At 38.6% G+C, this 119395-nt stretch overlaps 3 protein-coding genes across 6 annotated transcripts; 1 reads left to right on the forward strand and 2 right to left on the reverse strand.

Moving 5' to 3' along the window:
* Positions 1 to 11477: 11477 nt before the first annotated feature.
* On the reverse strand, positions 11478 to 14816 carry socs3b (suppressor of cytokine signaling 3b). The gene is made up of 2 exons (XM_063003725.1): positions 14633 to 14816; positions 11478 to 13652 (listed from the first exon to the last, which is right to left on the reverse strand). The coding sequence occupies exon 2, from the start codon at positions 13491 to 13493 to the stop codon at positions 12828 to 12830; it is 666 nt and encodes a 221-aa protein (XP_062859795.1). The 5' UTR covers positions 13494 to 13652; positions 14633 to 14816; the 3' UTR covers positions 11478 to 12827.
* Positions 14817 to 19614: 4798 nt separating this feature from the next.
* On the forward strand, positions 19615 to 47226 carry LOC134321318 (CDP-diacylglycerol--glycerol-3-phosphate 3-phosphatidyltransferase, mitochondrial). Of its 2 annotated transcripts, XM_063003002.1 has the most exons (11): positions 19615 to 19733; positions 26078 to 26273; positions 30592 to 30669; positions 30818 to 30914; positions 34633 to 34822; positions 35282 to 35460; positions 39680 to 40092; positions 41930 to 42005; positions 43496 to 43644; positions 44198 to 44361; positions 45675 to 47226. In XM_063003002.1, exons 1-10 carry the CDS (start codon positions 19618 to 19620, stop codon positions 44315 to 44317), a joined length of 1614 nt encoding a protein of 537 aa, XP_062859072.1. In that variant the 5' UTR covers positions 19615 to 19617; the 3' UTR covers positions 44318 to 44361; positions 45675 to 47226. The 2 variants fall into 2 exon arrangements, with proteins under 2 accessions (XP_062859072.1, XP_062859071.1); XM_063003001.1 differs by lacking the exons at positions 19615 to 19733; positions 26078 to 26273 and adding an exon at positions 30356 to 30443.
* A 935-nt stretch (positions 47227 to 48161) lies between these two features.
* On the reverse strand, positions 48162 to 105504 carry cyth1b (cytohesin 1b). Of its 3 annotated transcripts, none has more exons than XM_063003004.1 (13): positions 105359 to 105504; positions 62387 to 62469; positions 56658 to 56722; positions 56172 to 56238; positions 55221 to 55339; positions 54292 to 54372; positions 53978 to 54090; positions 53487 to 53635; positions 53182 to 53293; positions 50610 to 50686; positions 50026 to 50097; positions 49794 to 49936; positions 48162 to 49415 (listed from the first exon to the last, which is right to left on the reverse strand). In XM_063003004.1, exons 1-13 carry the CDS (start codon positions 105435 to 105437, stop codon positions 49337 to 49339), a joined length of 1239 nt encoding a protein of 412 aa, XP_062859074.1. In that variant the 5' UTR covers positions 105438 to 105504; the 3' UTR covers positions 48162 to 49336. The 3 variants fall into 3 exon arrangements, with proteins under 3 accessions (XP_062859074.1, XP_062859073.1, XP_062859075.1); XM_063003003.1 differs by having other exon boundaries at positions 49794 to 49948; positions 105359 to 105502; XM_063003005.1 differs by lacking the exon at positions 105359 to 105504 and adding an exon at positions 72302 to 72489 and having other exon boundaries at positions 49794 to 49948.
* Between the last annotated feature and the right edge of the window lie 13891 nt (positions 105505 to 119395).

Here is a 119395-nt window from a genome sequence, read left to right on the forward strand (position 1 = left end):
GGTAATAGAGTGGCCAGCCCAGTCCCCTGACTTCAATCCCATAGAGAACTGGTGGGCTGACATCTGAAATGCGTTCTTTTGAGGCAAAACCCAAAATTGCAGAAGAACTGTGGAATGTAGCCTAATCATCCTGGACTGGAATACCTGTTCAGAGGTGCCAGTCGACTCCATACCACACAGATCTTGGAAACAATTGTTATGCCACTAAATATTAGTTCAGTAATTTAAAGTAAAGTGAAACCTCAAACATTTTTTTCATGTTATAGATACATTTTTTGAGTTTTTAAAGAAAAATGCTGGCACTGCTATTTTTTTGAACAGCCTAATATTAATTTTTTTAACTTTCTGTAAAGGATGAACACAAACTGGCTAAATTTTGTTAATGTTTTGATTTAGAATTGAAAGTGGAGTATTTTCAGTGCATTTGCATTTATGGAAATAAAAGTTATTATAATGATTTTGTGCTTTATTCGCTTTTTTAAAATCACTGCTATTTTTTTTAACACTACTGTAGAGAAAAAAACTGAAACTGCAGGGACTTCTTTCTTGCATGGCAGACTCTAAACTCATGGCAATGTAAAGCTTGCTTGACTATGGACAGTGTCACCTGTTTCTTTCCAGCAGCTAATTCATGGCAGACCTGTTGTTTGTGGTTGCTGGAATATTTCTGGCCATTTAAACAGGTTCAGAAACCTCACAACAAACTTAAAAGTGTAAAAGACAAGGAATTATGTGCTCCAGTAATTCTGTCACAGAGAAAGAACTGATGGAAAACAATGATAAAAATATATATGATGTACACTGATCAGCCATAACATTAAAACCACCTCCTTGTTTCTACACTCACTGTCTATTTTATCAGCTCCACTTACCATATAGAAGCACTTTGTAGTTCTATAATTACTGACTGTAGTCCATCGGTTTCTCTACATACTTTTTTAGCCTGCTTTCACCCTGTTCTTTAATGACCAAGACCCCCACAGAGCAGGTATTATTTGGGTGGTGGAACATTCTCAGTGACAATGACATGGTGGTGGTGTGTTAGTGTGTGTTGTGCTTGTATGAGTGGATCAGACACAGCAGCGCTGCTGGAGTTTTTAAATACTGTGTTCACTCACTGTCCACTCTATTAGACACTCCTACCTAGTTGGTCCACCTTGTAGATGTAAAGTCAGAGACGATCGCTCATCTATTGCTGCTGTTTGTGTCGGTCTAGATCTTCATCAGCAGTCACAGAACGCTGCCCACGGGGCGCTATTGGCTGGATATTTTTGGTTGATGGGCTATTCTCAGTCCAGCAGTGACAGTGAGGTGTTTAAAAACTCCAGCAGCATTGCTGTGTCTGATCCACTCATACCAGCACAACACACACTAACACACCACCACCATGTCAGTGTCACTGCAGTGCTGAGAATGATCCACCACCTAAATAATACCTGCTCTGTAGTGGTTCTGGGAGAGTCCTGACCATTGAAGAACAACATGAAAGGGGGCTAACAAAGCATACAAAGAAACAGATGGACTACAGTCAGTAATTGTAGAACTACAAAGTGCTTCTATATGGTAAGTGGAGCTGATAACTTGGACAGTATGTGTAGAAACAAGGAGGTGGTTTTAATGTTATGACTGATCGGTGTATGTCTTGTCTTTTCAATGTCAAAAATGTTTAGTTCTCCCATCATGGGTTGTGTTGTGTTTTTGCCCATCATGCAGGGGTTACAGAAGTTACAGGTCACTAATAGGTACTTTCACTGATTTCACAAACACACACACACACACACACACACACCTATGCAAACAGTGGTGCAGAATGCTGTGCAATCCATATCACTGGATTAGACTGTCGGACTTGATTACGGTAATGGACACGGCTAGGTTACCCACACGTCAAATATGAATCATTATCAAGCAGTGATACTGTCTTGAAAGAGAAAACATGACCGTTGTCAGGACATCATTGAAAACAAAGAGCAAGGAAGGCATGGAGAAGGGAAGAAAAAAAGTGAGCGGTAAGGAGGGGGAAATGAGTTCTTACAGTAAAGGAACGTGAGTTCGAGCATGAGCTCCGCTCTGTACCTCCCCTTCCTGCCTGTATCCTCTCTCTCTCTCTCTCTCTCTCTCTCTCTGTCTCACTCATACATAAACACACACATACACACACTTTTACTCCCTCTTTTTTGATAACTCACACAAACATTGTAGGTCTTTATTCAGCGTATCTTTCTCTCATGCAAGCACAAACACAAAATTAAATAGCCTCTTTCCTGGAAACCCGGGTCTGATGGCACAGGAGGTACGTAGAGAATGGGAACCATGTGTTAGTTGGGCAAGGACTGGAGTGTGTGCATGTGTGTGTGTGGTTTTTACTTTTTTGTGGAGGTAAAGGATGAGGGAAGACATTGTATAGAATTAGGAGGAAAAAGCAGGTAGATTCTGTAGGTTGGCAGTTGATGAAGAATGAAGTGTGCTCAGACTGCGAGGAACCTGGATTGCTGTGCTAAGCAACTACGTTTGGCCACGTCCTTTATAACCTTTTCTCCTTACCCGTTTCCCTCATAGACACATTCACATAATGGCCACAAGCCATTAACTGTTTTGACCACAGAGTCCCTGTTGTAAATCTTTCCCACAAGCCATCTTTCATCCCAGCGTGCACACTGTGACCTCCCACAGCAGTATAACCCCTTAGAAAGTACACAGCCAACCAACAGCTCTCTCTTTCTCTGTCTCTCTATCTCATGCTCTCTTTAGCTTGGATAACATCATTCTCTCTCTTGAGAACACAGCCATAACCATTGCACCGGGATATCTGAAATATGCCAGGAATCGTGTTAAACATAACCGGATGTAAGGAATGTATGGGTATGGATGTGTAGGTGTGTGAGCATGTGTAGGTGTGTGAGCATTGTGTCTGAACCAGTGTTATAGGGTTTAGCAATGTTTTATATCAGTTCCCTAAAGCCAATGTCATCTAGTCTGCAAAAATAATGAAGCTGCAGGGCTTTGCAGAAACATCAAATCATCCACATTTGCATATGGAGGTAGAGAAGACAGGCAGTGATGATGTTTAACTTGGATGCATTTGCATTTCCGTTCACTTTGAACATCCCCTTACAGTAAATCTGTGTTTTTCTACATTCTCACATTTCAGTTATTGTTAATTCTCACTCAGTGACCAAGGCCTTGTTCATTGTAACTTTGTTACATTTAAAATTGTATTTTGTCAATACATGTACACAAAAATGGCATTTCTGACTACCAAAATCAGATCTGTTGCCATCTGTTGATTTGGGGCAAGCTGTATCCTAAATATTAAGGTACTGGACTAGTAATTAGAAGGTTGCTGGTTCAAGCCCCACCACTGCCAGGTTGCTGCTGTTGGGCCCTTGAGCAAGGCCCTTAACCCTCAATTGCTCAGACTGTATACTGTAACTGTACTGTAAGTCGCTTTGGATAAAGGCGTCTGCTAAATGCCAAAAATGTAAATGTTGATGTGGCTCCAGTAATTTAATAACATATTCAGATTTAACATCTGTACATCTGTAGATTCAGCTTCAACCCTGACCATGATGAACATACATACATTTATATTGGCTAAATTGCACTTTACATACTTTGTAAAAGCCATGTTGTATACTATGTAGTGAAGTGGAGAAGATATTTGCAATTACCTTATGCCATAAGCATTAAAGGAATCAAACGTGACTGAAAGAAGAAACCATGTATGCTTAGCTTGGACACTTGGCAGGATGGCAGCATGGGCCAGACGGAGACCTGCACTGGGTGGAAGGTTTGGTTCGGGAAGGGGGGGGGTGAGGTTTGGATGGGTTGGATTGGTAATTTCATGTAATTTCATGTATAAAGTGAGTGTTTAAATATTTAACAAATGCATCAATAACCATGCAACTATGTTATTGAACTTAAATAAATAAATAGCTACTTTTTGATAAGACAACTATCAAATGCATTTATGGTAAGATAATCTTTCAGTTGAGCGTTTAGCTCTAAACAATAATAATAACAAATAAATTAATTCATCAGTAGAGCTATTTCAACAGAATGTGGCTCTATTATGGTGTTGAAAATAACTTCTATCTTAGTACACGCATTTGGAAATGTTCACCATGTTTCAGAATTAGGAAAAGCCTTTACAACAAGGCAGTATGACATGTACAGTATGTGTAAGCTTTGCAGGTCATGCATTCTGCTTCTCAAGGACAAAAACATGGATTTTTTCTGTAATTCGTCTGTGAATTTTTTAAGAGAAGTGCGAGGAGGCGGGACCTAAAGAGAAAGTTGAAATCAGTGCAAAAACACGCAAAGAATAGCGCACGCAGACTACAAAAGCTGAATCCGGGACATTTTTTTGGTATTTAGAAATCAATTTAGGATGCATTGTTAGGTCCAAAAAAGAGGACATGTCTGGAAAAAAGAGGATGTATGGTCACTTTATATAAGCCAGGCACTGATATTTTTTTACTGCAGCTCATTCAGTGTCATAAATGTGTCTAAAGAGAGGCACTGCATAAATATGAGCTCATAGAAACCAGAGAATGGGTAGTGTTCCTTCGACAGTGGGCTTAAGATAACATCCAGGCCAGTCAACAATGTCCTGTACTCCCGGTGTGGATGGCTGTGGCATTTTTAGTGAAAGAAATCATTGTATCCTAATGGTAGGGTGAGTGGTTATCTGTTGCGCCAAATACGTGTAACTAGTACACAGGACTACATTATTAAACCACTGAACATTTACACCATAAGGGTGTCCACATACTTTTGACCGTATTGTGTATTAGCATACAGCACAAATAAAGCATTTATTTTTAAATATATTTCACATTTATACATATTTCACACTCTCTTTTGTGCGCACACAAAGACTCACACTGAAAACAGTCTTCCCTGGCCTTCTGCAGTCATATAGGATGTATAAAAAACAGCCTCACATTCCTTTCCTGTTAGGTCAACCACAATATGGAACTGACACACGAGAGCACTGGACTGTTTCCCAGCACATACCAGCCCTCTGGAGTTCTGTTACTCCTAGGCTTCCACACACATACACACACACACACACACACACCGCACTGAAATACAAACACACACACACTGACTTGCCACTTTATTAGGAACAACAAACTAATACTCGATCTTAGTTCACTACATTACGTTTTGTTGTTTTGTGGACACTTATACCAATGTCAATAAAATGTATTGTGTAACTGAGAACAGTACAAAGACAAGATATTTAATGCTCTAGTTGTGTTCTAGTTAAACAGCAACTTTACTTTTTTGTGTAAATAAACAATCATTCTACACTTAATAGCTGCAATACATTCCAAAAAACAAAAGTTGGCAGAAGCATGTTCATCACTGAGTTACATCATCTGTTTAATAACATTACGTAATTGTTTGGGAACTGAGGATACCAAGTGTAGTTGTAAAAGTGCATTTTCCTCCCATTATTGCTTCATTTAACACTTCAGCTGCTGGATTCTGTGAATCTTTAAGTAATGTTATGGACTGTAAATGGTGAAAACCCTAACAATTCCTAACAATTTTGTTACGAAACACTGTTCTTATATTTTGGGCTTTTCACTCGCACAAAGTGGCGAACCCAGACCCATTCTTACTCTAAAAACCTGAGCTGCTACTGCTTCTATACCCTATCATGATAGCATTCTCTGTTACTTTGGTACATGTTTAACTGTCAAAAGTTTCAAAAAAGGTGGGTTTTTGATCATTTTATTTACTTAGGACTTATGACTTAGTATATATTTACAAAATTTATAAAATTAACTGTTCTGTTTTTACTGAAATATCTGTAAATGTCAGTGTATAAATCACATAAATCATGTATAAAGCAAGCTGCATAGGAATTTGGCTATGTTATATATATATTTTGGGTGAGAGAGTGGGGTTACACAGATTATTTTATAATCTGATAACATGCCTGATTATCCTGGTGAATTATGTCTGAATAAAGAACTTCTTTTGAGTTACAACTTTTCAAAAAATGCTGCAATTTCAAAAACCTAAGCAAAACTCATGAGACAGCAGTGTACTGATGCAGTGAATGCTTCCCTTCAGTGTTTACTGGATGCCCCTCCAAACAGCGGAGAGCAGAAAGATGTCACTATGCTGATTTACAGGAAAGTCCTAATTACACCTTATGTTAATTGCTTTGAAATGTAAACTTTCTGTAAGCCAAAGTTTTTATTTGCTATGTGCAGTGTGTTTTCTGTGTTAGAATACACTGAGCTGAACTTGCTTCTGTAGTTCTGTGTGTGAGAATGTCATATTTTGTGTATAGAAAAACAATGGTGTATTTATGAAGGGGGGGGGGGGGGGGGTTGTCGGGAACTCTAGGGCCCTGGGGCTTTGTGCTTGGCGGGCGTTGGCTCCGACTGCTTGAGCCGCGGACTTACTGACTGCAGCTTTTGTTTTTTTGAGGAGATGGATGGAGGGGAGGAGAAGCCCTAAATGAGTCCGAGGAAAAAGTGAGTTCCCAAATGACATGAAAAGAACAAAACTAGATGAGAGTGTTCTGAGAAACTTCCATCGTTTGTATGTTCAAGTGTACTTGTGAGTCCTTCCCAACCCCAAGTCCAGATATTTCCTGTAACATAAAATGTTTAACGGAGAGAAATCTCCTTTTTTTTTTACTTCAGCTTTCCTCAGCCCCTTCACATGCTCATACATAAAAACACACCATGGCTTCTGTTTGGATGTCTGGTACTAATGAGCATGGAATTTACCCACAATGCCCTGGCACATTCAAACTTGAAGAAAGAACTGAAGAAGCTTACAATTTTTTACTCTGAACTCTAAACTGCATAAATGTGGTTCTTTATTAGCATATTTGATTCTGACTTTTCCATCTATAACTGCCTTTTATCCATTTGTTTATCTTTAATAAATGCTTTATTCTGGCAAAAGAGCCTGTCCTGGGAACAATGGGCATAGGGTGGGAATAACCCCCTGGACAGAGCAGTAGTCCATCACACTTCTTACTCTCATTCATACTTAAACATTTAGATTTAGATTAGCCAGTTCACATACTAGCATTATTTTGGGATAAGGAAAACACAGCAACCTTTACACAGACAAAGGCTGTAAGGCTTTCTGTACTACTTTTCATTTATTCATTGTTTGTTTTATCAGGGCGGCACAGTGGCTAAGTGGGTAGCACTGTCGCCTCACAGCGAGAAGGTCCTGGGTTTGATCCCTGGGTGGGGCGGTCCGGGTCCTTTCTGTGTGGAGTTTGCATGTTCTACCCGTGTCTGCGTGGGTTTCCTCCGGGTGCTCCGGTTCCCTCCCACAGTCCAAAGACATGCCACTAGGCTAATTGGAGACACTGAATTGTCCCATAGTTACCTAGCCGCTGGGATGCACAGACCAGTGCATTGTAGTGCCGGTCCCAAGCCCGGATAAATAGGGAGGGTTGTGTCAGGAAGGGCATCCGGCGTAAAAATTTTGTCAAATCCCGCCGGCAACCCCTAACGGGAAGAAGCTGGAAATGCTGACCCCGTAACCAAAAAAATGGGACAAAGGCTAAGGAACAAGAAGATTGTTTGTTTTATCACTGCTTTATCCTATTCGGAAGGTGTGTCCGAATCACAGGTCGAAATGCAGGAAATACCCTGGAGAGAACGCCAGTCCATCACAGGGCAAACACATACCTAGGGGGGGCTTTAGTATCTCCAGTTAACCTGAGTAAATGTCTTTGGACTGTGGGAGGAAACCAGAGTACCCAGAGGAAAGCCACACAGACACAGAGAGAACATGCATCAAATCAACACAGAAAGAACCCAGACTGCTCCACCTGGGAATCAAACCCAGGACCTTCATGCTGTGAGGTGACAGTCACCATGCCACCTGTGCTACTTTATTATTATTATTATTATTAGTAGTAGTAGTAGTAGTAGTAGTAGTGTGTCATTGTTTTACCACTGTTTTATCCTGCTCAGGGTCCCAGTGGGAAACACCCTGGACAGGTAAATCCATCACTGGGCACAAACCCACACATATGGCAATTTTTAGTAGCTCGAATTGGCCTAACTGCATGTTTTTGGACTTGTGAATAGAACCCAGAGTACCCGGAGGAAACCCACACAAAACAAAGGGAAAACATGCAAACCCAGGCTCTTTTTTTTTCACAAGCCACCAGATTACTCACCTCCCTATAACAGCACATACAACATACCTGCTCACACTTATGGACTTTCTAACCACATATATTTATTAAGATTTAAATACCTACACCATGCTGCTACTCTTTTATTATATTCTGTGCAATAACCTAAATGTTTAACACCATGCCATTTTTATTTAGTTATTACACCGGTACCTCATCACTACAAATTATGTGCAATATTTCCTTGTAGTGTGTATATATTTTTTACTTTACTTAACGTGTATTTTATGTCTGTTTACAATGTATGTGCAATAGTGCTTTTTTATTTATTTATTTTTTTACTGAATGTATATCCTTTTTAAAACTTAATGTATATTTTGTCTTGTATAACGCAATCTCATTCAGCTGTGCATTCCTAGCTGTATAGTCTGAATGACAATAAAGTTCACTTTGACTTTGACTTGACTTCTTGCTGGGGCCAGCAGCTTTACCCACTGCGCCACTATGCCGCCCTATAATTTTGTTGTTGCCGTTATTATTATTATTGTTGTTGTTATTATCATTGGTGGCATGCTGGCATAGCAGGTAGTGTTAGTGCCTCACTACTTAATGATGAAGCTCCGGTTATTGTAGCTGCATGTTCTTAATGTGTCAATATGAGTTGTCTTTGGGTTTTCCAGTTTTCTTTTTAATGACCGTACCATTGGGAGGTCGGTCGACAATTATCGGTGTATCTACCCTATTTCTTGGCACATTTAGTAAAATGCTCAAAAAAATCCCAAGAATCTGTGATTTTGTTAATGCTGTTCAATCTTTTTTAATGGTATAGCTTAAATATTCTATGCTTTTAACTCTAAAATTCTAACTCTTTCTTTTGCCATTTTCTGGATTGTTTTGCAGGCATCAAATTCAAAATTTGTTTATATAAATCAGATTGCATTTTACAAATGCCCCAACTTTTTGTATTATTAATACAAGAAATATTAAATACTGACATATTCTCTGCTGTGCCTAAACAAATTATTTTACTATTTTTTATGCAGAGACTAAAGCCTTAATTGTGTGTGCAAGTGGGTAAGTTGAGACTGTGCTGACAAACCTTACAATTAATTATCTATTGATTTATTCCTGCAAAAGCACCCTTTTATAAGAACAACACAGTAACAGTTATGTTCAGTGTTTTCTTATTGAAAGGAAAGTAACATTTTCATAACCAAGCACAGGGTGGCACACAACAACAAGGGTCTCTGAGACCTACCTCCAGTCACTGTGTATAAGAGGTTTTGCATGCTTTTATTGATATCTGCATGTGTTTTTTTAGTTACGTTGGTTTCCAGTGTTGACTGGCTTTTATGAAGATGTGAGTGGTTGAGTAAACGAGTGCTGTCCTGCAATGGATCAACCCCCTGTGCATTAAAGGCACCAGGCTGACTATGAGAAATTGGTCTTTTTAAAAATAATTAAATAGTGAATAATTAAGCATAGTGTTTTGCTAACATACACTACTAGTCAAAAGCGTGGACACACCTTAAATTTCACTCGAATTGAATGGCGACTTTCTTAAACGTGTTGGAAAACCATTGCAGGGGACTGAATAAAAATTGATGTCTTTGCAAAGTAGCCATCTAGGAAAAACTGTGGCTCTTCTAAAATTAGTTATTAATATACACTATTTGGTTTACTGCATAATTTTACATTTTGATATGTTTCTATATTTACATTCCTATGGTCAAAAAATACTTCACATAAAAAATCTGACTATGTGTGTCCAAACTTTTAATTGGTAGAGTGGATGTCTCGGTGGTTCAACACTGTCCGCACTGTTCCCTCACAGCAAGGTCCTGGGTTCGATTCCCAGGTGGAGCAGTCCGGGTCCTTTCTGTGTGGACTTTGCATTTTTCCCTGTGTCTGAATGAGTTTCCTCTGGGACCTCCAGTTTCCCACCACAGTCCAAATACGTGCAAGCGAGGTGAACTGAAGATACAAAATTGTCCATGACTGTGTTTGACATTAAACTTGTGAATGAATGAATCTTGTGTAACGAGTATCTACCATTTCTGTCATGAATGTAACCAAAGTGTGTAATCCTAATAAATAAATGAATAAATAATTGGAGTACTTAATAAGGTGTTACCATTAGGTGAATTCAGCTTGACTTTAAAATGTATTCAGGACTTTCATTACATTTTGTTTTTAAGTGTTTTAATAAGCTACTTTTACCACGTGTCAACTACAGTAATAAGACTAAAAAGGTTTGACACCAGCTTTTACTTACAGTGCAAAATAATCAATCAGTGAGCTAGTAATCAATGAGCCATTAGGAGCTCAGATCTGGGATTCTTATCATTAGCGTGAAGCTATAAACAATTGCTGTGGCTGTTTAAACACAGTAAATTAAGTTCTTAGTAAATTGAACAGTGTGTCATAGGTGCTAAGAATAATTCTTTACATGACTGTCATATATTTTTACATGACTGTCATATACATTTTTATGTGTAGTCATATTTCCAAAATATGACATTTGAAATGTCTGATGCCTGGTTTGTGAATATGATGTTCAAAAAGAAATGATCAGTTAGCAAAGATGTAAAGAGCTGAGCTGAACAGAGTGCACCAGGTGACATCCTGTAAGCACAGATACAAAACATGAAGGGGAAAAAAGTGAGCCACAGTCCTTTGTTTATCAGAGAGAGAGATATTTGATGTGGTATTTCCATCAGCGAGTCTCTGAGCAACAAATGGGAAATGTTTTCTACACAGAATATTCAAGCAAAGAAAAGCTTGGTGGTAATTTGGGCATGTAATCATGTAGAAATCGTTATGAATAGGGCTGTCAAATACCTTTACAGTCACATTAAAATTACATTTACATAAAAGATTGAGAACTGAATTCAATCTAAATATTAATCTAAAAAAAATAAGTAACCGTTCACATGTATATATGCTAAAAAGTTTGTCACTTATCAATTGACAGCTCAACCTAACTGTATATAAACATAATAATACAACTAATAAACTAATTACCTTGCTCACTAACTTTTTATAGGTTAAAGACTGTATAATAAAAACTACCACCATGGCTTGAAGAGATAGTTTCACTGTAATGTAATACATGCACACTGCAAAACACACTCAAACATTTTGTTAACTTGTATGTTAATGTTCCTCTTTTTGGCACAGCAAACTAAAATGGATTTTAAATGTGGGTTTTTGCCCTCTACTGCAAAACGTGTGTGTATATGTGCCTATTTTTAAATTCTAAATAGTAAAATTACTTTCAAACATTCTTACACAAAAAAGCATGAATGCTTTTGCTCAAGAATTTAAGACACAAGATACATTATGTAAAAATAGTATTCTTTAATATAAATTATTGAAATATTTTAGAAATATAAATATGTGCAAAGTTCCTTGCTGCATTTTCTATTGTAATGCCTTTGTTTTCAGAATGTCAAGCTTGCACTGTGGGTCATTAGACTAGACCTTAAATGCCAAATCTTTATAAAAGACAAGAGTACAAAAACATGTTGTCTTCTTGTTGTGACACATGTAAACATTGTCTCTATTTGACAAAATACAAAAAAAAACACACAACAAAAACTTCTGTGAAACCATAAGCCCTTCTATTGACTCACGATACATTCATTTAACTGTAGACAGCGTGTCTGCTGAAAAAAAACATTATTATTGAATGAGGGATATGAGGCATGACTGATAACTTACAGCACATACAGAAGAAATGCCTCTGGTTTTACAGGAACACAGTACTTCATGATCGGTAAATAAGGATCTTGCATACTGTGCTTGGCTTTGTTCGGAAGCTTGTGTTGTATTTTAATTCTAATACCAGCCAAACGAAACCACTTTCTGTTTAAAATAATGTAACAACAGTCCATTGAGTTTTCATTCAAAGAAGCTTTACCAAAAGCTGAAAGTACCTGTATTAACAGGCCTCTCTTGTCTATTTTAATAATTTGTATTAATGCATTTTGAGGAATTTGTTTTATGATGCCATGTAGTCAACAATGTTGACATAGCAGTGCCAGTAGTGAACTGCCACCCATTTGCCTCCTCACACCCATGTATGATTGGCAAAGTGCAGTGGAAATGTGTATGTCATTTCACATAGTCAAATGTGGGCTAACTCAAACACAGGCATCCAGAACTCTTGTGAGCAGAGTCAGTGTGCCAAGTAGGGGTGACATGGTGAGAAAGAGCTTTTTTTTTTTCATATGGCAAAAGGCTGCTATTGCTATGCTTAGCCAAGGCAGCACACTTTAACCCTTGTACCCTCTACCATCTATCATTGTGTTAATTTTCAAAAGGGTTTTTTGAGCAGACCCATGAATGAAAACACAGTGCCTGTTTGGACTAACTTTTCTTCTGTCTGACTGCTCAGCTGTCAGTTCAACAGTTCATCCCACTGCATGTAAATGTATATTTGTGCTGTCCATCACACAGCAACCTCCTGCCAGCGTTCACTCTAAAGAGGTCGAAGGCACAGTAAGCCCAAGCTGGCCTGCAATACTGATAGATGCTAAGCGCTTCTCTGAGCAGTCCGCTCATGCCTCGTTGGACTCCAGAGCTTCCTAACATTGCCAGCTTTCCATCTTTCTGTGGGCTTTTGCTGGTCACCATTGCCCATAGAGTTCAGGTTTAGCCTTTGTTCTCCAGACCTACGTGGTGGTTGTTAGATGGGTGCATCATACTGCTGGAGGAACTCTTGGAGTGACTGAGGCAGCTGATCTCGTTTAGCAGACACTTCTATGTGGCCATTGAGTGTCTTGCGGCAGAGATGCTGCAGTGTGGACATACTTGATGCCAAAGGACGCAGCAACTCCAGAGGGATCTTTTCTCCTCCAGAGTAGATAAAGTATGTACTCCCATCTGCCCCAGCACTGCCACCATCACCGTCCACTCCTGCTCCAGATGCAGTGCTTGCTCCTCTGGTGGAGGGCATGTAATGATGTATGAGTTTCAATACACAATCAAAACGTGGTACGGTTTGCGCACTACGTGGATCAGTCTGCAAGAAGAAGGAGCAGGCGTCACACTGAATGCGCAGGTTTTTAGTGCCCGTGGATGTCTTTACGCTCAGGGTGAAGAAGTGTCGGTTGTCTGAGCTGTCGCGCACTAGGAACGTGCCTGGTGGCTCCGCACTTAGCAGGGCGCTGGCCTCCTTCCCACTTACTGCACTCCAATAGAAGCCGCTCTCCTGTAACTTGTGCACGGCTGCTACAACCATCTGATACTGTGCCCGTGAGCTGAAGGTCTTGTAGCGGTGGGCGGGCAGGCGTACGCTGCCTTGGAAGGGGTTGCTGCTCATGGCGCCTTCGTGCCTGCTGTGAGTTACCATGGCGCTTTGCCCGTGCCCCGTCCCACCGTGGGGGTCCAGGGCCGCGGGCTCGTCCCAGCCAGGGTGCACGGGCACCACGCAGCACCAACACAATGCCCACAGCTCCTGCGTCTCCTCAACATCCAGAAGCACGGACGGCTCGATGGGTAAGGGATGCAGCTGAAAAGGAACATGAACATGTTAGTATTTGCATGTCTTCATAACAAATGTTTCACTATCTTGTGCAAGTTCAAACCCTTATCATCCAAGTCATTAAGGTCTAAGACACTGGTCCATAGTTTTAGAATACACCCTTCCCTCTATTATTTTTAGTTTTTCTAGCACAAAAACATTCAGGAAGGGCTAGGTGAATAGTTTACAGCTTGATCAGGTAGATTAGAGCAGGATACGCAAGACACTATGTCATAAGTACTCCAGAACAATGGTGGGAAACCACTGGTGGACAACACAGCAGTGTGTCTCATATTCTTTTTAATATTCATGAAGACCAATAGCCTAGTGTGCAATAGCCTATACTATTTTTAGTTAACTGCTGCACTGCTGACTGGGTACACCTGATACAGGCAACAGTTCGATCGCCTACAGGCTTTTGGCATAAGATGTGTGAATGAGGTGCTCTAGATTGTGAATGACCCATTTCCTCCACCGTGCCAGGTGGACACTTTCTCCTTGAATTGTAGGTACCCCACAATGAGTGCTACAAAACAGGATAAAGGATGCCTTTTCCACCCCTAAACTCTGACAAAGGAGGGTCTGTATGGCATCTTGCTGGTTTTAGGATAGTGGATTCTCCCTATGGGGGAACTCTTATAAATGCTACTGCAGCACAACAACCCCCTAAATGATTATCAATGCTGTCTAAAACAGCTAAATATGTACCTTATTAAGGTACCTTATTATACTGTTCAGTATTAATGTATATAGCTAATATTGTAGCATATATATAATGATTTTATATGCATAATGAGTATATAAGCAAAGCTAAAACCAAATGACCTACAAACGCACCAAAAACCAAATACATGCAACCCGTCCCCAAACAGTTTAATACAAACATAAAGAAACATATATTCGAATATATTTGTAATAAAGCACACTAGCATATGTAATATTCAGAACATAAACCGCTGCACAGTTACCTTGAAAGTCTTAGGCGAGCCAATCTTGCAGTGATGTCGGACAGAGGAGACCTCTCTCTTTTCGGGAGGGCTCCTTCTCTGCCAGTGTGCACTGATAGGCGGTGTAGAAAGCGGCTCTGCTGAAAGTGGCGCTGTCGGGAAATGGTTTTTATGGCGGACACTTTTGCCTTGAATGTGATAACCCGCTCACGGCTCCCCCTGAAGAGGGGTAGTGCAAGTCCTGCTCTCTTCATCGAGTGGGAACCCACTGATATTTCTGAACGGCTCCACCCCCTTCTCCTTCCAGTAAGCAAGCGCACACACACACACACACACACACATACACGCTCGCACGCTCGCGCGCACTCGCCTGGCGGGTTGCCCATAAATAATCAGCGTGACCTTTTTCTACGAGACGATTCCTGGTATTCACACTCCTCCTCCCCTCCCCTCCCCTCCCCCCGCTGCTGTTCCCCGTCAGCCTGCAAGGTGAAAAAAGTTCAAGCGTCCTTACATCATGCTGTCGTATGTAGCTAATTCTGTAACTCCAGCTCTTCCTTTTAATATTTTTGTGCTTTTTTATTGTATAAATTCTGCGCACGCTGCATTCGTGATTTATCGAGTCACGAAACACACACACACACACACACACACACACACATCTCCACTCATCTCCATACAAAAATACATTGTATTACCAACCTTAGCTTGTCTAGGCGCTCTCATGCATATACAGAACGTTTACCATGGCAGTTAGAACTTGGTAAGGCCGATCTTCACATCTATAGGATCTCTACGTCCCAAATCTCGTCCTACTGCCCTACATAGTGTGTTAGAATAGTGCGCCACCTATAATACAATACACACTACAGTGGTACCTTAAAACTCGACGTCAACTGGTTCCGGGATTGGTGTGAGTTTAAAAGCGTTGAGTTTCAAGGTATTTTTTCCCATTAGTATGTATGGAAAACCTGATAATGCGTTCCATGGTCCCATGGAACTGCATATCTTTTAGGCAAATGTAAAATAATGGGGTTGTTTTTGAGACTTATACACTGAAAATAACACAAATATAATATAAAAAACACCAAAATACAATTAAAAAACAGGTAAAATCTATATAAAATACAATAAAACCTGCACTTTACCTTTACTTCTTTATTGTTTCCTTATGCTTCTTAATCGTGGAGATGCTTGATCTTGGAGTACTGTATTCCATTCAGTAAAGGATAAGATAAAGTGCAGGTTGTATTGTACTTTTATATAGATTTTTAACTGTTTTCAATTGTATTTCAGTGTTTTTATATAGACTTATTGTACTAAAACAACAAGACAACCTTAGCTTGTCTAGGCGCTCTCATGCATATACAGAACGTTTACCATGGCAGTTAGAACTTGGTAAGGCCGATCTTCACATCTATAGGATCTCTACGTCCCAAATCTCGTCCTACTGCCCTACATAGTGTGTTAGAATAGTGCGCCACCTATAATACAATACACACTACAGTGGTACCTTAAAAGTCCTGGGACTGGTGTCGAGTTTTAAAAGCGTTGAGTTTCAAAAGGATGTTTGGGAAACCTGATAATGCATTCCATGGTCCCGTGGAATTGCATATACAATGGGGTTGTTTTTGACACTATACACTGAAAATAACACAAGTATAATTTAAAAACACTGAAATACAATTTAAAAACTAAATTATCTATATAAAAATACAATAAAACCTGCACTTTACTTTTACTTCTTTATTGTTTCCTTACGCTTCTTAATCGCTTCTTAATGCTTGATCTTGGAATACCGTATTCCGTTAAGTAAAGGCGCATTCACATGAGTAGTGACAAAATAGCTTTTGCACTTTTGTGCTTTTTTTACCGTTTGTGCACCATCTGTTAATGGGCCTTTAAGCATCAACACGATTAAGAAGCATAAGGAAACAATAAAGAAGTAAAGATAACGTGCAGGTTTTATTGTGTTTTATATTGATTTTTAACTGTTTTTCAATTGTATTTCAGTGTATAGACTTATTGTACTAAAACAATGAGCAAGGAATTTCATTAGTGGAGAGAACTTATGAGCAGTAATAATTAGGAGAGGTTTAGTGTTCCTGTGTCGAACCCCCAGCTATAATGCAGATTCGTTTCACTTGCGCACTTTGATGATGTTTCACCGCACTGCTTAAGCAGAGCACTGAAGAAGAACACCCAACACAAATTAAAAAATAAAGTACAAATCCAAATCCAAAATGTTGGGACAGTAGATACAATGCAAATAAAAATAATGATTTGGTGATTGATAAAATTTAATTAAAAACAGCACAAAGAGATATTTAATGCTTTGCCCTGTCAACTTTTAGCATTAAAATATTTGCTATATCCTAATACGATGCCGGCAACACCTACTCAAAACACTGGCACAAAGGCAATCCAAGGATTGAAAAATTGTAAAACAGGTAGACAGGTGAATATGTAATAGGGGATGCGAACATAAAAGGAGCATTGATGAAAGGTTTAGTCATTTACTGGCAAGGGTTGGTTGAGGTTAACCATGCAGTTCAACCTTACATAGGCATTTTGAAACAATGTGCTGCCACCTAGATGACATCTATTTCTGCCTGTTTTAGCAAGACAATGCCAAGCCACATACACACAACACATGTTACAACAGCATGGCTTCTCGGTATGAGATTACAGATTGCACTTTACGCACACACACACACACACACACACACACACACACACACACACACACACACACACATGGCATGTAAGACATCTAAAGTGCATATGAAGTGTCTTCAAGTGTATATAAGACAGCTGTGTCACATTTCTAAAATGATGTTGCAATTAATTGTGCAGAGGCTGCATAAAACTGCACGGAACACTTTAGAAACAATGTGATTTTCGTGCTGTCAATATCCCACTACATCAGTTTTCCGGACATTTGACCATCAAGAGTATTTGGACACCTGACCATCTTGTTGGACATCCCATTTGACCTCGAAGTGATCTTTTCAGCTATGCCTGTGGAAATTTGATTCATGTCCATTCAGTCAAAAGAGCATTTGTATGGCTGGGCACTGATGTTGCTCAAGAAAGTCTGGATTGATGTTTCGGTTAATTTCAGAGCTGGTCAGAGGGGCAGAGGTCAGGGCTCTGTGCAGGCCACTGGAGTTTTTTTAAACCAAGCTTTTCTTAATGTCTTTATGAACTTTGCTATGTGCACAGGGTAACAGAAATGTTGGTAAAGGAAATGGTCTTTCCTAAACTGTTGTTTCCCTAAAATTGGAAGCGTGAAATTCTCTTTTAGATAATTTAATACACCTGTTGTAATTGTTGTGGCTAAAACACATAAACAAAACACATGAATTTAATGTATAAATGTTTTTTTTTTTCACATCAACAAAGTTGACATCTGAAGTGGTTTAGGTCTATGCCACAAAAATGTTTTTGATTATCTGTAAACTCAACGTTGCCACCGGTCTGCTGGGTGCCATCTAGCGAGCATAATTGGCAGTACCTGCAGGGAGTGATGACCGGACTATGTGGGCGGGGTCTTCAAACGATGTGTAAGGACCCTGATTGGCGGATAGAGGCGCCTGTGCAGAATGCATGGGTGGGAAAGGGTTCTGTTAAGTGCTGTGTGTGGGTCAGAGGCGTGAGCAGCAATATAACCTCCTCAGCTGCAAAAAATCGGGGATCCCCAGCAGCGGAAGACAAATTGAATACACTAAAATTGGGAGGAAATGGGAGAAAAACGCAAAAAAATATAATAATAAAAAAGTTGAAAATGTGACCTTTTGATAAAAGCTATGTACTATTTGTTGTAGTGCTGGGCGGTATGACGGTACATCGGTATGCTGTCTTTGATTCCTCATACCGTATAGACTTTTTAAATACCGGCATACCGTAGCATAGTTAATACAACAGCTGTAAGCTTTAATAGGACGCAAATCATATAATATTGTTCGCCGTTCAGATTAGATACAGAACACCAGTTAGCCAGGTAGCGTTAGCATGACAGTGTTAACAGATGAGAGAGGCTTCCTCGAAATGGTGACAAAAAATAAACAAAAACAGATGGAGGATAAAGAGGGGAAGACCAAATATGAACAACCTGTCAAAGAAATGAGCCGTGTCTGCACTGCACTTTAGAACAGGCTAAAACAATATATACTGTACAGTTTGTCAAGCCACGGCTGTTGCAAACGACATTATGGACGCAGTAACAATCCACATATGCAAGGACATGATTCTTTTGTAGACGGTCGAGAAAGAAGCTTTCAGAGCGATAATTAAAACAGTGGATTTTAGGTATGTCTTATGGGGTGAAAATACTTCAGGTCAGTCGCTATTTTAACTGGAAGCGGAGATATTTAAAGTCATCCTCTTTTCTACAACAGACCTGTGGTCAAGTTGTACAGTGGAGTTTGCAAATTACATTTTATTTGTTAAAGGGAGAATTAAGGTTAATTGTATAATACTTAAATATTAAATACACAATAAAAATGGTATATATTGCAACAGTTTCATGTGTACTGATTCCAACATATACAGACATCCCAAAAGACATTGAAGACATACAGACATTGCAAAAACTCATTTCAGGGAGGTACCCCCGGACCCGGACCTCGACCACCCCAGACAGTATATTAGACAATTGATTTATGTTCCCTACACAGTGCGCTAGATATATTGTGTCCTATAGTACTCAAAACCTTCATTATATACATGGTGAAATTAAAACGTGATATACCGTGAAACCGTCAGAATCTTCAAAAATACCATGATACAAATTTTTGGTCATATTGCCCAGCTCTAATTTGTTGTTATTTTCTTTAACAGCCCTTGACCTATATTCTACATCATTTAAATGTATCTGAGTGGTTGGTATGTTGTGGAACACCGAGTTTTACTGAAGTTTATCTGCGTCCAGTATTTTGAAGCTTTATATCTTTTGAACAACTCGACTGTACTAATAAAGCTTCGCATTCAAAACATGGGGTAAAATGGCGGCTCCCATGACTTGGAGGAGACTGGTGTATTCTGTTTACACTCCGGTTTTCTCTGGAGTTTTCTCCAGGATTTCGGACAGGTTCTTTCGGAGACATGACAAGAGACGAAGGTAAATTCTGCATGGATTTTTGCCGGATTGAAAAATGTGATGAAGAAGCGTTAGTTTTGTGTTAGAGGTTAATATTGATTGCGTACTGGTATGACCAAATCATGGTAATAGACAGTTTTACATCCTCATTTAATTTATAATTACACTCAGTTATCCCAGTAACATGAACGTTTGCTGTACTGCAATGCTGATCATCATTTTATTAAAGTTGTAAGAACACTGATGTAGCGGGCTGTTACTTTATGACTGAACTGGGTGACCGTGTGATACCGACAGCGTGAAAATCACGTGGCTCCAACAGTGTTCCGTACTGTTATGTACAGTTATGTACAGACTAAATCATTTATTGCAACATTATTTTAGTATGGTGACACAGCTGTCTTATATTCACTCGAAGTGTCTTTCCTGCATTAAGGCATGTTTTGTTTCATTTTGTCCTATTTAAAATGAAAGCCACTACCCACTAAATGAATTGTATAGAACACGGTTACCAACACATAACCACACGTAGGCAGTTATAGCCTAGTGGTTAAGGTACTGGACTAGTAACCAGAAGGTTGCTGGTTCAAGCCCCACCACTGCCAGGTTGCTGCTGTTGGGCCTTGAGCAAGACCCTTAACCCTGTCACAGTACTGTAAGTCACTTTGGATAAAAGCATCTGCCGAAAATGTAAATGCAATCTGTATAGTTTGAGATCCATTGATAAACTCTGTGATTTCTTATTACACTTTTGTATGAACGCTTTTTGCTTCTCATTTGATACCTAAAAAGGTTAAAGAGCAAGAGTGTGTGGGTTAGTATTTTATTGTTGTTATGAAGGGAAGAAGTTATACTTCTTAGTTTTGTTCACACATCAGAAATCAAGCAGAAAGGTGTCACTATACTTTCACCATACAACCAGAGGGAGAAAGACAAAAAAGGTAAGATAAGACCTCTCAGCAGCAGGGAAGCAAGACCAGTAAGAATTTAGGGATGGATGAATGCAGCCAAAAAAAAAAAAAAAAAGTTGAAAATCAATGTTTGCTTGTATATGGATATGTGGTCTAGTGATCTGAATAGTTTCTGAAGCCACTATGTGTGTAAAGTTGGGCCATTTCGTAAAATGCAACAACAACAAAAATCTGTGGTTTGTTTATTCTTCTGTTTGTTCTAGTCTTTAAAAATGTAAAAGTGCAACTGACCAACTTAATTGGGTTTTGTAAATATAAACAAATTTAGAATTTGATCGAGAATTTGTAAACTCTCGGTCTGTGTAGAACAAGGACAGAAACCACTTCAGAATGTGTGTGACCTTGGAGCTCTCATACAGCACTACATGAGAAACCGTCATGTTACCCTGGCTTGGGAGTACTTTGAGAAACTGTTGCCACTTAACACAGTTTCCTCAAGAAATGCTACCTGAAACGCTACCACACCAAGGCAAAGCCATACATCAATTTGGGCCAGAACCACCACCAAGTTCTCTCAGCCAAAGCTCATCTCTGACCTGTCTGAAAGATAGTGGAATTGAGTGCTGTGGTGAGATGAATCCACATGTCAGCTTGCTTTCTGGAAAAAAAGTAAAATAGTTGCCTTGTTGAGTGTTAGTCATTAAATTCTAAATCTGTTTGTATTTACTAAACAAACTTAAGTTGGCCAGTTAAATCATTGGAAATATTTTCTTTGTACTTTTGTCAGTTAAATAAAGATTCAAGAGAATTCACACATCACAGTTTATTGTTTTTATTGCATTTTACATTTACAGCATTTGGCAGACACTTTATACAAAGCAACTTACAATACTGTGACAGTATATTATCTAAGCAATTGAGGGTTAAGGGCCTTGCTCAGGGGCCCAACAGTGGCAACCTGCCAGTGGTGGGGATTGAACCAGTGACCTTTTGATTACTAGTCCAGTACCTTAACCACTAGGCTACAACTGTCCTTACAAAATATACATCTATATACATGTTCAGAGGGTTCTCAGGCTCTACAGTTTCATACGTTGCATGTAAAGCTTTTACAGTTCCCATTTTCCCATACTGTGATGCTCATTTCTGCACTTTTTAACCACAGTTTTACAGTATACAACAGCAGTGTTAATTCTGTTATTCACTCATCAGCACTTATCATATAGTTCAATGTTCTGCAAACTGTTTAATGATCCTGGGTTTAGAGGCACAGAGGAACTACTGGAGAAAAATTACTATATCGTACTTTAATATAATGTATAATATTATTAAAGGCATTTAGATATTTAAAAGATGCTTATGCACTTTTTCCACATTTGATAAATATGAATTTAATTCAGGTAAACTTTTTTTAGTAAACTTTGTCACAACTTTACACAGATATGGGACCCCAAATTAGCAAGCTTGAGAATACAGTGGCATGAATAAAACACGCTCAAATGTATAAAAGAAACCTTTTAATAAAATACATGGAAAATAGGGAGCAGTAGAGTTAAGCTCTTAGGCCTAGTATAACACTATATAAAGGTGGAATTAAATATGTGGTGCATACTAAAGTACAGATCATTTATTTGTTTTCCCTCACTGCATTATCTACATCAGAACTGAGATGGGTTTGAGGTCATCCCAGAAACTTAGAATGCAAGACATTTTTGGAATGTTAGTAACAAGTGTCTTATAAGTTATCTGAGATAATGTTTAATGTACATTTATAGGAACTATTTTGTGATCAAATCTCTCTTTTGTGTTAACACAATCTAAATATGGTCTTTGCAATCTGCAGCCGTTTTTGTATCTATTACAACAAATCAATACACAAACTCGCTTCAGAATACAATTCATTGAAATGTGGAACTCGAGGTAAAGCACAGTCCTGTAACTCATACTTATCCTTTACTGTATTTGTATTTGTTTTTTTGGGTTGCTGTAGTCTGTACGGGGTCGTGGTTTCTTTGAGTCCCCTCATTTCTTTGTGTTCAGACAAAACAAAACAATATAAATTTGTGTGGTGAGAGTGGGTTCTTTTATAAAAATGTCTGGTGTTGGGTTTAGTGAACTCAACATGACCTTGATGTTGGCAGTAGATCTGAGTATGACTGGAGTCTTTCACACGGCTTGTAACTGCCTTCCCGTCAGCTGTGTACTGTCGTTTTTGGCTTTTATACTTGAAATTGCAAAACTACAATGTTAATAAGAACTGTTCTATCAAACAAATATCATTTCATTAGGTATGTATAACCAAGTATAAAGCCACCATCAGCCTTTACAGCTTGAACTAGCTTGGAACAGTGACATTCTGATCAGTAGTCCAGGATCAGTACTAGTTTACACCAGCCAGTGGTGAATTTATACAGAAAGTCTTATCACATGTGAAGCACACACACACACACACACACACACACACACACACCCCCCGTATTCTTCTGCCGCTGGTGTCAAGATTTGGCAGTGGGGTGCTAGTGTATATACACACTTCACATTTTGTAAGCATTTCTAGTCATACAACATAAGAAGATATTTATTTGCACATTTTTTTTCTATTGTATTTATGCATTTTCTCCCAATTTAGCATAGTCAATTTGTCTTCCTCTGTTGGGGGATCCCTGCACAGACGTCTCTCTATCCACAATCAGGATCCTTACACAGTGTTTGAAGACCCCACCCACATAGTCCGGTCGTCCCGCCCTAGCAGAAACATGTCTGCTGCAGGCACTGCCAATTGTGCCCGCTAGATGACGCCTCGCCAACCGGTGGCAATGCCGAGTTTCGAACGGAGGAGTTTAGAGTCTCGGCGCTGGTGTGCTAGTGAAACATCCCGCTGTGCCACCTGGCGCTTTTTTTTTTACACATTTTGAAAAACTTAATTTCTGTCTAAGTGGGTGATGGAGCCTATACCAGCTTTTCAATGGACGCAAGGCACCCAGTAACACCCTGGACGGGGCACCAGTCCATTGCAGGGCAGACACACATATACACACACACACACACCCATTCACCTATAGGGCAATTCAGTGTCTCCAATTAACCTGACTTCATGTTTTTGGGCACCCGAAGGAAACCCACGCAGACATGGGGAGAACATGTAAACTCAGCACAGAAAGGATCCGGACCGCCTGGCCTGGGGATCGAACCCAGGACCTTCTTGCTGTGAGGCAACAGTGCTCCCCACCGAGACACCATGCTGCCCCCTAGCTAGTCTCACAACCGAAATCCCATTTAAGATTTAGGGACAGTTTAGAAATTGTGAGTCACGGTTGGACCCATGTGGTCTTCGGGGAATAAAGATAATTTGACAGGAAAAAACATAATGCTGCAAAAGGCGAGTTAGTTCTTACTGTACAGGTATCAAAGCTGTATCTGTATCATATTATATAAAGTTTCTAAACTGCAGCTTTTGCTTTTTACAGCTGGCACATGATCTATAATCCAAGTCTCCAAGTGCCTCAGTGTTTTACAGTAAATACTATTTATTTAGTCCACAGAAGCACATGAGCAAATGTTTGCCTTGAAGGGATCTGGTGCAAGTTATCTGTCTTGTGTCAGATATTTTGTAATGCTGTAATTTTGGGTGAATGAGGTTTCCGCTATCTATCATCATTTTGAAAACTTTGACATTGTTTTCTAACCAGTGTCAGCATCTGCCTGTGTGGTTTTGTAACATCCCTATTAAACTCTGATTAAGAAACCTTTTAGTGTACAGTCACCTCTTACCAGGATGTTTGGTCATCATGCAAGTGTCTTTGAAGCTTGGCTCAGAATGCTTTACTGTAAGAACATTCATTTAGAAAGAAAAAGGAGCCGGACAATCTGGAAACATCCAGTTTTTAGGTACCAAATATATATATATATATATAACACACACACACACACACACACACACACACACACACACACACACACAATATATAAATTAAATTATTTTTTTTGCTTTTCTTTTTCTTTTCTTTTTTTTTTGCAATTTTCCTCCCAATCTAGTTACCCAAGTTATCCAATTACCCGACTGCCTTACGCTTCCTCTTTACTGATGCTGATCTCCACTGCTGATTGAGGAGAGTGCCCCCTCCGACACGTGTGCAGTAGCCGACTGCATCTTTTCACCTGCACAAGGCGAGTTCATATGTGAAGAGCCACACCCTGACCAACGCATTATCCTTCGACTCTGTGCAGGCACCATCAATCAGCCAGCAGAGGTCATAATTGCATCAGTTATTAGGTCCCTGCTCCGGCTCCCACCCTGTATGAACAACAGGCCAATCGCTGTTCATGTAGCCACCCAGCCCAACCGGATGGCAGAGCTGAGTTTCGAATTGACGTGTTTTACCGCTGCGCCACCTGAGCAGCTATAAAATATATTTAGCTAAAATATTAATAATTTAGCTTGAAGACAGAAAGGGTTACAAATATGAGCCCAAGAACAATATTATTACAAATAATTACTGGAGTTCTGGAATGGGAGGAGGATTTTAGTCCCTAAAATTAAAAAAAAAGATTAAACTCTTTAGATACATGACCCAGCCCTAACAACTCAAGCTGTAGCCTAGTGGTTAGGGTACTTGACTAGTAATCAGAAGGTCGCTGGTTTAAGCCCCACCACTGCCAGGTTGCTGCTGTTGGGCCCCTGAGCAAGGCCCTTAACCCTCAATTGCTCAGACTGTATACTGTAATAGTACTGTAAGTCGCTTTGGATAAAGGCGTCTGCTAAATGCTGAAAAGGTAAATGTAAATATCCCATTTAAGAATTAAAAAATTGAGTCACCGTTGGACCCCTGTGGTCTTTGAAAAGATTAGAGACAATTTGCCAGACAAACCACAATGCTGCAAAAGGTGAGTTAGTTCTTACTGTATAGGTATCTAAACTGCAGCTTTTGCTTTTTAGAGAACGATTTGGAGAACGACCTTGTCTTGTTCAACATTAGCACCCATCACTTCTACACTTGTATTTAAATTTAGAAGAAGGAAGTTACAATTTGTTTATGGTTTTAACACATTGTTCCATGTGGTATCAGACTAATAACTGTACATTCATCTTGACACCAGTAACCATTATATTTAATAGTAAAACAAATAATGTTTTTTTTATTATTATTTAACTTTGGCCTAAATATGCTGAAATAGGAACAATGGGAGTCTGAGGAAATCCATTAACCAGAAATGATCTCATACTAGCTCATGTTTTCAGACACGTTTCAAAATGCCAGCGCTTCACTTCCAGTATCATCATATTAAATAAAATTTTGACATCCATGTACAAAACTTGATAATAAAGTTATTCGCTGTATACAATATCTTTAAGAATTTTCTATAAGATTCACTAAATGTTTTCTTTTGTACTTTATTACCTTTTACTCTAATTGTTTTCATCGTCATTCCCTCTTCATTTTGTTCACCGCACAGGTCATCTCTGCTGCTTCTGGCACCTCTCCTGGCAGAGACAGACCATATCCCGCTGGTTCACTCCAGACCGCCTGGCTCTGCTGAGGGCCTCCACTCTTGCTTCCACTGGATTGCTGACCATGTGCCAGCTTTTAGGGTTCCAGGGGGCCGCGTTCACATCCTCCACTCGCCTGATGAGTTTTATCAGGTCATGAAGGTGTGTGTTTGTTTCCTAATTGTTAGAGTTGGATCTGTACCTGTATATCAAGCATTTCTCCATTAAGCGATAATTATTGCAGACAGTGTTTCACCTGAAATTTTTGAGATGTGTAGTTAAAATGTATTTGCCCTGCACTCAGTTTTTTGTATTTTTGCTAATTTACCACATTTAAAGTTTCAAATCTTCCAACTAATATTAATCTAAGATAAAAACCAATCTGAGTACACACAAAATGCAGCTTTTAACTAAGCATTTCATTTATTGAAGATAAAGACTTATTCAAAGCCCTCATAAGCCCCTCACAAATCTAACTACTGGTTGTGTCAAGCTTGGCAATAATGACCACAAACATTTGTGATAATTGCAGTGAGTAATTTACATCATAGTGGAGGAATTTTGGCCCACTTTTCTTTGCATAATTGTTTTAATTTAGCTGCTTTAGAGGATTTCTGGGCATGAACTGCCTGTTTAAGGTCTTACCACAGCATCTCAATGGGATTTAAGTCAGGACTTTGACTCAGCCACTCCAAAAACTCAATTTAGTTTCTTTTGAGACATTCAGAGGTGGACTTGCTTGTGTGGCTGAGATAATTGTCCTGCTCCATAACCCAACTGCGCTTGAGCTGTGGATATTCTCTGTCAGGATTTTTCAGGTTTCATCATTTATAATAAGTCATCCAGGTTCATGGAAACAAAGCAGCTTTTTGATCAGTGTTCGCTTTATGCCAGATGTTACAGGACCCATGTCTTCTAAAAGTCTCACGTTTAACGTATTAGTTTGCAGTATATCACCACAAAAGTCCTGGAGATCATCTAAATGTTTTTGGCTGATACAAGGAGAAATTTTTGTTCTTTTTGCTCAGCCGTGGTTTGTGCCTTGCAACTCTCCCATTAATGCCATTTTCGGACAGTGTCTTTCTTATTATGGAATTATGTACACTGACCTTGACTGATGCAAGTAAGTCCTGCAGTTCTGTACATGTTTTTTGTTTTTTTTTGTGATGACCTGGATAAGTTATTGTTGGGTTTTTGGTGAAATTTCGGTAGACCGGCTTCTCCTGGGAAGCTTCACCACTGTTCCCAGTTTTCTCCATTTGTGGATAGTGGCTCTTAATTTGATTGGCTGGAGTCACAGGGCTGTAACAATGGCTTTAGTAGCCTGCTTCACGTTGCCAGACAGGTTCTATTTAAATGATGTTTAGATTTAACAGGTCTTGCAGTAATCACGCCTGGGTGTGGCTAGTGTAATTGAACCCAACTGTCAATTCAGTTTGGTTAACTGGTTGATTAGTAGCTAAGGGGGCATTTGTTTTTTCATATAGGGCCAGATGATCTTTTTCTAATATTAACACAGTTTAATGATCTGAAACATAGGTGTGATAAATATGCAAAAATAGAAGACATTTGGTGGGAACTGTTAAGCACTGCTATTAAACAAACATGAGGTTGAGGTTACAAGGAAAAATCATTACCTTATAAGACATGACTAGGTTTTCAGTAAACTGGTTGTGAGACCTGTAGATCATGTTTTGTATGGGACTGATAAGGTAAGAAATTTAAAAGGACTGATTTCCTGGTACAGATGTAGGAATGTGACTTGCATCGTTTGTTGAAATTCAAATGATCGGACTATTGCATCTAAAAACTAGATTTTTGTCAAATGCATTAAATATACACTGATAAGACATAACATTATGACCACCTCTTTGTTTTTACACTCACTGTCCATTTTATCAGCTCCACTTACCACATAGAAGCACTTTGTAGTTCTGCAATTACTGACTGTAGTCCATATATTTCTCTACATACCTTTTTAGCCTGCTTTCACCCTTTTCTTCAATAGTCAGGACCACTACATAGTAGGTATTATTTGGGTGTTGGATCATTCTTAGCACTGCAGTGACGATGACATGTTAGTGGTGTGTTAGTGTGTGTTGTGCTGGTATGAGTGGATCAGACACAGCAGCTCCTGGAGTCCACTCTATTAGACACTCCTACCTAGTTGGTCCACCTTGTAGGTGCAAAGTCAGAGACGATCGCTCATCTATTGCTGCTGTTTGAGTTGGTCATCTTCTAGACCTTCATTAGTGGTCACACTAGGACACTGCCCACGGGGTGCTGTTGGCTGGATATTTTTGGTTGGTGGACTATTCTCAGTCCAGCAGTGACAGTGAGGTGTTTAAAAACTCCATCAGCACTGCTGTGTCAGATCCACTCATACCAGCACAACACACACTAACACACCACCACCATGTCAGTGTCACTGCAGTGCTGAGAATGATCCACCACCCAAATAATACCTACTCTGTCCTGGCTATTGAAGAACAGGGTGAAAGCAGGTTAAAACGGTATGTAGAGAAACAGATGGACTACATTCAGTAATTGTAGAACTACAAAGTGCTTCTATATGGTAAGTGGAACTGATAAAATGGACAGTGAGTGTAGAAACAAGAAGGTGGTCATAATGTTATGCCTCATCGGTGTATATTTATACATAAAATAGACTTTCCATCTATTTCTTTTAAGAGAATTTTGTAAATGTGAATAAAAGAACATTGTAGAAGTATAAAATTCTGCTAAATGGACCAACATTAATCAAATAAAATGGGTCTTTTTTACAGTTTTACACCTAAATGCTACATAATAATTGGTGTTTATTTAATCTGTCTAATAAATGTTTTACTGCTGTTATGCAAATTATTTACCAGCTGGTGTGACGCTATGATGATTAAGTGACATATAATATAGAATAATTATACTCACCTTTGCATAACTATATTTAATGGTAACAGAGTCATTTGCATTTTGTATTGTCAGTGTTTTGCCAAAATTAAATCTTTTTTATTTGAGACAGCAGGTGTCTTAGAAAATTATTCAATTAACAGTCTTCTTTTATTTATTTAACAACATTCCATCTATACCTTGTGGTTTGGTTTTGTATGTTAATTTAAACCTTCTTTGTTACCTAAGAACTACAAAATACATGTACTGGATAGCTGTTAACAACAACACAATGCTGGAAAAAAACTATTTCAATTTCTATTTCAATTGACGTCCTTAATACGAAGTGCATGCCTTTCATAAAATAGGGTTGGAAGTCAATCTAAAGAAGAGTTGACTTAATGAATCCAGTTCTTAAGAAGTGAAATAGAATATAGATTTATCACACACAGGCTGTAGATTTCTAGATTTTTAGATTTGATTGTTGCTGTCTGGAAACTTTTGTGGAGTATCCCAGCTTGGTGAAGTGCCCCTTAAAAAGGGAGGTTTAAGGGCATTGATGGGACTTGATAGTGACTGTTGGAAGGAGCCAGAAACCCTCAATGTTCATAAAAAGCCAGTCGAAACCAGTGAGCAATAACCATCCATTACTGTTATAGTTCTCATTATTATTTTCAATGATTTATTTTTGTTAGCATTGTTAAATTTAGGAGGTAGGCATCCAGACATGTTTTTAAATGTTTTTTTTTTGTCATACTGAATCACTGTTTGGTTAAAGGTAAGGATGACGCTCTGCCACAGCCCAAATAGCTTAGCCAGATACAAGTTATTAATTAGCCTATGGTCAATACAGTTTGTCCTCATATCACCTGTACCCTGGTTGGTCTTTTGAACATAAACATTGTTTAAAAGTCAGTGATTAACAGCACTTTTTCCTTCTTAAAAATAGGTAAATATGAAGTGGGTGTCTGTTTTGTTATTGTATAAAGAACATGTTTAAGCAAACCAAAACTAAAAGCAATCTACTGTTTGTGTTTCTGAAAAATGTATGGATTTTTTTTTATATTACACAAAGTTGCTTCATGAATGTCCTAGGATAAGCAAAAAAAACAAACAAAAAAAAGACTAGGTGTTCTAAATGAAATAGCTGTTTAAGAAATAAGCCTGGAGTTCCTAATCATGAGTGTTTTCTGCTGTACAGCTGTGTTTACTATCTCTTAATGTTAAACCCATGCCTCTCCCACACATAAAAATGTGGTCTGCTGCCCAGTTCCCACTGCTAAAAAGTTGGCTTCGGTGATTTTAAAGGCTTTTGTAAGGCAAGGTTTACGAGCTTTTCGTAGTGCTCTTTGGTCCCATAATTATTCTGTTGGGAAATCTGAAATGGATTAAGGCATATTTCAGCTAAAGTAGTCTACATCCTCTCTACCATCAGTGTAAATCATGGTGCGTTTGTGCCAATATTTATTGAACTTCTGTGTCCAGTAAGAATCTAAACTCTCCCAGACTGCTGATGAAAGTAGTGCACAGTATAGAATTACTAAGCTAAACAGTCACTTTGGCCTGTAGTCATGTTATCTGTGTTTTTCTTCAGGCACGTATCAGGACAGCCAAGAGTCGAGTGGTGATGGCATCCTTGTATCTTGGTACAGGACAACTAGAGCAAGATCTTGTATGTTTTCACCATGCATTTATTGTTTGAGTGTAATAATATTTGAATTAAATAACATTTAGCATTCCATTTATTTTTAATTAACAAGCATTAAGTTACTTTTAAGCTTATGCTTTGTTGGTGGTTTATCTCAAACACTTTTTGGCAGGTTGACTGTGTTGAAGAGGCACTGGAGCGTTCTCAGGAAGATACTGGTTCTGATTTTAAAGTATCAGTCCTTCTGGACTACACGAGAGGATCGAGAGGTTAGCAGTACTGTTAATAGAGTGTTAATAGAGCTGAACAGTGATTGCTCATCATGGACATTATTAGACAATGGTGAAATTTATTTTTAGGATTCAAGTTGACAAATGCGTGAACTTTTCATGTTTTTATTTCCTTCCTAATGAAACTTTGGCATCACTGATTTCCCAAAGCATTATTTTTTTATTGATGTGTGATGGGTGAATGATGAGTGAGCACTTTTTTTGTTTTACAGAAACTTAATAATCATGTCTGTATTAATTTAAAGAAGAATGCCTTTTTTTGTCATATATACATGTACACAAGTAGAGTGAAATGAAATTGTTTGGAAGCGGGGGTCAGAGCACCATTGTATGACGCCCCTGGAGCAGACAGGGTTAAGGGCCTTGCCTAAGGACCCAACAGTGGCAGCACATCAGAGCCTGAATTTGAACCTGCAATCTTCCGATTGATAGCCCAAAGCTCTACCCACTAGGCTACCACTGTGGGGTTCAACCAGTGGTGCAACCACTATATTAGCTGAATAAAGTGGCAGCATTACAAAAATAATGTGAGAAGTTTGGTTTTTTTTGGATTAATAGTTTAACACTACAATACAATACACTATTTGATACTAGTGTAACACTATTGTATCACTATTAAGCTGTAACAGTTACAGTGTATCACAAAAGTGAGTACACCCCTCACATTTCTGCAGATATTTAAGTATATCTTTTCATGGGACAACACTGACAAAATGACACTTTGACACAATGAAAAGTAGTCTGTGTGCAGCTTATATAACAGTGTAAATTTATTCTTCCCTCAAAATAACTCAATATACAGCCATTAATGTCTAAACCACCGGCAACAAAAGTGAGTACACCCCTAAGAGACTACACCCCTAAATGTCCAAATTGAGCACTGCTTGTCATTTTCCCTCCAAAATGTCATGTGATTTGTTAGTGTTACTAGGTCTCAGGTGTGCATAGGGAGCAGGTGTGTTCAATTTAGTAGTACAGCTCTCACACTCTCTCATACTGGTCACTGAAAGTTCCAACATGGCACCTCATGGCAAAGAACTCTCTGAGGATCTTAAAAGACGAATTGTTGCGCTACATGAAGATGGCCAAGGCTACAAGAAGATTGCCAACACCCTGAAACTGAGCTGCAGCACAGTGGCCAAGATCATCCAGCGTTTTAAAAGAGCAGGGTCCACTCAGAACAGACCTCGCGTTGGTCGTCCAAAGAAGCTGAGTGCACGTGCTCAGCGTCACATCCAACTGCTGTCTTTGAAAGATAGGTGCAGGAGTGCTGTCAGCATTGCTGCAGAGATTGAAAAGGTGGGGGGTCAGCCTGTCAGTGCTCAGACCATACGCCGCACACTACATCAAATTGGTCTGCATGGCTGTCACCCCAGAAGGAAGCCTCTTCTGAAGTCTCTACACAAGAAAGCCCGCAAACAATTTGCTGAAGACATGTCAACAAAGGACATGGATTACTGGAACCATGTCCTATGGTCTGATGAGACCAAGATTAATTTGTTTGGTTCAGATGGTCTCAAGCATGTGTGGCGGCAATCAGGTGAGAAGTACAAAGATAAGTGTGTCATGCCTACAGTCAAGCATGGTGGTGGGAATGCCATGGTCTGGGACTGCATGAGTGCAGCAGGTGTTGGGGAGTTACATTTCATTGAGGGACACATGAACTCCAATATGTACTGTGAAATACTGAAGCAGAGCATGATCCCCTCCCTCCGGAAACTGGGTCGCAGGGCAGTGTTCCAGCATGATAATGACCCCAAACACACCTCTAAGACGACCACTGCTTTATTGAAGAGGCTGAGGGTAAAGGTGATGGACTGGCCAAGCATGTCTCCAGACCTAAACCCAATAGAACATCTTTGGGGCATCCTCAAGCGGAAGGTGGAGGAGCGCAAAGTCTCGAATATCCGCCAGCTCCGTGATGTCGTCATGGAGGAGTGGAAAAGCATTCCAGTGGCAACCTGTGAAGCTGTGGTAAACTCCATGCCCAGGAGAGTTAAGGCAGTTCTGGGAAATAATGGTGGCCACACAAAATATTGACACTTCAGGAACTTTCACTTAGGGGTGTACTCACTTTTGTTGCCGGTGGTTTAGACATTAATGGCTGTATATTGTGTTATTTTGAGGGAAGAATAAATTTACACTGTTATATAAGCTGCACACAGACTACTTTTCATTGTGTCAAAGTGTCATTTTGTCAGTGTTGTCCCATGAAAAGATATACTTAAATATCTGCAGAAATGTGAGGGGTGTACTTACTTTTGTGATACACTGTATATTATATATAAATATAATATTTTATACAGATCAGGGAATGAGACACATTTTTTGCATATACGGTAGTGTTCACATGACCATAGCCGCACAGTGGTGACTACTCATAATGCTCAAGTGTTTAGGTCAATTAGAGTCATTTAATATAAAAAGCATATGCCAAATAAAAAATACAGATATTAAAATTATGGTAAACAGAGCAGAATGGCTTCTTGATTCCTACATAGTGCACTATGTGGCTGTAAGAAAAGGCTTTTATAATTGTCATGTTGATTGATAAATAGTCATTTTACGTAAACCACATCTTGTGGATGTGTGGACACACATCTCAAAAGCTGTTACATCCATGGTAATAATTGGTTCTTGCTGTAACCACACTCTCATTTACAAAGAAAGCATTAACACTACAAATAGCTTAATGTCTGTGAGCTCTGCTGGCAATTGCATCTCCATTCTATTTATTAAGGCAAATTTATGGATCTTCCTTTGTTGTTTTTGTTGTTTATTTCTTAAATTATTTTTTCTCTTGGTTTTGTCTGCATAAATATCACTGGGCTCAGTGCATCTAATCATCTCCTGCTCCTACTTGCTCTCTGCATTTTTAATAGTTAATAACCAATAAGACAGCATGTAAGAACATGATCTGAACTTAATTTCCATTACTGATTCCCACCTAGTGTCATCCTGATAAAGACAACTGAAGTGCATAGGGAAAACCCCATCTAATGTCATGCATGCTTTTTTAATGACTGATTAAACTGTCACTACCGTGTGTGTGTGTTTATGGGTGGCATTTCGCAATCTCTTCTGCACTGCTAATTTCATGGTGTTTCACAAAGAACAGTTTTCATGTAAAATTTTATTGCCTAGTACAGGGAAGAATGATTAGGAATTCTTGTGTAGCAGCAGAATTTTCCGCTAGCACACCAGTGCTGAGATTCTAAACTCTTCGGTTCGAAACTTGGCGTTACCACCGGTCGGCTGGGCGGCATTTAGCGGCCATAATTGGCAGTGACTGCAGCAGACATGGTTCTGCTAGGGTGTGATGATCGGAGATTGGCAGATAAAGAGGTGCCTGTGCAGAGTGCATAGGTGAAAAAGGATTTCGCTAAGGGCTGCACGCAGGTCGGAGGACGCGTGAGCAGCAATATACCCTCCTTGACTGCAATCGGCAATTTCTCATCAGCAGAAGTGAAATTGACTGCACTAAATTGGGAGAAAATGGGAGAAAATGCATAAATAAAATGGGAAAAAAAGAAATCCTTGTGTAATACTATCAGTTCAAGTCTGTTATGTGACAACATCTGAAAATTAAAGCCCAAATAAGAATTATGATGGATAAACTTTTCTTTAAAATTGGCTATCTATATATAGCACACTACCTGTTCATTAATGGTTGGATTTGCTTGTGTAATTTGTCTAGGGAAAAATAATTCTCGTACAATGCTGCTGCCATTGCTTCAGAGATTTCCAGAGCAGATGCGAGTGTCGCTGTATCACACACCAGACCTACGTGGACTGCTTCGTCTTCTGGTGCCTGAGCGCTTTAACGAGACCATTGGTGTGCAGCATATTAAAGTTTACCTGTTTGACAACAGCCTTATTATTAGTGGGTATGTATGTGTGTGTATCTGTCTGCCCGTCTGTCTGTCTGTCTTTCTGTTGTAGTTGTAGCCTAGCGGTTAAAGAACTGGCCTAGTCATCGAAGAGCCGCTGGTTCAAGCCCCACCACTGCCAGGTTGCCACTGTTGGACCCCTGAGCAAGGGCCTTAACCCTCAATTGCTTAAACAATATCCTGTCACAGTACTGTAAGTCACTGGATAAAAGCGCTGCTAAACATCAAAAATGTAAATGTTTCTCTCCCTGTCTCTGTCTTTATGTTTTTTTGTTTATGATGGCTTTTAAATAGTGATGTAGTAATGCCATAGTAATTATAATGTGGATAAAATAACAACTAAATTACTCATATGGTTAAAAAGTGCAAATTTTGAACACATTTTACACCATTATGTATTTCACAAATCGGCTAGTTAATTTCTTAAGCCAGTCTGTAATGTTCTTTTTCCTGCAGAGCTAATCTGAGCGACTCCTACTTTACAAATCGTCAGGACCGTTACGTGCTGTTAGAGGACTGCCAGGAGGTGGCTGATTTCTTTGCTGAGCTGGTGCGAGTTGTGAGTGATATTTCGTTACAGCTTGCACCTGATGACAGCGTTCACATGATGGAGGGGATGGTGCACCCCTACAAAGGTAAGTGCCATTCATTGATCTTTAATAATATTTTCATCCTGATCAGGGTCGCTGTGGGTCTGCTGTTACCAGGAAACACTGGTAAGGCACTTTGGACTGGGCCCTAATCTATCACAGCACAACACTTACTCACACCTAGACTCACTTTAAAGTAGCCAGTCCACCTTTCGTATTTTATGGGGGGGGAACATGCAAACCTCCTTACACTGATCGATGATGAGGCTTAATACCAAATTGGCAGCTCTGGAGCTGTACTGTAACTACTCTATCAACAGTGACACCAAAGGAAAGTGCCACTATTTGGAACACAACAATGGTAAGAAGTTATTTATAGTGTATATTTTCTTTGTATTGTTCTTAGGGAAGTTTAAAGATGATGTCTCAAATGATCTGCTGAGCACTTGGTATGAGCTGTTGGTAGAAGACACATCCTGGCACGCCCTTATACATTAACATACCAGGATTAGATCTCTTGATTGTAGTTAAAATTTGAAAGGGCATTTCCTTGTAGTGCCTGCATTTCCTCTCTGCCATCAGGTTTTAAACAGGCTTATTAAATAATCTGGTAGTGGCAGTGGTGTGTCTTATTGTGATTATTCTGTTGCTTTTGTAAAAGCCTTACTGGCATGTTAACATTGTTTACAACATGATTTGAGTGCCTGTGTGTTTTAATCACCAACAAAGATCTATTTAAAGCAAAGTAAACAGGTTTAGTGCTTACAAAGGTTTTCTGATACATTCAGTGATAATTTACCAGGCTTAAAAATTACTAATGAATATTTAATATACTCTCAGTCTATTCATCCACTTTAAATTTAAACACAATTTACACTTTGTATATATACAAATAAGTAAAGTATGCATTTGTAATTATAACAAATGTTAAAAAAAACCACAATTAATAGGGGAAAGTACTTAATTGCTGTATTAAGTGTGTAAATTACACAGTTTACATTTACGAGGGATCTTCAAAAAGTTTTGGCACTTTTATATTTTTGTTTGAAATGGTAACGGTGGGAGGAGTAGTAATTGGCCGTGTCTGAGAGACTGTCTGAGCTTTTAGTCTGGATTTAGTGCCATCTGATTTTCACCTTTTTGACCTCTCAAAGAAGCGTTAAGGGGAAGAAGATTTTCTTTTGATGAATGTGAAAGCAGCGGTGCATCAGTGGCTACGTGCTCAACCAAAAATTTTTTTTGCTGATGGCATTAAAACATTGGTAGGACGCTAGGAAAATGCATCGGAAGGTGACTATGTAGAAAAGTGATGTCATTTGTTTTTGAAGTTCTTAATAAATAGAGTTTTAAAAAGTGCAGAAACTTTTTGAAGAACTCTCATAGTTATACAAAGAAGCATGGCCATAAACCCTTAATAGAGCCCACCATAAGCCAAATATTGCTGTGCAAACTGCTATGATATTGCATGTGTCAGTATCTAAAAAATCATGTTATATACTTATTTATTTTTATCAACGATATTCAAATATTTAATAAACCACAATAATGTCTGTACAGTTTAAACTTCACTGAGGCACAGTGTGCTAAAATTTCGGTGTAAAAAAACAAAACAAATCTGATTATATTTGAAAAGATACAACTCAAGTCACAACCCATCGTTTTTTATTGACACGGAGAAGCAGTGGCAGTAAAGTCTTGCAGTAAGGTAAAAGCTGCACAGCAACATGGGTCATGGGAACCTGCAGGAGATTCACGCTCTCCATGTATATGTGTGGGTTTTTTTCACCTACAATCTAAATTTGCAGTTGGTCGGTTGCCTCTTTAATTTTAGGGTTTGGTGATGGACTGTTGCCCTGTATTATGCCATGCACCCAGGGTTTTGTGTTGTGCAGGACCAGCTGTGGCTCTGATCTGATAGGAAAGTGTGAGACAAACAAATGTGAGATGGATCATTCAAAAGTAAAAAAAAAAATGTTGGGAACACTTTCGGCTAAAACATTTAGATGGCTTCCCGAGCTCAGAGGTCAATGCAGACAAGTGCATGAGCGATTACGCTCACTCTGTAAGATTATATCCGTAATCCAAGCACCATCACTGAGAAGCCAGCGCCAGACCATGACATAACCGCTCCAGAACGGCACTACCGTTTATCACACATCCCAGAAATAGAGTGGTGATGTCACTTCACTGGTGGTAAATGATCTGTGAACGGACGGGGTGAGGTAGGGAGGGTGGACTGGATAGATGAACGGGAAGCAGAGATCCAGGACTTGCTGGAGTCTGTTGAGAGAGTGATATAATATCAAGGAGAGATGAGCTGATGTGCAGATAGGAAAATCTATACATGAAGTCTAAAGGGGAAACGAGGACCATGGCATGTCATTTAAATGAATGATGGGACAATTTTTCACAACCATGTGTGTAACTGCATTACTTATAAACCTCACACCTCCAGAACAAATTACACACAGGAGTGGTAATGAAAGAGGACACACTTACACTGAGCCGGAATGGCCTATTGAGAAGCCTATTTGCTGAGTGTGCACTTCATAGCCCATGTAGCTCCAGTAATCGAATCCGCCCGCCTGTCGGTAAAAGCGGCTGAACTTGCAGCCCTCTTAACTGGATGTGTTTGGTCCGCCGAGGCTTTAGAGGCTTGGGGTTTCTGGTGCACTGCCTGTGGGGAAAGCCCCAGCCTTTACCAATAAAGGCAAGCTTGTTTGCTCCACTTCATATTTGTGGCTTTGGAAGTTTTGATGACTGGACAAAGCAAGCAATCTTCCAATCAGACCGTCCCACTCCACTTCTTAACACATCCATGCTGTGTAGCATCCAACCAAACTGGCCCCAGATCATTATGATTTGCCCATCCTTTGAACTAATTCATTATTTACAGATTGCCTTTCTTTCTATGACTCATCACGCCACATTATGTCTAGCACAGGCGCCAGGCTTTGACAGAGCGCCTTTCCAGATGGTCAGCAGTTATTGACCTGCGCCTCTGAGGTTTGGATCATGCATTTGCTGGATTCTTATATGAGCATTGGCCTCTCTGAGATGAATGGTGCACCTATCAAATGTAAAAATCATTCGGGCACTGGGTTACATTTGAGATACTGTGTTGTAATTTCTGATCTGATCTGATCTGATTCAAAAGCCAATCTTGCCTAACAGAATGCCGATCCAGCATTTTGGCCAGTATTGGCACTGGTACTGATACTTGGTATTGAATTAGAAAATCCCTAGGTAGAAGTGTTTTACATATTGGCATCGTGGCTTAACAGGTGGTGCAGGTGCTGCACAGATCCAGGGAGCCAGGTTTGATGTTTGTGTGCAATTAGCATGTCCTCCACATCTCCACATGATTACAATGGCTTCCTTTCAAATACCAAAAATGCCAGTAGGTAGATTGACTACTCCAGACCGTTCCTAAGTGTAACAGTAAAATGTTTAGTGTTTGTTTCCCTGTGATGGATAGGTGTCTTGTTCCTGGTTTGGTCTCAGTATTTCAAGCTGTGCTCTAACCAGGATGAAGTGACTAATAAATGTTATGATTGTCTTATATACACCAAATCAGGCATAACATTATGACCACCTTCCTAATATTGTGTTGTTCCCCTTTTGCAGCCCTATATGCAACAAACTGTGGTGCACTGTGTATTCTGACACATTTCTATCAGAACCAGCTGTAACTTCTTAAGCAATTTGAGCTACAGTAGCTCGTCTGTTGGATCGGACCACACAGGCCAGCCTTCGCTCCCCATGTGCATCAGTGAGACTTGGCCGCCCATGACCCTGTCAACGGTTCACCACTGTTCCTTCCTTGGACGACTTTTGATAGATACTGACCACTGCAAACTGGGAACACCCCACAAAAACTTCAGTTTTGGAGATGCTCTGACCCAGTCGTCTAGCCATCACAATTTGGCCCATGTCAAACTCGCTCAAATCCTTACGCTCACCCATTTTTCCTGCTTTTAACACATCAACTCATAAAATGTTCACTTGCTGCCTAATATATCCCACCCATTAACAGGTGCCGTGATGAAGAGATAATCAGTGTTATTCACTTTACCTGTCAGTGGTCATAATGTTATGCCTAGTCGGTGTATATTTGTGTAATAATAATATTACAAACAAAAAGTAATTTAATTGGAATTTAAAAAGTGTAATATTTAATATCTACAAGAAACACATTCCTAAACAAATGTTGAAATGTATTAATTAGATTTTTTAAAAAGTGTATTTATTTTGTGATTCTCAGGTAATCGGGTAGATTTCTCAGCATCAGCAAAGCAACGAATCATGGAAGTAGTGAACACAGCCCAAGCACGACAGCACATGCTGGAGTCAGATTCTGACTCCAATGTGGGACTTGAAGAGGAGGAAAGCGACACCTGGGTTTTCCCGCTTGTGCAGATGAAGCCGCTGGGTATCCAGCTAGATGAGGAGGTAACACAGAGACTGTTGATGGGGGCTGGCGAAGACTCCATTGTTTACTTAACTTCAGGCTACTTCAACCTGACACAAACCTACATGAGGCTGGTTCTGGGAGCTGCAGCAGATTACCGCATCCTCATGGCTTCACCTGAGGTGAACGGCTTCTTCGGAGCCAAAGGGGTGGCAGGTGCCATTCCTGAAGCCTACATCCATCTCGCCCACCAGTTTTATGACAAGGTACTGTTTATTACTTCATTTATAATTCTCTGTTTATCTGGGCTTAAATTCTAAGCTACTCTGGGTTATTTAGGTAACATCTGTGTACCACTTCTTATTAGGAATGAAAGTGGTTTGAATCAGACATGCTGCTGCAATAGAGATGCACTTACTGTTCAGGATTTTTATGGCCAATTCAGATTTCTTTACAGCTTTTACTTAATTAGCTAATTTTTTTTGCTTAATTAGCTGCTCTTTTGAAGGCTGAACACGATCGTTTTTTAAAACTGATTTTCCAACATAAATTAAAGTATTTCAGTACAGAGGAAAGTGGTTGTTGAGTACAGTAAGTTATTCATCATTTTGTTACAGTAGTTATTTACATCTTTATTCTTTTAGCTGATATTTTGGTCTAACAGCAACATTAGGATGAAGCATATGCTGATTATAGTATAAACCAAATACTATACTATACTATACTATATATAAATATTTAACCCCCACAGAATATAAGGATTTGTAACTTTAAAGTTTTCTGCAGAGCTACATTTAGCTTTAAACTGAGTATTTGTTAGTTGAACAATACAGCAAATGATGAACAAAGATAATAAATGTGGTATTTTAGAGCAGCAGGATATTTTGTTAATACCATTTGTTAATGATGACCTAAAGTTGGATTAAACCATTGGGAACTCAAAAACGACCCTTAATTTGCCAAGCCACCAAAGATTCAAGTGTATAAAGTGTGTTTGCATCATAATGAAAACTAAGGAGCTGTCAGAAGAACTAAGAAAGGAGATTATTTAATTGCACCAAAATGGCAGTGGGTATAAGAAAATCTTCAAGACCTTAAACATTTCTAGAGACACCATTGTGAGTATTTTTGGAAGTTCCAAACTTATGGCACAGCAGCAAACCTGCCTGATTGACTTAACAACCAAGAACTTCATGACCAGATTCCACCACATGCCAGTGTTGACCATGAAGCACGGGAAAGGTTGACTGTAATACACCATATGGAATTTGGCCTGTCGGGTTCAGTGACACAGGTCTATAGAGCGATTGATCAAAACTGGATAGCGGTTTGTCTGGCGCAATAAAGGCAAGGACTATGACCACGGTCATTGATGGAGGTTGGTCATTGATGTGGGAAGGTTTTTCTGCTAATGAAACTTCAAGCATGACCTGAGTTCATGGTAACACCAAGGCAATTTGAGGAAAAATGTGAAGCCTTCTGTGGTGACATGGAACCTTGGTGATAATTGGACATTCCAGCAAGACTGTGATCCAAGTGCACTTCCAAAGTCAACTAAAGCTTGATTAAGGAAGCAGTTCTGGAATATCCTGGAGTGGCCTTCTTAGTCTCCAGCTTTAAATTTCATACAAAAATCTTTGGTCGGATTTAAAGAAAGCAGTTGCAGCACTAAACTCATCACACCTCGGTGAGCTGAAAGTTTTTGTTTGAGAGAAACGGGTGAAGATTCAACAAGAGAGGTTCCAGAAGCTTGTTAGAACTTGCCGAAATCCCTTAATAAAGGTTATCAAAGTGAAATGATGTTCCACCTAGACTGGGTTTGAAGAACTAGATGTTTCATTAGATGTCAAATAATGTTATTAAAATTGCTTGTATGAATCAATACATATTCATTTTAGTGATAATATTCTCATTACTCTCTTTACTAAGATGTCTTGTTGTATATTTTCATTCGGTTCTATACAAATCACCATAATACCTTTTATGATGAAGGGGTTAAATTTTTCTGCAATTGTATCTATACATCCTTAGCCAGAAGCTAATGAGAGGAACACTAGGTGTATCCTTGTTTATAGGTAAAATGCTTCTATTATCTTTATATAGGTGTGTGAGCTGGGTCAGCAGGGTCGTGTTCACCTGCATGAGTATCATCGGCCTGATTGGACTTTCCATGCCAAGGGTGAGTGGTATTTGCTCTAGTTAATATCAGCACCCTGTATAATTAGCGGTACTTTGGGTTTCAAATCCAGATGTGTGACCTGTTATTGACAAGTGTCACTACTCAGTAGTGGAGATATGAATCACTACCTTCTAGACAGTAGGGACAGGAGGCCTAGAACGCAATGGCATTATTAGGGCATGTGATCTGATCCACTTTTGAATATAAGACACACCTGTTATAAAGCAGGCCACAGTCATACCCATGATAGTCCGTACTTCCTGCGTGCAAAGAGTCAGCTCTGTCTGGGGCATTTCCTGCCTTTCACCCAGTGAATAAGCCCAGATGACCCTGACCAGGATAAAACAGTGGTGAAATGTGTGAATGATCTATCAATAATGAAGTCAGCCTTTGAGTCAGTTATTTTTCCATACCTAACAAACTACCTCGAATACTCAGTTGTGCCCATAGTTTCTTTTCCAGGAGGTGAAGGTTGGGAGTGAGAGAGGTGAGAGACCAGAATAGATTAAGGAAAAGACTTAGAGTTCAGTAAATAAGGGCAGCATCAGTACAATTCAATTTCACGCTCCCGTTGAGAAGTCCTGCTTTATTAGATAAAGCCTTGTCAATACCATCATTTCTAGTAAACACAGGAGCAGAAGTGGGAATAGACAGGCTGCAGAGGTCCTCTTGGTCAAGCAGGAAAAAGAATCAATGACCATTAACTGGCATTCTGGCCCTTGGCCTACGAGGGACCTATTCACCCCAGGCCAGAGCCAATGGGCTGCGAGGAATGAGTGAGAGATGGACAGAGGCTGGCAGAGAGAGAACATGCGTATGAGGTAACTCCTTTAACTAGAATGTTTTGAAATTGAGTAGTTCAGGCACCGACTAGGCTCCAGTTACCTCAAAGTCTTTTGGGATCCATAATTGATAGTTTGCACGTACAAGGAAATCCTGAGTAATGAAGTTTTGAGTGGCTTCCCGACAGTTGCGTTACCTGATACCCGGCTTCCATCAAAAAGAATGCTACCTTACGATAAAATCCTTCTCACACAGATGTATAATAGAGGGAGCTATGTACAGATCATTCCTGTTTGGAGAAAAATATATACATAACAGCCTGTTCAATTTTATCCTGTCATTTTTAATTATGTAAATAGCACAAATTGTATATTTTTGATGGCTGCTGTCTTTGCACTGAAGACATTAGAAGGATCTGTTTGTTCTGATATGCCAATGTATCATATTTCATGTTCTGAGTTTCCTGTAAGAGCTGAATGGAGGTCACGTGCAGTCGAGCTCACAAACACAGTGCCAGCAGTGAAACGCAGCCAAATTGAAGGAGTGCTATTTAATCTGGGTAATGTTCACACAGACCCTGGTAATTATAGATGCTCGTGATTCCTCAGGGCAACAAAACATGAATGGTGGCTTGAGCAAACACAGCATGTGATTAAATATTTCCGAGAACTTCTTATTCTAAATCGTATTACTTTATTTTCTTACAGGACTCTGGTACTACCTAAAAGGAGATGAACGACCCTGTCTTACTCTTATAGGATCCCCCAATTTTGGTTATCGTTCCGTGCACCGGGATATAGAAGCCCAGATTGCCATAGTTACAGAAAATAATCAACTCCAGACTCAACTGCAGCAGGTTTGATTCACTCTCGCATAATGTTAAGTGAACGTTAAGCTAAATATTAAATCATTAATCACTAATGTTAATGCATGTTGTGTATTCTGTACTACACTGTTATGGTAAACATGCATGATCCTTCTGGGAAACCTCAAATAAGTGGTAATAAATCCTGAGTAACCATAAATGGGGAGAGTGGCTTTATAACTATTTGGATGACTTGAAGTTCCTGTCAGTGCTTATCAGATGGAGGTTATATAAGCTTACAGGTATGGCAAACCGCTTACATTGTCTGATGAATGAGTATGTACACATTACTGGGCCAGAGATTGTTCATTCATTTCATCAACAGGAACAGAAAATGATGAATGATTTACATTGTTAAGGAATTTTGTTCTGTAGTTTAGACGTGTTTAGATGAAGGCAAACTCACTTTAATAAGCTGTGATCATATACTTACACTATTTTTAGCTTGTCTATTTTATTTTTTATATTTTGTCATCCCCATAAGCTCTTATTGCAATGGTTCACTTTACACTCTGTGTAAAATAATATATTTTTTTATTTACAGGAGCAGGAGATGCTGTATCAGAGGTCCACAGAGGTGTCAAGCTCCACCTTTCAGCAACCTGACCGCTATGTTAAGTTATGGGTAAAGCTCGTTACTCCTCTGATTAAGAACTTCTTCTAAGAATCGCCTGCCTGGATCATCAAAGTGCTTTCAGTCTATAGCAGGTTTGTAAATCTATTACGGGTCTTTATTAATTAAGTACCAGGAAGCATCTGCCTTTTTAAAATTAAAATTTATTTTGTGTATATTAGTCATTTGTAATTTATTTTTAATGTGCATTCTTACAACTCTCTCTGGTCTGTACATTGTGTTTATTATTATAAGCTTGTGCTAAAACAGACATAAACAAGCTACATTACTAACAGGTCCTGGGTTTGATTCTTCTGTGGAACGTGTTGAATTTGCATGTTCTCCTTAAGTCTGCATGGGTTTTCCCTGGGAGCTCTGATTTTCTCCCAGTCTAAATACATGTAAGTTAGGTGACTTGGAGATGCAAAATTGCCTGTGATGATGTTTAACATGAACCTGTTCTGCCATGTCATGAATGTAACCACATGATGTTTAAATTATAATAAATAAACTTGTTTAGAAACTCAAGCTTAAATGTAATTTGTTTACACATTTTAATTGGTCACTACGGAATTATCACTTGTTACTTAAAAGTTACAATGTGCATTATACCAGATTGCATTATACTAAATATGCAGCCTGTTTCATCAGTACCTGAATTGTCTAGCCTTTACATAGAAACAAATCTTACAAAAAGAGCAATCAGCATTTTGGTATGGCTTGTTTGACCTGGTGTGTTGTTTCACATAGTGAACTAAAAGTTTCCATGAATGTGGCTACACTCAGAACCCACACACAAAAGCTGGCAGACAGTGGGTTTTTAAAGAATCCACAAAGTCACTGCAGTGGTTCCCCGAGCCCAAATCCTGTCACAGAGCTGAGTGGTACGCAGTGTGGCCAGACCACAGGACAGACTTGGCTGTATGCTATTCCAGTGTTTTGAGGCTCTAGCAACTGGGCTGCACAGCCAGTGACCTCCTTCAGCCCTATGCTGATAACATCTGGAGCTGGTTACAACTGTTGTATTTAAGATTCTACAGCTAGACTACAGCAATGTTTGTAGATTCTTATGCTGTTACACTGCCACCTTGTGATTGTTCCTGGCTTGCATTATAAAGCAAAATGAAGCAATTTGACCGTCAATAGAAATGTATTATCTAGTTAACTCTTAAGATATAAAGATAATCTGCTAGCAGCAAAGATTTTGTTTTAAAATGTTTTAGTGATGTGAAGCACTATGTTTGAGCAAAAGCATTTTTTAAACACTGAGAAGCAGACAGAAAAGCTTGTACCCACTTAGTTGATTTCTGTTTAGTTTTTAAGTTAAAGGTCCATACATAAGTGGGCCCTTCACAAACACCTCTTATACACAGGACATCCATATACATTATTTTCTGTTTGACTACAGGAATGGCTTTAACAAAGATGACTGACAAGGCTGTGGACAACTCCTTGCCCCTGACTGGGTGTCCCAGCGAGCTCCTGTGAAGTTTTAACTGAAATATTCTTTTTTACTTCGTTGTGCAGACTTACCAAAGAGCACTGTGTAATTCATCCTTATGAGCTACAACAACTGGAATGCTTAGGTATACTTGTATTAAATGCAGGCTATCCGAGCATTAATTCAGTTTACCACGTCTATTTTGTGCCACTGTTGTCACTGAAATGATTTTCTTAACATTTAATGCTATGGACACAAGCAAGAAAAATATGATAAAGAATAATTAAATGTGAGATTGAAAATCAAATATAAGAAAAAGTGACATTCTAAGGCAAAAAAACTTAGGCAAATGGGATAAAACAATCAGGATTGTTCCTTATTTTGATGACCTGAACCTATATCACAGGCTTAACAGGAGTCAAAATTCTGCTCCTATCGACAACTGGGGCCAAATTGAGGTAAAAGATACACAAAACATCACACACTTGTTCTGATTCTTCTTACTTATATTTTAATCAGCACAGATTTGAGACAGTTAACTGCCATATATACATTTAAATGGTTTAAGTGTCTATAATTTCATTTTAACGTTTTTTCTTCTTTTTCTTGCCCGAACCCTGCACAACTGCAAACCAAATCATGTCTTATTAAGATATTTTCAGTTCTCCATTAGCACCTTTCCTACTAGTTTTGGGGTGCTCACATAACACAATGCTCCAGCCAGTCTCAAACATTTTTCAGATGTCAAGCCAGAGAGCAACTGAAAGCTAGTGTAAATGCTATTATTTTTTGTTAGCATTGTTTGTCAGTTGCTGAGCTGTGGTTTATGTTTTTTTACTGCACAGTACACAAAACAAAGAAAAAAAAACAGCTACTCATCTTGCAGAGGTACAGTATTCTGCAAACGTTTGTCCACACCTGGTCAGATATTATGCTTTGTTGATTCTCTATGTAAAATAAGTGAACATTGTTAACGTACTGTGAAAGAAAGTTACAAGATTATTAATATTAAAAATATAAGAATCAGAAAATAAATAGCACCCACATTTGTTTAAAAAGTCTGTATTAAAAATAATTCCAAGTAAACAGTGTTAATGCTAACAAACCTATGATAATAATTTAAAAAGAACAGTGGCGTTCAACTGACAACTAAAACAATAAAAACACAAATTTGAATAGGGTTGAAGCCCTTTACAATGTAGGTCTGAAAATGCTGCATTAGATTTTTTACACATGACAAAGTCTGCTAAACTAAATATCCTCGTGTAACATGAACACAAACCATTGTATTTCGTTCATGGTACTTGCTTTTACCCCTGGAGTGCTAATAATTCTACTGCAAACAACCCAGAATGAATGTTTAAATCTTTGTGGAACTTACAGGAGTTAAGAACCTTTGTAGTAAATCATTTCAATATCAGTTTACCACTATGTAAATTATGGATGTATTTGTTTTAAGATTTTAATATTAAAAGTCATATCTGAGAATCTTTGCTTTTATGGTAAAAAGTCTATTAATAAAAGCCTTATCTACAGATATTTATTTATTGGGTATTATTACACATTATGTATTTTCATGTAGACTAATGTTTGGTTGTGTAGCTAGTGTTTATAAAAATTAAAAGTGTTCAATAAGCTTTGGTTTAATTCATGTTACACTGTACACCACAGTACACCGTACGTACCTTATATAAAACAGATCATGGATAAAAGCCCCTTCTCTGGATGGATTAGTCAGATATTCTCGATTCTTCTTAGTCACCACAGCCAGACATCTTATCTAATGGCCATTCATTTTTTTCCTAGCAATGGACTGCATCATGGCAGTGAGGTTAAAAAAGCTTGTCAGCCAAACTGTAGCAGACATGGCAAAGTCTGCTGTCCATGTCTCTAGTTCATATGATAATACAGACAAGTTTATCAGACACTCGGCTCCTAACAATTCAGTGCTAAAAAGATCATTTCTTTTAAATAAAATTGAGACCTTAGTTGATCTTAAAGGTGAAATTAGTTCAGTTTAGGTTTGCACAAGGCAGCTGTCTGTCTTTACACTGCAGCAGCAGGATTCTGCTGAAGGTTTACTTTGGGGAAAAAACAAAACAACTAAATTTTACAAGATGCCAAGTGAACAGACAAATGAAGTAACTATGGGTAATAATTTGTAATGGTCTTTAATCAGTCACAAAAATCCTTTTCATGTCCTTAAAATGTACTATACTGATATTTTTGTATACATTCATTACTTTATTAATCTGCACACATTGCTGGAACATCTTGTTTGTTAAAGTCTTGTGAAAGATGATTCCTTAATCTTTTTTTTTTTTTTTCTAAATTTACTGGTGATCTCGCATGTATTACAAACGTGAAAGGATTTTAAATTTTCTGCATTAGACAAATTTTATTACAAGACTACAAAGCAGTGATGAAAATTAAACAGTTAAAGATAGTTGAAAATTACAATTCATATATTTTTACCATATATACAGCATTGATAAATTATTAACTAAACATCAGCTTTTCTTTTAGTCAGTGCACTTAAACAAAAAACTTCTAAGCAATCTCAAGTCTCACAAATTATAAGGCTAAACATTCAGTAAAGCAAATTTTTCATAATTATAGTTATTATTATTATTAATAGCAATAATAATATTATTAATAACAATAATTGTTCTAACCAGTTTGATTTCAAACGTAACAGTGTTACAATGTAACAGTGTGACACAAATAAGTCCAGAAAAAAATAGTTATCTTTGGATTTCCATAAAATTGGGTCAAATTATAGCAAAGACTGTTAAAATAAAAAGACTGGTGAATTTCTCATGTATGTTTGTTTAAAGGCTACAGTAAATTAAAGCATGTAAGGCCACTATTATGATGTGTTATTTAAATAATGTTCAATGGTCTGGACAGGCAGGTATAAAAGCTACAAAAATGTGCTAAATTTGCTGACAAACAAAAAAGCCTTGACTGATAAGAAATGTACAATTTTGTCCTTAATAGAACATGAGCAGAAAGTACAAGCTTAACCATTGTGAACAAGCTGGATTTAACTTAAATGTTTAGGCAATCTGGTAAATAAAATGCTTATATTTCAGAGTCTGTGTTAAATTTAGCACATGTACATCCATCAAAGAAAACAAAGGTTGTTTTTCGTCTGTAGCTAGTTAAGCACGTGTTAATTCAGACACCATGTTCAGTCAGACTTACTCATCTGGGTTGATGTGTATTTTACAGCTTCACATGGGTATTCCAGTACAGTTCTTCAAAAGCAGCGTTTATGAATCAAGTGCAGAATATACACACCTACATTCAGCTGAATTCCATTTTGTAATATTTCAGTGCAACAATCTTGCTTGTAACCTGTACAAAATTCCTGATTGTGTGTGTGCGCGCATTATCGCCAGGAGTATAGAAGATATAGCAATAAAGCTCACACAAACTCCCAGTGCTCTTTTTACCTAAAAAAGCAGGGCATTCCTGAGCAAGACAAATTCAAACATTTACATATATGGCTTTTTGGTTTCCACTCCTTGAATTCCAGGACAGTTCCCAGGTCCACAGTGGGATTTTTACTGCTTAACCTTGCACAGGTAGAAACTGAAAGTCTGAGTGAGAGAGGGGGGAAAGTTTTATGGCCTCTTTATAGAAGACACTTTCTTCTTCCTGGCTGCAAGCATTTCATAGAAGGGGTCCCTGCTTATGGCAGCTCTGGAGACAAGAATAAACAATTTACATTAGCATTTTGACATTCTTCTGGTTTCCCTGATGGTTAGACCTCTTTTTTTAAATCAGTAATTATAATATAATAATAACAACCTAATTGAATACAATTACATTTTGCAATATAATTGTTTTTTGTAGTTGTAGTAAGTGGTACATATCACTAGGTAACAACCATAATGTAGTAAATAAATATATTCATATTTAATACATTTTTAATTGTAATTACTTAAATATAGCTATGACTTATGACTAAGTGCTGTTGAGTCGATTCTGACTCATGAATAGTATTTCATGCACTTACTGCTGTACCATTCATCAAACTCAATTTTCAAATTAAAATGAGAATAATTGCTAAATACTCACTTAATACTATTGATCCACTCCTCTTTCTCCTCAATAGTTGGAGCTGAAATTCGGTAGAATGTGTGGTTTCCTTCTACCACTCGCCCATCTGCCTCAGTCTTACAGGCCTTGATCACTTGATCCTTGTTGTCTGGGATAAAGAGCTCAAAACAGTTCTGTAAACATTTATTTATAACATGTATAAATGAACATTTGTTTAAAGGCAGAACAGATGTAGTGAGAGTGAACATACTGGTTTCTTTGAATCCTCCACTTCTCTAATGCTCAGATTTTCCAGGGGAATGATCCCTCTAGGCTCTTTATCCTAAGATACAAATTTAATACAAGTCAAAAATTAAACAGAAATAATAAAATCGTTGAGTACCACACACACACACACTTTATTAGCATTATATACATGTCACAATATATTATTATAATATACAATGTAATTAATTGGTGTATAAATTGAATTGTAAAACAACACCACACATTTTACCTTCGCACTAGTGTCTTGGAAAAACGTGTTGTACCACTGCATTAATTGTATTTATAATTACTGTGTGTGGTTGCACCCTTTTTCACATGTTTTTGCCTGACTCACTGGCTCTTGACAAAGCATGTTTTATAGGCCTAGCTTTGTGTGCATGTGTGTGTTGGTACGAAGCTAAAAACTTGTTATACAATGTTTTTATACACCTGTATGCAATTTTTGTGGCTGGAACACCCAAACTTATTAAGCGCTTTTTTAAGTGTCCACATAATTTTAGCCATGTAGTGCATAAACACATTTCAAACAGCTTATTTAGTTACCCTCACAAAGTCTTAGTTACTTACCGTGGTGTACTCGAAGTAATACAGACAGTTATCTGTCAAGATGAACCATCTTCTTTTCCATGTTTTTACTCGTCCGCCTGTAGAGTGAGAAACAGTTTCAGTGAGGTAATGTTACTGACCAGTGCTGAGGTGCATGAAAATTGGGTTAAATTTTGAGAGAAAAGACGGTGGGACGGCAGCGGGAGCAATGCAGCGGGATGAAGTTTGGAGCACTGCAGCGGACAGACATATGCATGGTTAAGTCACATTAGTGGATGGTCATAAAAAAACTAAATTCCCACAAAATCAGCAACAAGGTGAGCATAATAATCAAGAAAAAAAGAGAGAGAATCAAAGTTATTTAATGCTTGAAAAAATCCGTTCCCAGTCATGCTTTGTTTCTCACAAAAACATTACCACAACTCACTGCAGAAGGACTTAAATGTATAAGCTTTTCACACTGGTGTTAGAAATATTTAAAATCATGAGGTTATTCAGTTTGATAAAGACCCTGGATTAATGCTGCAGACCTGCTAGGAAATACTTGCCAAGTAAAATGCTGGTCTGGATTTATTCCATGTTAACTGATGGTCAAAAAGACTTATAAGCCACTCTATTGTTAATCGTAAACAGCAAATAAGAACAAACCAGTAGAAACCAAAAGACTTAAGATTTAAATTCAGTCATTACAAATTCCCGAAGCCTCCTATAACACAACAGCTGACAGATATATACATATGTATATGAACTAATAACTGATCAAGTAAAATAGTGAAAGCTATTTTAACCAAGCTTTGTTATATTATAGAAAATAGGGTTTCTATTTTCTACCTAGCCGCTAGATGCACTAGTGCATTGTAGTGCCGGTCCCAAGCCCGGATAAATTAGGGAGGGTTGTGTCAGGAAGGGCATCCGGCGTAAAAATTGTGCCAAATCAATGAGCGATCATGAGGATGACTCGCTGTGGCGACCCCTGAAAAAAAAAAAAAAAAAAGGGAAAAAGCCGAAAGAAGAAGAAGAAGGGTTTCTATTTTCTGTCATTAAAGAGGTTCTTAAACCCTACTACTGAGTATGTTTACCCTTCCAGACAGCAGCTTTGTGAAATCTTCAGATGTAGAAACAGAAAATTACAGTTCTTATATGTAATCTATATGGCTAAAGTTAGCAATAATACAAGGCTTCACACATTGCAAGCATTGCAACAATATGCAGTAAAAGCTACACAGCAGAGTACCTTTGTTATCAAGCTAATAACCAATGCAAGAAAATGCAACCAAAATACTTCATCTACAGAATAAATGAAATATTGTTCTTTTATTTCAATCAAAGGAACTAAATATGGGCAATGAGAGCAAAGCACACCACAGAAAGCACCCAGAAGCACAGCTTATTGGCCAATGGGAAAAACCAGGGTACATACCTCCTGAAGAAAGAGAACATAAAATAAAGGTGAAAGAAAACAAAACAAAAACAATTAATAACAAAAGCATAATAAAAATTAAATTTGGTACAGAAGCATGTATCTTGCACATCAAACACATAAATGTCCACTCGATGAAAACCTAACCAATAACTAGTATGATTGACTTTGACTCTTGGTAATTTAACAGTATGGAAAATAGTCCGATTGTTTAATTTTATTATTTGGATTATCAGTATTGGCACCGGATGTACATGAGAAATATGGGATGTTGATGCTGGACCAGAATGCTCATATTGGTGAATTACTAGCTATAATGTTCTTTGTGACATATGTGGATTGGCAGATTTATATTACATGCACTGCTACTTATTACTATCATAATTAGTAAAAGTAAAACAGTGCATTGTGTAAGCATCGCTGTGCAGGGTATATGGTACAAAACTTAATGTAAGCATTACCGAGTACATCCACAAGGGTGTAGTGTTGCCCAGTGTTTCTCACAATCCCGCTATTAAATTAACACGGTGGCAACCACAAGTATGAGACCACTCGTGGAAAAGGCTTCTAGTTTGCAATTTCACTTCCCTTAACCTGTATTATTTGGTATTTGCATATTTATATCAGATAAAAAGTAGCTGTAAATGGGTTACATTAAACAAGCTTTTGGTTAGTACATGAACTATATCTATTTAAAAAAGTGATTTGATGTGCGGTTAAATAATGCAACACTGAGGCCTTATTATGACTTGGAAGTGCACTCTCATTAGTGCTTTTGTACACCTGCAACAATGTAACTTTCTTTGCAGACTTGATAATGATGATAAAAAAGTGAAGCATTTCTAAGACTGAAGTCTACAAGGCTTAAACTAGGCTTCAAATTGAGTTTAATACTCAATGGAATGTTTATAATCAACTGTCAGATGTTACTTCAAAGTTTTACAATAGGAGAATGTTTGCTGTTTAGTTTCAACATTTTACACATTTCAGTTTTTCTAACTAAAAATCTTTTTTCTTTCTGATTTCTTAACTTACATATACAGGTTATAACAATTACTGAACATCACTAAGAGCTGAACATTGGTACAAGCTAAAACTTATTAATTTTTAAGTCGATGGAGTAACAGGAACCTAACATGTACCCTCAGCCCAAACTGAGCACTTTTCACTCACCTAGTTTGAGTAGCCAGCCCTCCCGGTCAGGGTTAAAGAACGTGTGTGTGAGGTCATTGCCATCATCTTCGGGAATTTTAAAGGGTTCATTCTTGATACTCTCATACAGATTCTGTAATTATGTACAAATGACAAAGAGGCAGAGACAATTAACATACAAAGAATGCACGTGCGCCTCTTTTTGACTAATATAACCTTCCTACCAAAACCAGACACAAAAGCATTTTAACAACAAAGTATCAATTGGATGTTTTAAGTTTCCAGCACAAACAGACAGCAGTAATAAATTTAAAACAAGAACTGACCCTGAGCAGATCCTCTGGTAGGTCTCCACCATCATTAATTCCTCTGTTCATGGCTATGAAGCGCTCTGCTGTTGGCTTGTCCTTTACGTTAGGGTTGTGCAGGCTTGTATTTAACATTATCACAGCAAATGAAAGAACATAGCATGTATCTACAGAGACAATAGAAGTGGAGAAGGCTGTTATTTGTGTCGTTTGTTCGCTAATAGACAATACATATAATAAAGCAATTCAGTACTAATGAATTACTGGTTGCAGGATAAGACATGTTCCACCCCTTAAAGTGGAACTGTATGATCAGGAGAAGCCAACTGTATTTCTCAGCATTATTGCAAAGTACATAATGCTAATGGGAGGTAAGTAAGAGGGGCGAGTTCATGTATAAGTAACTACATGTGTGGGTGTAAATATAGTGTATAGCGAGGGTTGGGTCTTAAAGTGGAGCACATAAGCAGTATTATATAACACAACTGCCATAATATAAGCACACTAACCTGTAGATTGAAATACACCAGGGTTGCACTGACAGTAACGCTGTGCAAAAGCCTCCATCATGCGATCTATCTTTTGGGCTTCACCTGGTAACCGAAAACTCCACAAAAACTGTCTGCATGGTGCAATGATAGACATGAGATTAATAGAAACCTAAACATTAATAACAATGATAACACATATTATATAGCAATCATATTTATGTTGCATCAAATAAGATTAAAATTACACTGCAGGATTTTGTGTTTAAATCATTCTTAAGAGACTGAGACAAAGTAAGGAGTTTGAGTTATTTGTTTGATGTCTTAAGTTGTACCTGAGTGCTTGAACCAGGTTAAGGTCTGTGAACTCATGAAGTTCCACAAAGGCATGAAGAACCTTAATGTTAAACTCATCTCTGAAACCAAGAAAGAATACAGTTTTATAAATCACTGGAGTATACACAATAACTTTAATAATAATACATTTTAAACCTTGTACAAAGCACATAGTGTATAAATGGACCTGCTGTCAGGTCACCAGGCTGTGAATCCATTAAATTTACAGACAGAGTTTATTCCTAATTAACAACCCACATCCTAAATGCTTTACATTAATTCAATTTATACTATTATATTCACAAACATTGCAACTATCAATCAAGTGTGTAAGTTCGTGTCATAATATGAGGGAATAGAAAGAGAGGTGTATGAAAAATCGTGTTGGACTTAAAGGATATTCAACCTTTTAACTACAGGATGGTCAAAAAATACCAGTTGGGATTTTAAACATTATTATTTTTGCTACTCACCCAGTTCGAATAATTAAACAATAATGATTAAACAATATAATATCATGTGAATCACATCGCTTAAGCAGGGCTCTGGCCAACCTGATCAAACCAGATCTCAGTTTCTGGCAGACTGTGGGGCGTGTGGTAAGGACAAGCTTATGACAGATGATGTAATTCTCCCCTGGGCTCAAACTGCACAAGCAGCAGAACTGATCTCACCACCAAGCAGAGAAAACAGAATCTGCTCTCTTCTATCAGCCCACACTGAGCAAAGGAATTCTTTTCCTCCCCACCAGGAGCAGTGCAGGAGATGTTCAATAGGATGTTTAGTACTAAACTACTTTCATAGATTTCATGAAATCTAAAACTATTTTGTATGTTGCTACCATAATTAACACAGTTTATGTCGTCTGCATAGTGCATATTAAAAAAAATATATAGTTAAGCAATCTGAAACAATCTTGTCACCATACCTTTCACCTAGATAATCTCCAATTGCTGTCTTGTTGAGGCCCTCACCCTTGTAGAGGAACTGAGCGATGTCTTCACATGTGTTCTTCAGAAGGTCATTTTCTATAAGAAACTGGATCCCCTGTGAAAAGGTAAATTCCAGTTTTACTGACGTCCTTCCAGTTACTTCCAGTGATCCAAAACACATGTGCACTAAAATCAAAACTGATACACCTGATTACATAGACTATACAACATGTCAGAAAAACTCTGGATTGTATGACTGCTTTGATGGGTGAATGGAGAGAAAATAAAAATAATGACTTCTGAACATCACAATGAATGCAGATAGTTTTGTTGGACAGACACCACAAGTTAATCTATCTGTACTTTTAAACTACTTGTGTAGTGCAGTGGTGTAAAGCTTTACACAAGCACAAACTGTCACGCAACTTCAATGTCACTTGACATCAGCCATGGAACACCAAAGTTTACACAGAACCAAGCTAGCGTAGCTTCCAAAAACACATAAAAATTCAGTAGTAACTGCTATAACTAGGAACAGATGCTTTTAACTTTCTGTATTATGTTGTGTTGTGTTTTATCGCCATTATAAGCTCTGTATTTAGAGCCACCTCTATGGCGTGCCATTTGTATGATTTTTCAGAACACTTTTTCTGTATTACAATTAACAAATTAGAAAAGTGGGGTCCATAGACAGTGCAACATAAAGTCACTGGGCTCTTCCGTCGAGCCCATTCTACTAACTGCTTGTCTAGGGCAAGAACATGGCTAAACATCATCTGAAGTCATTCAACAGAAAAAGTGCTCACATACTTTTGGCCAACAGGTGTTAAAAAGTATCTTACCCTATGATATTTTTTTTAGAGGCAACATACATTTTGTATAGTGCAGTAACAAATTAAAGATGTATAATACAAACAACTTAATAAAATCAGTTATTCAATGTATACCTTTTTGGGATCCATGTTGAATTTCTTTCGACCCATCGCCACCTGTTTATTTCTCTGCATATTTTTCCTGAAAAAAAAAAAAACATTTATTATGTATGGAGGGAAAAATCAAGCATAGCAGACATTCATCATGCCTTTAACCTGATAAATGGATTCTCAATCACCAAGGCCTTATTGACCAGCTCCTTATTTACCATCCATGTAGGAGGTACTAGGGAGTTGGAAATAAAATGAGTTGAATACTACAGCAGAATAAAATTAACATACATAATGTAAGCATTTTACAGACTAGTTCCCAACATTCATTAGAGATGTGCATTACTTTGTGCGAGTATTCAAAGACAATGAGTTTCTGCAAGAAATACAAATAACTGTTTGTCCATCTTACTTTTAATTATTTTAACTAGCTTCAGGAGGAGACTTAAAGAGACGTTCCCTTCAAACAAACACAATTACACCATGTGAGAAACATACACACACACTAACCTTTCTTCTGTGGAGCCCAGGTTCTCAATCTCATTTGTTACCTCTGCTATCTCATCCTTAAGCCTCTGCAAGTGAAGAAGAAAAAGAAAAAAGTGAGTATAGAAATAAAACAAGAAATTGCCAAAGCTGCCGTTGCAAAGCTTTCTGGTGTTTTTCCTAATGTAAAGGGGAAAAAATGTTACAATCTCAGCACAACAAAAGCTTTAACATATCCTTTCATGTAGTGATTAAAATTAATCCATGTGTAAAAATAAATTGTCTAGCATGTGGGGGAAAAACCCGAAAAAAGAAAGATGAAATGAGAAAAAATATAATGTTCAGTGTTGAAACTTTGACCTAAAGTTTAAAGGGTATGGTAAATTTAGAATGCTGAGTTATATACTTTCACTACTTCATACACATTATCTACTGCTACAGTATAACTGTAATTTAAATTCACTAGTAGTTACTAGAGATGGGACGATAGATCGGCTACAAATCGGTATCGGCTGATTTTTAATCAAAATATGCTATCGGCGATCGGCGATATTTCCTAAAAGTAGCCGATCCGATCGTGTGATATATAAAGACCACGTTAAGTTAACAGCTCAGTGGATTGATCCAGACTTTGAGCTACGAAGCACCAACCATCACATCACCATTCATCAACAATCGTACAGAAACCATCGTGAAAGCTCTTACGATGTAATTTTGCTGATTGTAATATTTACTTTAAAAAGATAATTCAACCCGGTCACATCTGAGTCGATTCTATCAGCACGTTATATAAACTCCTGGTTCACTTTGGTAAATCGTAAGCGGTTCTTACTTGTGATGTAGATGAGAACAGAAGACGTTACAGAGCCAATCCGAGGCAAAAGTTTATTCATTACCAAATTCGTTAGTTCAGGATCATCTGCTGAACTTTTAGAAAACTTTTAGCTCCTTAGACGGAACGAGTCTGACTCGGTTACAGATCTGTGGTAATAGCAGTTTAATTAAGCTTTTTAATTAAGCTTTTTAATGTAAGAGAGTCACACAAAATGTTCTGTAGTAGCTGGTGTTTATTTAAAACCACGACATTTAATTAATAACAGTAAACACGGAGAGATAACTGAGAAGAGAAACTTAAAAACACATAAAAAAAAAAGATTACATAAAAACGAATCAACTCATGAATCAATGAATCACTTACAGGGATACTGTGAACAAAGCGTCTCTTCTAAAGGCACAAACACACACACACGCGCTGCTCCGGTTTATCTTTACTGTGAGGCTCTTTTTAAGTTTATTTACTGCAAAATAGACAATGATTAAAAAGAAGAGTAAGCTGAGTAAAAGAGTGATGCATTGTTTCTCCAAAAAGAATTGCCACCCTCAGAAATCCTTTTATCACAATGAAAGGCTGGTGATACAGTAGCTGATGGGAAAGGGCAGAGGGATCAGAATCATGCTGCTGCCCCACCATCTGCAAGCAATCTACACAATACTGGCTCTAAGAAAGCCGACAGGTCAGACTTACATTTAATACACAATAAGACATAAAGCATGATCTGGAAGATCAGCATTTATTTATATTTAAAAGATGCTAACGTTCCTAACTACTGGGACAGGATGCAATACAAGCAGCTAAGGTTTAAGGTGAGATGGTTTTGATCCAGTAGTCTAGTACCTTAACTGCTGAGCCACCAGTGTCCACTCCAAATGTTAAATGCCTACAAAATACTACTAGAAAATACCATACTTAGTTCCATTTAAAATGTGTGCCTGTGTATGGCATCCAATATCACATAACCACACTGCATTAGCAATTTATCCAGCTCAGGAGTCAATGTACAGATCAATACTACTCATACTTCAAAGCCATCAAGGACAGGCACACTGAGACCAAATCACTCATCCATGGTCTCATGCATTAGCACTTCATGAGCATTTTACCTGATGAGGTCAAATCAGCACCCTTCTCAACACCTCACTTAACCTAGTCAGAGCTAAGCACTTCCCCCCTTCCTGTATGTGACCCATAACCTCAGTTCAGGGTTAACTTGAGTAACAGATGCTACGCCTGCCTTTATGTGTATTACTTGGCCTGACCAAAATAATTTTGTAACCAGTGGATTAATCTTTCGACTGCTACCGGGTAAAAGGATCAACCATACGACTATTCTCTCTTGAACTTGAACTCTTGAAAAAAGCGTTGTAATATTTTGGGCTAAGGGCGAACTTGAAAGATGTATTGTTTCTGTTGTCCAGAGGTCATGAGTTTAAGCCAGAACCATAAAAAGGATGGCATTTCTGCCTCCTCTAACAATCATGCCAGCTTGTGCATTTAGACCATGACAAGGGCTGAAACGATTCCTCGAGAAACTCAAGTAATTCGATTACTAAAAATCTATTTAAATTTTTCACATCGAGGCATCGTTTAATCCATACAACTATATACATCTCACGGTGTTTCGCACTTTTTAACAATGCGTTCACGCTGTGAGCAGGTGACGTGAAGAAGCCGAGGGCTGCATCCGAAATCTCATACTTAAACAGTACTTAACAGGACATAAACCGGGTACTTTTCGCATACAGTTAAATGAATACTACTTTTTGGACACGCTCGCCTCTCCTGCGTACTGTTCAGTATGAAAGTGTGCGATTCGAAACAGCCGAGATTTGATAGCACGGACTGCAAAATGGAGAGAGAGAAAATAGCGAGGGGTGAAAAGAGGAGACTGGACAGAGAAAACAACAGAAAGTTTTAGATAATTTTAAGCTGGAAAAAACAAAAACTCAGAACTAGAGATGGGACGATCGGGGTTTTTGGCACCAATTCCGATCTCCTTTCAGGGACATCAGCCGATAGCCGATTGCGATCGGGGGTGGGGGTGTTAGCAGTAAATAAAATAAATAAACTTAAAAAGAGCCTCACAGTAAAGATAAACCAGAGCAGCGCGCGCGTGTGTGTGTGTGCGCCTTTAGAAGAGACGCTTTGTTCACTGTATCGCTATAAGTGATTCATTAATTCACGAGTCATTTTTCGCGAAACGTAAGTTTCTCTTCTCAGTTATCTCTCCGTGTTTACTGTTATTAATTAAATGTCGTGGTTTTAAATAAACACCAACTACTACAGAACATTGTGTGACTCTCTTACATTAAAAAGCTTCATTAAAAAGCTTAATTAAACTGCTATTACCACAGATCTGTAACCGAGTCAGACTCGTTCCGTCTAAGGAGCTAAAAGTTCAGCAGATGATCCTGAACTAACGAATTTGCTAATGAATAAACTTTTGCCTCTGATTGGCTCTGTAACATTTTCTGTTCTCATCTACATCACAAGTAAGAACCGCTTACGATTTACCAAAGTGAACCAGGAGTTTATATAACGTCCTGATAGAATCGACTCAGATGTGACCGGATTGAATTATCTTTTTAAAGTAAATATTACAATCAGCAAAATTACATCGTATGTATGATGCACAACGTTAATGATGTTATTTTAGGTCATGAAGAGCTTTCACTGTGGTTTCTGTACGATGGTTGATGAATGGTGATGTGATGGTTGGCGCGTCGTAGCTCAAAGTCTGGATCAATCCACTAATCGATAGTTGCAGCCCTAACCATGATAGTTAACTCTTATATCGAAGCTCAGCAATTAACCCAAGAACATGAAAAATATAGCACATTTCCTCAGCAAACGTGTCTCATTACATTGGCGGATACTGTATTTTATAAAAGTAGCAAATTACCTGTCAAACAATTTAGCCTCTTACTCGATGAGCTTAAAATGAGCCTAAAATGCCTAGGTGGGAAAAATAACTATGAAAAATATTCTAATAAAAATATAATAATATAATATACATAATGCCTGTATTTAAGACACTGTCAATTGGATGCAAGGTTTAAGTGTCAAAACACACTTTGCGTTTTAAGGGAAATGGGGAAAAATAAACATCTTATACTGGATATCTTATCCTGACTTTTTTGGGAACACTATACTAATACTGGGTAGTAAGGGTGTTCCTAACAGTAGTAAAACACTACCTTCTGCTTCTGCAGGCCAGGTTAACAAACGTTTCTTGTCAGAGTTGCTAGGCAATACTTATCACAGAACAGCAACTATGGGCTGTCAATTTCCACTTTCCCATCTGGCTTTAACACATTCTGCTACAATTTCCCCTCTGAATATCTTATCCCTTAGGCTGTTGTATGTGCTAATGTCGGTTTGTTTGTTTGGTTAGCTGGATTTTAATGGCATGTTTACTCTAAAGAGTTACTCTCAAGGCAGTAAAGGTATAAGTATGGAAGCACTATCATTGTATCAGTTCAGTAGTTTTCTGGCTTAACACGTGTTTGCTAAAGTCTGTCTAATTGAGGTTCACTGCTTTGGCTTTTCAACAAAACACTGTGTATTAAAACACAATATGAATGATCTAATGCTGGTTTCAATGCTGTGCGTTGTGCCTTTGGGAATCAATATGACTAACCTTATCAGATTCAGTACCAAGGTCTATAAATATTCATAAATACTAATGTTGGAAATGAACAAATAGCCTCCTGTCATCCCATAAGAGCATGTTGGCTAGCTAACTGCTAACAAACTATGTTATCTTTATAATAGACATTCCAATTAAAATGGGATGGACAGGATTTGCTACTAACAGCTGGTACAATAGTACAGCTAATGTATGACCTGTAATGTTAATGCACTGTATAACCTGCATAGATAATGCATCGTTTTACATCAGAACAGCACAACATTCCATGAATGAGCTGTGCATTAGGCAATGTCAGATGACTCACAGGGATAAAAGGTGGACAAAGCAAGAGAAATACAAAGAGTATGCGATTACTCAAATGATTAAGATGTCAATCATTCAAAAAGATACAAGATCAATAATCTGCATTCTCAAAAAAATAATGCAATCAGTATAATTAAATTTACAGCACCATCTGGTCTGAAGTGTAAGGTTCCTGTCAATTTCTCACCTTGTACCTTCTAAGTAATGCATGGGTATGCTACACCCACTTTATGCAACAGGACATGCCACAGTCTTTTGTTTCTTGATTTAACAGCCACTGACTTATGACTTAAGACTGTAGTTTCCGAAGACTAAGGTATAAAAAGTTTAATTTAGTTGAATGAGTATCACCAACCTGTATAACTGACAGAAAATACCTGTTTTTGTGCTACTCAGTGGTACATAATGCCACATAACTGCACAGTTAACTCAGTGGGAGAAATAACTATTTATAGTCAATGTAAAATGTACCTAAAGATCACAGCTTTTTTATTATTATAGTCCATAAACAGAAAATATGCCTTACAGCAGTTCATCATTTGTTGTGATATTGAATTGTAGTGGTACATAACTATCTAGGTTTTGATTGGACTGGATTGTCTGCATACTGTGCACTATAAAGTAAATCAGTAGGCCTACTAAATACATTATAGGTAGTGAACTAATTGGACATACTATTATGTACTCTTGTATGTGGTTTGATTAACAGCCATATAGTAGAAATTATTTCCAGCATTTAAGCCACCTGCTGTTATAAGACAGATAACAGAATTATTTTTGGTATGTGTTGGTATTTGTAATGGAGAGTAGATACATAAACAGGTTCACAGATCTATTATTTGTTAAACGTCAAAAAGGGAAAAACATACTTATTTTATCAAGATAATTTTCATTTTCCTGCAATGTGCGTATTAATTTTGCAACTGCATATGATATGCAAATCAGTTACAGAAAGCTCACCTGGATGTCCTCAAGCAGCTCCTGCTTACGGCGTCGTATATTCTCCAGTTCCTGCTTTTCCTCTGGAGTCAGGTCATCTGGCACTGAGAAGGAAAAAAAGAGGAAAATAACTTTAAAGGATTCCAAAATAATTGTTTAAAAATAACAAAGTCGTACATAAAAGCAAAGCATGCTGTATGTAGCATACATACTGAATTTAATCATTAAAACATGCACTTTTTTCACGGTCAATGAGACCAACTTAACTAAAAAAGAAAATCTGCAAACTTCATGTATAGTTTAAGACAGACAGTAAGCAGATATGAAAAGCACAAGGTCTAATTCATTAATTAATGGTTTTTAATTCTTTCCTTTTTAATTTTTGGATTTATGTGCAAGGTGACTGAGTGAACAAGGCTAACTAAAACAGCATGGCTAAAAAAAGCAGAATGGTCTCATATGAAGTTTAGTAGCCTGGTATAAAATAATTCATTTTAGAGCTCTGATCGTTCTTAATAGTCCCCCCAGCCCATGATTGGTACTTTAGAACTACAAAACAACATAGAAACAGAAATACAGAAATGACACAGAAGGAAGGGCTGGTTATGTAGTGTAGGTGGTTGTAACTAAGGGTAAGCTATAAATAAAAGAGGAGAGAAAGACAGGTAATCTTCCAGACCTAAAGCAGTAGTATCTGAAACTGACAGCTTCAAATAGATCATGAGTGATAAAAGCATGGCAAATAAACAGTGACAATGAGACATCTTATAGTTCCTGCTCATGAACACATTTTTACTATGAAATAACAATTAAAATAAATTCTTCTGCAAGACCTCAGTCTCAGGTATATGCAAAAGACTCAATTGCCATAGTCAGAATATTTTTTTCTGAAATCAATCTGTAAATAAATCACTAGAGATGCTGACCATGCATCTTCTCCACATTAACACACATCCTTTGGGATAACATGTTCTCCATTAAAACTAAGTAGAGCTTAGAGAGTCATTATTAAATATTATATATAAGATACAGAACTAAAAATTAGATGGATGCTGTTACATTAAATGTGAAATTCCAGCACAGACATTTCTGTACACATTTCTTTAAAGTAAAATTGTTGCAGGCGAATAAAGTGCCAACGTAAGTAATTTGTCTGATTGCTTCGTCCCATAAGTGAAGTAGCAATGCAGTCTGGGTTACTGTCCAAACAAAACAACAATAAAGAACCAACCATAAAAAATGCCTTTTTACTCTTACTCTTTACTCACAAAGGTGTAAAAACTCTGTCTAAAAACTCTGACTTCAACAAAGCCTTCGTTCACGACCACACTGGTGGCCTACAAGACCATTTGATCCCTCCACATTCAACACTAAATGTAGGGGGTGTTGCAGAATTTCACCTCTCCATGGCAACCGTTTATGTGAAACTAACTCAATCCATCATCAGAATTTCTTAAGCCAACACTAACTGCATCCATCAAACCAAATACTATTTTACTTTCAACACAAGCACATTTCTCACCAACTTACTGCCAGTCACCATAGTAACAAACTGCTTGCATACTCCCCCATCCCCCTCACAAGATTGTCTGACATGTGGATGGAGGAGAGGAATAACCTCTTTTTTTTTTTTAAATACTCCAAAACAACAGCACCAGATCATTCATTAATTTTTTTAGAAACCATTATCTGGATATACAATTACTGACTGAAACCCATCTGTAACTCGGTAAACTTTGTTACCCCTTCTGTACCCCGTTTAAACCCACATAAAACTCTGTCAAGGTAATTTTTGAGTGGTGGACCATTCTCAGAACTGCAATGACACTAACATGGTAGGGTGTGTTGTATAAGTGTAGCAGGTGCAGTAGTGTTGTTGGGATTTTTAAACACAATATTAATGCTGGGACAACAGTGTTCTAAACAAAAATATAAAGCCACTGAATAAAAGACTAGAGCAGGATGAACACACAGTGTGCATGAAAAAACAAAGCCAGTCTCTAACTGTACATCTATAACCGGTAATAACATGGTGTGTGTTCCTAATACACTCACAGCAGAACAACACACACTACCTTTTCATTACCATATTAGCATCACTGCAGTACTAAGAATGGGCCACCACCCAAACATCTGATTGGTGGGGTCTGGTTAGTAAACAATAAAAGGGGGGGGGGGGGGGTCCTGACAAAGTTAATAGTGCAACAGATGGGCTAGTTAGTAACTGTATACCCATAAGGTACATCGATAGTAGGTTGAGCTTCTAAAACCATCAATGAATATTTGTACCACATAAATGTAACTAATAAAGTGCTTGGTGAGTATTATGTAATATCATTCCAACAACTATAAAGTATTTTATAAAAAGTCTCCTGTGTTTTAAAGATAGGAAGTGTGAAGGCCTGCCTGGAGGAGAAAGTTCTGATGTCATGTGATCTTGAAGCTGTGTTCTGTGGTACTAAGTTCTAAAATTTTACAGATTAAAAAGCAATTCACATTCTCAAAATATCTGAATATAATTTAGACTTAGCATTTTACCTTAAATACATTGCATTTTTAGTTAGTTTTGGTGTTGTCTGCTTTATTGATGCAAAATAATGTTCTGAAATTAGATTATGAGACCAGGTTAGGCTCCTACGAGAGGTTTGCAAAATTAGACATCCAACAGGGCTCTTTACAGATGAACCAAGCAGCTCTGCCATTGGTAAACAAGACAGATTTAAACTCTACCCAAACACTAACGCCCAAGCTCAGTGTACTGAGAAGCTATTCAACAAAAATCGGCCCTTACAGAAGAAAAGGTGGAACTGTTCATTTTAACTTTTTTCCTCCACTATCTAGGATTATCACTGTGTGTACCCTAGTGCTTTATTAAAGCCCTTGAAGGAATCGATTTAATAGTATTTTAATCCCCAAATCTATATTGCATGAACAAACAAACCTGTCATTCATCACACACTCTGTGACCATCTGGGGTCAATCTAAAGAAAAAAAGGCATTTACAAATAAATGGATGCTCAAACTATAAGAGTACTCGAAATGGTCTAGCGTGTTTTGGACCCACAGAACAAAATTACAAAAAGTATTAACCGACCACTTTAACTGTAAATAAACACATAAAAATGTAAGACTTCTAGACCTCTAAATATCACACTGATTTAATGTCTGTATATCTTTATTCACAGCATACATACAAATAAACGGTTAAACCATTAATACGATTAACAGCATAAGTGACTTCAGTTAGCATAAGTGACTTTCATTTAGTTTGTCTAAACATGCTGAGCTGGTTTGGAGAAAGCATGCATGTGTATAAAAAGTTAAGATACATATATTATACAAGGTTTTCACTAAGAGAACTTAACTTAAACTCCTGCAAAAGCTGGGGACTGTAGTGCACTTACATCAATTTTGTATGATAAGTTTTGGTCCAATCAGCCTTTTGGCAAAATCAAGGCTTTGCGATTAGGCTTAGTATCCTAATAGCACAAGCTGTATCTTCCATCATTTTTAGTAATCCCCAGCTACCGTTTACTCATCCAGAAGCTGAAAGCTGATTGTAGAAGAACCGCATGATATCCAGTCTCAGAGGCAGTAGGATGACAGAAAGAAGCTGGAGGAAAGTACAGGACACCAGACAGTAACCCTTTACTAGAGCTGCTCTGTAACACAATAAAGCCTCCTCAAGTCTCCTCCCTTCAGCAGACCATTACAGACAGAAGCTCACTTAGTGCCACCCTACGGCAGCTCCACATACTGGCCCTATTTCTAGATTAAAGAATGAAAACAAACACCACAGAGAGGGTGAGGCAAAAGAGAGAGCAAGTAAAGAGGCCACCACCAGAATCAATGGCAGGCTTGATTCATTTCAGATTTGTTTTTGTCTGCATTTTGACCAGATAGCAAACAAGCTTCGCCTTTAAAAACCCGTTTGTGGTCACAATCATGTGATTTCATTCAATGCTCCCTTTTCTACCCCTGAAAATGGAAACACACAACTGCAGCCAAACCACTATGTTCCATGTGCACTGTGTTGTACATCATGATTTAAAAAAAACATTTGTACTTATAAGCATGTGTGGTTTACTGGGGCTGTGCAACATTAGTCAACTAGTGGTTCAACAATGAACCAACAAATAAGATCAACTGATGAGTAATAAAAATATTTTATTACAGCTTTTCATTTAGGTAGTTTAGTTGTTGATCACTACAATGACAGGGTAGTAATACTGAATAAAAAAAAAACGTTTGGCAGATGGTGATCCCAGACAAGCTGTAGGGGAAAAGGGAAAGACATGTCAAAACCTGGCAGCTATCTTGAACGTCACCATCTTGGATTCAACCTCAGTTTTTAAATGGGAAGGTAGGTGTGACACCTTACAATATTGCTTATTCATTCTCGTTCTACAGTATTCTAATCTATTTTATCATTATTTGTTCATTAACTAGTTTAGTGATTGTCGACCATTTGCAGCCCTACATAAATGTATAAATATAAAGAGGTATACAACACCAATCCATGCCAACACCATTACCTATTGTGTTGTTTACCCAAGTTGATTTTGAAAGGAGCTAAACATTGCTGCTACTAACCTAAGTTAACAGATCTACATGACTCCATATGGTGTTCATTCTGTTTTAGTCACCATTATTGTAAGAACTCTGAACATGCAAATTAGTATATAGGTCATTGTACTGTTGAGATTACTCTTGGGGTACTGTTCAATGCTATTAAAGTAAGAGTATAAAAGTAAAAGAAATATACCAAAAGCAGAAGTCTAAATTTAGACTGTTTGTATAATCTGAGTTCATTATCAATATTAACCATCTTTTTTACTTTTTTACACCAGCTATCAAAAGCTCAAATGACAATTAGTAAGAAACTGTTCATTATAAACCATATAAAGTGAAACAAATGCTACTTTTTTTTTTAACTACATTATTTTACTACATCAAAAACTAAAGAGTTATCCAAGGCATCCTCAAATGGGGGAAGGGAAAAAGGGAAATGTTTTCTTCCCTCTCTAAAACACCATAGCAACTCTTTTCACAGATAACAGGTAACTAAAGGCTAAAACCTAAAAGCCCAGTGTTAGCTAGCAAAACAGCTGTGAAGGGGAAAAAGGCACAAAAGCAAAAGTCTGTGACGTGTTACAAAATGCACAACAAAATTTTCAAAACTGATAAATTCTTCCATACATAAATGGATTAATATCCAGTAATAAGCAATGACAAGTGTTTATATCTACTCTTTAACGTTAAGATTTTTTCCAACCAAAGACAGTAAAACAATGCACCCTTAACACAGACTAAGATTAAGAATAAAGCTCAGCCCTCGCCAAAAGCAAAACATTACAATAAATAAACTACACAGATTTTGCTTTATAAGATGGAATGCTACCCACTCCACATCAGTGTGTTGATCTGTAGGAAGCATAAGCAAATGCAGTATAACCACTAAAAGCACATTGTATGTTGGAGGTGGGAATCGTTAAGCACCTCGTGATTTTATGCTATTATGATTCAGAGTGCCACAATTATTACAAAATTTAAATTAATTCTTTCCAAGAACTTTTATCTTAAATTTTTCTAGAAAAGAGATTTGTAACATTTTATTAAGAGTTTGGATGCCATATTACAGCAGGTTTGTTAAAACTGTTAAAAAGAAATAGATTTACTAGACTGCTGTGCCATATTAAATACCTTGAAATAAGCTAATTTACATACAGCACTGTAAAAATGAACACATTTATAACATCGCATTTTGTCATTATACGCTTTGTGAGCTGCAGTTGTAATATATGATCACACTCAGTACTGACCTACTGTGACACGCGTTTCATAATCACAATTATGTTTTCATTATTATAACACTACTGTAATACAGAAAAGATCATAACAGCTGCAGTTATTTTTACCCACAGACTTAAAGATGTGTGCTCCGTCCTCAACCACATTCTACAGCACTAAAGAAGACGTGTAATTAACACTTAACTGGTACTATTTTGAGGATTAATGTGGCATACAGATTAATAATAATAATAATAATACATTTTATTTATATAGCGCTTTTCAAGATACTCAAAGACGCTTTACATAAGACAAATAATCAAAACAAATACATACACCATACAAATCATAGTACAAAATCAAAATAGTACATCAACATCAAGAATAATTAAGATAAAAACAAAGAGAGCAGCATAAGACAGTTCATTAAAAATTAGCTAAATTATGAGAGAGAACAACAAATATAGAACAATTTCTTAAAATTAGACAGAAACAGGACAGATTCACATGCAATCAGGAATTGCATCTAGGACTTCACATTTCTGTCGTGATCTAAGTATAAAAACTATTAAAAAGAATAGCAAAAATAAAAGCATTTATTTTGTGTTGTTACAAGTTAAATGCCACTCTGAATAGATGAGTTTTGAGAAGTGACTTGAATTTGGACAGGTCAGGACAATCTCGTAGGTGTTTGGGGAGAGCATTCCATAAAGATGGAGCAGCTATGGAAAAGGCCCCGTCACCCCAGGTCCGGTGCTTGGTCCTAGAGGGTATGGACAGTAGGTTAGCCTCAGAAGAGCGAAGGCTACGGGAAGGAATGTGCTGATGGAGCAGGTCGGTGAGGTAGGATGGGGCCTGATTATGGAGAGCTTTGTGAGTGAATAGAAGAATTTTGAATTGAATGCGTTGAGCAACGGGAAGCCAATGAAGTTTTTGGAGAACAGGTGTAATATGATCACGGGAGCGAGTATGAGTAAGGAGGCGAGCAGCTGAATTCTGGATATACTGAAGTTTTTTTAGGATTTTGTTAGATGTACCATAAAGGATGCTATTGCAATAATCAATTCTGGATGTAATAAAAGCATGAATCAAGGTTTCGGCGGCAGAAAAGGAGAGTGATGGACGTAGACGTGCTATGTTTTTTAGATGAAAGAAAGCAGTTTTGGTGATGTGATTTACATGGAGGTCAAAAGAGAGGTTGCTATCAAAAATTACACCAAGATTTCGGATGTTAGAAGACGGAGACAAAGTGTCATTATCAATGGTAATTTGAAAATTTTTTGTGGTTTTTGCCAGGGATGTAGGACCTACGATGATCATATCAGATTTTTCACAGTTTAATTTGAGGAAATTAGCTTTCATCCACAATTTCATTTCAGTGATGCAATTTGTCAGAGTGGAGTGAAGTTCAGTATTAATGGATTTGGAGGAGATGTAAAGCTGAATATCATCAGCATAGCAGTGGAAATGTAAACCATGCCGACGTATGATGTCACCAAGGGGGAGCATATAAAGAATAAACAAAAGGGGACCTAACACTGAGCCTTGGGGAACGCCTTGGGACAGTGGAGCAATGGCAGAACTACAATTGTTGATATCAACAAACTGTTGTCTGTTTACGAGATATGACCTTAACCACAAAAGGGCAGTACCCGTGATGTTGACAGAGGATTCAAGGCGGAACAGAAGAATGGAGTGATTAATGGTGTCAAAAGCTGCAGTAAGATCAAGGAGGACGAGAATATTAATTTGTCCAGAGTCTGAGGAAAGAAGAAGGTCATTTGTGACTTTGAGGAGGGCTGACTCAGTGCTGTGCTGGGGGCGGAAGCCAGACTGAAATGATTCAAATAGATTATTGGAATTTAGGTGATCTTTGAGCTGTGAGGCAACAACACGTTCCAGTATTTTCGACAGAAATGGAAGATTGGAAATGGGCCGAAAGTTACTCATAATGTTAGAGTCAAGTCCAGGTTTTTTAAGTATGGGAGTAACAGCAGCCAATTTGAGTGATTGAGGGACTGAGCCAGAACTAAGAGAGGAATTGATTATCTCTGTGATAAGTGATGAGATAACTGGAAAACAACCCTTAACAAGTTTTGATGGAGCAGGATCCAAAACACAAGTGGAGCTTCGCATCCCTGTCAAGATCTCAGATAGGTCCAAATGAGACACAGGTGAGAACTGAGACAGAGGCTGGGTAATAAATTGAGGTGAGACAGGCGGAGAAACAGAGATGACAGGGGAAACTGTCAGAAAATTGTGGATATTCTCAATTTTTGTTTGAAAAAATTAGAGGTAAGAGTTACACTTGTCAACTGTAAAGGAATTGGTAGTATTGTCAACTGGTTTGAGAAGTTTATTTATTGTGGAAAAGAGAGTCTTAGGATTTGTTGATCCAGCATGTATGAGTTCGGAATAGTAAGTGGATCGGGCTGCCGGAAGAGCGTCTTTGTAATGTTGAAGATAATCAGAATAAATCTGATAATGTACTGTTAGACCGGTTTTCTTATAAAGTCTTTCAAGCTGGCGTTTACGGGATTTCATTTGGTGAAGCTTAATTGTGTACCATGGTGCAGAATGACTAAATGAAACAAATTTGGTTCTCAAAGGAGCCAGCTCATCAAGACATGAGGCGAGTATGTCATTATAGTAATCGACAAGGTCAGATGAATTACTAGACAGTACAGGACAGACAGACATCTTTTTAACAAGAGAATCTGAGAAAGCAGAGGGAGAGATGTATTGAAGATTCCTGAAGGATATTTTCCGTTTAGCTCTAGTGATGGGCTTAGTGACCTCAATGTCCATGATGATTGTCAAATGATCAGAGACAGTAAGGTCATGGCTGGACGGCTGATGAACTAGGACACCAGTAGAGCAGACAAGGTCAAGAGTATGACCTTTTTTATGAGTTGGAAAATTTATATGTTGTGTGAAATTAAAACACTGTAACAATTCCAAAAATTCCCTGGCAAATTTACAGATGTACAGATTAGGATGCAGTTCTAAAATAAATCAATAGCAGGTAAGTCATGTAACCTCAAATCTTCCATTAAATCTTCCTTACTATCTATTGATCAAATTATGAAGACCTGTGCATCAATGCTGTATGGTCCAAAGAGATAACCACGATAAATGTTAATCCATTTTCCCTTGTTACCCTTCCTTGTTGTTACTGATGACAGTATTAATTATTATTGTTGGCGCTGTTATTACTTTAACAACAGTAGTTATGACATGATATGTAAATAAGAAAATTTTGAGTACCACTTTAAAGTAGGCCTAACGTGAACATGGGAATTATTTACAAGGATAGACTTACTTATAGTGCATTATCTATCCAAACAAATAAGTCACATGACCTTTTTGTTTACACTCGATTAAGAGCAATGACCAAATGCTAAATAGTTTAATTATAAAGTTTTGTTTCACTACAAGGCAATTATTTGTTATCAAAGATAAAAAATCTATATTAGTTAGTGATATTAAATCCATTTCTGATTAAAAGCAAATATGATCTTACATCCTGGCGTTACAGCTTTATGAAACATCACACAAAACCGTTGGGACAAATTTGAAGATAAAACAAATGAACGAATGGATTAAGATGAAACGTCAGCGGTTAACTAGCAAAACTAAATACTAAACAAACGCAGATTAGTGTTTGAACAAACAGAAACATGAATAGATAATTGAGCAGTATATTGGGATGTGCTGTTTCTAGCTGCTGTGCCTGTTATTATAAAGTGATCTGTAGATGGTTTCCATCAGCTCAGTGGAAGGTCATTCAGTTCAGTATATTTAGCAAAGGTTCTTTCAGTTCGGGTTTGGAATTGATCCAACGTGTTTTAATCGAAGTTGAACTGGACATGTTTTATATTGTTTGACTTCTTTATAACTACAGAGAAATAAAGACTGTACTGTAACACAAGAGCAGGACCAACTAGCTTTAGTAACGCCCGTTAACGTCTGTAAACAGTGTCCGCGTTTCATATGAACCTGTTGCATTCTCAAACACTTGCTAACACTACAAACCTACTCAAAACTCAATTTCAAAACTCAAAAAATCTACCATATTTAAAGTTTTATTAAACAATAAAGATACGAATGTTTAGAATGAAGTATTAACCGAAAAAGTCCACTCACCGACTCCATCTTCCGATTTCAGCACCATTGTTGACAATTGGGCAAACTTGTACCCAGTCACGTATTCAAGTCCTCTGAAAGCTATGTGGTGTTTATACCACTTCTTTCTACAACCTATTTAAACTCAAAAGAAATAAAACTCGAAATAAACGAACTTCTCAATATTACAGTTACACGGACGAAACAGTGCTAACACTCCACGCGTTACCAATGGGTGGGGCTTACCAGGCTCTAATTTAGCTCAGCCAGTCACAGCGTTTGACCCTACAAGCCCCTTTCTCTCCTGCTACAAGTGTGCACTATAACGAGCACGTACTGATTTCACCAAGAAACACTGGGCAGAAGGAATACCCTGGACAGGACACCAATCCAATACAGGTCTTTAGTCACTATGGAGTGTCTCCTTGCCAAGACCTAGAATTTATTTATCTCCAAGAGTACAGGGAAATGGTAGCTTACTAGTTAAAGTACTGACTAGTTTGTTTGTTTGTTTATTAGGATTTTAACATCATGTTTTACACTTTGGTTACATTCATGACAGGAACGGTAGATACTCATAACTCAGGTTTATCAGTTCACAAGGTTATATCAAACACAGTCATGGACAATTTAGTGTCTCCAATTCACCTCACTTGCATGTCTTTGGACTGTGGGAGGAAACCGGAGCACCGGGAGTAAACCCACGCAGACACGGGGAGAACATGCAAACTCCACACAGAAAGGACCTGGGCCACCCCATCTGGGGCTTGCACCCAGGACCTTCTTGCTGTGAGGCAACAGCGCTACCCACTTAGCCACCGTGCCGCCCAACTGGACTAGTAAACAAACAGTTGCTGGTTTAGTCCCCTCCACTGCCAAGTTACCACCGTTAGCAATCAAAATTAATCAAATCAATGTGTATTTAATCAATCGTATTGTATTTAGTCACAATTGTACGTCACTTTGCATAGAAAAAGCATCTGGTAAATGTAGTATTACTCTCCAAATAACCATCAAATCATCTGAAAATGGACAAAACCTTGGTTGTCCTGGATAGTCACTATACAAAAGTATTGAGACACCACATATAATTTTTAAATTTATGTGTTTTAGCCACAACAGCTTTTATAAAGGAGTTTTTATGCTTCCATTAGATTAGGGAAAGCCCTTTCTGGTTCCAGCATTACTGGTCTATAAAGACATGTAGAAAAGCTTGGTTTTTGGCCTGCACGGAGTCCTGGCCTTAGCCCAACTGAACAGCTGTGGAATGAACTGGAACATCACTTAAGGCTTTCTTGATCAAAATCAGTGCTCAGCCTTACAAATGCTCTTTCTAAATGGACAGAAATTCTCACAAACATACATCTAAGTCTGTTGAAACACCTTCACAGAAGAGAAAAAGATGATGAAATGGGATGTCCAGCAAGCTTGTGGTCAGGTGTCCAAATACTTTTAGGTGTTTGTGTATGTGTAGAAGCAATATAATTTGAAATAAAAGCATCACTCTTTAGCTGTTTCTCGTCCTGCTCTGAAATATAGTAGCCTTTAAAATCTTTACCATGGCCAATAGATGATTATAAGTAAGTACAATGAAGTCTCTGTTACTGAATTACCCTGTCAATTTGATGAGAGTGTGATACAAAGGAAAGATTATAACTGGTACTGCATCCTTAAGGCAATAAGCAGATAGAAGTTGTTTTGTCTGTAGTTACACGGAATTTCACTAACAGCTGGAGGATAAATAAGGCTTTGTAGGATAATGGAAATGTTCTGGAAAATCGCAGTACCCAAAAAGGTCAGTAGATGTCTCACTTTATTATATTTTAAATTTCTTGATTATAACCCTGGAGTTTAGCATTGTGACATACACATGCCAAACCATTTTATTTATTCTTTACAAATGTTGAATTATTATTTTTAATTTCTGTTGTATGCCCAACTATTCTTAAAACTGATGTCACCCCATAAAGCTAATTTGGTTAGTGACAATGTCCATCCATCAGCTTAAATTTCCCTATAACAATAACTATCAGAAACGGAAGGACAAGGGGAGGGTTTGTGTCTTTTTAGATATGGGATCCTTCTGGGTCTTCTACTATGGAGCCCACTGAAACTGTTGTACCCTGAAAATCCACTTTTTTGTTTACATTTTTTACATTGGTCTGTTTCTTGACCATTCAAACAACCTGTCTGTTAAATCTTGAGCTACATTTCTCTTGCAAACACATCCAAAGATGTTGGCAACTGGGGTCACAGGTACAGCAAGCTTTTTTTAGAAGGTCTTGTAACCTTTACATTGAGGATGCTAGGCTATTACGTTTTTTCTCTTATCAAACCACTCTCTGCTTTTCCATCTGGTTGATATGTTCAATGTGATAGTCACAGTGGTATAAAACAGCAGGACAGGTTATTTCCCTCAGTTTATACTGGCTGCATGAGTGATAAGGTTCAAAACACTTGTTGGACTAATTAAATTAGAAAGGTCTGCTTAAACTATCACCATGTTTCAAATATTTCTTACAACTTTAAGTTTACCAATTATTTTGTCCAAGCTTTATCAGAATGTCTTTATCAGAAAGTGCAAAACTGGAGCCGCTCAGGTGGCGCAGTGGTAAAAACCACACGCTGAGACCAGAGCTGGGATCTCGAATACATGGTATCGCAGCGGCCACATGAACAGCAATTGGCCTGTTGTGGTGGGATATTAAAATGCCAGATAGGGACTCTCTGATAACTAATGCAATTATGACCTCTGCTGACAGATTGATGGCGCCTGCATAGAGACAGGAAAAGAGTGCTGTCAGGGTGTGTCTCTGTACACAGTGCTGATCCGCACTGCATTCGTCAAAGTGTAGGTGACAAAATGCATATGGCTGCTGCCCACATGTCGGAGGGGGCATGGGTTAGCTACATTCTCCTCAATCAGAGCAGGGATCGGCATTGGTGGAGAGGAAGCATGATGCAATTGGACGCGCTAAAAAGTGAGAAAAGGGGAGAAAATTCATAAACAAAAAAAAAATTTAAACAAGAAAGTGCAAAACTGTAACATTTTTAAAATGTTGAGGTTTTGTGCCAGCGTAAAGCACAAGCAGACATGTTGATGATGATGATAATAAAATTTTATATTAATTTATTTGAGAAGAAAATAAGGAACCAATATGTGTGATATGAGGAACCAAAGGAAATAAGGGGTGGATTTGCTCGGTGGCTGGCAGTTGTCAAGGTCACAGACAGTGCTTTACATGGCTTTAGAGGGCATGATTGTAGTTAGAAACTGTATGTGTGGTATAAGTGCTACTGTATTAAATCTCATATTGTTCAAGCATTTTGCTTACATAGAATTAATCATTTGTTTCTGCTGTCCACTAAATTACTTGCATGTATACAAAGAATGCATGTTTTTGGAAGGTAAGAGGAAACCAAAGTATCAAGAGGAAACTACCAGAGACACATCAAAAACATTCCACACTCCTCACACTGAGTGACTGAAAGCAAGTGCCATGCGAAACCTACATTACCTGTGTTGTAATTATTATTATCATTTGTTATTATTATTATTATTAATAGTAGTAGTATTTTAAAGAGGAGTAGCATCTAAACAAATAGGGTTGACTAGACACATTCCCCCCATATAATTCCTATCTAACCCCCCGTTTTCCCCTATCTCCCAAAAACATGCTAATTGGAAGACTGGCTATCATAAATTGATCTTAGGTGTAAGTGAGTATCGGGGTGTGTTGCCCAAACTTGATGAAGAAAAAGTTGTTGCTTAAGATAATTGAATAAAATGGAACCAGCACAAAAGAGTAAAATATAAGAAGCCTGGCATGAAGTACAACACACTGAGACTGTACTTTCCCAATTCTGCTTCAAGTTTGTCGTCATGGAGATTACTGCTTCTTTTCTCTTCTTTAACCAGTTTAATTAAATAGATGTTTGCAAAGTTTGTGTTGTCCAAAGCATAATTCTTGATTAAACCCATACATAGACATATGCACATGAACACACACACATAACAGCTTTGCACTTAAAAGCAGAGGTTACAAAGGTCTCGTTCCTTTCAAGGAAACATTGTGTGTGTGTGTGTGTGTGTTGAATACATTGAATACAAATTTATATGTCAATGTGCTTGCTGGAGCTGAGATGAATTTATTAATTTATCCTTCCAATAAAGATGTGTTCATGTACTACAATTTACATCAGTGTTCTTTTTAAATAAAATAAAAAATTGTTGAGCCACTTTACAAACTACTATGAATTATTTAGCAATGTATATAACAACACCAAATAGGAACAAATGGGACAGTATGGAAATTCCAAATAAAAAAACAACAGTGTTTCTTATGTGCTGAATGTGTCTGAATGTGATTAAGTCGACTAAACAAAACATAAAATATTATAGTCTGCAATAAAATGAAATTTTATCCAAGAGCAACAGAAATCCACAGAATAAAATGTAATTTCCACTTTATTGTCTTTCCAAAAAACTTCAACATCCAATTTTCCTTTTATAGTTATCATCTCTATAGTAGTGTTTTATGGATAATTGCTCTGGTCTTCAAAAGCAAAGAAATTCTTTAAGAAACTGGCATCAAAACAAGTAAACGGAGTGAGAGACATTAAGAGCTGGGCTATTCAGCAATTCTGAGGTCTCACCATAGATAATCTATTAAAATCAGAAGTTTGACTGGGCCAGTCATGCTGGTCAAAGGTGGTGTTTGGCTGATGTGTCTGGGCATTTGGCTTCAAGTGGAAATAGTGCAAAACAACTTTGCAACAGTGAAAACAGCAGATGTACAACGTATTTCCTACCACTGCACTAATCAGGTAACTGGCAATAATCCCAAATGAATGTGTGTAATGTATTTTGGGTTTCCCAAAACATGTATGCACAAATGGGTAATACTGGCCAACATACGGGTTGGGATACGAATTTTAAAAAACTCTCTTCAATATTGCTAGGACTGGCAACAGATTCACCACATGATTTTGGGCTCTTTTACAGTCACGAGCAGTGTGTGGGAGAAGAAATCTGTGGATGCGAAGTAGATGCCAAATTTTATTTATTTAAATGCACTTTTAGATGGGAGGAGAGCTACAGTGCTCTATAAATGTAATTCCTTTCTGATTGCCTGTTGCAATCATTTTTTGTCACTCTAAAAAATTTCAGATCATTAAATATAACAAAAACATTTATAACTATATAACATATACTGATCAGCCATAACATTAAAAACCACCTCCTTGTTTCTACACTCACTGTCCATTTTATCAGCTCCACTTACCATATAGAAGCACTCTGTAGTTCTACAATTACTGACTGTAGTCCATCTATTTCTCTACATACCTTTTTAATCTGCTTTCACCCTGTTCTTCAATGATCAGGACCCCCACAGGACCACCAGAGTAGGTATTATTTGGGTGGTGGATCATTCTCAGCCTTGCAGTGACACTGACATGGTGATGATGTGTTAGTGTGTGTTGTTTTGGTATGAGTGGATTAGACACAGCAGCGCTGCTGGAGTTTTTAAATACTGTGTCCACTCACTGTCCACTCTATTAGACACTCCTACCTAGTTGGTCCACCTTGTAGATGTAAATCTATTGCTGCTGTTGATATAATATTCATTCACAATAAAGTCTGCAATAAGTTAGGGGGTCTGAATACTTTTTTTAATCCACTGTACCTTTAAATCCTGACCCCACTGCAAAGCTTTTGTGATGCATGAAAAAAGACTACTTCATGTTACCTATATGTAAGGTTAGTAATTTGGCCAGTATGCATTATCACTGTATTTGGTATATCACTATAACAGCATATACAAATGTTTATATTATTTTTATATTTTTAAAAGTTGTATTTGTCGTATTTTTCTGCTTTGTGTGACATTTTTACCCAACATCTGGTGTGCCTCATAATTACAAACCACAGTCAGTCATGTTTAGTTAGAAACACTCACAAATAAAATGTCACTCTGCTCGGTCATACTTCCTCATTTCTCTTCTAAAGAATATATAAAGCTGTATTTGAGATACTTTTACCACAGAGCTCAAATGAACTAAATACCTTTTGTACAGACAAATTTCTGTTGGTAGACACATTCAAGCCCTACTATTAAGGTTTCTGGTGAGTTTATTTTTTCCTGTAATAAACCATGTTGTTCCTGGTGCACTGACAGTTTTGCCACAGTGGACAAGGAGACACCCTCTAGATGACTATGAAAACTCTAGAAAGGGTCCAGACCATGTCTTGAGCATCACTGTGAAAAAAACATTCATTTGCAGCTGATGTGTAAATGGATTTAAATGTAAGATAAAACAATACGCATCTAGATACATGGTTTATGATGCAATACAAAGACAGAACAGGGAAACAAGAAACAATCTCACTATGAGCAGATGATTACAATCTGAATATTAAAAAACAGATATAAAGGCATTCGTACAAACGTAATACTTGATTCAGCTCATGTTAAACTCTTTTGAAATATTTAAAGCAGTAGTACTTGGAATAAATTCACTGTTCGGAAAAATAAATGCACAAATAACCGTAGTGTTTAACATTATACAGAACCATGTCTACTGTAATCTGCTGTAACAATAAACTGATGTACACCACTGTTATATCAGCTTTCTTATTATTTACACTTATTGAAGATGCTAAATGTTGCAGTTTTGTAAGGTGATCTTTCTGCTCAACAGTCTATAATGCTATGTACATTTTTAATAAAAGACAGATCTGGACTGCAGGCGGGCCAGTCAAGCACATGCACTTTGTGTCTACAAAAAACAAATTTGAAATCACTGTTAAAAAAAGTTAACATACAGCCACCAAGACCTGAGTCTTGAGTTTAAATCTTGGCAGTACCACTGACCAGTATCATAAAATTGGCCTGTTTAAAGTGTCAGCATGAGCAGCTGAAGAATACAGTTTGGATGTTGTTCATACAGGGAGGGAAAAGCCGGATAGGGACGTCATAACTGATGCAATCACGACCTCTGCTGGCTGATTGATGGCAGCTGCACAGAGTTGAGAGATAATGCAATCAGGGTGTGGCTCTCCATACACAAAGCTGATCCGCATATGAACTCGCCTTGTGCAGGTAAAAAGACGCAGTCGGCTACTGCACGCGTGTCGGAAGGGGCGTGTCAGTTCGCTCTTCTCAATCGGTGCGAGGGTTAGCACCAGTAGAGAGGAAGCATAACGCAATTGGGTAAAAAACATGCTAAAAACCAGGAGAAAAGGGAAGAAAATGCATTAAAAAAACAAAAATAATAAAAAATAATAATAATATTTAATTTATATAATATTTAAAATGTAATAAAACTGAAAAACTATGAATGTTTTCAAAAATGTTTATTTTTAATACAATCTAATTTTGGCTAATGCATATCCAGATGCTTTCAGTTGTTTCTATGTTAGCAACTCTCAAGAAAAGCCAAATCTCAAACTGTGTCTGTTACTATTTATAAAAACTGATGTTAAAGTGTAAAAGGCATAGTATTCTTTTTGTTGGTTACAAGCAATTACATTTTTTGAAGGTTTTATTAAATCTTAACTTTTACAGTCTGTAAAAAAGCATAATAACACATACCCCTTTTGTTCCTGCAACATGGAGAACAGATTCACTTGATCACTCACAATAATAGTATAACAGAAAACACCAATAAGCACAACCTTGTAAACCTTAGAGAACAGTGTGTGGTGTTGCAAAAATAATAAATGTATCCAGCAGAAAAATCCAAGCAGGGATAAAAAAGAAGAAAAAAAAAGTGCATTTTGACATTTACAGTTTAATGTCACCTACAGTAACTCCCTCAGATGAACAAAGGACATAGCAGGCCACCACACAGGCATCATGGGGGACCTATGATTAATAGTTGCATGGCCACCCAGGATCACAATCTAACCATGTGTCACTTCAGTCATATTGCATCTGTGTATTCTCAAACACTCTTCCACAGCAGTTCTCTCTGATTACCAAGATATGATATGGCATGATTTTAAGCTTCCGTGCATGGTGCGGCTTGTTTATTGTGTCATTTAATAAAAATGTTGGTCTGGGTCTTAACTGAACCAGAGTGATGCTACAAGCTTTTTTCATAGCAGCTGGGTGCTGATTGGCCCTGCTCTCTGCACAGGTGGAAAGGCATTCATGTCTAGCCCTCACCCACACAGATTGGAATTTCTGCCCATTTTGTCAAAATTGCATTGGTGAGGTCTGACACAGTATGAGAAGACCTCACAGTCAGTGGGTTATTAATGACTAGGTTCACGTTTCACCATGCGCCCTCTGTATTTGTGAGCCCATTCTGGAAACCAAACCCCATGAACTCAGTCAATGGCTCTTACTATTGTGTCATATGAGCAAACATTTAATATATCAAATATGGCATGTAATCCCATCCAACTGAAAAAAATAAGAAGTAAGATATGATATCAGCAAAAAGGACAATCCTTTATAACACGAATAAAACTACCAATAAAATATAATTTAATACTAATAAAACTATATGATTTTGCAAATATTATTAACTAAAATATAGCTGTAGTACACAATCTTATTCAGTGTGGGTACATACTTTCATACCACCAAGTATTATAATTCATTAAGAAACCAAACTTTGGTGCTCAATGATTATGACCCTTATTGAGTTTCCAATAAGTGACAAGACTCATGCATAAAGACTGATCAATGGTGTTTGCACAATGAGACAGGGGATAATGGAGATCAGTGCATGACTCTCCGTGAGCGATACGGATCCCCATATGAATACACCTCATGCAGGTGGAAAGAAGCGGTCGGCTACTACACACCTGTTGGAGGGGGCATGGGTTAGTTAAGGCCTGCCTTGGTCAGCAGTGGAGGTCTGCAGCAGTAGAGGTGGAAACACAAAATTGGGCAATTGAATATAATTACATTAGGAGGAAAATGGGAGGGGGGGGTGCATAAAAAAGATGTGTTACATAATGCTAATAATTTCCGTAAATCATGTTTCTAAATTATTTAATAACATTGATTTGACATCAAACAGCTCACTCATTAGTTTAGCTGTGGTACAAAATCAGCTTGATACTAATACATTAGGAAAACCTTTTTAAAATTGTTTTATATTTAAAAGTTGTATCAAAAACAGACACTTTTTCTTTAAAAAGACTACTAACACATAATAGCATGTGTAATGAAGCAAGTGTGTCACAAATATATTTTAAAATTCATGTGATATTTCACTGATTTTATGAGAGCACACATGCTGCCAATGCTGTTAAATACCTTGTGTTAGCAGGCGGAATTAGGGGGATGATTATAAATGCCACACAGCCCTATCACCATTAGTAATCATTGACTCCTGCAGCATCCAGTCCTACTGCCCATGAATCACAATCAGTCTGTGTGTTTGCGTGTGTGATACATCTACATCCTACATCCTGCAATGTACTGCTACTATAATCTCTTCTACTCTGTTTTATATTGTCGTGTCACTACTTAAATCTTTCTCCATACACAGTATTCACGTTAGAGAACTTTAAATCAACAGGTGACCATTAATTTCATCTAGAAGTGGGAGAATTAGCTGTGATTCCAAGCAACAGGAGCAACATTTAACAATAAAATCGGAATTTATTATGTTTTTAATTAAATATGATGTAGTACAGCAACAAATCCCAGTGACTGGCTCTCGTACATCCAGTCGACCAGTCACATGGTATGAAATACTGACATCATCAGAAGGTTTTCCTTTTAAAGCTTAGTTTCTGATTACATTTAGCTTCCCTTCAGCAGTGTTAAACATGCATAAGGGGTCTGTCAAATGTTTCCCTCTTACATGCATTTTTTTAACCAAAAATAACACAGTGATGTGTAATAATTATACAGCAGACAGTATACATTTTGGTCACAAGCATTCCCTGATAACCCATGAACAACAACTGCAGTGGTTCACTACACACCAACAAAGGACAAACTTGCGAAACTAGCTACTTGTTCTCTGCTAGTGTAAACATAGGCTTATATGTATTTATTTATCTCTTTTGTGCTTAATGTCTTTAGAGAATGAAAGAGTTTACTTATCATTAGAAAGGTTAATATGTAAAGAACAAAACGTTTGTGAACAGTTGGGAATTACAAATATAAAGTGTTACATAACCAATATAAACAACCCAATAAAATGTCAACATGTGTAACATTTAATGTTACATTACAGTAAGACTTTGGACATCTTTGGCTTCTGTTAAAAATTAGGCTAGGATAAACAAAAGCAGCAACATGGCCTAGCATAAATATTATATTACTAAAAGAATTGTTAAATTAATAATTGATGGGTACGGTCCATTTTAATAAGGCTGTGCAATGACACAGCTTTAAAAATGTCACTGTTTTTTCCATGTTTTGAAAGGGGCCTGAAATAAAATGACCCATTATGTCATCAAGCAGGCGCACATCACAACCATATGCCCCAGTCAAGCATTGATAATAGTAACAGTGATGAGTAAATGGCTATTTCAGTTCAACTACAAACCTAACAGAACATATAACAAACACATGGAACTACGTTTACACCACCTGTGACTCATGTAGAATTCACAGTAAAAAAAGTCCCACAGTCAGTCCCACCATGGTTAACTCAAACTGGTAGCGCTCACATTGCTTTACTCCTCATATGCATACTGTAATTTTCCACTTTGCTGGAATTCACCAGCTCTCACCAGCTCCCACCTGCTTCTTGTCACATTGCGACATTACAAGTGTGAACACATGGTCCCCAGAGACAAAACAAGAATCTTTTTCAGTTAATCATGGAGAACAGTTGGGCCAGATCCAATTACAAGACAAAATATAACAACAAACAAATCATATTTAAGTTTATTTTGTTGGTGTAATAAATATTATTACCATAAATGCACTTTGCTTTGACGTCAACAGAAATATAAAATTTCTAGAAGTAAAGTGTTTAGTTAATGACCCAGAAACTGTGTTATATAAATAAAATAAATAAATAAATAAATAAAATTAAAAAAATAAATAAATATACAGTGTATCACAAAAGTGAGTACACCCCTCACATTTCTGCAGATATTTAAGTATATCTTTTCATGGGACAACACTGACAAAATGACACTTTGACACAATGAAAAGTAGTCTGTGTGCAGCTTATATAACAGTGTAAATTTATTCTTCCCTCAAAATAACTCAATATACAGCCATTAATGTCTAAACCACCGGCAACAAAAGTGAGTACACCCCTTAGTGAAAGTTCCTGAAGTGTCAATATTTTGTGTGGCCACCATTATTTCCCAGAACTGCCTTAACACTCCTGGGCATGGAGTTTACCAGAGCTTCACAGGTTGCCACTGGAATGCTTTTCCACTCCTCCATGACGACATCACGGAGCTGGCGGATATTCGAGACTTTGCGCTCCTCCACCTTCCGCTTGAGGATGCCCTAAAGATGTTCTATTGGGTTTAGGTCTGGAGACATGCTTGGCCAGTCCATCACCTTTACCCTCAGCCTCTTCAATAAAGCAGTGGTCGTCTTAGAGGTGTGTTTGGGGTCATTATCATGCTGGAACACTGCCCTGCGACCCAGTTTCCGGAGGGAGGGGATCATGCTCTGCTTCAGTATTTCACAGTACATATTGGAGTTCATGTGTCCCTCAATGAAATGTAACTCCCCAACACCTGCTGCACTCATGCAGCCCCAGACCATGGCATTCCCACCACCATGCTTGACTGTAGGCATGACACACTTATCTTTGTACTCCTCACCTGATTGCCGCCACACATGCTTGAGACCATCTGAACCAAACAAATTAATCTTGGTCTCATCAGACCATAGGACATGGTTCCAGTAATCCATGTCCTTTGTTGACATGTCTTCAGCAAACTGTTTGCGGGCTTTCTTGTGTAGAGACTTCAGAAGAGGCTTCCTTCTGGGGTGACAGCCATGCAGACCAATTTGATGTAGTGTGCGGCGTATGGTCTGAGCACTGACAGGCTGACCCCACACCTTTTCAATCTCTGCAGCAATGCTGACAGCACTCCTGCGCCTATCTTTCAAAGACAGCAGTTGGATGTGACGCTGAGCACGTGCACTCAGCTTCTTTGGACGACCAACGCGAGGTCTGTTCTGAGTGGACCCTGCTCTTTTAAAACGCTGGATGATCTTGGCCACTGTGCTGCAGCTCAGTTTCAGGGTGTTGGCCATCTTCTTGTAGCCTTGGCCATCTTCATGTAGCGCAACAATTCGTCTTTTAAGATCCTCAGAGAGTTCTTTGCCATGAGGTGCCATGTTGGAACTTTCAGTGACCAGTATGAGAGAGTGTGAGAGCTGTACTACTAAATTGAACACACCTGCTCCCTATGCACACCTGAGACCTAGTAACACTAACAAATCACATGACATTTTGGAGGGAAAATGACAAGCAGTGCTCAATTTGGACATTTAGGGGTGTAGTCTCTTAGGGGTGTACTCACTTTTGTTGCCGGTGGTTTAGACATTAATGGCTGTATATTGAGTTATTTTGAGGGAAGAATAAATTTACACTGTTATATAAGCTGCACACAGACTACTTTTCATTGTGTCAAAGTGTCATTTTGTCAGTGTTGTCCCATGAAAAGATATACTTAAATATCTGCAGAAATGTGAGGGGTGTACTCACTTTTGTGATACACTGTATATATACAGGTCCTTCTCAAAAAATTAGCATATTGTGATAAAGTTCATTATTTTCCATAATGTAATGATAAAAATTAAACTTTCATATATTTTAGATTCATTGCACACCAACTGAAATATTTCAGGTCTTTTATTGTTTTAATACTGATGATTTTGGCATACAGCTCATGAAAACCCAAAATTCCTATCTCAAAAAATTAGCATATTTCATCCGACCAATAAAAGAAAAGTGTTTTTAATACAAAAAAAGTCAACCTTCAAATAATTATGTTCAGTTATGCACTCAATACTTGGTCGGGAATCCTTTTGCAGAAATGACTGCTTCAATGCGGCGTGGCATGGAGGCAATCAGCCTGTGGCACTGCTGAGGTGTTATGGAGGCCCAGGATGCTTCGATAGCGGCCTTAAGCTCATCCAGAGTGTTTGGTCTTGTGTCTCTCAACTTTCTCTTCACAATATCCCACAGATTCTCTATGGGGTTCAGGTCAGGAGAGTTGGCAGGCCAATTGAGCACAGTAATACCATGGTCAGTAAACCATTCACCAGTGGTTTTGGCACTGTGAGCAGGTGCCAGGTCGTGCTGAAAAATGAAATCTTCATCTCCATAAAGCTTTTCAGCAGATGGAAGCATGAAGTGCTCCAAAATCTCCTGATAGCTAGCTGCATTGACCCTGCCCTTGATAAAACACAGTGGACCAACACCAGCAGCTGACATGGCACCCCAGACCATCACTGACTGTGGGTACTTGACACTGGACTTCAGGCATTTTGGCATTTCCTTCTCCCCAGTCTTCCTCCAGACTCTGGCACCTTGATTTCCGAATGACATGCAAAATTTGCTTTAATCCGAAAACAGTACTTTGGACCACTGAGCAACAGTCCAGTGCTGCTGTTTCTGGTTCAAAAGTGGCTTGACCTGGGGAATGCGGCACCTGTAGCCCATTTCCTGCACACGCCTGTGCACGGTGGCTCTGGATGTTTCTACTCCAGACTCAGTCCACTGCTTCCGCAGGTCCCCCAAGGTCTGGAATCGGCCCTTCTCCACAATCTTCCTCAGGGTCCGGTCACCTCTTCTCGTTGTGCAGCGTTTTCTGCCACACTTTTTCCTTCCCACAGACTTCCCACTGAGGTGCCTTGATACAGCACTCTGGGAACAGCCTATTCGTTCAGAAATTTCTTTCTGTGTCTTACCCTCTTGCTTGAGGGTGTCAATGATGGCCTTCTGGACAGCAGTCAGGTCGGCAGTCTTACCCATTATTGCAGTTTTGAGTAATGAACCAGGCTGGGAGTTTTTAAAAGCCTCAGGAATCTTTTGCAGGTGTTTAGAGTTAATTCGTTGATTCAGATGATTAGGTTAATAGCTCGTTTAGAGAACCTTTTCATGATATGCTAATTTTTTGAGATAGGAATTTTGGGTTTTCATGAGCTGTATGCCAAAATCATCAGTATTAAAACAATAAAAGACCTGAAATATTTCAGTTGGTGTGCAATGAATCTAAAATATATGAAAGTTTAATTTTTATCATTACATTATGGAAAATAATGAACTTTATCACAATATGCTAATTTTTTGAGAAGGACCTGTATATACTGTATATACTGTGTATATACAGGGGTTGGACAAAATAACTGAAACACCTGTCATTTTAGTGTGGTAGGTTTCATGGCTAAATTGGACCAGTCTGGTGGCCAATCTTCATTAATTGCACATTGCACCAGTAAGAGCAGAGTGTGAAGGTTCAATTAGCAGGGTAAGAGCACAGTTTTGCTCAAAATATTGCAATGCACACAACATTATGGGTGACATACAAGAGTTCAAAAGAGGACAAATTGTTGGTGCACGTCTTGCTGGCGCATCTGTGACCAAGACAGCAAGTCTTTGTGATGTATCAAGAGCCACGGTATCCAGGGTAATGTCAGCATACCACCAAGAAGGACAAACCACATCCAACAGGATTAACTGTGGACGCAAGAGGAAGCTGTCTGAAAGGGATGTTCGGGTGCTAACCCGGATTGTATCCAAAAAACATAAAACCACGGCTGCCCAAATCACGGCAGAATTAAATGTGCACCTCAACTCTCCTGTTTCCACCAGAACTGTCCGTCGGGAGCTCCACAGGGTCAATATACACGGCCGGGCTGCTATAGCCAAACCTTTGGTCACTCGTGCCAATGCCAAACGTCGGTTTCAATGGTGCAAGGAGCGCAAATCTTGGGCTGTGGACAATGTGAAACATGTATTGTTCTCTGATGAGTCCACCTTTACTGTTTTCCCCACATCCGGGAGAGTTACGGTGTGGAGAAGCCCCAAAGAAGCGTACCACCCAGACTGTTGCATGCCCAGAGTGAAGCATGGGGGTGGATCAGTGATGGTTTGGGCTGCCATATCATGGCATTCCCTTGGCCCAATACTTGTGCTAGATGGGCGCGTCACTGCCAAGGACTACCGAACCATTCTGGAGGACCATGTGCATCCAATGGCGGTGCCGTGTATCAGGATGACAATGCACCAATACACACAGCAAGACTGGTGAAAGATTGGTTTGATGAACATGAAAGTGAAGTTGAACATCTCCCATGGCCTGCACAGTCACCAGATCTAAATATTATTGAGCCACTTTGGGGTGTTTTGGAGAAGCGAGTCAGGAAACGTTTTCCTCCACCAGCATCACGTAGTGACCTGGCCACTATCCTGCAAGAAGAATGGCTTAAAATCCCTCTGACCACTGTGCAGGACTTGTATATGTCATTTCCAAGACGAATTGACGCTGTATTGGCCGCAAAAGGAGGCCCTACACCATACTAATAAATTATTGTGGTCTAAAACCAGGTGTTTCAGTTATTTTGTCCAACCCCTGTATATATACAGTGTATCACAAAAGTCAGTACACCCCTCACATTTCTGCAGATATTTAAGTATAACTTTTCATGGGACAACACTGACAAAATGACACTTTGACACAATGAAAAGTAGTCTGTGTGCAGCTTATATAACAGTGTAAATTTATTCTTCCCTCAAAATAACTCAATATACAGCCATTAATGTCTAAACCACCGGCAACAAAAGTGAGTACACCCCTTAGTGAAAGTTCCTGAAGTGTCAATATTTTGTGTGGCCACCATTATTTCCCAGAACTGCCTTAACTCTCCTGGGCATGGAGTTTACCAGAGCTTCACAGGTTGCCACTGGAATGCTTTTCCACTATTCCATGACGACATCACGGAGCTGGCGGATATTCGAGACTTTGCGCTCCTCCACCTTCCGCTTGAGGATGCCCCAAAGATCTTCTATTGGGTTTAGGTCTGGAGACATGCTTGGCCAGTCCATCACCTTTACCCTCAGCCTCTTCAATAAAGCAGTGGTCGTCTTAGAGGTGTGTTTGGGGTCATTATCATGCTGGAACACTGCCCTGCAACCCAGTTTCCGGAGGGAGGGGATCATGCTCTGCTTCAGTATTTCACAGTACATATTGGAGTTCATGTGTCCCTCAATGAAATGTAACTCCCCAACACCTGCTGCACTCATGCAGCCCCAGACCATGGCATTCCCACCACCATGCTTGACTGTAGGCATGACACACTTATCTTTGTACTCCTCACCTGATTGCCGCCACACATGCTTAAGACCATCTGAACCAAACAAATTAATCTTGGTCTCATCAGACCATAGGACATGGTTCCAGTAATCCATGTCCTTTGTTGACATGTCTTCAGCAAACTGTTTGCGGGCTTTCTTGTGTAGAGACCTCAGAAGAGGCTTCCTTCTGGGGTGACAGCCATGCAGACCAATTTGATGTAGTGTGCGGCGTATGGTCTGAGCACTGACAGGCTGACCCCCCACCTTTTCAATCTCTGCAGCAATGCTGACAGCACTCCTGTGCCTATCTTTCAAAGACAGCAGTTGGATGTGACGCTGAGCACGTGCACTCAGCTTCTTTGGACGACCAACGCGAGGTCTGTTCTGAGTGGACCCTGCTCTTTTAAAACACTGGATGATCTTGGCCACTGTGCTGCAGCTCAGTTTCAGGGTGTTGGCAATCTTCTTGTAGCCTTGGCTATCTTTAGCGCAACAATTCGTCTTTTAAGATCCTCAGAGAGTTCTTTGCCATGAGGTGCCATGTTGGAACTTTCAGTGACCAGTATGAGAGAGTGTGAGAGCTGTACTACTAAATTGAACACACCTGCTCCCTATGCACACCTGAGACCTAGTAACACTAACAAATCACATGACATTTTGGAGGGAAAATGACAAGCAGTGCTCAATTTGGACATTTAGGGGTGTAGTCTCTTAGGGGTGTACTCACTTTTGTTGCCGGTGGTTTAGACATTAATGGCTGTATATTGAGTTATTTTGAGGGAAGAATAAATTTACACTGTTATATAAGCTGCACACAGACTACTTTTCATTGTGTCAAAGTGTCATTTTGTCAGTGTTGTCCCATGAAAAGATATACTTAAATATCTGCAGAAATGTGAGGGGTGTACTCACTTTTGTGATACACTGTATGTATATATATATATATATATATATATATATATATATATATATATATATATATATATATTTACACACACACTGGTGCTGGTCATTAAATTAGAATATCATGAAAAAGTTGATTTATTTCAGTAATTCCATTCAAAAAGTGAAACTTGTATATTATATTCATTCATTACACACAGACTGATATATTTCAAATGTTTATTTATTTTAATGTTGATGATTATAACTGACAACTAATGAAAACACCAAATTCAGTATCTCAGAAAATTAGAATATTACTTAGGACCAATACAAAAAAAGGATTTTTAGAAATGTTGGCCAACTGAAAAGTATGAACATGAAAAGTATGAGCATGTACAGCACTCAATACTTAGTTGGGGCTCCTTTTGCCTGGATTACTGCAGCAATGCAGTTTGGCATGGAGTCCATCAGTCTGTGGCACTGCTCAGGTGTTATGAGAGGCCAGGTTGCTCTGATAGTGGCCTTCAGCTCTTCTGAATTGTTGGGTCTGGCGTATCGCATCTTCCTCTTCACAATACCCCATAGATTTTCTATGGGGTTAAGGTCAGGCGAGTTTGCTGGCCAATTAAGAACAGGGATACCATGGTCCTTAAACCAGGTACTGGTAGCTTTGGCACTGTGTGCAGGTGCCAAGTCCTGTTGGAAAATGAAATCTGCATCTCCATAAAGTTGGTCAGCAGCAGGAAGCATGAAGTGCTCTAAAACTTCCTGGTAGACGGCTGCGTTGACCTTGGACCTCAGAAAACAGAGTGGACCAACACCAGCAGATGACATGGCACTCCAAACCATCACTGACTGGAAACTTTACACTGGACCTCAAGCAACGTGGATTCTGTGCCTCTCCTCTCTTCCTCCAGACTCTGGGACCTTGATTTCCAAAGGTAATGCAAAATTTACTTTCATCAGAGAACATAACTTTGGACCATTCAGCAGTCCTTTTTGTCTTTAGCCCAGGCAAGACGCTTCTGACGCTGTCTCTTGTTCAAGAGTGGCTTGACACAAGGAATGCGACAGCTGAAACCCATGTCTTGCATACGTCTGTGCGTGGTGGTTCTTGAAGCACTGACTCCAGCTGCAGTCCACTCTTTGTGAATCTCCCCCACATTTTTAAATGGGTTTTGTTTCACAATCTTCTCCAGGGTGCGGTTATTCCTATTGCTTGTACACTTTTTTCTACCACATATTTTCCTTCCCTTCGCCTCTCTATTAATGTGCTTGGACACAGAGCTCTGTGAACAGCCAGCCTCTTTAGCAATGACCTTTTGTGTCTTGCCCTCCTTGTGCAAGGTGTCAATGGTCGTCTTTTGGACAACTGTCAAGTCAGCAGTCTTCCCCGTGATTGTGTAGCCTACAGAACTAGACTGAGAGACCATTTAAATGCCTTTGCAGGTGTTTTGAGTTAATTAGCTGATTAGAGTGTGGCACCAGGTGTCTTCAATATTGTACCTTGTCCCAATATTCTAATTTTCTGAGATACTGAATTTGGGGTTTTCATTAGTTGTCAGTTATAATCATCAACATTAAAAGAAAAAAACATTCGAAACATATCAGTCTGTGTGTAATGAATGAATATAATATACAAGTTTCACTTTTTGAATGGAATTACTGAAATAAATCAACTTTTTCATGATATTCTAATTTTATGACCAGCACCAGTATATACAGGGGTTGGACAAAATAACTGAAACACCTGGTTTTAGACCACAATAATTTATTAGTATGGTGTAGGGCCTCCTTTTGCGGCCAATACAGCGTCAATTCGTCTTGGAAATGACATATACAAGTCCTGCACAGTGGTCAGAGGGATTTTAAGCCATTCTTCTTGCAGGATAGTGGCCAGGTCACTACGTGATGCTGGTGGAGGAAAACGTTTCCTGACTCGCTTCTCCAAAACACCCCAAAGTGGCTCAATAATATTTAGATCTGGTGACTGTGCAGGCCATGGGAGACGTTCAACTTCACTTTCATGTTCATCAAACCAATCTTTCACCAGTCTTGCTGTGTGTATTGGTGCATTGTCATCCTGATACACGGCACCGCCATTGGATGCACATGGTCCTCCAGAATGGTTCGGTAGTCCTTGGCAGTGACGCGCCCATCTAGCACAAGTATTGGGCCAAGGGAATGCCATGATATGGCAGCCCAAACCATCACTGATCCACCCCCATGCTTCACTCTGGGCATGCAACAGTCTGGGTGGTACGCTTCTTTGGGGCTTCTCCACACCGTAACTCTCCCGGATGTGGGGAAAACAGTAAAGGTGGACTCATCAGAGAACAATACATGTTTCACATTGTCCACAGCCCAAGATTTGCGCTCCTTGCACCATTGAAACCGACGTTTGGCATTGGCACGAGTGACCAAAGGTTTGGCTATAGCAGCCCGGCCGTGTATATTGACCCTGTGGAGCTCCCAACGGACAGTTCTGGTGGAAACAGGAGAGTTGAGGTGCACATTTAATTCTGCCGTGATTTGGGCAGCCGTGGTTTTATGTTTTTTGGATACAATCCGGGTTAGCACCCGAACATCCCTTTCAGACAGCTTCCTCTTGCGTCCACAGTTAATCCTGTTGGATGTGGTTTGTCCTTCTTGGTGGTATGCTGACATTACCCTGGATACCGTGGCTCTTGATAGATCACAAAGACTTGCTGTCTTGGTCACAGATGCGCCAGCAAGACGTGCACCAACAATTTGTCCTCTTTTGAACTCTGGTATGTCACCCATAATGTTGTGTGCATTGCAATATTTTGAGCAAAACTGTGCTCTTACCCTGCTAATTGAACCTTCACACTCTGCTCTTACTGGTGCAATGTGCAATTAATGAAGATTGGCCACCAGACTGGTCCAATTTAGCCATGAAACCTCCCACACTAAAATGACAGGTGTTTCAGTTATTTTGTCCAACCCCTGTATATACAGTGTATCACAAAAGTGAGTACACCCCTCACATTTCTGCAAATATTTCATTATATCTTTTCATGGGACAACACTATAGACATGAAACTTGGATATAACTTAGAGTAGTCAGTGTACAGCTTGTATAGCAGTGTAGATTTACTGTCTTCTGAAAATAACTCAACACACAGCCATTAATGTCTAAATGGCTGGCAACATAAGTGAGTACACCCCACAGTGAACATGTCCAAATTGTGCCCAAAGTGTCAATATTTTGTGTGACCACCATTATTATCCAGCACTGCCTTAACCCTCCTGGGCATGGAATTCACCAGAGCTGCACAGGTTGCTACTGGAATCCTCTTCCACTCCTCCATGATGACATCACGGAGCTGGTGGATGTTAGACACCTTGAACTCCTCCACCTTCCACTTGAGGATGCGCCACAGGTGCTCAATTGGGTTTAGTCCATCACCTTTACCTTCAGCTTCCTCAGCAAGGCAGTTGTCATCTTGAAGGTTGTGTTTGGGGTCGTTATCCTGTTGGAAAACTGCCATGAGGCCCAGTTTTCGAAGGGAGGGGATCATGCTCTGTTTCAGAATGTCACAGTACATGTTGGAATTCATGTTTCCCTCAATGAACTGCAGCTCCCCAGTGCCAGCAACACTCATGCAGCCCAAGACCATGATGCTACCACCACCATGCTTGACTGTAGGCAAGATACAGTTGTCTTGGTACTTCTCACCAGGGCGCCGCCACACATGCTAGACACCATCTGAGCCAAACAAGTTTATCTTGGTCTCGTCAGACCACAGGGCATTCCAGTAATCCATGTTCTTGGACTGCTTGTCTTCAGCAAACTGTTTGCGGGCTTTCTTGTGCGTCAGCTTCCTTCTGGGATGACGACCATGCAGACCGAGTTGATGCAGTGTGCGGCGTATGGTCTGAGCACTGACAGGCTGACCTCCCACGTCTTCAACCTCTGCAGCAATGCTGGCAGCACTCATGTGTCTATTTTTTAAAGCCAACCTCTGGATATGACGCCGAACACGTGGACTCAACTTCTTTGGTCCACCCTGGCGAAGCCTGTTCCGAGTGGAACCTGTCCTGGAAAACCGCTGTATGACCTTGGCCACCATGCTGTAGCTCAGTTTCAGGGTGTTAGCAATCTTCTTATAGCCCAGGCCATCTTTGTGGAGAGCAACAATTCTATTTCTCACATCCTCAGAGAGTTCTTTGCCATGAGGTGCCATGTTGAATATCCAGTGGCCAGTATGAGAGAATTGTACCCAAAACACCAAATTTAACAGCCCTGCTCCCCATTTACACCTGGGACCTTGACACATGACACCAGGGAGGGACAACGACACATTTGGGCACAATTTGGACATGTTCACTGTGGGGTGTACTCACTTATGTTGCCAGCTATTTAGACATTAATGGCTGTGTTTTGTGTTATTTTCAGAAGACAGTAAATCTACACTGCTATACAAGCTGTATACTGACTACTATAAGTTATATCCAAGTTTTATTTCTATAGTGTTGTCCCATGAAAAGATATAATAAAATATTTGCAGAAATGTGAGGGGTGTACTCACTTTTGTGATACACTGTATATATATATACAGTGTATCACAAAAGTGAGTACACCCCTCACATTTCTGCAGATATTTAGGTATATCTTTTCATGGGACAACACTAACAAAATGACACTTTGACACAATGAAAAGTAGTCTGTGTGCAGCTTATATAACAGTGTAAATTTATTCTTTCCTCAAAATAACTCAATATACAGCCATTAATGTCTAAACCACCGGCAACAAAAGTGAGTACACCCCTAAGAGACTACACCCCTAAATGTCCAAATTGAGCACTGCTTGTCATTTTCCCTCCAAAATGTCATGTGATTTGTTAGTGTTACTAGGTCTCAGGTGTGCATAGGGAGCAGGTGTGTTCAATTTAGTAGTACAGCTCTCACACTCTCTCATACTGGTCACTGAAAGCTCCAACATGGCACCTCATGGCAAAGAACTCTCTGAGGATCTTAAAAGACGAATTGTTGCGCTACATGAAGATGGCCAAGGCTACAAGAAGATTGCCAACACCCTGAAACTGAGCTGCAGCACAGTGGCCAAGATCATCCAGCGTTTTAAAAGAGCAGGGTCCACTCAGAACAGACCTCGCGTCGGTCGTCCAAAGAAGCTGAGTGCACGTGCTCAGCGTCACATCCAACTGCTGTCTTTGAAAGATAGGCGCAGGAGTGCTGTCAGCATTGCTGCAGAGATTGAAAAGGTGGGGGGTCAGCCTGTCAGGGCTCAGACCATACGCCGCACACTACATCAAATTGGTCTGCATGGCTGTCACCCCAGAAGGAAGCCTCTTCTGAAGTCTCTACACTAGAAAGCCCGCAAACAGTTTGCTGAAGACATGTCAACAAAGGACATGGATTACTGGAACCATGTCCTATGGTCTGATGAGACCAAGATTAATTTGTTTGGTTCAGATGGTCTCAAGCATGTGTGGCGGCAATCAGGTGAGGAGTACAAAGATAAGTGTGTCATGCCTACAGTCAAGCATGGTGGTGGGAATGCCATGGTCTGGGGCTGCATGGGTGCAGCAGGTGTTGGGGAGTTACATTTCATTGAGGGACACATGAACTCCAATATGTACTGTGAAATACTGAAGCAGAGCATGATCCCCTCCCTCCGGAAACTGGGTCGCAGGGCAGTGTTCCAGCATGATAATGACCCCAAACACACCTCTAAGACGACCACTGCTTTATTGAAGAGGCTGAGGGTAAAGGTGATGGACTGGCCAAGCATGTCTCCAGACCTAAACCCAATAGAACATCTTTGGGGCATCCTCAAACGGAAGGTGGAGGAGCGCAAAGTCTCGAATATCCGCCAGCTCCGTGATGTCGTCATGGAGGAGTGGAAAAGCATTCCAGTGGCAACCTGTGAAGCTCTGGTAAACTCCATGCCCAGGAGAGTTAAGGCAGTTCTGGGAAATAATGGTGGCCACACAAAATATTGACACTTCAGGAACTTTCACTAAAGGGTGTACTCACTTTTGTTGCCGGTGGTTTAGACATTAATGGCTGTATATTGAGTTATTTTGAGGGAAGAATAAATTTACACTGTTATATAAGCTGCACACAGACTACTTTTGATTGTGTCAAAGTGTCATTTTGTCAGTGTTGTCCCATGAAAAGATATACTTAAATATCTGCAGAAATGTGAGGGGTGTGCTCACTTTTGTGATACACTGTATATATATATATATATATATATATACAGTGTATCACAAAAGTGAGTACACCCCTCACATTTCTGCAGATATTTAAGTATATCTTTTCATGGGACAACACTGACAAAATGACACTGACACAATAAAAAGTAGTCTGTGTGCAGCTTATATAACAGTGTAAATTTATTCTTCCCTCAAAATAACTCAATATACAGCCATTAATGTCTAAACCACCGGCAACAAAAGTGAGTACACCCCTTAGTGAAAGTTCCTGAAGTGTCAATATTTTGTGTGGCCACCATTATTTCCCAGAACTGCCTTAACTCTCCTGGGCATGGAGTTTACCAGAGCTTCACAGGTTGCCACTGGAATGCTTTTCCACTCCTCCATGATGACATCACGGAGCTGGCGGATATTCGAGACTTTGCGCTCCTCCACCTTCCGCTTGAGGATGCCCCAAAGATGTTCTATTGGGTTTAGGTCTGGAGACATGCTTGGCCAGTCCATCACCTTTACCCTCAGCCTCTTCAATAAAGCAGTGGTCGTCTTAGAGGTGTGTTTGGGGTCATTATCATGCTGGAACACTGCCCTGCGACCCAGTTTCCGGAGGGAGGGGATCATGCTCTGCTTCAGTATTTCACAGTACATATTGGAGTTCATGTGTCCCTCAATGAAATGTAACTCCCCAACACCTGCTGCACTCATGCAGCCCCAGACCATGGCATTCCCACCACCATGCTTGACTGTAGGCATGACACACTTATCTTTGTACTCCTCACCTGATTGCCGCCACACATGCTTGAGACCATCTGAACCAAACAAATTAATCTTGGTCTCATCAGACCATAGGACATGGTTCCAGTAATCCATGTCCTTTGTTGACATGTCTTCAGCAAACTGTTTGCGGGCTTTCTTGTGTAGAGACTTCAGAAGAGGCTTCCTTCTGGGGTGACAGCCATGCAGACCAATTTGATGTAGTGTGCGGCGTATGGTCTGAGCACTGACAGGCTGACCCCCCACCTTTTCAATCTCTGCAGCAATGCTGACAGCACTCCTGCGTCTATCTTTCAAAGACAGCAGTTGGATGTGACGCTGAGCACGTGCACTCAGCTTCTTTGGACGACCAACGCAAGGTCTGTTCTGAGTGGACCCTGCTCTTTTAAAACGCTGGATGATCTTGGCCACTGTGCTGCAGCTCAGTTTCAGGGTGTTGGCAATCTTCTTGTAGCCTTGGCCATCTTCATGTAGCGCAACAATTCGTCTTTTAAGATCCTCAGAGAGTTCTTTGCCATGAGGTGCCATGTTGGAACTTTCAGTGACCAGTATGAGAGAGTGTGAGAGCTGTACTACTAAATTGAACACACCTGCTCCCTATGCACACCTGAGACCTAGTAACACTAACAAATCACATGACATTTTGGAGGGAAAATGACAAGCAGTGCTCAATTTGGACATTTAGGGGTGTAGTCTCTTAGGGGTGTACTCACTTTTGTTGCAGGTGATTTAGACATTAATGGCTGTATATTGAGTTATTTTGAGGGAAGAATAAATTTACACTGTTATATAAGCTGCACAGAGACTACTTTTCATTGTGTCAAAGTGTCATTTTGTCAGTGTTGTCCCATGAAAAGAAATACTTAAATATCTGCAGAAATGTGAGGGGTGTACTCACTTTTGTGATACACTGTATATATATATATACACACAATGGGGAAAATAAGTATTTGATCCCCTGCTGATTTTGTAAGTTTACCCCCTTACAAAGACTTGAACAGTCTATAATTTTATGGAAGGTTTATTTTAACAGAGACAGAAAATCAACAAAAAAATCCAGAAAAAAACATGAAATAAAGGTTATAAATTAATTTGTATTTAATTAAGGGAAATAAGTATTTGATCCCCTACCAACCAGCAAGAATTCTGACCCCCACAGACCGGTTATGTGCCCAATGAGGCACACAAATTAGTCCTGTCCCTGTATAAAAGACACCTGTCACAGAATCAGTTTCTTCCATTCAAATCACTTGACCACCATGGGCAAGACCAAAGAGCTATCAAAGGATGTCAGGGACAAGATTGTAGACCTGCACAAGGCTGGAATGGGCTACAAGACCATCAGCAAGAAGCTTGGTGAGAAAGAGACCACTGTTGGCGCGATCATTCGAAAATGGAAGAAATACAAGATCACAGTCAATCACCCTCGCTCTGGAGCTCCATGCAAGATCTCACCTCGTGGGGTAAGAATGATTCTGAGAAAGGTGAGGTCAGTCCAGAATTACATGGGAGGAGCTTGTCAATGATCTCAAGGGAGCTGGGAGCAGAGAAATGCTGGATATGACCCCAAGAACACCATCCCCACTGGGCATTTCTCTGCCTCCAAACACGGCGAGTGGAGTTGATGCCAAAGAGCTCAATTTTTGTCTCATCTGACCATATCACATTCTGCCAAGCTTTCTCTGAATCATTCAGGTGTTCATTGGCAAACTTGAGACAGGCCTGTACATGAGCCTTCTTGAGCAGAGGGACTTTGCGGGCACTGCAGGATCTCAATCCATTACGGCGAAGTGTGTTACTAACGGTTTTCTTGGTGACATTTTCGAATTATCGCACCAACAGTGGTCTCTTTCTCACCAAGCTTCTTGCTGATGGTCTTGTAGCCCATTCCAGCCTTGTGCAGGTCTACAATCTTGTCCCTGACGTCCTTTCATAGCTCTTTGGTCTTGCCCATGGTGGTCGAGTGATTTAAATGGAAGAAACTGATTCTGTGACAGGTGTCTTTTATACAGGGACAGGACTAATTTGTGTGCCTTTTGTGCACATAACCGGTCTGTGGGGGTCAGAATTCTTGCTGGTTGGTAGGGGATCAAATACTTATTTCCCTTAATTTAATACAAATTAATTTATAACCTTTATTTCATGTTTTTTTTTCTGGATTTTTTGTTGATATTCTGTCTCTCTCTGTTAAAATAAACCTTCCATAAAAATTATAGACTGTTCAAGTCTTTGTAAGGGGGTAAACTTACAAAATCAGCAGGGGATCAAATACTTATTTTCCCCACTGTATATATACAGTGTATCACAAAAGTGAGTACACCCCTCACATTTCTGCAAATATTTCATTATATCTTTTCATGGGACAACACTATAGACATGAAACTTGGATATAACTTAGAGTAGTCAGTGTACAGCTTGTATAGCAGTGTAGATTTACTGTCTTCTGAAAATAACTCAACACACAGCCATTAATGTCTAAATAGCTGGCAACATAAGTGAGTACACCCCACAGTGAACATGTCCAAATTGTGCCCAAATGTGTCGTTGTCCCTCCCTGGTGTCATGTGTCAAGGTCCCAGGTGTAAATGGGGAGCAGGGCTGTTAAATTTGGTGTTTTGGGTACAATTCTCTCATACTGGCCACTGGATATTCAACATGGCACCTCATGGCAAAGAACTCTCTGAGGATGTGAGAAATAGAATTGTTGCTCTCCACAAAGATGGCCTGGGCTATAAGAAGATTGCTAACACCCTGAAACTGAGCTACAGCATGGTGGCCAAGGTCATACAGCGGTTTTCCAGGACAGGTTCCACTCGGAACAGGCTTCGCCAGGGTCGACCAAAGAAGTTGAGTCCACGTGTTCGGCGTCATATCCAGAGGTTGGCTTTAAAAAATAGACACATGAGTGCTGCCAGCATTGCTGCAGAGGTTGAAGACGTGGGAGGTCAGCCTGTCAGTGCTCAGACCATACGCCGCACACTGCATCAACTCGGTCTGCATGGTCGTCATCCCAGAAGGAAGCTGACGCACAAGAAAGCCTGCAAACAGTTTGCTGAAGACAAGCAGTCCAAGAACATGGATTACTGGAATGCCCTGTGGTCTGACGAGACCAAGATAAACTTGTTTGGCTCAGATGGTGTCCAGCATGTGTAGCGGCGCCCTGGTGAGAAGTACCAAGACAACTGTATCTTGCCTACAGTCAAGCATGGTGGTGGTAGCATCATGGTCTTGGGCTGCATGAGTGTTGCTGGCACTGGGGAGCTGCAGTTCATTGAGGGAAACATGAATTCCAACATGTACTGTGACATTCTGAAACAGAGCATGATCCCCTCCCTTCGAAAACTGGGCCTCATGGCAGTTTTCCAACAGGATAACGACCCCAAACACAACCTCCAAGATGACAACTGCCTTGCTGAGGAAGCTGAAGGTAAAGGTGATGGACTAAACCCAATTGAGCACCTGTGGGGCATCCTCAAGTGGAAGGTGGAGGAGTTCAAGGTGTCTAACATCCACCAGCTCCGTGATGTCATCATGGAGGAGTGGAAGAGGATTCCAGTAGCAACCTGTACAGCTCTGGTGAATTCCATGCCCAGGAGGGTTAAGGCAGTGCTGGATAATAATGGTGGTCACACAAAATATTGACACTTTGGGCACAATTTGGACATGTTCACTGTGGGGTGTACTCACTTATGTTGCCAGCCATTTAGACATTAATGGCTGTGTGTTGAGTTATTTTCAGAAGACAGTAAATCTACACTGCTATACAAGTTGTACACTGACTACTCTAAGTTATATCCAAGTTTTATTTCTATAGTGTTGTCCCATGAAAAGATATAATGAAATATTTGCAGAAATGTGAGGGGTGTACTCACTTTTGTGATACACTGTATATAGTGGTTTAAGTTGAGAAGAGGAATACAGGTTTGTGGATGGAGATAATTTACCACACAGTAATTTTGTTAATCATTATTTCTAATCAACACTGTGTTACTGCAAGTACAGTAAGTAGACACGTTAGCACAAGACAAGTTAATTCAACAATTTGTTAGGATGCCGTGTGCATTTTAAATGTGATCCCAATGTAGAACCCAACCAGCTCTGACCAGAAAATGGAAGTCCTTGTTACTGTGGCAATTTCCCACCTGGCCTTGGTGGTGGTGGTTAAATGTCAATCCTGCATCTACCTTAACAGGTGTGCATATGCCACAAATGAAACCCCTGAATTAAGGTATGCCACATTTAAACACAAATCTGAAACACTGTGCAACTTCTACTGAGTTTGTTGTTAATTAACCAGTTTAAACCTTTCTTGGTGTTTTTTTTTTTTTTTTTTAACATTTACATTTTACATTTTCAGCATTTAGCAGACGCCTTTATCCAAAGCAACTTACATTAGAGTTACAGTCTACAGTCTGAGCAATTGAGGGTTAAGGGCCTTGCTCAAGGGCCCAACAGCAGCAACCTGACAGTAGTGGGGCTTGAACCAGCGACCTTCTGATTACTAGTCCAGTACCTTAACCACTAGGCCACAGCTTGCCCCGGCTTGCACTTTTAATTGAGTGTTAACTGTTCGGATGGTCGGATTTGGTCTTAAAAAGTCCGAATGTCCCATCTGTAGTTTAGCTTCTCAAAATGTCTCCACATCACATTCAATCACTAACAATACATGGCCCTTCTATTGCACTCCCCTTAAAGGTGGTTTGTCTACCCCACTGGCTCACGTCATGTGTTAGGGTGAACTGTTTTTTAGTTTAATCCTGTATAACCAATATTCTGATTTCTTGAGTAGTCACTGCCAGCTCTATGTATGGAATGCAAATGTGTCGGTCTAAACTGACATTTGGTCTGCTTTGTAATACTAGACATGACTGATGTAACACTAAAGTGATCAGTCTGACTTGCTTAGTGACACAGGAAGCAGTAACTGAAAATGACATTTTAGCTCTGACATGAAAAAAAATTTAATTTTACTGACAGCCTCAACCAAATTTTAATATTATACATATTTAAAATGTAAAAATATAAAGCATTGTGAAAAGGCATATTGCCAAATCTCTATTCACCAATACTGACTCAACACTGAGGTGACCAATACAGCATAACAATAAAGCAATAGTTTGTTAAAAGTGAGTCATTATGAACTTCAGCAAATGTTCTTGAACTCGCTATTTTCTTTAACTGAATGAATCATTTGAAACTCGATAAACAAAACACAATCACTGCAGAAATATATTCCTGAATTCACTAAAAACGAAAGAGCTTACTTATCAAGGGATCATATGACTTGGACAATGTGGATTGGCATTACTTCTCTCTTCACGGAGTAAAATGCAGCAGTAAGCAGAAACAAAGTAAAAGTTCCCCTCTTTAAATTGGGTTAAAACAAAACTATTTTTGCCATGTACAACATACATTTGATTGAAGTTTGGCATCATTACATAGGAGTTGGTTTTGTGTCAATATTCTGAAAAAGTGTGATTCATCTGGCAAAAAAACGAAAGAATATAAAAAGAAAGTAACAATAGTGGTATGCATTGTCACAGTGAATGAGCACTGTGCCTGTGTCATGTGTTTTTAATAACAGCCTTATTTGTAAATGATCTTTATTGAATGTGTTCAATATACAAAACTTGTCACAAAAACACATGTAAAGGAATTGCTAAAAGGCAAATAGAGAACTGTACATATGAACTGAGGTAGAGTTGGGCGATATGATGGTACATTTGGTATACCGGCTTTGATTCCTTGAACGGTATGGATTTTCATATACCGCCATACCATAGCACAGTTAATACAACAGCTGATCTTTAATAGGCAGCAAATCTAAAATATAATATTGTTCGCCGCTAAAAGTGCTATGGAGCGTTGCTAACTTGCTAACCAGGTAGCGTTAGCATAACAGCATTAACAGATGATACCAATATGGTGGAACAAAAACAGCATAGAAATGAGCTGTGTCGGCAGTTTAGAAGTTTTTTACACAGATTAAAAAACTATATACTGTACGGTTTGTCGGGGCACGATTGTTGCAAAAAAGCAAACGAAAACAGGCTGGAAGTGTAGATATATACAACAGACGTGATAAAGTTGTACAATCAGTGGAATCATACCTCAGTATAACAGTATAACTGTGCACTTTATCAGTGGTGACTGGGAGACTGCAAACTTTACTTTATTTGTTAAAGGGAGAGCTAAAGGTAATTCTATAATACTTAAATATTATATTAATAATAAACAAAGTATATATTGCACCTGTTTAATGCACACTAATTCCATCATATATTGTGTCATTTTGTGGGGCCAAGCAAACCTTATAATACTCAAAACTATCACTACATATATGGTGATATGAAAATGTTTTATATTCTATGTACTTATGACAGTAAAATCAGCCACAGACATATAAAAAGTCCCAATCATACAAAAAAATAAAACATGCCGTGATATACCATGAACCCGTCAGAACCTTAAAAAATAGTGATACAAATTTTTGGTCATACCACCCAGCCCTAAACTGAAGCATATGCCACACCCATATAAAACTGGTATGTAAAAACATAGTGATATTAAAATCAGTCCTACAGGACAATCAGCCCTAAAAAACAATCAGTCCTTCATGACTTCTAGAATAATCAGTCATGCACAGATTGATGGGATTGTCAAAGATCTCGAAAGTAAGTACTGCAGACATCTAGAACAAGACCTTCAAAACAATCACCTTCACATAGAACTCTAAACACAATTAGTCCTGCTTGACCTGTAGAACACTCAGGCCTACACAGCCCTCTAGAGTAATCAGTACCGCAGACATCTAGTACAATCAGTCCCTTACAGACCTTGCCGGTTTAGAACTCTATGTCCCCACCCAGACCTCAAGAACAATTATTATTCCTACACAGACCTTGAAAAAAATCAGTCCTGCACAGACCACAATTTGCAAAGGCCAGCATGGGGTAAATTCTGATAGCCTGATAGACAGCAGGCAGAACATAATGGATTTATCAAAGCGTATTTTTATTTGCTGCCAGAACTCATTTTTAAATGTCAGGGTGAGCTAAGCACAGTACACAATGGCTGAATATGTCATCAACATTTTGTAACTATACTTCAATCCATTTAATTGCACTGTTTTCTTTTCCAACACAGCAAGACTATTGGTAAATAGGGGTGAATCATGATAAAGTCAAAATCCACAAACACAGTGAAAGTAATTTCCTATGATGGCACTGCTATATATTAAACATTAGGACCACCCTCAAAGATGTGCATGCCAATGCCTATTTTATAACAATTGTTCATTTCTCAGTCAGGGATGTATTAATTGTTGATTTGATAATAGTTAATCACAGTACACATGTTGAATGCAGCAGATATGATCAGACATAAAGACCTGAGTGACTTTGATAAAGGCTAACACATTATGGCCAGACGACTGGGTTGAAGTATTGCACAAAAACAGCAGGATGTTGGGCAGCCAACATTTATTGATGCCACAGGACATGAAGGCTAGGGCATCTGTTACAGACCAACAGAAGGGCTAGTGTATCTTAAATTGCAAATATTTTTAATATTGGTGATGAGTTAAACATGTCAACACACAGTGCACCAAACTCCCCTCTGAATGAAGTAGCATAGGTGCTAACTCCTTTCCACTGTCAAAAGCACCTACAATGGGCACACAGGCATCAGAACTGCACATTGCAGCAATGGAAGAAGATCAACTCATCCAAAAATACAATTCTTTTCCAAGATCATGTGGACAGCCAAGCACATGTGCATTGTTAATCTATGGTAGATATGGCACCACGGTGAACTGTAGGAAAATCCACCTTGCAGTGTATAGAAGTTAAAACACCTGCTTGTCCTGATACCAGATACCACAGGACATATTTAGAGATCTTGTAGTCAATGACTTGGTGGGTCACAGCTGTTTTAAATGCATATTGTTTGGGCTCATCAATGTATTTCCAATGTAGCATTTTAGTTTTCTAGAGAAGTAATAAAAAAGGTTGATGTGGTTTTTCTCTATTGTGTCAGTAAAACTGAATGATATATACAACAGAAATCTTTGTGTAAAAAAACAATTAGTCTTGATCTCTCAGAAGGCACAGCATTAAAACCCATGTGCTTTTAAAATGAACATAACCATATAGACCATATAGTGTTTGGGAAAACACTAAATCTGGAGTTCATCATGCTGACTTTTTTGACATTTACGCGTATTCAAGATTATCTGACACAAAGTGGCAATGACTTGTGGTCTAACAAACCCACTTTTTAAACTGTTTTTTGGACATTACAGACATAACAGACAAGAAAAACACTATACTGACTGTTACGAATGCAAATATCAAAAGGACGACACTGGTTGTATGGTGTCCTTGTATCATTGGCCAATCTGAGTCTGTTCATCAGTTTAAATGTAATATTAGGAAGAATGGTAAAAATTTACCTTCATGACAATTACAAGTGCTGTCCTTAATTTTCACTCTATATGAGAAATTGTTAAAAGAATATATGATGTAACAAAGTGGTAAACATGCACCTGTCACAACTCAGAATGTTTTGAAGCCATCAAATGTGTAATGAGCTTATATATACACAAAAAAACAAAATAATTAGTTGAAACATGAATTATAACTTATTAGTACTGCTAAAAAATTCCAAGTATCATTTTAAGTTATATTTATTTGCATTTTACCTACTGTCCCAACTTTTGTAAGAAAATAATTTTTGATTCTGTTGTTCCTACAACTACAAAGCTGCTTTTACAGGATCACATCATGACTCTACAGACTATGTTAACACAATTACACAATTACACGTCAGAGAAAAGGATTCAAGTGTGGATCACAAAAACACCCCTTAAAGCAATGTCCTTAAAGTAAAATAGTTATCATACAGGTAGTCAAAACAATGAACACTGACAGAAGATCACAGACACACATTGTGTAAATGACCCACCTGCTGGTGCAGCTGGGCACACAGTGGGGCACATGAATGCCTGAAAACTGGAAGCGCAAAGTTCACTCACAGTCCCCATTTCAGTTTAGATCTCTCCGACTTAATACACAAACTGATCCTACTTCGCGGAGTGTGTTGCTTTGAGAGAAGTGAATATCTGCCTTGGAGAAAATAATGAAAGCAAGATGGTATGCTCTTCTTTTTAGTCCTCGCAGCAGAAGAGGGAACTAGAGCAGATTCGATTCTGAAGCCAGGCTTTTAAATTCCACTGTAGAGGGAGCAAGTGGTTTCATTCACAGAGAGAAAGCTTTTCAAGGTGTGGATCGTACAGCTCTGTATAAAGCTCTGTCTTCACACTGTTCACACACTATCTACCAGCCTCTCACTCGAACTAATTCCCCCTGTACCTCCTTTCTTCCCATTCAATCACTGCGTTTCTCCTTTTTCTTAAAGACACTTTCCATCTTGCCGGTTATTTAAAAATCATTATAAATTAGAAGTACAACGATCTACCCCTTTTACATTCTGTTTTCCCTCCACTCTCTGTGTTTATATTGCCTTGCTCTATTGTTGTACCAATGCGCCTGCACTGAAATAGCCTTGGAGCCGATAGGTTTCATACACATACGCACGGGATAATTAACACCTCACACCACACCTCCTCACTTACACCCACATATAGCACAGAGGCCAGTTTAGTCAGCACACAACACCATAATAATGCTAAGCATCCAAGTACATCCTGCCTATATCTATTTATACATACAGTACACTGATGTGTGTAGACACATACTATAACTAGCAAATTGAATTTTTGTAGTCACACCCATAGCAACAGGTGCTTAAAATCAAGCATGTTATCAAGACACATTGCCAACAGAATAAATCAAACTAAGGAGAGATTCTCAGTTTTTTTTAATTTCACTGTAAATGTTTCATGATGACATACTTAATTTTAAGCACGTGTTTGCAATGGGCGTGACTAAAATAAAATATGTTCAGTGACTTTCAACATGACACTGTTAAAGGATGCTACAATAATACATTTTCAAAATGTCAGATTATCTTATTTGTCTCAGTTTTGACATTTATTCCAGTTAAAAATAGCTGAAATGTCTGCTTAATGGGTTAAATAGATCAGTAATGTTCCAAAAGCTAGTAAAAAATCTTCCCAGTACAATGGAAGATGTAACAGCAACAAAGAACTAATACCATTTATGACCACATAAACAAATTTTTCCCTCTTTTTCTCCGATTTTATCTCCCTATTTTCTCCCTTATTCTAGTCGTATCCAATTACCCTGGTTGCGTTATGCTTCACCTCTAGTGATACAACCCTCCACTGCTGACTGAGGAGCTTTGCAACTGACACAAGCCCTCTCCGATACGTGAGCAGTACCAACTGCCTCTTTTCACCTGCACGGGGCGAGTTCATATGCAGACCAGCCTTGTGCACGGAGAGACACACCCTGATCAGCATTATTCCCCAACTCTGCGCAGGCCAGCTAAGGTCATAATTGCACCATTTATGAGGAACCATGGTCCGGCTTTCCCATCCGTAAACAAAACAGCCAATCGTTGTTCATGTGGCCGCCCAGCACAGCAGAATGGCAGAGATGAGATTCGATACGATGTATTCAAAATCCCAGCTCCGGTGTGCTAGCGTATTTTTACCGCTGCACCTGAGTGGCCCATAAATACCTTTTCTATTTCATTTCACAACAAATCTAGCTAAATCTTTGGGCCTGCCTACTACCAATGCAATGTGGTGGTAACATCATGCTTGTGCTAGTAAGAATTGAGGTACAGATGAATGCAACCAAATACAGTATTATCCTTAAAAAACTCAAACAGAAACTAAGAATGGGCCGACACTTTACATTTCAGCATGACAGTGACAATAGAGTAATCAGAACATTTTCAGTATCCATTAAAAATGCACTGTTGCCACCAATTTTAATCTTTATTTATCAAGTTCACTACTTGTTAATGTTTTAATCCTCATATCAAATCAACAAAAAGTTAAATTGCATACAATAATCTGTCTGTTGTCCAAACCACTTACTACAGTACTTAATATATGCAACAAATTAATTTACCAGCATCTAAGTATGTAGACTGCAACAAGCCCAACAAGCCAATGCACATCGATGCCGATTTAGTGAATGACATGTATGGGTGTGGTGTGTTTGTTCACAACGAACATACAGTATATATGGTGTGCTCATTAAATATGAACATGTTTATCTACTGTCTCTGTTATTTGGCCTATAAATGATTTCATTTCAACTGTTGCCAGGCTAGTGCTGCTATCATTAAGTCACAATTTGTTTGCTCTGTGTGCTTAGAGCTGCTGTATCACCCATCACTGAATGTCATGTCCCTTTTATATGACAAGGGTGATGTCTGTCTGAAAGCAAATAGCACTGCAGACTTGGAGTCTAAAAAATCTTTAAACAGCTGCATAGCCACTGTGAGAAACACTGATGAAAGGATCGGTGTGTATGAGCATTGCTTTGACTGTTGAAATGAGGAAAAAACATCATCTGAAAATATACCATTGCTGTCATCTTTAAGTATATTTTTCATGTCTTTCTTGCCTTGAAAAGAAATTTATAAATGAGATACAGCAGAGGATTTCTTTCTATTGCCTCAACCACGTCACTTATATCCCTTCAGATTACAGAACACTTGAGTGAGCAGCAGGCTGGCTGTATTCACATAAAGAGCCTCTTAAAGAGTGAGGGCTTTCATTGACCCTGCCACAAAACTGCACCTTACAGTCCCACACTGCACCACCAGGGATCACCGTCCGTTGAATACTGATTTGTTACCATGGTTGCCACTGATTATTATTTGTAATTATCAAATATTCGTCTTTTGCATACTGATGTACTAAGAAGAAAACTCTCTGATAGAACTGCTAATATGCTAATAAAAGCAAAGGACCTTCAGCAAAGTAATGCTGATTACATGAGTACTTGTGGACCATTCTACTGAGAATCACTCTTTGCACAAACATGATCCGCAAGAAAGAGTCAGTTAAAAAGAAACCTTACCTGCAACCTCATCACAATGCCAATGTCTGATATACAACCCCTGGCAAAAATTATGGAATCACCACTCTTGGAAGATGTTCTGTCAATTGTTTAATTTTGTAGAAAAAAAATAAATCACAGACATGCCACAAAACTATCATTTTTCAAAATGTCAACCTTCTGGCATTAAGAAACAATAAAAAAAAAAGAAACAAATATAATAGTTGTGGTCAGTCACAATTGCTTTTTTTAGATCAAGTAGAGGAAAAAAATATGGAATCACTCAAATCTGAGGAAAAAATTATGGAATCACTCTGTAATTTGCAGTTTAAAAACAAAACATCTGCAGCAGATTAGATTTGCTAATTATTCTTCAGTTTAAAAAGAGTGCTCACACCTCGGAGAGCTGTTGCACAAAGCAGATTGTCATGAATCATGGTTCCAACACAAGATATGTCAGTTGAAACAAATGAGAGGATTATAAAACTCCTTCAAGAAGATAAATCATTGTGGAATGTCGCAAAAGATGTTGGTTGTTCCCAGTAAGCTGTGTTTAAAATCTGGACCAAGTACAAACAAAATGGGAAGGTTGTAAAAGGGAAGCATACTGGTAGACCAAGTAAGACATCAAAGCATCAAGATAGAAAACAAAGCAATATGTCTTGAAAACAGAAAATGCACAACAAAACAAATGAGAAACAAGTGGCCGGAAAGTGGAGTCAATGTCTGTGACTGAACTGTAAGAAATCACCTAAAAGAAATGGGATTTACATACAGAAAAGCCAAACAAAAGCCATCATTAACACCTAAAAAAAAAAGAACAAGGTTAAAGTAGGCTAAAGAAAAGCAATCGTGGACTGTGGGTGACTGGATAAAAGTGATCTTCAGTGATGAATCGCGAATCTGCATTGGGCAAGGTGATGATGCTGGAACTTTTGTTTGGTGTCTGTCCAATGAAATTTATGAAGATAACTGCCTAAAGAAAACATGTTAATTTCCACAGTTGTTGATGATATGGGCCTGCATGTCGGGTAAAGGCACAGGGGAGATGGTCTTCAATAAATGCCAAAGTCCACATTGAAATTTTGGACGCTTTTCTTATTCCATCAGTTGAAAGGATGTTTGGTGATGATGACTTCATTTTTCAAGATGATAATGCATCTTGCCATAGGGCAAAGGACGTGAAAACTTTCCTTCAAGAAAACATATAATGTCAATGGCATGGCCTGCAAATAGTCCGGATCTCAATCCATTTGAAAATCTCTGGTGGAAATTGAAGAAAATGGTCAATGACAAGGTTCCAACCTGCAAAGCTGATCTGGCAACAGCAAGAGACAGTTGAAGGCAGATTGATGAAGAATACTGTTTGTCATTAGTTAACTCCATGCCTCAGAGAGTTTAAACCATTATAAAAGCCAGAGGTGGTGCAACAAAGTAATAATGGTGCAGTGTTTTCTAATGATTCCATAATTTTTTCCTCAGATTTGAGTGATTCCATATTTTTTTCCTCTACTTGATCTAAAAAAAAGCAATTGTGACTGACCACAACTATTATATTTGTTTCTTTTTTTATTATTTCTTAATGCCAGAGGGTTGACAGTTTGAGAAATTATAGTTTTGTGGCATGTCTGTGATTAATTTTTTTTCTACAAAATTAAACAATTGAAAGAACATCTTCCAAGAGTGGTGATTCCATAATTTTTGCCAGGGGTTGTATACATAACATCATCTTGTTAAGTCAAAGGCATTTTCAACACCAGTGCTGTATATTTAATAAAGAAGTAACGAAACTATTTGGCCACAATCCACAAAGGGAGGCTGGAAGAAAATAAGGATCAGCATTTTTAAAAAAACAGTTAACACCGTGAGAAATGTTAAGCATGGTTTGGGGTTATTATTATTATTTATTAGGATTGTAACATCATGTTTTACACACTTTTGTTACATTCATGACAGAAACTGTAGATACTACACAAGATTCATCAGTTCACAAGTTTATTGTCAAACACAGTCATGGACAATTTTGTATCTTCAATTCACCTCACTTGCATGTCTTTGGACTGTGGGAGGAAACCGGAGACACAGGGAGAACATGCAAACTCCATACGGAAAGGACCTGGACCGCCCCACCTGGGGATCAAACCCGTGACCGTCTTGCTGTGAGGCAACAGTTGGGGTTAAGAAGCAGCTGGTGGCACAAGGAATGGATTCCACAAAATATAAACAAATTGCAAATTACAGCAAAACTATGATCCACAACGATGATCATAGCGATGATTATAGTGATTTACAATGAACTAATTTATAAAATGTAAGCTAAAGCTTTTTGAATGAATCTTAAGGACCCTTGACTTAAACATGCAGTGCATGCAAAGAAGGCCAAGAAAATCTCAACACTATAAGCGTTCTTCAGGGAATTGTAAGGTAGAACATTATAAAATTAGAACAGAAAGATTTTCAAGCTGTAAACTGTTGAAGAAGGTGTTAAGTACTGACTAAGAAGACTCTCCAAAATTTTGCACAATAACTTATTTTGAAAGTTTTAAGTTTACATATTCAGCACAGTAAAGTCCACTTCAAAATATTAAAACTTTTATATTTTAAAAAATGATATTAGTCAACATCAGCGGTTATCAGGTTGTTAGCTTATTGATCATCTAATCAGTCTTCATTAGCAGCTGTATTTTGTTGTGTTTCTCAGCTGACAAAGGATTCAAAGCAGGACAGTGATAGATACCATGCTTGTACACAGGGGTGGCTCATTCCTTAGGGCGATCGGGCGACGCACCACCAAAGGGTGAAAGGGAAGAAATTTTTCTATTACAGCTGTGACTGTTCTGGACAGTCTGTCTTGCCTCTGAATATCGTAGTCCAATCAGCGTCGAGTTGTGTTCCCTACAGTACCGCCCCTTTTGGGGCAATTTCAGTCTGATTGAAAATCGCCCCGGATTGCTCTCATAGACCCTCATGTTAAGGCTCTTTTTTTCAAACTGCAGGCGCTGCAATACAATCTGAATGGGTTCCGGGAGGGCTCGCACTTACGTGCTTGCGTCACACATAACCTGGTGTCATCGTAGTAATCAGGATAAATGAGCAACTTAAGAATTCAGAATTGTTTAATTGTACTTCTTTATTAATTGCACATCAGCCCTGATGACAATCTTTATTCTGGATCTGCTGCACCTAAAATTAAATTCTATCTGATTAAGACTGAATTAAATTGTTAGTGTGAAGGCTTTACTTAATTTAACGGGTCACCTTGGCCATCATCGCAACAATTGCCCCCCCTGAGAGATTTGGCAGGAGCTGCCACTGCTTGTACATATGATTTTCTCATATGTAAAAAAGTGGCATGTTGTATTTTGGTTAAGTAACTACTTATAATTAGCAAACTTTATCCCAAATCCCAGTCATTACAATAAAAACTGAACAATCGATAGTAAAAATTAAATATTGATATGCTATGCATAGCCTAAATAGCCAAGGAAATGTGGGGTCTTCGTGTGTGATGCCTAAATGCTCATCACCCACACACTGCAGGCCACGTCTACCCTGTAGCAGTACCATTGGGATTAGGTTACCCCCTACTGAGCTTTTTGAGTAAGTGCACAATTTGATAATTAATGCCTAAATTTTTGAAATTGAAAAAAGCCAAACAAGCAACAAAAACCCTCTACTAAACCACTTTATCAAAGAGAAACAATTTATAAGTATAAAGTTCCTTAAACTAGTTTTAACTGTACCCCTTTGTTACTGTTCAATAACAAGATAAGATAAAACAACAGTATCACCATGAACCATGCCTTGGGAGGGTATTCAAACCCCACCCTTTTTTCCTTTACATAAATGATGCCAACTTCTTTTGGTCTATTCTTGTTACAAGATTCTGAGCTTTTTTTATTCAAACCACTTTAGTGCTGCTTCGGTGCTGTGCATTGGATCACTGTCTTGTTAAAAGACAAACTAACCTTTTGGAAGAGGGAAGCAAATTACTGTTTGTAAATTTTTGTTTGAAAGGACAACGCCTCACATTAGTCTAAAAAATACTCTGGTGTGAAGTAAAGTTGATCTTTGTCTCAATAACAGCAGGTTTTACACAAGATCATGTGGCTTTAAAACAAGCTAAAAATATTACCCTGTCACCACCATGCTTGACTCTTTGTGGTAACACACTGTTTGGTTTTCACCAAACATGGTGCTGTGCATGATGACCACACAACCAAACCTTTCTGTTATGAGTTCTCATGAAATTAAAAGATACTGTTTCAGATCTATGACTTAGGATATTGTTGTTCAGTGAATACCACCTTGAGACACAAAACATGATGATTTGGCTGTAATTTCCTATTTTCACTTTCAGCTTTAAGGTATGTTAAGGGCCTTTGAGATTACCTTTCCCAGTCTGAGCTTCTCTACAACTAGATCCCTGACATCTGTATTGTGGATGTGCTTTATACATACAAATAAAGCTATTCATTCTTGTAAAGTGACTGGAAACAGCCAGTCATATAACCGAATTTAGTGATTTGACAAGGTAATGTGTTCAGTGAAATTAAAGGTAGTGTTACAGTTTAAATAAGAATAACTACATTCACTCACATAATTTTTCCAAATTTGAGTAATCATGAGTAATGTGATTAGCCTTTTTCTGGATGGATAAAGTCAAATGATCTCTCCTATTTAAACTTTATTATAAAAAAAAAAAACTTAAAAGTGAAAGACACTTCAGAATTTGGTCATAAGTCAGAGGTAAAATAAGGACAGCTTGGAGGTTTGCTGTGCTTTATTAAAAAATTCCTTTACATAAATAATGTCAATTTCTTATTTTATTCGAGTTTGTCTGCTTTTCTATGAACATGTTTAGCCACTTTTGCAAACGGTCACAGCCAGAACTAATTATGCACCTTGTAATGAAGCAATTTTGACCCATCTTCTATTTGTTAAATTACTTTTCTGTTGCTTTGGTGGTGTGCATTAAGTCACTGTCTTGCTGAAAGCCAGATTTTTTTTTGCCAGAGGTGGGCAGATTTTTGGAACTGGTCTTAGTCTGATGTAAAGCACAAGTGTGACTGGTAGAAGAGTCAGTACAGCAGCACCAGTAGTTCTCGTGTGTGGAGAAAGTTCTCCTAAACAACAGCTGAAATTAAGTGCGTATGTGTGTAAGTCACATAAACATAAGTCAGATCCATGAGGTGCTTCACATCTAAAATAAATGTCTTAAATTTGTAAGTTTTACAGAAGTAAGATTAGCACTGCACTACTTTTAATTTAAAAAGGGCAGTTGAAGCCTAACGATTAAGGTACTGGACTAGTAATCAAAAGGTCGCTAGTTCAAGCCCCACCACTTTCAGGTTGTCACTGTTGGGCCCTTAAGCAAGGCCCTTAATCTCCAATTGCTTGGACAGTATACTGTCACCATACTGTAAGTCGCTTTGGACGTAAAAAAAAAAAAAAAAAAAAAAATTGATAATATTTTTGTGTAATCATAATTAAATTTTTGGGTTTTATATTGAAGACATGGGCACCCGAGTGGGGCAACAGTAAATTATGCTAGCTCACTACTACTGGGATCCAGGGTTCAAATACCCAGCCAGTCGCATGTCATACTGACCCGATTGGCTATGCATGAAGGTGGGAGGTCCCCTGTTCAGGGTGTGTTACTTCATTGTGCCCAGTGATTCTGGGGAAACCTGACCCACTGTGACCCTGACCTGGATTAAGCTGTGGTAAAACATTAAATTGAAATAAAAAAAATATTGAAGGATTACATGCATGATTGATCTGCACTGTGAAATATAAATGATATAGTCATTACATTTAAAAGTTAACAACACTGCACAGTGCTGTCAGGTGTTGCTGGTGTATGTGAGCTGGAAATGGGCGGAGTACTCACAGTTCCTGTTCTTGATTTTGTCTTTTTTCTCTGTCTATCTGGGTCATGCTAATAATTGATCTGTTCTAAATGTAGTATTTAGTTATAACGTAATAAATATTAGCAGTCTGACATATACTGTTTTAGAATTTCACTAGCATTTACTCACACACTTTCACACACACACACACACACTTAGGTGGTGCATCGTTGTTAAGATCTTTAGACAGGAAATCCTGTTACACCATTTCTGCTCCTTTGACGCTTTATGAATCCCCACATAAACGCACACAAATGAAAACAACAGGTTAGCCTAAAAAAACTTCAGTCCAAATCTCACAAACTTTGGTCTGAATTTTTATGAAAAATAAAACTCTAAATACAGAAAAAATAAAGTGAAAGAAAGTACCTACAGAACTCATTTGTACCTCTAAATATACAGTACATGTAAATGTATGCCTGTAGGCCTTTAACCAGAGCTAGCGCAGTTACTCAAAAAAGTTTGTAATTCATTTTCAATGTAATGAGATTACTTTAATCACTACTTTATGAAAAATACTACTTATTACTTTTCTATTGTTGGGCTTGCTTGTGTGCTTTGAATCCCCGTCCTGCTGCATAACCCAACTGTGCTTAAGCTTAAAGTCACAAACTAATGGGTTGACATTCTGCTTCATGATATTCTGATAGAAAGCTAAATTCGTGGTTCCTTCAATTAAGACAAATCGTCCAGGTCCTGTGGTAGTAAAGCAGTCCCAGACCATCACACTCCCACCACCATATTTTACTGTTGGTAAGATGTTCTTAAGGTGGAATGCACTGTTAGCTTTATACCAGATGTAACAGAACCCATGTCTTACAAAAAGTTCCACCTTCGACTCATCAGTCCACAGAATATTAGCTCAAAAGTCTTGTGGGTCATCTAGATGTTTTTTTGGCATATGCAAGATGAGTCTTTGTGGGGGTTTTTTTGGTCAGCACTGTTTTGCACCTTTCCACTTTTCCATGGATTTGTCTTTCTTATTGTGAAAATGTTTTCACTAAACTTAACTGAAGCAATTAAAACCTGCAATTGTTTAGATGATTGTCTTGGTTGTTTTGAGACCTCTTGGATAAATTGTTGATATGTTCTTGGTGTTATTTTGGTAGACCAGCCACTCCGGGGAAGGTTCACCACTGTTCCAAGTTGTCTTCATTTTTCTCACTCACTGTGGTTCGCTTGAATTGTTAGATTGTTAGCTTTGACTTGGTACCACTTTCAAGACAGGTATATTTAAATTACATTGTTTCATGTGCTGCTTTCTGAGACCTTTTAACCTGTGTCACGTTGCCAGACAGATTCTATTTAAGTGATGTTTATTTTCTAGCTTCTATTTAAGTGATTCAACAGATCTGGCAGTAATTATACCTGGGTGTGGCTAGTGAATTAAACCCAACTGTCAGTTCAGTTTGGGTAACTGGTTGATTTTGTAGCTAAAGGGGGCAATTACTTTTTCCTTTTGTTGATAACTGTTAACAACCATTTAGCTCAGAGTAAATACCACCCGCTAAAATGGTATATACTTTAATTAAGATTAAGATAAGACAGAGGGTGGCATGGTAGCTCTGTTGCCTCACAGCAAGAAGGGCCTGGGTATGATTTCCCGGCTGGGCGGCCTTGTTCCTTTCTGTGTGGAGTGTGCATGTTCTCTCTGTGTCCACATGGGTGTTCTCCGGGTGCTCCGGTTTTCTCCCACAAGTCCAAAGTCTCACAGTCAGGTCAACTGGAGCTACTAATAATTCCCCTAGGTGTGTGTCTGCATTGTGATAGACCTGTCCGGGGTGTTTCCTATCTTTTGCCCAATGAATTAGACCCACCGAGACCCTTATCAGGATAAATCGGTGGTAAGACAGATAATGAATGAATGAATAATTAAGACAGTATATAAAGTGTTACATAATAGGAATATATTGAGCAAGCAATGAACCATTAACCACAGCTTAACATAGTAAAACTATGATATACTTGTAGTCATGCAAAGTTTCAACACAGCTTACAGTCCATGTTTAGTTGGTTCAGTAAAAATAACTATAAATGTCCTCTACATGGTGCAAACTAGATTTTAATGTAAAGAAATATAATTCATGCACTAAAACTGGCAGAAAATAAGCATACTTAAGTTTGTTTCCTGTAGAGAATGTTTTAACTTATATTTACTTAGGAAATCAACAAAACATAGCTAGAATTCGACAAGGGGTGTACAAACTTAAGCAAAACGCTGTAGTGACTGTACAACGTGTCAGAATTTAGTACATGTGAAGAACTAATTAAAGAACAGTGTATTAAAGTTATCAATACAGCAGTATAGCTCGCTCAAAGCAGTACACACCAAACATCAACAGCGTGACAAACATTTAAATTCGCTACATTTACCGTATAGATCAGTCTCCATCCTCCAGCGTTGTTGTTAGACTTTGTAAAGTGGTTATCCGGTAGGTTAATCCCCTGTGTACCAAACATCACCTCTCGTGTGAGCTCAGACTCTCAGAGCCTCCATCCCACTGACGAACACGTGGCTGTGCACATCCTCTCCAGCTCTCTGTCTCCATCTCTACTGCAGCTGCTGCAACACCAACCACACCAGCCTGAGACCTCCTAAATATTCAAGTTTTTTATAGCTTCAGAGACTTTCATTTCTGCAGTTCTCTTTCAATGTAGGTCAGAGATCCACCACTTTTACCACTTACAGAGAAAAAGAGCAAAATTATAGCATGTTTTTACAGCCCTTTAATGGTCTGCTCAACCATTTGGTTAAGTTTACTTTAAGTTTAAACACTTGGGTAAAAATAAGCTGTATTTAAATAATCTTGTTTGGGACGTGTCTACTCCTTGGTTGATATGTGTTGAACTCAAAAATATTGGTAGATGACACTGTTATTTTAAGAAAACAGCCTTTATGTCAACTTGAAGCTAGCAGCCGAAAACTCATCCCTGAAAGTTGCATTATTTTTGTGATCATCTCAACTGTTTGGTAGAGGCTCATTAAAAAGAATACTGTGTGCACTATTAAAAATATGAATTGTTTGTTGTTGGTATAGTCCCAAAAAACTTAGAAATGCAAAGAAATAATTTTGTAAACACTATTTTCTTGGGGAGACTATTAAAGGGTTAATGTCATGATCTGTGTTGCTGATTATTTTGTCTTCATTGGCCACTTTTGTCATGATTAGGGTTGCTGTGGGTTTTGCCTAAATGTAAATATTAGTGCATAAGTAGAAGAAAAATCCTCGAATTGTCTGGACCTACGTGTTAATTTAGTCATTTATGTTTTCTCTGGTAGTAAATGAATAACCCTGTGTGTCAGTTCAAACAAGGGTAACTAAAGTTGGGTGCCACCAACACCATTTGCTGCCATCCACTCCCGTTTAGACTTTTGTTTACTAACCTGCCAACCTGACCCCCACCCAACAGGAGACAATTCGAGGAATTATTGCTCATCATTTGCAACTTTTCGTTTAGTCACCAGGTGTCGCTGCACACCAAATTTCTGTATTACATCAGGCCGTTATGTGCATTTAGAACAGATCTACAAGCTCTCCATTCTCAAACAAAAAGCTGTAGTGTTTCGTATATTGTTGCACTAAAAAAGTAGATTAATAGTATATTTGATTTACGTTGTATTAAAGACCTGGTAATCTGGAATTCAGCCAATCACTGAAGTACTCAGAAGGTGGGTTGGGCCATATCCTGGGTATTTTCATGCCCTGCAGCCAGTTTTTCTATAAGCGAAAGATGCAGCACAAAAGTGATCAGGATAAAGCACTTACTGAAGACAATAAGACTGAAGTCTTATTTTTGCAGGCCAGTATTTACATACTACATAGTGATAATATAGATATCTGCTGATTCATGTAAATATCCAATAAGACACATGTGACAGCATCATGTACATATGAGCACTTTATTTATCATCTTTTAATTGGTATCTTTCGTATAATAAATTGTTTTATTGCAACACGCAAGTCATCTTAAACTGTTTCCATTAACATGATGATACATTTTGTGTTCTTTAATAGTCTTCCCAGTCACCAGATCTGAATCCAAGAGAACACATTAAGATATTATGTACATATACTTAAGAACATAATAATTGGGTACATAAAATGGCTAGACTCAATGAATTAGTTAATAACAGGTTAAAGGTTTATTTAATAATGACATTCAAATGCTGTGTACTTTAATTGGTTTTAGTTATTAAGCCATATCATTATTACTTCAAAGCCAGCTTCAGTATGGAACATTCAATAAATACATTTAAAAAACAAATACAGCAGAAAACATTATTAGTTGAAAAACAATTTAAAATATATTTCAACCTGAAAGGCCACAGAAATAGTATTTGCTGTTGACCTTATTATTTAAAGGAGAAAGGGAATGAGTTCTGCAGATAGATAGATAGATAGATAGATAGATAGATAGATAGATAGATAGATAGATAGATAGATAGATTAGATAGATAGATAGATAGATAGATAGATAGATAGATAGATAGATAGATAGATAGATAGATAGATAGATAGATAGATACTTTATTGATCCCGAAGGAAATTAAAGCCCCAGTAGCATAATACAAATAATTAACATAATAAGCTAAATAAATAAGCTGTACCATTAAGAAAACAAATGGATTAGATCAACATGGAGTGTTTATAAATTGACATCACCTGTTTGAAATTATTTTTCGCCTTTTTCTGTCATGCAACATAGAAATTACTGAAGTATTTCTACTGGGAACTGCCTGTGCATTTTTTAAATAGTTTCCTCATCAAGCATCTTCACAGACATGAAACTGCTATGACTCTGTTGATAATATCCAGGAACTCACCCTTAGGCTTTATTCAGTCACAGACTGCACAAAAGGTGCAGTCCTCATCCAAATGTAATTCGTTCAAGTTATGGAGCTTAGAGAGTTTTTCTGTGTAAGCTGATACATCATGATATGGACACAATACTTTATGTATCTTTTCAAAATAAAATAAAAAAGCATATAACTGACTGAATAGCTTAAATAAGTAAACAAACTACTTCTGTTAAAACATAATTTTTTTTTAACTGATGCTCTAACCAAATATTCGTATATTCATCTA

Source organism: Trichomycterus rosablanca, chromosome 10, assembly GCF_030014385.1.
Source record: "Trichomycterus rosablanca isolate fTriRos1 chromosome 10, fTriRos1.hap1, whole genome shotgun sequence".
Classification (NCBI taxonomy): Eukaryota; Metazoa; Chordata; class Actinopteri; order Siluriformes; family Trichomycteridae; genus Trichomycterus; species Trichomycterus rosablanca.

Bases quoted from the DNA above. Each gene is read 5' to 3' on its own strand.
- LOC134321318 (XM_063003002.1), top strand. From the start codon at position 19,618: ATGGCGGCTCCCATGACTTGGAGGAGACTGGTGTATTCTGTTTACACT. The intron at 35,461-39,679 runs GTAAGTGCCATT...TGTGATTCTCAG, and splicing joins GATGGTGCACCCCTACAAAG to GTAATCGGGTAGATTTCTCA. The intron at 42,006-43,495 runs GTGAGTGGTATT...ATTTTCTTACAG, and splicing joins TTGGACTTTCCATGCCAAGG to GACTCTGGTACTACCTAAAA.
- socs3b (XM_063003725.1), bottom strand. From the start codon at position 13,493: ATGGTAACTCACAGCAGGCACGAAGGCGCCATGAGCAGCAACCCCTTC.
- cyth1b (XM_063003003.1), bottom strand. From the start codon at position 105,437: ATGGGGACTGTGAGTGAACTTTGCGCTTCCAGTTTTCAGGCATTCATG. The intron at 53,294-53,486 runs GTCAGTTCTTGT...ACATAATTACAG, and splicing joins TACCAGAGGATCTGCTCAGG to AATCTGTATGAGAGTATCAA. The intron at 50,098-50,609 runs GTAAGTAACTAA...TTTGTATCTTAG, and splicing joins ATTACTTCGAGTACACCACG to GATAAAGAGCCTAGAGGGAT.